Source organism: Ranitomeya imitator, chromosome 4 (genome assembly GCF_032444005.1).
Source record: "Ranitomeya imitator isolate aRanImi1 chromosome 4, aRanImi1.pri, whole genome shotgun sequence".
In the NCBI taxonomy this organism is placed as follows: Eukaryota; Metazoa; Chordata; class Amphibia; order Anura; family Dendrobatidae; genus Ranitomeya; species Ranitomeya imitator.
In genome coordinates, this window is record NC_091285.1 from 159,487,728 (window position 1) to 159,631,906 (window position 144,179).

The 144,179-nt window shown below is 43.6% G+C and overlaps 1 long non-coding RNA gene across 2 annotated transcripts; it reads left to right on the top strand.

Moving 5' to 3' along the window:
- The first annotated feature begins 17,077 nt into the window (after nt 1–17,077).
- On the top strand, nt 17,078–77,025 carry LOC138673994 (uncharacterized). Of its 2 annotated transcripts, XR_011320415.1 has the most exons (4): nt 17,078–17,154; nt 17,242–17,307; nt 74,367–74,487; nt 76,894–77,025. It is a non-coding gene; the product is annotated as an uncharacterized lncRNA (long non-coding RNA). The 2 variants fall into 2 exon arrangements; XR_011320416.1 differs by lacking the exons at nt 74,367–74,487; nt 76,894–77,025 and adding an exon at nt 43,915–44,045.
- Nucleotides 77,026–144,179: the final 67,154 nt, after the last annotated feature.

The following is a 144,179-nucleotide window of genomic DNA, read 5'->3' on the forward strand; positions in this document are numbered from 1 at the left end:
ACTATGGAGGACAGAGAATGAACTTCAATCCAATATTGCAGCCAGCATGCAGCCAGTGGGTAAGGAAAGGGTGAATCAAACACCCGAAAACTCCGCCCATATGACCCAAAACCAGTCCCGCCAAATTCAGGTGACAGAGTCCCTTTAATAGGTGAAAAATGCTGCAGAAACACAAAAAGAATTAACATGCTTCAGAAAAAAACCACACTGCAATTACTTCAGTATATATTTTCCTTTTCATGTGCACAAAACTTCAGGATTGGCATTGAATAAGCTTTCATAAGGATTCCATAGCGTTTTGGCCCATTTCTGCGTGGAAAAAATGCTGCCAAAACACATTAAAAACGCACTGTGTGCACATAGTCTAAATAGTACAAAAAAACTACAGTGTGACTGTCAGCAAAAAAAATCCTTCATGGAAAAATATAAACGTTTTGGGTCTCTGAAAATGGCGACACCAATCAGACATGTTTCTTTATATTTAATTTTTGTGAAATCCCCCTTAAAGAAAACCCATATAAAACAACCTTTTCTCTCTGTCTGGTAACTGATTATCCAGAAACTGTAAGAAGTTGTTTGGAAGCAACAGAGGAGGTAACTAAACTATACCGAAAATGTGGAGAGTTTAATATGCCATATATACTGTATACTGTGTGTGTGTATATATACATATATATATATAAATCTTTTTACTTGAGCAATTCTGTAAATGAGCCATGCCCACCACCATATTCACAAACAGAGCGGCCAACCCTATCTAGCCAACATTCCCTTACATCATACAGGTGACCTCACAGCTACTAGACAATCAGAGAGCGTCCTACGTGTCATAATGGCCTCAGAGTGTAGGACATTCTACTGGCAGCCCACAAGTTATTAGCAACCCGCCTGGTACCAGCAAGACATCATGGCTTCTCACAAGAAAAGCAGAAGATCCTATCGCAGAAGGAGAAGGACTCACAGACCCCATAAAATGGGTAAATGTTATTGAGCCTACACTAAACAGTATAACCTCCATTATAATGCTATACATGTAATTCTTGGCAATGGGCAACCTTATATTTATACTTTGGCTTCTCCTAGGTCATAAACGTAGACACCGTTATTATTCCAGAAGACGGATGTAGCAGAACCAAGAATAACCCGTTCCTGCTGTCACCGATGACCACTTCTCTCCTGATCGAGTCCACGGGGGAAGTTGAACACAAGAAATTCAGAACTTCATAATCTGTCACCAAATCAACAGCAGGGCACCGGCATGAAATAAACGACCATGAGCAGATTGCAGTCTCTTCTCTTAGTTTTATAGAACTAATATTATTTAATTTAAATAAGGTAAAATAGGAGGACTTATAGTGGATATAAAAAGTCTACACACCCCTGTTAAATGCCAGGTTTTACCTTGTAAAATAAAAATCATAGCAAGAGGAATCATTTTAGAACTTTTTCCACTTCTAAGCTCGCCTATAATCTGTACAAATCCACTGCAAAAGAAACTGAAATCTTTTTGGATGGAAAAAGGAAAAAATAAAATGTTGTTAATGTGGTTGAAGAAAATGACAAACCCTTAAACTAACCCGTCATTGAAGTACACTTTCAATTTATTGTGGTGTTAAGTCTTTTTGGGTAGTTGTCTATCAGCATGGCACATCTAGAATTGGCAATCTTTCGCCACAATTCTTTGCAGTAGCCTCCAAATCTGTGAGATTGTGAGGGCATCTCCTGAGTAAAGCGCCCTCCTCAGGTCATTACACACATTTTTAATTGGATTCAGATCTGGGTTCTGGCAGGGCCATTCCACAACTCTGATCTTGTTCTGGCAAAGCCATTTTTCATCAATTTGGAGGTATGTTTATGGACATTATTATGCCCTCCTTGTGCTAGTTAGAGGTACCCTGATTGCCATTAATCACCTGGATGAGATCTTCAGACCCATTGTGAGATCAAATGCACACCTGAATCCAATTGAGCACATCTGGGACATCATGTCTCGTTCCATACACCAGTTCGACATTGCACCACATACTGTCCAGGAGTTGACTGATGCTTTAATCCAGGTCAGTGAAGAGATCGCTCTTGAGAACATCCGTCGCCTCTTCATGAGCATGCCCAAGTATCATAAGGAGGTCACACAGGCATATGGAGGCCACACGCACTACTGAGCATCATTTTCTTATCTTCAGGTATTTGTACTGAGGATGGATCAGCCTGTAATTTGATTTTCTAATTTGATTTTGAGCATCATTTCAAATCCAGACTATTGCGGCTCCGGCGCAGGCGTACTTTGTCTGCTCTATTGAGGGCAGAGCAAAGTACTGCAGTGCGCAGGCTCGGGGAAAGTCAGAGATGCCCGACGCCTGCGCACTGCAGTTCTTTGCTCTGCCCTCAACAGGGCAGACAAAGTATGCCTGCGCTGGAGCCGCATCATGAAGACAAGAAGAGGACATCATCCTAAGAAGATGGGAGGCCCCGGAGCGGACCACGACGCCCACCGGACCCGGACCACAGCGGGACCGCCCCTGCATGATTATAATCTAACCTCTTTTTCTCATCTTTCAGCATACATCGGGGGCTTATCTAGAGCATTACAGAATGCTGTAGATAAGCCCCTGATGCTAGTGGGCTTAGCTCACCTTCGATTTTGTGGGTGACAGGTGCCCTTTAATTAAAAAAAAAACAATACTAATATTACCCTAACTGCTATTATACACAGGTGATTTGTACTTCGTATGCCATGTCAGTGTACAGGTAATACAATGATTAGTGACATTATACAGAAGAGCTCTGTATACAGTGTCAGTGTACAGGTAATACAGTGATCAGTGACATTATACACAGGAGCTCTGTGTATAGTGTCAGTGTACTGGTATTACAGTGATCACCAGTGACATTATACACAGGAGCTCTGTATATAGTGTCAGTATAAAGGTAATTCAGTGATCACTGATGGCATTGTACATAGGACCTCTGTAAAAAGAATACAGTGTATAGTTTCAGAGTAGAGGTTACACACAGACTCACCAGTGACATCTCTAGGTGAAGTCCTTCATCTTCGCTTTTCATCTTCATGCAGCACTGACCGACATCACTTCTACCAGCCAGGGCTAGTCTCTGCAGGAAATGTCACAGTTATCTAGAGCACCGCTTGCAGAGCACATTACTTAATTTTTTACCAAATTCTACACTGTGATATAGTGTCACTTTTCACAGTAACAGGACCCCCCATTGAAAACACTATGCTCAAAAAATAAAATACATGACTGCAGTAATAATATCCCTTAATAATGCAGAGATTGTCATGAGCAAATTTGGTTGGACCTTCATATGGCTTTTAATTGTTTTTACATGTATGTCTTTTCCTGGTTAAAATAAACATTTTGTATTATTTTTTGTATATCCATTGGTATGTGCACATCATTTCTGTAGTACTATCCTCTTCTTCTAATTGTAATTTCGCTTTTACCACTGGATGTAGTACCCATATACGGTTTATATTTATTGTAGTGCACCTTGATTCTCTTTCCTTGAAAAAGGTAAGATCCTAGGAGAAGGTTGCATATTATTTTCTTTCCAGGGTTGGCTCTCCTAAAATCATAATTTTATAAAGATGTATAGAATTATGGAAGCATGATACAGGGAGATAGCTAAATGCCAGAACTTAGGCCAGGAAGGGTTTTTACCCCAACCCTAAAGGAACAACAAACCCTCTGGATGTTTGGGTCCAGTGACTCTCAGCAGATCCACAAAGTTTGCAGGAAGTTCTATGGTCTCCATTGGGACTGACCTGACAGTCAGGACATTCAGAAACAATTTTGAGCCACATACTGGCAAAAAATTTGGATAATCCTTGAGACTTCGCCCAGGCTCCACCCCGGCCTTGCAGCCTCCACTCCACTCCTCGAACTGTCCACAGTCTCACCGCCCTCTCTTGGTAAAACTCCATTTCTGCACCACGTCCTCACCAATCACACATTAACAGTTCGAATCACCAGATCACATACATAGCCATCAGCTTATTGTTTTGGTCAAAACATATTTTAAGCTGCCACCACGACAAGGTTGACTCTTTTGGCTGAGTTTTACTCAACTCTTTCCTATAAATCATTTGTTAGAATATCCAACACAATTTAGGTATATTTTTATTTATTTGTCAATGTTTAAAATGACCAATAATACCACATACAAGGGACAAATACCACTGCACCATAACCAGACACCATATTAGCACCACATAATGACCTATAATACCACATACCAGGAACAATTACCACCACACCATGACCAGACCACATATTACCACCACATAGTGACCGAATAATAGCATATACAAGGAACAAATACTGCCACACCATGACCAGATCACATATTACCACCACAGTGGCCAAATAATACTACATACAAGGAATAAAAACCACCACACCATGACCAGACAACATATAACCACAGTAACAGAATAATGCTACATAAAGGAATACATACCACCACGCATTGTTGTCTCGTCAAATTACCACCACATAGTGACCTATAATACGACATAGAAGGAACAAATAGAGCCACACCATGGCCGGACCTAACATTACCACCACATAGTGACCAAATACTACAATATTGATCATTAATGAAAAAAACACAATACTAATATTACCATAAGTGCTAATATACACAGGCAATTTCTACTTAGCATTCAGTGTCAATGTACAGGTAATACAATGATCAGTGACATTATGCACAGTAGCTCTGTATATAGTGTCAGTGTACAGGTAATACAGTGATCAGTGACATTATACACAGGAGCTGTGTTATATATGTAGTGTCAGTGTAAAGGTAAAACAGCGATCACTCATGACAGTGTACATAGGACCACTGTATAAAGTATACAGTGAATAGTGTCACTGTACAGGTAGCACACTGTCTCACCAGTGACATCTCTAGGTGAAGTACTTCAACTACAATTTTCATCTTCATCCAGCACAGACCGACATCACTTCTTCCAGCCATGGCTAGTCTCTGCAGGAAATAACACAGTTATCAAGAGCACTGCTTTCAGAGCATATTACTTAGTTTTTTTACCAAATTCTACACTACACCAGATGAAGAACAAAAGGTGACATAGTGTCACTCTGCAGAGTAAAAGGACCCCTGATTGAAAACAGTATTCTCAATAAATAAACGACATGACTGCAGTAATAATTTCCCTTAATTAGCTCTATAGGGCAATAATATACCCCATCATGACCCTCTTGTGTCTCATTCCTGGCTCCATTCACATGTCCATGTACATCCTGCTCCATCTGTCTCCATTCTACCCCATCTGTCTCTATCCTGCTCCATCTGTCCCATGTCCCTGCCCCATCTGTCCCATAATCCTGCCCTATCTGTCCCATGATGCTACCCCATATGTCTCATGATCATGTCTCATCTGTGCCATGATCCTGCCTCATCTGCCTCCATCATATCCATCCTGCTCCCTGATTCTGCACCATGTGTCTCCATGCTTCCTCATAATCCACCACCATCTGTCTCCATCTTGCCTCATGATCCTGTCTCATCTGTGTACATCCTGCCCCATGATCCTGCCGCATCTGACTCTATCCTGCCCCATGTCTCTATCCTGCCCAATGTGTCTCCATCCTTCAACTTGATACTTGCACCATATGTCTCCATCCTACCCCATGATCCTGCAAGATCTGTCTCCATCTTGCTCCATGATACTGCCCCATCTGTTTCCATCCTGCCCCATGATTTGGTCCCATTTGTCTCCATCCTACTCCATGATACTGCACCATCTGTCACTATCCTGCCCCATGATCATGCACCATGTGTCTCCATCCTTCCCCATGATCCTGCACCATGTGTCTCCATCCTACTCCATCTGTCTCCATCCTGCCCCACCTCTCATCCTACCCATGATCCCGCACAGTCTCTATCCTGCCCCATGTCTCCATCCTGCACCATGTGTCTCCATCGTGCCCCATCGGTCTCCATCCTACAACATGTGTCTCCATCCTGCACCATGTCACATGGTGCAGGATCATGAGACAGGAAGGAGACAGTTGGGGCAGAAAGGAGACACATGTTCCATGTGGCTACATCCTGCCGCCCAAACATCTAGCAGCTTGCTGCTTTCAATAATAATAATAATAAGAAAAAAAAACACTTTCTCCTTACCTGGCTGTGCTCCAGCGGCGACGTCCAACCCAGGCATTTCAAGCACGGACTCGTCGGAGAGTGACAATGACGGCGATGTGCACGCTGAGGTCAGCTGCCAGCCTCCTATTGGCTGGCGGCTTTTAACTATTGCAGTGCAGGCCTGCAGTAGAGTTCAATTGGACCTGCGTCTTGGACATAGGTTGAGTTACTCCACCGGCAGAATCCTGCAGCTGGAGCCTGGTGAGCAGAAGAGAGGGCGCCCAATGCTCATTGTGACCCATGCGCCAGTCAGGGCAGTAATGCCCTGTTGGCGGCCCTGAGGACACGTTCACACAACCATATTTTAAGTGTAAGTGTAGTCTATGAAAAAAGCAGACAACATTCAAACCAATATTATTCATTGGGGAAGAGCAGATGAGCAATTTTTTTCACTGACCGAATCTGCGTGTGAAAAAATGGCGGCATACACAAGTTTAGTCTGTAAATCGAAGGAGACTCTACCATTCAAATCTGTGGGTGTGAAAAAACTGACACCATACGGAGCCACAGGCAAAGTACGCCTACGCAGGAGCTGTGGCAGGAAGCAAAGAAGAGAACGTCATCGTATGAAGATGGGAGGCGCCGGACCCGGACCGTGATGCCCATCGGACCCGGACCGTGATGCCCATCGGACCCGAACAGAACCTGGACCGCCCCTGGGTGAGTATAATTTAACTTGTTTTTCTTATCTTTCAGATTACATCGGGGGCTTATCTACAGTATCACAGAATGATGTAGATAAGCCCCTGATGGCGGTGGCCGCAGCTTATAGGGCAAAATTGAGGCAACAGATTCCCTTTAATAGTTGCTGCTCCTGTAATAACAAATCTAAATGTTTTTTTATACGCCCGTGTGAACCTACCCTCACTTTGACCTTTGTATAATTAATTAAAAGGTCAGTAATATTACTATAAAAATAAATAAATGAACATGTTTGGTATTGATGCATTCATAAAACTCACCTGGCAAAATATGAAATTAATTATCCTGATTGGTGAACAAAAAAAAAAAGAAAAATGCCAGAATTACGATTTTTTATTCTTACCATGCCTCCCTAAAAAAACAATACAAAGTAATTAAAACATCTTATGTACCCCAAAATGGTATCACTGCAAACATCAAATTTGTGACAAAAAAACACATAATTTTCTTCAAACTTTAGAATTTTTATTCACCACTTTAAAAAAAAAAAAAAAAAAGGTAAGTTTGTTATCACCATAATAATACTGACCTAGAGCATAATGACCTACTGACCTAGGTTCCCAGTTCATTTTTATAACTCAATGAACGCTGTAAAGACAAAACCCAAAAAACCAGTTCAGAATATCATGTTTTTCACCATTTTATTGCATATGAATTATTTACTTGGTTTTTTAGTAGATGATATGGTAAAATAAATGGTGTCATTCAATAATACATATCTCACATGGCTTTGTTGATGGAAAAATAAAGTTTTGGCTTTTGTTAAAAGAGGAGGAAAAAAAACAAAAGTGTAAAAAGTGTTTTTTGTTTTTTTTTATAACCACAAAGGGATTGGGGATAGTAACAGTGATTTGGATTAGCAGGTTTTTTTCTGATATATTTTTGTTTTGGGTTTTATTTATTTTTGAGGTATGTTTTCATTTACAATTTATTTCACATAGTATGTGGATCACCAGGTCTAAGACCTTCAGGGGCATTTCAACATTTAAATACTTTTTTTTAACCTGATTTCCTCTGTATGTGGTTTGTGTATTAGATACAGTTACAAGAGAAGATCGGCCTCCTGACGGCACAGCAGAGATGACTGGGTCTCTAAAGACCACCGAGCGCCCGCTTCTTCCCTACACCCAGTGATCACATGACTGTTGGGTCCGGAGGTAAAAGCACTTGGTACACACTTGTTTAGTGCTGTGTATGAAGCGATCGGAAAGAAGAACCGGTAATAAACTGTGTCTGCATTCTCTGCGGGGAGTCTGGCTGTGCCCCTACAATTAAAAAACAAACAACAAATGTCATTGCAGAGAAGAGCGCAGACAGTGTTCCACACATTTTTCGTCATCGGGTGGTCTGGAAGTGTTTAAAGTTTAAACTTTTTCCACCTTTCTAAAAGTAAAACATTTCAGGAAAAAAACAGATTTATCAAAATATAAAATTATTTAGCATTTATGGTATACGCTGAAGCACTAAAGAGTCATACTGTACCCCTAAGTCTATGTGTGCATGGTGAGTATTTGCTTACAGAACCTTCGTGAAGGTTTCTGCATCTCTTGGCAGGAAAAACGCTGCGGAAAAAAAACACGTGTATTTGCTGCGGTTTTGTATGTGTTTTTGTACAGCAATGAAGGCATTTTCGAGCTCAATAAAGATATTTAAAAAAAACAGTTTTGTGATGTAATTTCTTGGTTCAGCACCACCTTTTTCTTGCCGATGCAGTGGCATCAGAATAATGGGATTAGGGCTTGGTGTCAGCAGCTGTCGGTAAAACACAAAACAAAAACTCAGCAAAAACTAAAACATTTTTATTCCTGTATTTTTGCTGCGGATTTGACTGACTCAATTAAAGTTAATGGGTGAAAAATGCTGCAGAAACGCAAAAAGAATTGACATGCTTCAGAAAAAAGCACACTGCAATTACTTCAGTATATATTTTCCTTTTCATGTGCACAAAACTTCAGGATTGGCATTGAATAAGCTTTCATAAGGATTCCATAGCGTTTTGGCCCATTTCTGCGTGGTAAAAATGCTGCGAAAACACATTAAAAACGCACTATGTGCACATAGTCTAAATAGTACAAAAAAACTACAGTGTGACTGTCAACAACAAAAATCCCTCATGGAAAAATATAAAAGTTTTGGGTCTCTGAAAATGGCGACACCAATCAGACATGTTTCTTTATATTTAATTTTTGTGAAATCCCTCTTAAAGAAAACCCATATAAAACAACATTTTCTCTCTGTCTGGTAACTGATTATCCAGAAACTGTAAGACGTTGTTTGGAAGCAACAGAGGAGGTAACTAGAAGACACAAAAGAGAATAGTAAAACCAAAAACACTCAGTTTGAAAAAATGTTGCAGTAATCCGCAAGTGCTAGTAAAAGATGTAAAAAACAGGGTATTTGGTTGATACGTTTTTTGCAAAAAATGTATACTAAGCTGCTCTACCAATCTTCACGGTATACCCTTATCAGAGCAGTCCTAACTAATGTATGCAATCCCTATCTGATGTATTTAAAAACCTGATCATCTGTATATAACCTGTGTGAACAGGGTTCAGAGAGGAAAAAATCCATGTGTGCATACAGGGTAGAACAGCTTTTGTGCAGATAGCCCAAGAGGAGTGGTGGAACTCCCCAGTCTTGTAGACACAAGAGAACAATTATGGAAACAGGAACACATGGGCTACTTGCACAGTGAACAAGTCTGTATGATCATGTTCACACACCACCAAGAAACCTGAAGACACAAAAGAGAATAGTAAAACCAAAAACACTCAGTTTGAAAAAATGTTGCAGTAATCCGCAAGTGCTAGTAAAAGATGTAAAAAACAGGGTATTTGATTGATACGTTTTTTGCAAAAAATGTATACTAAGCTGCTCTACCAATCTTCACGGTATACCCTTATCAGAGCAGTCCTAACTAATGTATGCAATCCCTATCTGATGTATTTAAAAACCTGATCATCTGTATATAACCTGTGTGAACAGGGTTCAGAGAGGAAAAAATCCATGTGTGCATACAGGGTAGAACAGCTTTTGTGCAGATAGCCCAAGAGGAGTGGTGGAACTCCCCAGTCTTGTAGACACAAGAGAACAATTATGGAAACAGGAACACATGGGCTACTTGCACAGTGAACAAGTCTGTATGATCATGTTCACACACCACCAAGAAACCTGAAGACACAAAAGAGAATAGTAAAACCAAAAACACTCAGTTTGAAAGGTAACTAGGTAACTAACCCATACCAAAAATGTGGAGAGTTTAAAATGCCATATATACTGTATACTGCGTGTGTATATGTATGTGTGTATATATATATATAAATCTTTTTACTTGAGCAATTCTGTTAATGAACCATGCCCACCACCATATTCACAAACAGAGCGGCCAACCCTATCTAGCCAACATTCCCTTACATCATACAGGTGACCTCACAGCTACTAGACAATCAGAGAGCGTCCTACGTGTCATAATGGCCTCAGAGTGTAGGACATTCTACTGGCAGCCCACAAGTTATTAGCAACCCGCCTGGTACCAGCAAGACATCATGGCTTCTCACAAGAAAAGCAGAAGATCCTATCGCAGAAGGAGAAGGGCTCACAGACCCCATAAAATGGGTAAATGTTATTGAGCCTACACTAAACAGTATAACCTCCATTATAATGCTATACATGTAATTCTTGGCAATGGGCAACCATATATTTATACTTTGGCTTCTCCTAGGTCATAAACGTAGACACCGTTATTATTCCAGAAGACGGATGTAGCAGAACCAAGAATAACCCGTTCCTGCTGTCACCGATGACCACTTCTCTCCTGATCGAGTCCACGGGGGAAGTTGAACACAAGAAATTCAGAACTTCATAATCTGTCACCGAATCAACAGCAGGGCACCGGCATGAAATAAACGACCATGAGCAGATTGCAGTCTCTTCTCTTAGTTTTATAGAACTAAAATTATTTAATTTAAATAAGGTAAAACAGGAGGACTTATAGTGGATATAAAAAGTCTACACACCCCTGTTAAAATGCCAGGTTTTACTTTGTAAAATAAAAATTATAGCAAGAAGAATCATTTTAGACCTTTTTCCACTTTTAAGGTCGCCTATAATCTGTACAAATCCACTGCAAAAGAAACTGAAATCTTTTTTGATGGAAAAATGAAAAAAATAAAATGTTATTAATGCGGTTGAAGAAATATACAAACCCTTAAACTATCACGTCATTGAAGTACACTTTCAATTTATTGTGGTGTTAAGTCTTTTTGGGCAGTTGTCTATCAGCATGGCACATCTAGAATTTGCAATCTTTCTCCACAATTCTTTGCAGTAGTCTCCAAATCTGTGAGATTGTGAGGGCATCTCCTGAGTACAGCGCCCTCTTCAGGTCATCACACACATTTTCAGTTGGATTCAGATCTGGGTTCTGGCAGGGCCTTTGCACAACTCTGATCTTGTTCAGGCAAAGCCATTTTTCATCAATTTGGAGGTATGTTTATGGACATTATTATGCCCTCCATGTGCTAGTTAGAGGTACCCTGATTGCCATTAGTCACCTGGATGCAGGGCCGGACTGGGACTAAGATTCAGCCCTGGCATTTGAAGTTACACAGGCCCACTTGTCACATGGTGACTGTATAATATCTTTGTACACTTGTAGACAGGGCCGGTTTTAGGCAAAGTGGAGCCCTAGGCAAAGTTTAAAATGGGGCCCAAAATGCTAACATATTGCACATCACACAAAAGCATTTTGGTTGTATTTACATGCGCTGAGTTCAGGCCGATAAATGAGTTTGATCGACAATACTGAAGTTGTTCAACACTTGTTTCCCGGCCTCTTTCCACCGTCTGAGAAAGAATGATGGGACAGAACGATCACTAACAGATCACCATACAGTATCATGTTATCAGCAGCACATCGACAGTTTACAGCAGCAATGTGCTGCTGAGAACAATGATTTTTGTTCCGGCAAAAACAATCTGAATATGCAGCATTTTACTTGTTTAGTAAAATACACCCTTTAGTCCTCCATATAGTATAATGTGCACCACAGTCCTCCATATAGTATAATACACTCCCTATAGTCCTCCATATATTAAAATACACTGCTCAGTCCTCCACATAATATATTACACTCTCCATAGTCCTCCATATAGCATAATACACTCCTCATAGTGCTCCATATAGTATAATGCTCCGCCATAGTCATCCATGCAGTACAATTCACTTCCCATAGTAAAATACACCCCATAGTCCTCCATATATTATAATGTGCACCACAGTCCTCCATATATTATAATACACTCCCTATAGTCCTCCATATACTAAAATACACTGCTCAGTCCACCACATAATATATTACACTCTTCATAGTCCTTCATACAGCATAATACACTCCTCATAATGCTCCATATGGTATAATGCTCCGCCATAGTCATCCATGTAGTACAATTCACTTCCCATAGTATAATGCACCCCATAGTTCTTCATATAGTATAACGTATTCCCCATAGTCCTTGATACAGTATAATGCAGCCCACATATAGTATAATGTAGCCACCACCCTACAGAATATAATGCGGCAACCACAGAGTATAATGCAGCCACCCCATAGTATAACCATAGAAACTCTGCAGACAGCCATCACCGAAACAGCACAGAAAATCACTTCTATCGAAGAACAGCTTGGCTCAACTCTCTCTAGCACTGAGTGGCAGAGCCTAAAAACCAAAACAGACAAAATCATCGAAGACCATCGTAAAGCCCTGCAGGACAAGAAAAGATCAAAATTCCAGAGGGATTCTGACGATTACATTCAAGACCGGGTATACAAATGGAAAGATTCTACCAATATGGGCTCCTGGCGACGAAACTACAATTACAACCCAAGATCTACCGGCTCACACAGTACAGACAGTGACAGTTCAACTGGCACTTTCTCTCAGAACCGTTTTTTTCAGAAACGACCACCCACCAGATCACGTGGTCATCACACAGGAGGAGACGAACAAGGAGGGCCGCCCGCAAACACCGCAGATCGGATGATGACCAGATCGCAGGTAAACCCTCCAACTCCATCCTCAACATCTCCACATATACACTCAGCCCGCCTGAACTAGCCGTTCTCCAACGGGGGCTATCCTTTTGCCCCACCCCTCCATGGGATAAATTTCAATTATCCCAAGACCTCGAACATTTTTATAGGAACATCCGTCTGAAGACATACTTTGGACATGAACAAGAAACTTTAGGGAACAGAGTCCTTCCACCTGGAGGGAACCCTGCTACCGAAATATCAATTACCAACCTGGGTCTACGGAACCCAAGCCATTTTTGCCCCCCACGCTCATTTAATGCCACAGAGGCCTTTATTGATCTAGTACATAGGGACATTGGTAAGATTTTGGACCAACACCAGAAAGGTTTTTTTACCCACATGCAACAACATCACTCTCATTGAGAAACAAGCCATCAAGTCCCTCAAAAACAATAAACACATTGTCATAAAACCCGCGGACAAAGGCGGTGCTATTGTAATCCAGAACTATACTGATTATGTTAACGAAATCCTTCGCCAACTTTCAGACACGACTACATATTTACCCATCCCCCACGACCCAGTCCTTACAGTCAAGTCCAAAATACAACAGATTTTGTCTAAGTATGTAGCCTTAAACACCATTGACTCTAGAACTGCCACCTTCTTAATAAATCAGAATCCCGTCACCCCAGTTTTTTACACCCTGCCTAAAGTCCACAAATCCTTGTTAAATCCCCCAGGTTGTCCAATAGTGGCCTCCACAGATTCTATTCTAGCCCCAATTTCTGTTTTTCTTGAAAAGATACTAACACCATTAACCAAGAAAACCCGTTCATTTATTTTGGACACTGGCCATTTTCTCCATTCCATTAGTCAGATTACTAATATATCCCCTGACTGCATTTTGGCGACATTCGACGTCAAGAGCCTATACACCTCAATAGAACACGACCTGGGCATCACTGCTGTTTCAGAGCTCCTCCAAACCTCTAATCTCGGGGACAACTCCACCCAACTATGCCTTGACCTCTTGTCCATTGTTTTAAGGGAAAACTATTTCCTATTTGGGGATCAGTTTTACCTACAGACACGCGGGACCGCCATGGGCGCGAACATGTCGCCCGCTTATGCTAATATCTACATGGATAATTTCGAGCAATCATATGTTTATACCAACGCCTTATTCCAACAATACAGCAAATGCTGGCTACGCTTCATAGATGACATCTTCTGCCTTTGGGTAGGGACCCCCGAGGACCTTTTGTTCTTCACCGAGGTTCTCAATTCCATCAGACCCGAACTACAGTTCACATTAAATTGGCACATGACACAGATTTTTTTTTTGGACACCCTGGTGATTAAGAATGATAAGGGTACCCTCTCTACCGACATCTTCACCAAACCAACCGATACCAACAACTTACTTCACTACACCAGTTGCCATCCCTCTTCCACAAAAAACAGCTTGCCTCGTTCCCAGTTTACACGAATCACGAGGATAGTGTCGGAGACTAACCTCATCCCTACCCGCCTTGAAGACATGGCCAATAAATTCAAAAACAGACAATACCCTCAGGAACTCCTCACCAAAGAGAAAGCTAGGACCGTGGAACCTCGGTTGAAACCACCCACTGCTCCCCCCATAGAAAAGATCACATTCGTTCACAGACACCATCCTATAATGCCAAAAATCTACAACATTATCCATAAACATTGGTCCATCTTGGCTAAATCCTATCCCAGCATCGAAGCCTTCCAGACTTCTGCACTCATGTGCAAACGACGTCCACAGAACATCAGGGACAGCCTAGTCAGAGCTGACGTAGGGAGTTTCTCCAGGGTCCCTAAACAGACCTTTCTTGGCACAGAACGCAAAGGTACATTCCCGTGCCTAAGCTGTGCCTGTTGCTCCAATATCAAGGGTGAAAAAATTACCCACCCCCACACAGGCAAGTACTACAATATCAAAGGCTTCTACACATGTGATACCAACTACGTTGTGTATCTTATAAAATGCCCGTGTGGCCTACTGTATGTGGGTGAGACGACCCAGCATCTACGTGACAGAATTGCCAGTCACAAGTCCACCATACGCTGCGAGAAGACATGGCTACCGGTCCCCCACCACTTCGTCTGTGCGAACCACAGTGTTTCGCAACTGAGAGTTCAAGTAATCGAACAAGTCGAACGGCCACGAAGAGGTGGTAACCACATTAAACGATTGAAGGAGAGGGAGGCCTACTGGATCTACACCCTTCAAACATTGGCCCCAAGAGGCCTCAACAGAGAACTGGACCTCATTTTCAAGTAATCATACTCCCACTCATTGTGGGAATTTATTAACATGTATTATCTTGTTGTGTAACCTTTGTACCCATACAGGTGGTGGATAGGGTTGAGCGAAACGGATCGTTCATTTTCAAAAGTCGCCGACTTTTGGCAAAGTCGGGTTTCATGAAACCCGACCCGATCCCTGTGTGGGGTCGGCCATGCGGTACGCGACTTTCGCGCCAAAGTCGCGTTTCGTATGACGCGCTTGGCGCCATTTTTTCAGTCAATGAAGGAGCGTGGGCAGAGTGATGACATAGGTCTTAGGGGCGTGGACGCCTATCGTCATCTTGTCGCTTGTGCGCTGTAGCGATTTGAAATGTGTAACACCAGCTTTTCTGTTGAGAGAGAGAGAGAGAGAGAAACGTCCTCATCCCCCGACTAAAGAGCCTGATATGTCATGGACTCCTATACCCCACCCTGGAAACATCCCCTATCCTCTAAAAGGAATTTGATATTCCCTGGACCTCTATATGCCCCCCTCCCCCACCCCCGTATTTTTACCATATGCTTTGGCAATGCTAACATGTACTTAGTCTTGCCAATAAAGCTCATTTGAATTGAATTGACGAGAGAGAGAGACTTTGCATCGGGTTTCGTGTTTCGGTCGATCCCCGACTTTTCGCCATAATCGGCCGATTTCACTCGACTCGACTTTAGAGATAGTCGGGTTTCGCGAAACCTGACTCGACCCTAAAAAAGTAAAAGTCGCTCAACCCTAGTGGTGGATATGTAAGTTCTCCCATTTTCTCATAACTATTCTATACCTTATTTTTCAGACCCACTAGCCCTCTGCCTCCTCCACAGGGTGAGTAAGGTACGTTGTGCAGCCCTATTTTTCAGCTTTTTTTTTTTTTCATTAATTTTCATTTTTATCATTTTCATTTTTTATTTTATTTTTTTATTTTTTATTTTTTTATTTTATTTTATATTTCACATATTACTGTTATCCACGGTTTACTACATAGTTTAATTTTTACCATTTTTCCATCCCCTATATCCTATTTTACTCATTCCAGTAGAAATACAAACCCCATCGCAATCATACTAATTTTTTCCCCATGTATGCCCCATTTTTTCATTTGTCCATGGCTTCTCACTTTCAATATATATTTCTTCATTTTTATTTTTATTTTTTATTGTTTCTTTTCTATTATTTTTCCAAAAAAATTTTGTGCACAAATGTTCATTTTTTCCTCAACATCATAATACAATTTCCACCCAACGTTCCCCACTCCCCCTCAGCTTTTTCATTTACTGTCAACATAACCTGCCCACACACTGGGTCATACCTTATTACATTCTATGTACTCAGTTTCATCAGCCCCCTATAGTATCTTTACTATTTTGGGCCATTAGCGCTCTCAGCACATTATGTTCAAAGTTCCCCCCCCTTCATATGCCCCCACAGCTTCCCACCACATGGCACACGATCCTACAGGGATCACCGCATATAGCATCCCCTCACTTTTAATATGCTTGCACTAATTTGTTTTCTTTAAGTGTCTTGCGAGCCGCTACCTAGTGCGCCTGCGCATCCGGCGCCCACAGGGATCTTCTCCTACCGCTCTCAGCGCAGCTCAGCCAACACTGCGCGTGCGCCGCTTGGATCCTTTCCCCCAAGCGCTCCAGGCCTCTTTCTGACCGCTATTCAGTGCGCCTGCGCACCCGGCGCCCATAGGGATCTCCTCCCACCGCTCTCAGCGCAGCTCGGCTAATACGGCGCATGTGCCGCCTGGATCCTTTCCCCCAAGCGTCCCAGGCCTCCTTCTGATTTCTATTCAGTGCGCATGCGCAACTGGCGCTCTACACTTCCTGCCGCCCAGCATAAAGAGCGCCTATCTCTCTGGTCCCACACACACCACCACCGCAGTCACCAGCAACCGCCAAGTAATAGGTAACTATACCCGCAGCCCTCCTTCTCTGTACCTTGGATTCGTAGCCCATCTCATTACATTTACCGCTGTGGCCTTCCTTCCCACAGCCCCTAACGGGACCCTTGCACCTCTCCAGGGATCTGTGCCCTCCTTTCCGTGTCTGCTATCCTAAGGTTAGTCCTTATTGCTTACCATAATGCTATGCTATGTTGTGAGGCGAAATTTTAACCCCGCGCGTTCCAATTCACCAAACAATTTTGCCCCTATCTACATAATGGGTAAAAAGTGAAAGGAAAAGTGTTGGAGGCAAATTGACAGCTGTCAGATGTGAACAAGGGGGACTTAAAGAGTGAGAGCGATGGTGCCAAAGAGTATATACTGTACAATTGCTAAGGTGGGGCCCTGACATGGAATACTCACCACATACGGGGATATGAACACACACACACAAAATGCGCCACACACTATCACGTGCTTGAACACATATACCACCCTCAGCACACATTTCACCACACATACACCAACTTCACCACATAAAAGTCGAAACACAAAAGTCGCCGCTCAAAACTCGCCACGCGCAAAACTCGCCACATGCAAAACTAGGCTCACGCAAAACTCGCCACACGTGCAAAACTCACCTCATGGCGAACTCGTCACACGCAAATCTTGCACAAGCAGAAAAATTGCCACATGCACAAAAGTTGCAACACATGCAAAAGTTGCCTCACACAAAACTTGCACATACTCAAAACGCACCACACTTAAAACTCGCCATGCGCAAAACTTGCCATGCGCAAAACTTGCTGCACACAACTTGCTACACTATCCTGTCACATGCAACTCGACACACAAAAAGGAGGAGATGACACACAGGTATATACTATATACAGGAGGAGATGACATACAGTTATATACTATATACAGGAGGACACAAAAGAGAATAGTAAAACCAAAAACACTCAGTTTGAAAAAATGTTGCAGTAATCCGCAAGTGCTAGTAAAAGATGTAAAAAACAGGGTATTTGGTTGATACGTTTTTTGCAAAAAATGTATACTAAGCTGCTCTACCAATCTTCACGGTATACCCTTATCAGAGCAGTCCTAACTAATGTATGCAATCTCTATCTGATGTATTTAAAAACCTGATCATCTGTATATAACCTGTGTGAACAGGGTTCAGAGAGGAAAAATCCATGTGTGCATACAGGGTAGAACAGCTTTTGTGCAGATAGCCCAAGAGGAGTGGTGGAACTCCCCAGTCTTGTAGACACAAGAGAACAATTATGGAAACAGGAACACATGGGCTACTTGCACAGTGAACAAGTCTGTATGATCATGTTCACACACCACCAAGAAACCTGAAGACACAAAAGAGAATAGTAAAACCAAAAACACTCAGTTTGAAAAAATGTTGCAGTAATCCGCAAGTGCTAGTAAAAGATATAAAAAACAGGGTATTTGGTTGATACGTTTTTTGCAAAAAATGTATACTAAGCTGCTCTACCAATCTTCACGGTATACCCTTATCAGAGCAGTCCTAACTAATGTATGCAATCCCTATCTGATGTATTTAAAAACCTGATCATCTGTATATAACCTGTGTGAACAGGGTTCAGAGAGGAAAAATCCATGTGTGCATACAGGGTAGAACAGCTTTTGTGCAGATAGCCCAAGAGGAGTGGTGGAACTCCCCAGTCTTGTAGACACAAGAGAACAATTATGGAAACAGGAACACATGGGCTACTTGCACAGTGAACAAGTCTGTATGATCATGTTCACACACCACCAAGAAACCTGAAGACACAAAAGAGAATAGTAAAACCAAAAACACTCAGTTTGAAAAAATGTTGCAGTAATCCGCAAGTGCTAGTAAAAGATGTAAAAAACAGGGTATTTGGTTGATACGTTTTTTGCAAAAAATGTATACTAAGCTGCTCTACCAATCTTCACGGTATACCCTTATCAGAGCAGTCCTAACTAATGTATGCAATCCCTATCTGATGTATTTAAAAACCTGATCATCTGTATATAACCTGTGTGAACAGGGTTCAGAGAGGAAAAATCCATGTGTGCATACAGGGTAGAACAGCTTTTGTGCAGATAGCCCAAGAGGAGTAGTGGAACTCCCCAGTCTTGTAGACACAAGAGAACAATTATGGAAACAGGAACACATGGGCTACTTGCACAGTGAACAAGTCTGTATGATCATGTTCACACACCACCAAGAAACCTGAAGACACAAAAGAGAATAGTAAAACCAAAAACACTCAGTTTGAAAAAATGTTGCAGTAATCCGCAAGTGCTAGTAAAAGATGTAAAAAACAGGGTATTTGGTTGATACGTTTTTTGCAAAAAATGTATACTAAGCTGCTCTACCAATCTTCACGGTATACCCTTATCAGAGCAGTCCTAACTAATGTATGCAATCCCTATCTGATGTATTTAAAAACCTGATCATCTGTATATAACCTGTGTGAACAGGGTTCAGAGAGGAAAAATCCATGTGTGCATACAGGGTAGAACAGCTTTTGTGCAGATAGCCCAAGAGGAGTGGTGGAACTCCCCAGTCTTGTAGACACAAGAGAACAATTATGGAAACAGGAACACATGGGCTACTTGCACAGTGAACAAGTCTGTATGATCATGTTCACACACCACCAAGAAACCTGAAGACACAAAAGAGAATAGTAAAACCAAAAACACTCAGTTTGAAAAAATGTTGCAGTAATCCGCAAGTGCTAGTAAAAGATGTAAAAAACAGGGTATTTGGTTGATACGTTTTTTGCAAAAAATGTATACTAAGCTGCTCTACCAATCTTCACGGTATACCCTTATCAGAGCAGTCCTAACTAATGTATGCAATCCCTATCTGATGTATTTAAAAACCTGATCATCTGTATATAACCTGTGTGAACAGGGTTCAGAGAGGAAAAATCCATGTGTGCATACTAGCACTTGCGGATTACTGCAACATTTTTTCAAACTGAGTGTTTTTGGTTTTACTATTCTCTTTTGTGTCTTCAGGTTTCTTGGTGGTGTGTGAACATGATCATACAGACTTGTTCACTGTGCAAGTAGCCCATGTGTTCCTGTTTCCATAATTGTTCTCTTGTGTCTACAAGACTGGGGAGTTCCACCACTCCTCTTGGGCTATCTGCACAAAAGCTGTTCTACCCTGTATGCACGCATGGATTTTTCCTCTCTGAACCCTGTTCACACAGGTTATATACAGATGATCAGGTTTTTAAATACATCAGATAGGGATTGCATACATTAGTTAGGAGTGCTCTGATAAGGGTATACCGTGAAGATTGGTAGAGCAGCTTAGTATACATTTTTTGCAAAAAACGTATCAACCAAATACCCTGTTTTTTACATCTTTTACTAGCACTTGCGGATTACTGCAACATTTTTTCAAACTGAGTGTTTTTGGTTTTACTATTCTCTTTTGTGTCTTCAGGTTTCTTGGTGGTGTGTGAACATGATCATACAGACTTGTTCACTGTGCAAGTAGCCCATGTGTTCCTGTTTCCATAATTGTTCTCTTGTGTCTACAAGACTGGGGAGTTCCACCACTCCTCTTGGGCTATCTGCACAAAAGCTGTTCTACCCTGTATGCACACATGGATTTTTCCTCTCTGAACCCTGTTCACACAGGTTATATACAGATGATCAGGTTTTTAAATACATCAGATAGGGATTGCATACATTAGAGTTAGGACTGCTCTGATAAGGGTATACCGTGAAGATTGGTAGAGCAGCTTAGTATACATTTTTTGCAAAAAACGTATCAACCAAATACCCTGTTTTTTACATCTTTTACTAGCACTTGCGGATTACTGCAACATTTTTTCAAACTGAGTGTTTTTGGTTTTACTATTCTCTTTTGTGTCTTCAGATTTCTTGGTGGTGTGTGAACATGATCATACAGACTTGTTCACTGTGCAAGTAGCCCATGTGTTCCTGTTTCCATAATTGTTCTCTTGTGTCTACAAGACTGGGGAGTTCCACCACTCCTCTTGGGCTATCTGCACAAAAGCTGTTCTACCCTGTATGCACACATGGATTTTTCCTCTCTGAACCCTGTTCACACAGGTTATATACAGATGATCAGGTTTTTAAATACATCAGATAGGGATTGCATACATTAGTTAGGACTGCTCTGATAAGGGTATACCGTGAAGATTGGTAGAGCAGCTTAGTATACATTTTTTGCAAAAAACGTATCAACCAAATACCCTGTTTTTTACATCTTTTACTAGCACTTGCAGATTACTGCAACATTTTTTCAAACTGAGTGTTTTTGGTTTTACTATTCTCTTTTGTGTCTTCAGGTTTCTTGGTGGTGTGTGAACATGATCATACAGACTTGTTCACTGTGCAAGTAGCCCATGTGTTCCTGTTTCCATAATTGTTCTCTTGTGTCTACAAGACTGGGGAGTTCCACCACTCCTCTTGGGCTATCTGCACAAAAGCTGTTCTACCCTGTATGCACACATGGATTTTTCCTCTCTGAACCCTGTTCACACAGGTTATATACAGATGATCAGGTTTTTAAATACATCAGATAGGGATTGCATACATTAGTTAGGACTACTCTGATAAGGGTATACCGTGAAGATTGGTAGAGCAGCTTAGTATACATTTTTTGCAAAAAACGTATCAACCAAATACCCTGTTTTTTACATCTTTTACTAGCACTTGCGGATTACTGCAACATTTTTTCAAACTGAGTGTTTTTGGTTTTACTATTCTCTTTTGTGTCTTCAGGTTTCTTGGTGGTGTGTGAACATGATCATACAGACTTGTTCACTGTGCAAGTAGCCCATGTGTTCCTGTTTCCATAATTGTTCTCTTGTGTCTACAAGACTGGGGAGTTCCACCACTCCTCTTGGGCTATCTGCACAAAAGCTGTTCTACCCTGTATGCACACATGGATTTTTCCTCTCTGAACCCTGTTCACACAGGTTATATACAGATGATCAGGTTTTTAAATACATCAGATAGGGATTGCATACATTAGTTAGGACTGCTCTGATAAGGGTATACCGTGAAGATTGGTAGAGCAGCTTAGTATACATTTTTTGCAAAAAACGTATCAACCAAATACCCTGTTTTTTACATCTTTTACTAGCACTTGCGGATTACTGCAACATTTTTTCAAACTGAGTGTTTTTGGTTTTACTATTCTCTTTTGTGTCTTCAGGTTTCTTGGTGGTGTGTGAACATGATCATACAGACTTGTTCACTGTGCAAGTAGCCCATGTGTTCCTGTTTCCATAATTGTTCTCTTGTGTCTACAAGACTGGGGAGTTCCACCACTCCTCTTGGGCTATCTGCACAAAAGCTGTTCTACCCTGTATGCACACATGGATTTTTCCTCTCTGAACCCTGTTCACACAGGTTATATACAGATGATCAGGTTTTTAAATACATCAGATAGGGATTGCATACATTAGTTAGGACTGCTCTGATAAGGGTATACCGTGAAGATTGGTAGAGCAGCTTAGTATAGATTTTTTGCAAAAAACGTATCAACCAAATACCCTGTTTTTTACATCTTTTACTAGCACTTGCGGATTACTGCAACATTTTTTCAAACTGAGTGTTTTTGGTTTTACTATTCTCTTTTGTGTCTTCAGGTTTCTTGGTGGTGTGTGAACATGATCATACAGACTTGTTCACTGTGCAAGTAGCCCATGTGTTCCTGTTTCCATAATTGTTCTCTTGTGTCTACAAGACTGGGGAGTTCCACCACTCCTCTTGGGCTATCTGCACAAAAGCTGTTCTACCCTGTATGCACACATGGATTTTTCCTCTCTGAACCCTGTTCACACAGGTTATATACAGATGATCAGGTTTTTAAATACATCAGATAGGGATTGCATACATTAGTTAGGAGTGCTCTGATAAGGGTATACCGTGAAGATTGGTAGAGCAGCTTAGTATACATTTTTTGCAAAAAACGTATCAACCAAATGCCCTGTTTTTTACATCTTTTACTAGCACTTGCGGATTACTACAACATTTTTTCAAACTGAGTGTTTTTGGTTTTACTATTCTCTTTTGTGTCTTCAGGTTTCTTGGTGGTGTGTGAACATGATCATACAGACTTGTTCACTGTGCAAGTAGCCCATGTGTTCCTGTTTCCATAATTGTTCTCTTGTGTCTACAAGACTGGGGAGTTCCACCACTCCTCTTGGGCTATCTGCACAAAAGCTGTTCTACCCTGTATGCACACATGGATTTTTCCTCTCTGAACCCTGTTCACACAGGTTATATACAGATGATCAGGTTTTTAAATACATCAGATAGGGATTGCATACATTAGTTAGGACTGCTCTGATAAGGGTATACCGTGAAGATTGGTAGAGCAGCTTAGTATACATTTTTTGCAAAAAACATATCAACCAAATACCCTGTTTTTTACATCTTTTACTAGCACTTGCGGATTACTGCAACATTTTTTCAAACTGAGTGTTTTTGGTTTTACTATTCTCTTTTGTGTCTTCAGGTTTCTTGGTGGTGTGTGAACATGATCATACAGACTTGTTCACTGTGCAAGTAGCCCATGTGTTCCTGTTTCCATAATTGTTCTCTTGTGTCTACAAGACTGGGGAGTTCCACCACTCCTCTTGGGCTATCTGCACAAAAGCTGTTCTACCCTGTATGCACACATGGATTTTTCCTCTCTGAACCCTGTTCACACAGGTTATATACAGATGATCAGGTTTTTAAATACATCAGATAGGGATTGCATACATTAGTTAGGACTGCTCTGATAAGGGTATACCGTGAAGATTGGTAGAGCAGCTTAGTATACATTTTTTGCAAAAAACGTATCAACCAAATACCCTGTTTTTTACATCTTTTACTAGCACTTGCGGATTACTGCAACATTTTTTCAAACTGAGTGTTTTTGGTTTTACTATTCTCTTTTGTGTCTTCAGGTTTCTTGGTGGTGTGTGAACATGATCATACAGACTTGTTCACTGTGCAAGTAGCCCATGTGTTCCTGTTTCTATATACAGGAGGAGATGACACACTGATATATACTATATACAGGGGAGATGACACACAGGTATATACTATATACAGGGGAGATGACACACAGGTATATACTATATACAGGGGAGATGACACACAGGTTTATTCTTTATACAGGAGGAGATGACACACAGATATATACTATATACAGGAGGAGATCGCACACAGGTATATACTATATAAAACCTACAAAAAGAATGTTCCGTGGCCGAGACGGAATTACCCCCTCAGACCAAACATCTATACCGAAAAAAGAACCAAGTCGGTCCAAAGAGCCAAACTCAATTAGGGACCATATAATATAAATACTATGCAGTGATAGTGCACGGCAAACTGATGATAGAGAGTCTATATAAGCGGATCCCAAAAAGAAGTAGAGGGGGGTTAATCAAATTTAAACAGTAAATCTTTATTAAGACAAAAATGACATATTACAACAGGAATACAAAATAGGAGGTATCAAGGGTAGAATGCAGCTAAAAGATAATAGGCACCATGCAGATGACGTAAATATGGTGCCAAAAAGTAACAAAAAACGTGTCTCACAGAACACAGCTACACAAGGTATCCAGAACAAAAGGTAACACATGAATCTCAAAGTCTCTATGTAATCAGGTGCATGCAATCAGCTACAGACAACCTACCCATAAGTCATTAAAGAGAATACTGGATGAATAAAAGTACCCTGCTACAGTATAATGGTGACAAATATACGCAAGCCGTATCACTAACGGCTGCTGATGGTTAATACTGGTCACATATAATGCAGGGATGGCAGTAATCCCAAGTGGGCAGAGGTTGGAGTCTGGATACCTAACGCAAGGTGACAGAACATAAAATACTGAGCAAATAACGTGTGAACGAGGTCTAATACAGGAGGAGATGACACGCAGATATATACTATATACAGGGGAGATGACACACACATATACTATATACAGGAGGAGATGACACACAGATATATACTATATACAGGAGCAGATGACACACAGGTATATACTATATACAGGAGGAAATGACACACAGGTATATACTATATACAGGAGGAGATGACATACAGGTACATACTATATACAGGAGGAGATGACACACAGGTATATACTATATACAGGAGCAGATGACACACAGGTATATACTATATACAGGAGGAGATGACTTACAGATATATACTATATAAAAGAGGAGATGACACATAGGTATATAGAGGAGGAGATGACATAGAGCAGGTATATACTATATACAGGGGAGATGACATACAGGTATATACTATATACAGGAGATGACATACAGGTATATACTATACATAGGAGGAGATGACATACAGCAGGTATTTAGTATATACAGAAGAGATGAGATACAGGTATATACTATATACAGGAGGAGATGACACATAGGTATATACAATATACAGGAGGAGATGACATACAGTAGGTATATACTATTTACAGGGGATATGACATACAGGTGTATACAATATACAGTGGGGCAAAAAAGTATTTAGTCAGTCAGCAATAGTGCAAGTTCCACCACTTAAAAAGATGAGAGGCGTCTGTAATTTACATCATAGGTAGACCTCAACTATGGGAGACAAACTGAGAAATAAAAATCCAGAAAATCACATTGTCTGTTTTTTTAACATTTTATTTGCATATTATGGTGGAAAATAAGTATTTGGTCAGAAACAAAATTTCATCTCAATACTTTGTAATATATCCTTTGTTGGCAATGACAGAGGTCAAACGTTTTCTGTAAGTCTTCACAAGGTTGCCACACACTGTTGTTGGTATGTTGGCCCATTCCTCCATGCAGATCTCCTCTAGAGCAGTAATGTTTTTGGCTTTTCGCTTGGCAACACGGACTTTCAACTCCCTCCAAAGGTTTTCTATAGGGTTGAGATCTGGAGACTGGCTAGGCCACTCCAGGACCTTGAAATGCTTCTTACGAAGCCACTCCTTCGTTGCCCTGGCGGTGTGCTTTGGATCATTGTCATGTTGAAAGACCCAGCCACGTTTAATCTTCAATGCCCTTGCTGATGGAAGGAGGTTTGCACTCAAAATCTCACGATACATGGCCCCATTCATTCTTTCATGTACCCGGATCAGTCGTCCTGGCCCCTTTGCAGAGAAACAGCCCCAAAGCATGATGTTTCCACCACCATGCTTTACAGTAGGTATGGTGTTTGATGGATGCAACTCAGTATTCTTTTTCCTCCAAACACGACAAGTTGTGTTTCTACCAAACAGTTCCAGTTTGGTTTCATCAGACCATAGGACATTCTCCCAAAACTCCTCTGGATCATCCAAATGCTCTCTAACAAACTTCAGACGGGCCCGGACATGTACTGGCTTAAGCAGTGGGACACGTCTGGCACTGCAGGATCTGAGTCCATGGTGGCGTAGTGTGTTACTTATGGTAGGCCTTGTTACATTGGTCCCAGCTCTCTGCAGTTCATTCACTAGGTCCCCCCGCGTGGTTCTGGGATTTTTGCTCACCGTTCCTGTGATCATTCTGACCCCACGGGGTGGGATTTTGCGTGGAGCCCCAGATCGAGGGAGATTATCAGTGGTCTTGTATGTCTTCCATTTTCTAATTATTGCTCCCACTGTTGATTTCTTCACTTCAAGCTGGTTGGCTATTGCAGATTCAGTCTTCCCAGCCTGGTGCAGGACTACAATTTTGTTTCTGGTGTCCTTTGACAGCTCTTTGGTCTTCACCATAGTGGAGTTTGGAGTCAGACTGTTTGAGGGTGTGCACAGGTGTCTTTTTATACTGATAACAAGTTTAAACAGGTGCCATTACTACAGGTAATGAGTGGAGGAAAGAGGAGACTCTTAAAGAAGAAGTTACAGGTCTGTGAGAGCCAGAAATCTTGATTGTTTGTTTCTGACCAAATACTTATTTTCCACCATAATATGCAAATAAAATGTTAAAAAAACAGACAATGTGATTTTCTGGATTTTTTTTTCTCAGTTTGTCTCCCATAGTTGAGGTCTACCTATGATGTAAATTACAGACGCCTCTCATCTTTTTAAGTGGTGGAACTTGCACTATTGCTGACTGACTAAATACTTTTTTGCCCCACTGTATAAGGGAGATGACAAAAATGAGGGGTGTGAGGTGAAAATGAAAAGGTGTGAGTGCAAAATGAGAGGAGTGAGGGAAAATAGTGGAGTGATCGGAAAATGACAGATGTGATGTCGAAATGACAAGTGTTAGGGGGGAATAAGAGAAGTGAGGGGGAAAATAAGAGGAGTGAGGCAGAAAATGAGAGGTGTAAGGGAGAAAATGAGAGATGTGAGGGGGAAAATGAGAGGCATGATGGGAAAATAAGAGAAGTGAGGTGCTATAACTAACCACAGATATTTACTATGCCCAGGCAACGCCGGGCTCTTCAGCTAGTATAGTATATAACCCAACCTCCCCCATAGAATATAATATACCCCCACAACAGTATATACCACAGCCACATAGTACATAACATGGCCTCCCCATAGAAGATAATATACTCCCCATAGTATATAGCAAAGCCCACATAGTATATAGCACAGCCCGCATAGTAGATAACACAGCCCACACAGCAGTATACAGCACAGCCCACACAGTAGTATGTATAGCACAGCCCAAACAGTAGTATATACAGCACAGCCCACACAGTAGTATATACAGCACAGCCCACACATTAGTATATACAGCACAGCCCACACAGTAGTATATCCAGCACAGCCCACACAGTGGTATATCCAGCACAGCCCGCACAGTGGTATATACAGCACAGCCCGCACAGTGGTATATACAGCACAGCCCGCACAGCGGTATATCCAGCACAGCCCGCACAGTGGTATGTCCAGCACAGCCCGCACAGTGGTATATACAGCACAGCCCGCACAGTGGTATATCCAGCACAGCCCGCACAGTGGTATATCCAGCACAGCCCGCACAGTGGTATGTCCAGCACAGCCCGCACAGTGGTGTATACAGCACAGCCCGCACAGTGGTATTGTTGAGGGAGGATCTAAAGTGATCCTTCACGGTTGACTCAGTGATTTCCAAATTAATCTACAGGGCGTTGCCGGCAACTGAAAATGACCAGACGGAGACGCGTGCCTCTGTGTGGGGGATCGAGCAGATCTCTGGGCCCCCGTTTATTGTCTGACTTTTCATAGTCATAGAAATTATACTTCAACCAATCAGCATAAGAACACGTTCACAGTTCTTAACCTATCAGAATACAGGAAAAACTTAACCCATGAGGATACAGGAAAAATGGAAACTACAGATATGGTCATGTCTTTTTGGCATAGAAAAACATATTAACAGATGCCTCAGTCTTGTATAGCGATACCCCCACAAGTCTCTTATCTGGCTCACTTGAGTTAGAATACTCAAGGTCTTTATACCAATTATGAACCATAGACTAGCTGAATAACAAAATATTATCTTCGTGAGAAACAGGACAGAGTTATTTCATAGCAGCTGTAACCTTCTACCTAAGTAAATAACAGAATTTATCTTTAACCAACAACAAAATGGAGTCAAAGCACAAAATGGAGAATCTTTCATAATTTGTTCCTTCACATTCCCCCCTAGATAAATTTTGTTAATTAATCTCCAGCATCAGAGGTACTATCCCAAGCTATAAGCTCGAGGGGTACTGGTCTTCACATGACTGGTGCCATGTTACCAGCCATGGCTGTTGTGGCGTACCCGTCCCCCCTGTATACTAGAATTTATGAATAACAATTGTTGATAACGGTGGTGAGGATCTTTTGAAGATAGCCATGCGCTTGGCTTCAACATCTTCATCTGGTAACTTTGTGAAATCGGTGTAGAGAGCAGGGGTGGCAACGCTTTTGGTTTCATCATTAGTTGTCTTAGTGCAGAATTTCCTAATACATACAGAAATACACCAAAGAACAAGTTTTAGTATTACATACATGACAAGGATAAAGGCAGCGATGTGTAACAAACTTTACAAGATTCCAGCTATCCAGCCCCGAAGTCCCTCAAACCAATTGGCTGGAGTAAGAAAGGAGAAGGTGTCTGCCCACCAACTGTCCTTATTACGGTCATTGTCTTTATCATATTGATCTCTGAGTCTTTGAATGTCTTCTAACTTTAACTTTAGAGTACTATTGGGATCTGTATAATAACAGCATGTGGGTCCAATAATCTGACACATACCACCCTGTGCTGCTGTTAAGTAGTCCAGTACTACAGTATATTGATTAGTGACTATGATAAGTTAGTTTTGGACAGCAACAGTAGTATTAAGTATATCCAATATATCCCAAATTTGATCATCTGGATAATCTGTGGCCCTAAGCAATTTATCCCACATTTGTGTAATCATAGGGTAAATGAAAATAGAACTGACAATTTTATTGGCTATACTCATCTGTACTATTAATCTTTCATGATATTGTACAAACTTATTATTCAAGGATGTTGGAAAATTTAGGCTGTCCCATTCGGTTATCAATATTATTATATGGAAATACGAACAACTAAAACATTGTCCCCTTATTTGCTACTAGTCTGTTTGACCAGCTTGCAGTGTGATATGTGGATCCATGTCGGCCTTCCTTCCAGCTTTACTGACATAGGAGTAATGAGGAGGACTTGGTAGGGACCGTCATACAAGGGTTCTAGTCCGTGTTTTCTGACATAGCTTTTCACGACCATAAAACCACCAGGCTTCAAATTGTGACAAGTGTCGGTTTCTGCTGAATCTGGAAGGGAAGAAGAAACTAAAACATGGGTGTTAGCAACATTTTTACTAAGCTGAATAACATATTGAACAGCACGGTCAGTTTCTTCTGACAACTACTGAGACTGAAATTTGCAACTGAGAACCTAGCACCAAACAATATCTAATATGGGGACAGGCCATGTTTTGCAATAGGGGTAGTACGAATATGTAAGAGCCCTGGCCATGGAGCCATAGTCTCCTGCATCATTTTGGTCAATTGTCCCTTCAGTGTGCCGTTCAGCCTCTCAACTTTCCCACTGGATTGTGGAGAGTATGGAGGGCTACAGTGGATCCAAACATTATCAGAACCTCTTGATACACATGAGAGAAAAGGCCGGGACTTGGTCACTTTCATCGACTTCTGGAACACCATATCTGCATATAACTTCCATCACCAGTTTCTTTGCTGTGGTCTTTGCAGTCATGTTGGTAACGAGGAATGCTTCCGGCCAACTGGAGAACATGTTGACAACCACCAGACAATATTCATACCTTCCAGACTTAGGCAACGTGATATGGTCCACCTGGAGCCTTTGGAAAGGATAGTCGGGCTTAGCAAGGTGCTTCGGGGGTACACGTTGAAGTTGACCGGGATTGCAGGTCTGACAGATATCTCGATGTGTGGGCCCATGCGCCCACGTGGCAATAGTAGGGTACATTCGCTTAGAGAGACACACAAGTTGGTCATTTTTCCAGAGACCATGTCGATACGTGCTCCATCAGTTTTCCAGTACTTCACTTCTTCCTTTGGAGACATTCTCTGCATCGTCATTATGCGGTCTTGCGGGGTCCGGCAGAAAACCTCAGTCTGTCGTGGATCATCAGGTTTCTGTAGAGTCAGTGTTTCTTGTAACTGTTTACGCTGAGAGCGTGTGGTCACCATAGCTGGTATGGTTAGTTCAACAAGCAGAAGAGCAGCGGCTTTTGCTTGCATATTCGTAAAGGCGTTACCAACAGTCTGTGGACTGTTCCTAGGACCGTGCCCCTTAACTTTGATAATGGCCACCTGAGTAGGTAATTTGATTGAGTCCATGAGGGCTTTAACAGCTTCAACATTCTTCACTGAGTCCCGGCGGTAGCAACAAACCCTCGATTGGCCCATAGGGCTCCGAAATCATGAACAATACCAAATGCATACTGTGAGTCCGTGTATATTAGCCCGCCTGTCTTTGGCCTGAACACATGCAGTAGTCAGAGCCTGAAATTCTGCTTCTTGTCCTGACAGTGAGAGAGAGAGAGTGCAGCTCCGTGCACTACAGTATCTTCCGTAGTAACAGCGTATCCTATGTGGAATCTGCCAAAATCATCAGCATATCTTGAACAGTCTTTCAGGGCCTTGTAGAGAGGTAGCATTATGCGGGATGCGTCCGGTATTCACTGACAACAATAAATACATAGTCCAAGAAAACGCTGGAGTGCAGTCTCATCTTTTGGGAAAGGAAGGGAGCTGACGGCTATTTTTCTTTCTTCTGTGAGGTGTCTGGCACCCTGAAGGAGACAGTGACCCAAAAATATCACTTGACCAAGGCAGAACCGAAGTTTCAAGGCCGAAACCCGACAGTTCAGATCTGCCAGATACTTGAGAAGGCTAACAGTGGCAACAATGGCTTCCTGCTCTGTCTGTGCACACAACAAAAGGTTACCCACATACTGAAGCAGCGTGACATAAGGATATTCTAACTGCCAGGGTAAAAGACACTCGCCCATATTTTTTGCAAACTGATTGGGACTGTTTTGGGCCCCTTGTGGCATAACTGTCCACGTCAATTGTCGTCCCTGATAAGTGAATGCAAACAGAAACTGGCAATCTGGGTGTAACGGAATGCTGAAGAAGGCATTGGCGAGGTCGATAACTGTGAACCAAGGAGCATCCTGAGATATCTGGGACAAGAGTATGTGGATTAGGCACCACTGGAGTTTCTAGAACAGTAGCTGCATTAACTGCCCGTAGGTCTTGTACCAGCCGGTACACAGGGGGTTGGCCGGGTGGGGTCTTTTTCTTAACGGGAAACAAGGGCGTGTTACATGGGGAAACACAGGGTACCAGGGCACCATTACCGAGTAACGTTTGTATTTGCCCCTTGAGGCCCCGCTCCTGATCATGTTTCAAAGGGTACTGATGGACTTTGGGAAAAGGGGAGGGGTTATATAACGTAAGTACCATCTGACCATCATCTTGGATTTGTACAGTTAGGGACAGAAATATTTGGACAGTGACACAATTTTCGCGAGTTGGGCTCTGCATGCCACCACATTGGATTGGAAATGAAACCTCTACAACAGAATTCAAGTGCAGATTGTAACGTTTAATTTGAAGGGTTGAACAAAAATATCTGATAGAAAATGTAGGAATTGTACACATTTCTTTACAAACACTCCACATTTTAGGAGGTCAAAAGTAATTGGACAAATAAACATAACCCAAACAAAATATTTTTGTTTTCAATATTTTGTTGCAAATCCTTTGGAGGCAATCACTGCCTTAAGTCTGGAACCCATGGACATCACCAAACGCTGGGTTTCCTCCTTCTTAATGCTTTGCCAGGCCTTTACAGCCACAGCCTTCAGGTCTTGCTTGTTTGTGGGTCTTTCCGTCTTAAGTCTGGATTTGAGCAAGTGAAATGCATGCTCAATTGGGTTTAGATCTGGAGATTGACTTGGCCATTGCAGAATGTTCCACTTTTTGGCACTCATGAACTCCTGGGTAGCTTTGGCTGTATGCTTGGAGTCATTGTCCATCTGTACTATGAAGCGCCGTCCAATCAACTTTGCAGCATTTGGCTGAATCTGGGCTGAAAGTATATCCCGCTACACTTCAGAATTCATCCGGCTACTCTTGTCTGCTCTTATGTCATCAATAAACACAAGTGACCCAGTGCCATTGAAAGCCATGCATGCCCATGCCATCACGTTGCCTCCACCATGTTTTACAGAGGATGTGGTGTGCCTTGGATCATGTGCCGTTCCCTTTCTTCTCCAAACTTTTTTCTTCCCATCATTCTGGTACAGGTTGATCTTTGTCTCATCTGTCCATAGAATACTTTTCCAGAACTGAGCTGGCTTCTTGAGGTGTTTTTCTGCAAATTTAACTCTGGCCTGTCTATTTTTGGTATTGATGAATGGTTTGCATCTTGATGTGAACCCTTTGTATTTACTGTCATGGAGTCTTCTCTTTACTGTTGACTTAGAGACAGATACACCTACTTCACTGAGAGTGTTCTGGACTTCAGTTGATGTTGTGAACGGGTTCTTCTTCACCAAATTAAGTATGCGGCGATCATCCACCACTGTTGTCATCCGTGGACGCCCAGGCCTTTTTGAGTTCCCAAGCTCACCAGTCAATTCCTTTTTTCTCAGAATGTACCCAACTGTTGATTTTGCTACTCCAAGCATGTCTGCTATCTCTCTGATGGATTTTTTCTTTTTTTTCAGCCTCAGGATGTTCTGCTTCACCTCAATTGAGAGTTCCTTTGACCGCATGTTGTCTGCTCACAGCAACAGCTTCCAAATGCAAAACCACACACCTGGAATCCACCCCTGACCTTTTAACTACTTCATTGATTACAGGTTAACGAGGGAGACGCCTTCAGAGTTAATTGCAGCCCTTAGAGTCCATTGTCCAATTACTTTTGGTCCCTTGAAAAAGAGGACGCTATGCATTACAGAGCTATGATTCCTAAACCCTTTCTCCGATTTGGATGTGGAAACTATCATATTGCAGCTGGGAGTGTGCACTTTCAGCCCATATCTACTATATAAAGCTGAATGTGTGTGTGTGTGTGTGTGTGTGTGTGTGTGTGTGTGTGTGTGTGTGTGTGTGTCCGGGATTGGCATCTGCACCGTCGCAGCTAAAGCCACAAAATTTTGCACAGTCGCACGTCTGGACCCCGAGAGCGTCATAGGCTATGTTGTGAGGCAAAATTTTAACCCCGCGCGTTCCAATTCACCAAACAATTTTGCCCCTATCTACATAATGGGGAAAAAAGTGAAAGGAAAAGTTTTGGAGGCGTCGCAGCTACAGAAACAAAATTTTGCACAGTCACACGTCTGGACCCTGAGAGCATCATAGCCTACGTTGTGAGGTGAAATTTTAACCCCGCGCTTTCCAATTCACCAAACAATTTTGCCCCTATCTACATAATGGGGAAAAAGTGAAAGGAAAAGTGTTGGAGGCGTCGCAGCTACAGCCACAAAATTTTGCACAGTCACACATCTGAACCCTGAGAGCGTCATAGGCTATGTTGTGAGGTGAAATTTTAACCCCGCGCGTTCCAATTCACCAAACTATTTTTCCCCTATCAACATAATGGGGAAAAGTGAAAGGAAAAGTGTTGGAGGCAAATTGACAGCTGCCAGATGTGAACAAGGGGGACTTAAAGAATGAGAGCGATGGCGCAAAAGAGTATATACCGTACAGTTGCTAAGGTGGGGCCCCGACATGGGATACTCACCACACACGGGGATATGAACACACACAAAATGCGCCACACACTACCACGTGCTTGAACACATATACCACCCTCAGCACACCTTTCACCACACATACACCAACCTCGCCACATAAAAGTCGAAACACAAAAGTCGCCGCTCAAAACTCGCCACGCGCAAAACTCGCCACATGCAAAAACTAGGCTCACGCAAAACTCGCCACAAGTGCAAAACTCACCTCATGGAAAACTCGCCACACGCAAAACTTGCACACGCGGAAAAATTGCCACATGCACAAAATTTGCAACACATGCAAAAGTTGCCTCACACAAAACTTGCACATACTCAAAAGGCACCAGACATAAAACTCACCACGCGCAAAACTCGCCATGTGCAAAACTTGCTGCACACAACTTGCTACACTAACCTGTCACATGCAACTCGACACACAAAAAGTTGCTACACGCATGTTGCCACACAAAACTCATCTCACAAAAGTCGCTACATGCATGTCGCCACATGCAACTCAACAAACACAACTTGACAAACGAAACTCGCCCTAAAACACACACAAGTCTGGTAAGACCAACAAATGTACCAGGAAATACAATACAATACAATGTAATAGGAAATACAGCAGCTGTCAGTCACATGACCTGTCTATTATGTGTATGTGTGAGCTAATATATACTGCCAGGGGGAGGGCTTCCTGTTGGCTGGGGATTTATCAGGCTGCCAATTTATCTTACAAATACTGAGGTAAAAATACTGAGCAAATAACGTGTTAACGAGGTCTAATACAGGAGATCACACAGGTATATACTATATACAGGGGAGATGACACACAGATATATACTATATACAGGAGAGATGACACACAGGTATATACTATATAGAGGAGGAGATGACATACTGGTATATACTATATACAGGAGGAGATGACACACAGGTATATACTATATACAGGAGCAGATTACCTACAGGTATATACTATATACAGGAGGAGATGACATACAGGTATATGCTATATATAGAAGATGACATACAGGTATATACTATATACAGGAGGAGATGACACACAGATATATACTATGTACAGGGGAGATGACACACAGGTATATACTATATACAGGAGGAGATGACATACAGGTATATACTATATATAGAAGGAGATGACATACAGGTATATACTATATATAGGAGGAGATGACATACAGGTATATACTATATATAGGAGGAGATGACATACAGGTATATACTATATACAGGGGAGATGACACACAGCAGGTATATACTATATACAGGGGAGATGACATACAGGTATATACTATATACAGGAGATGACATACAGGTGTATACTATATATAAGGGACATGACAAACATGTATATACTGAGGTGAAAATGAGAGATGTGAGGTGAAAATGAAAAGGTGTGAGTGCAAAATGAGAGGAGTGAGGGAAAATAGTGGAGTGATTGGAAAATGACAGATGTGAGGTCGAAATGACAAGTGTTAGGGGGGAATGAGAGGAGTGAGGGAGAAAATGAGAGGTGTGAGGGAGAAAATGAGAGATGTGAGGGGGAAAATTAAAGATGTGATTGGGAAAATGAGAGGCGTGATGGGAAAATAAGAGAAGTGAGGTGCTATAACTAACCACAGATATTTACTATGCCCAGGCAACGCCGGGCTCTTCAGCTAGTTATATATATAATTGTATTTCTGAACATGTTTTTGTAAACAGCTAAAATAACAAAACTTGTGTCACTGTCCAAATATTTCTGGCCCTAACTGTATTCTGGAGCGGAACTGTGATAATAAATCTGCCCCCAGTAAATTTACCGGACATGAGGGAGAGATTACGAACTGAGCAGTAACTTCAGGGAAAAGTCCCACAGGGATGGGTTTTGTGAGAGTATATTTATTGGGTCTGCCATCTACTCTAGTTAAAACAAGCTCTTGATCTGAGAATTGACATGGCGGGGCTTGGGAGGGAGATTCCCAGACATAGGGTTAAAATGGATATTGGAGTATGGGACTGGATTTGTGTAAGGGTGGGAGGAGGTCAGGAGCTGGAGTCTGGTGGGCCACTGATAAGGAACAGAGCTGAGTCCTTGCAGCTGTGGGGGGGGGGGAGCTGAGATTGGAGCAGAAATCCCTGCAGCTACTGCAGCTACAGTTTTAACCCTTGATCTCACTTGATCTCACTGTTGATGCAGAGAGGGTTAAGTTCTTCTGAAAACTTTTAATTACTTTTAATGCATCGTCCGGAGTGCAATTCTCGATGTCAGGTCTAACTGACATTATTGCCTCTTTCAATTCAGATTCAAGGCCGGACATCAAAGCTACTGCAAAAAGGTGTGAATGGGCTTTATTATACAGTGAAAACCCCAAATCTTTAAGTACTACCATAAGACGCCCATAGAACTTCTCGGCAGTCTTCCCCTTGTCCTGTGTGACATCCGTGAGGGAGGTAGCTTGGTCCGCTATTCTATCTTGTGCCCAAACCCTTAAAGCATTACAGAAATCAACATCACTCTCATAGGTTCCCCCTCAATAATTGGAAAATACCCCTCTCCAGCCTTCACATGGAGTAAGTGTAACAGATCTCTCCGGGAGTGGAATAAATCTCTCGATTCGCTGCTATTTGTCTATAGAAGGCCATGGGGGATGTTTCTGAATCGGGTAACTAAAGTAGGAGGGGGTGGATACTCATAACCACTAGCAATACGAAGCATAGCAGGGACTGGTGCTGGCGGTGGCTGATAATAAGTGCCGTCAGCGTTTAGCAAGGGAAAGGTGGGGGCTACAACTCCGGATCTTCTTGCTTCACAATTGTAACAGACCTGTCTCCACTGAGAATAAGTAACTCTGCATACATCACAAATCCACCCGGCAGGATCATAGGGTGGGGGCGCACTACGTTTTGGCAACCCAGGATATATTGGAGCTTTGGGGATAAGGGGCAAAGAGCTTACAATCGGGAGAAGAGGCTTGATTTCCTGGGGAGGGACCTTATCATCTAGCAGGGAGCCCCCCTGTTTCAGATTATTATTTTTAATTGTTTGTCTTTCTAACACATTACCCTCAATCACTTTCTCAGTTCCTTCCTGCACCACAAACATCCAGTTTTTTTTTTGTCATAGCAATAGACAATTTTCCTTTTTTTTTTCAACGTGACAAAAACAGATCCAAATTCACTTTCTCTGTTAATCCTTAATTTGCTATATATCAACCATTCAACTTGAAAAAGGTGAATCTTTTACCAATTTTTCAATTACACTGATAACCAAACAATCTCCTAAAACAAAACACATTTCACTTTAAACTTACAATAATTCTTTCTAATTCAATACAACATTGTACTATTGCACATACTACACAAGGATAGAAAATTCAGAGAGGACGCGGCATTGTGCCCCCTCCATACCAGAGACACAGAGATAAGAATTTACAGCATTCCTCAGGACAGAAAGCAGAAAGACACAGCGCAGATGTTTGACCCCTCCCATCGGGAAATCTACACAGAAACAGAATACAGCAGTTCTCAGACTTAATTAATTTCTACAAAACCTTCATCACACAAATCATATGCCAGAACACCTTAGAAAAACCAATGATTGAGAATATTTTCCTCATCTTTGGGCTAACAGTATCAGATTCAACACACAAATTCAAAGTCTTCTTTTACTTCCATGGAAACATGATTCTCCTTTAGAGCTAAATATCCTTACCTAGTTGTGCACAATACCGAGAGGCCTTTATGGTTTGTTCCACTGGGTCTCTCTGTCCCCCGCTGGAACAACCCAAAAACGCGGTACTCAGTGAAAGGAGGAGGGCGTCTTAGACATTCCCTCCGAATACCTCTGGATATATATATTGTATACTTCTATATATTCCTGAGTTACGTATCCTACCCAATCTTCGATCACCTCACCGTGCCTGATTCTAACAATTATCAGGAATTCAGGATATTTTGACTATAAAGAGAATTACATCACTGGTCAATCAGGGGTGTCCGTCCCTTATGAGGTACGGTTCGAGCACTGGGCTCCCAACGGAACTACACTTCTATATGATTCCACCCAAAAATCACCCCACCATCGGGGACAAACCTCAGATCCTCATTGCAGCAACAAACACAGGAAAACCACACCAAACGGTCAGTCTGGACAGTATAACTGCCAACAACCGTGGTTGTTGTGGGGGATGATCAGTCCCAATTTTCCAGTGCCTGTGTCCGCTCCGAGGGTCCTTTGTCTTGTTGTCCTCCGGGGGGCAGAGGCGTTCCTGTTTGGGGCCCCACGTTTTCAGGCACCAAGCTGTTGAGGGAGGATCTAAAGTGATCCTTCACGGTTGACTCAGTGATTTCCAAATTAATCTACAGGGCGTTGCCGGCAACTGAAAATGACCAGACGGAGACGCGTGCCTCTGTGTGGGGGATCGAGCAGATCTCTGGGTCCCCGTTTATTGTCTGACTTTTCATAGTCATAGAAATTATACTTCAACCAATCAGCATAAGAACACGTTCACAGTTCTTAACCTATAAGAATACAGGAAAAACTTAACCCATGAGGATACAGGAAAAATGGAAACTACAGATATGGTCATGTCTTTTTGGCATAGAAAAACATATTAACAGATGCCTCAGTCTTGTATAGCGATACCCCCACAAGTCTCTTATCTGGCTCACTCGAGTTAGAATACTCAAGGTCTTTATACCAATTATGAACCATAGACTAGCTGAATAACAAAATATTATCTTCGTGAGAAACAGGACAGAGTTATTTCATAGCAGCTGTAACCTTCTACCTAAGTAAATAACAGAATTTATCTTTAACCAACAACAAAATGGAGTGAAAGCACAAAATGGAGAATCTTTCATAATTTGTTCCTTCACAGTATATCCAGCACAGCCCGCACAGTGGTATGTACAGCACAGCCCGCACAGTGGTATATCCAGCAAAGCCCGCACAGTGGTATATCCAGCACTGCCCGCACAGTGGTATATCCAGCACAGCCCGCACAGTGGTACATCTAGCACAGCCCGCACAGTGGTATATCCAGCACAGCACACACAGTGGTATATACAGCACAGCCCGCACAGTGGTATATCCAGCACAGCCCGCACAGTGGTATATCCAGCACAGCCTGCACAGTGGTATATCCAGCACAGCCCGCACAGTGGTATATCCAGCACAGCCCACATCTCTCCTCCTCCCCCCGAGAATGTCCCCAAAGTCCAGCAAAAAAAAAAAAACACTCTTCTCACCTCTCCTCGTGCCCCGCATTGCTTCCTGCTCCTGTCTCAGAGGCTGCAGTCTGCCCGGGACACAGCAGGTGCGCGATGATATGATGTCATCGCGCACCCGCAGTGTCAGAGGCAGAGTGGGGAATGATGGGAGAGGGAGCGTCTGTAGACGCTTTCTCCTCCTTCATTGCATTCAACTGTACAGGCGTTATAGACGCAGGTATAGTTGAATGCGATGGCAGGGGGGTGAGTCGGCGGTGGCGGGGGGAGGCGGATCGAGCGGCCCACGACTGGCACCGGCCCTTCTGGCATTTGCCAGAAGTGCCCAATGGCCAGTCTGGCCCTGCCTGGATGAGATCTTCATACCCATTGTGAGATCAGATGCACACCTGAATCCAATTGAGCACATCTGGGACATCATGTCTCATTCCATACACCAATTCGACATTACACCACATAGTGTCCAGGAGTTGACTGATGCTTTAACCCTCCATCAGGAACAATATTCGCACTAACTCGTAATGGAACAATGTGCCTGTCAAGCGCAGCCTAGAAAAATGCCTAGAATATCTAATTTTCTCAATTTCAGTGATCTAAAAGTGATCATAGACCTTCATAGGGATGTAATAAAAGAGACTACACATTATCAGGTGCAAAACAAACCCATTTACTCAAAGTAAAAGTAATAACTTTGATATACACAAACTCCTGAGAAGCACACTTTCATTTGTAATAAAATCTGCCTTATTTATATGAAATATCCACAAACCTTTCTCTATCCAATCATAAAACAAGCTAAATAAACAATAGTAATGACTAAAAACATTACATACCAATCTTATAAAGTATGATGTGTTCGCGACCAATGAGCCTGAGAAGCAAGAACAGTGTTATCCTTCCTGAAGCTCTGCAGACCAACTGTGTTATCAAATTTCACACAGCAGCTAGAGCCAGGAGACTATCTAGAGGGAAAATCTGGTGAGAAGGGAGAAATGAAAGTAGAAGAGCTGCGCCTGTCAGATCCATTGTTCCTGATGGAGGGTTAATCCAGGTCAGTAAGGAGATCGCTCAAGAGAACATCCGTCGCTTCTTCATGAGCATGCCCAAGTATCATAAGGAGGCCACACGCACTACTGAGCATCATTTTGTTATCGTCAGGTATTTGTACTGAAGATGGATCAGCCTGTAATTTGATTTTCAAATTTGATTTTGAGCATCATTTCAAATCCAGACCTCCATGAGATGTTAATTTTTATATACATTGATCAATTTATGTTGTCGTGTTCTCAGTGCATTCCACTTTGTAATGAATAAAGATTTGCAACTGGAATATTTCATTCAGTGACATCTAGAATGTGGTATTTTAGTGTTCTCTTTATTTTTTGAATATTGTATTAGTCTGTTAGTTTGATAAAGCAGAGTATCCATTGTACTAAAATGTAAGATCCTACAATTGGAAGAAGAGGATAGTACTGCAAAAAATGATGTGCACATACCAATCATTTTCCCTGACGAAGCCATGCCTGACACGGCGATACGCGTGGGGCCATTCTCTTGTTCCAACCATGCTCTCTCCTTCCATGTGTCTTTTGTATTCCTTCAGGATCATGTTACTGTGAATGCCAGCAGGTAATTTCACTGGTTGATTAGGCTATTTATCCCAATGGCTGCTTCTTATGCCACGAACCACATTGCAATTTACTCTGCAAATCTGAAAGATGAGAAAAAGAGGTTATATTATACTCACCCAGAGGCGTTCCCGCTGCGGTCTGGACCGATAGGAGTTGCAGTCCGGTCCGGGGCCTCCCATCTTTTTACGATGACGTCCTCTTCTTGTCTTCACACTGCGGCTCTGGCACAGGCGTACTTTGTCTGCTCTGTTGAGGGCAGAGCAAAGTACTGTAGTGCGCAGACGATGGGAAAACTCAGAGAGGCCCGGCGCCTGCGCACTGCAGTTCTTTGCTCTGCCCTCAACAGGGCAGACAAAGTATGCCTGTGCTGGAGCTGCATCGTGAAGACAAGAAGAGGACATCATCCTAAGAAGATGGGAGGCCCCGGACCACGAAGCCCATCGGACCCGGACCGCAGCGGGACCGCCCCTGCGTGAGTATAATCTAACCTCTTTTTCTTACCTTTCAGGATACATCGGGGGCTTATCTACAGCATTACAGAATGTTGTAGATAAGCCCCTGATGCTGGTGGGCTTAGCTCACCTTCGATTTTGGGGGTGACAGGTTCCCTTTAATAAAAAAAAACAATACTTTTATTACCCTAGCTGCCATTATACACGGAGCTACGAATAGCACACAGGACCAACTAATAGGATTAGTTGGTCCTGTATGCTATTCGTGGATTAGTTGGTCCTGTGTGCTATTCATGGATTAGTTGGTCCTGTGTGCTATTCGTAGCTCCGTAGCTCCGCAGCTCCGCAGCTTTGCAGCTGGTCACGTGTACACATCACGTGACTGTAACGTCACACAAGGTCCTGCACCTTGTCGGCTTCAGCTCTATACACGCGGCCGCCACTGCCTGTGCACGGCAGTTACCAAGCTCTGGCAGAGTACGCTAGTCACCGGCCGGGACAACGTCTCCTATACTACTATTTGCTCTGCAACATATTGGATATTTCCGGAACAGAGATTCAGAGAAAGCTTCAGATACCAACCTTACAGCACATGAGTGAACGACCTTCCCGCATGTCAGCACTGGACACAGATTTCCTTTTCTTTGATATTAAGGTAAACATCTTGTTAATCACAGTCCTGTATGGTGAACCTTGTTTATGACATTTCCCAGTATTTTAACTATTTATAGCTTCATATAGGTGAACTTAGCGCAAATATCACATATAGTTTTCTTTGATTAACCACTTCTGGGACGATTGGGAGTGATTTCATCCATATATTTGCTGCTTATTCACCTGGAGCAACTAAGCAGCGCCGTATGGTTCATTTTTAGACAGGTTGAGTTACTCCACCGGCAGAATACTGCAGCTGGAGCCTGGTGAGCAGAGGAGAGGGCGCCCAATGCTCATCGTGACCCATGTGCCAGTCAGGGCAGTAATGCCCGGTTGGCGGCCCTGAGGACACGTTCACACAACCATATTTTAAGTGTAAGTGTAGTCTATGAAAAAAGCAGACAACATTCAAACCAATATTATTCAATGGGGCAGAGCAGATGAGCAATTTTTTTCACTGACTGAATCTGCGTGTGAAAAAATGGCGACACACACAAGTTTAGTCTGTAAATCGAAGGAGACTCTACCATTCAAATCTGTGGGTGTGAAAAAAACTGACACCATACGGAGCCACAGGCAAAGTACGCCTACGCAGGAGCTGTGGCAGGAAGCAAAGAAAAGGACGTCATCGTATGAAGATGGGAGGCCCCGGACCGTGATGCCCATCGGACCTGAACAGAACCGGGACCGCCCCTGGGTGAGTATAATCTAACTTGTTTTTCTTATCTTTCAGATTACATCGGGGGCTTATCTACAGTATTACAGAATGATGTAGATAAGCCCCTGATGGCGGTGGCCGCAGCTTATAGGGCAAAATTGAGGCAACAGATTCCCTTTAATAGTTGCTGCTCCTGTAATAACAAATCTAAATGTTTTTTTTTATATGCCAGTGTGAACCTACCCTCACTTTGATCTTCGTATAATTAATTCATTCATAAAACTCACCTGGCAAAATATGAAATTAATTATCCTGATTGGTGAACAAAAAAAAAGAAAAAAGAAAAATGCCAGAATTACGATTTTTTACTCTTACCATGCCTCCCGAAAAAAAAAACAATACAAAGTAATTAAAACATCTTATGTACCCCAAAATAGTATCACTGCAAACATCAGATTTGTGACAAAAAAACACATTATTTTCTTCAAACTTCTGAATTTTTATTCACCACTTTAAAAAAAAATAAAAAAGGGAAGTTTACTATCACCATAATAATACTGACCTAGAGCATAATGACCTACTGACCTAGGTTCCCAGGTCATTGTTATAACTCAATGAATGCTGTAAAGACAAAACCCAAAAAACCAGGTCAGAATATCATGTTTTTCACCATTTTATTGCATTTTAATTATTTACTTGTTTTTTTAGTAGATGATATGGTAAAATAAATGGTGTCATTCAATAATACATATCTCACATGGCTTTGTTGATGGAAAAATAAAGTTTTGGCTTTTGTTAAAAGAGGAGGGAAAAAAACAAAAGTGTAAAAAGTGTTTTTTGTTTTTTTTTATAACCACAAACATTTAAATACTTTTTTTTAACTTGATTTCTTCTTTATGTGGTTTGTGTATTAGATACAGTTACAAGAGAAGATCGGCCTCCTGACGGCACAGCAGAGATGACTGTGTCTCTAAAGACCACCGAGCTCCCGCTTCTTCCCTACACCCAGTGATCACATGACTGTTGGGTCCGGAGGTAAAAGCACTTGGTACACACTTGTTTAGTGCTGTGTATGAAGCGATTGGAAAGAAGAAACAGTAATAACCTGTGTCTGCATTCTCTGCGGGGAGTCTGGCTGTGCCCCTACAATTAAAAAACAAACAACAAATGACATTGCAGAGAAGAGCGCAGACACTGGTCGACACATTTTTCATCATCGGGTGGTCTGGAAGTTTAAACTTTTTCCACCTTTCTAAAAATAAAATATTTCAGGAAGAAAAACAGATTTATCATAATATAAAATTATTTAGCCTTTATGTTATACGCTGTAGCACTAAAGAGTCATACTGTACCCCTAAGTCTATGTGCACACGGTCAGTATTTGCTTACAGAAACTTTGTGAAGGTTTCTGCATCTCTTGGGAGGAAAAACGCTGCGGAAAAAAAGTGTGTATTTGCCGCAGTTTTGTGTGTGTTTTTGTACAGCAATGAAGGCATTTTTGAGCTCAATAAAGATATTTAAAAAAAAGAGTTTTGTGATTTCTCGATTCCCCACCACCTTTTTCTTGCCGATGCAGTGGCATCAGGATAATGGGATTAGGGCTTGGTGTCAGCAGCTGTCGTTAAAACACAAAACAAAAACTCAGCAAAAACTAAAACATTTTTATTCCTGCGTTTTTGCTGTGGATTTGACTGACTCCATTAAAGTTAATGGGTGAAAAATGCTGCAGAAACATAAAAAGAATTGACATGCTTCAGAAAAAAAGCACACTGCAATTACTTCAGTATATATTTTCCTTTTCATGTGCACAAAATTTCAGGATTGTGATTGAATAAGCTTTCATAAGGATTCCATAGTGTTTTTGGCCCATTTCTGCGTGGAAAAAACGCTGCGAAAACACCTCAAAAATGCACTATGTGCACATAGTCTAAATAGTACAAAAAAAAACTACAGTGTGACTGTCAACAAAAAAAAATCCCTCATGGAAAAATATAAAAGTTTTGGGTCTCTGAAAATGGCGACACCAATCAGACATGTTTCTTTATATTTAATTTTTGTGAAATCCCTCTTAAAGAAAACCCATATAAAAGAACATTTTCTCTCTGTCTGTAAGACGTTGTTTGGAAGCAACAGAGGAGGTAACTAACCCATACCAAAAATGTGGAGAGTTTAATATGCCATATATACTGTATACTGTGTGTGTATATATACAGTTTATATATAAATCTTTTTACTTGAGCAATTCTGTTAATGAACCATGCCCACCACCATATTCACAAACAGAGCGGCCAACCCTATCTAGCCAACATTCCCTTACATCATACAGGTGACCTCACAGCTACTAGACAATCAGAGAGCGTCCTACGTGTCATAATGGCCTCAGAGTGTAGGACATTCTACTGGCAGCCCACAAGTTATTAGCAACCCGCCTGGTACCAGCAAGACATCATGGCTTCTCACAAGAAAAGCAGAAGATCCTATCGCAGAAGGAGAAGGACTTACAGACCCCATAAAATGGGTAAATGTTATTGAGCCTACACTAAACAGTATAACCTCCATTATAATGCTATACATGTAATTCTTGGCAATGGGCAACCTTATATTTATACTTTGGCTTCTCCTAGGTCATAAACGTAGACACCGTTATTATTCCAGAAGACGGATGTAGCAGAACCAAGAATAACCCGTTCCTGCTGTCACCGATGACCACTTCTCTCCTGATCGAGTCCACGGGGGAAGTTGAACACAAGAAATTCAGAACTTCATAATCTGTCACCAAATCAACAGCAGGGCACCGGCATGAAATAAACGACCATGAGCAGATTGCAGTCTCTTCTCTTAGTTTTATAGAACTAAAATTATTTAATTTAAATAAGGTAAAACAGGACTTAGAGTGGATATAAAAAGTCTACACACCCCTGTTAAAATGCCAGGTTTTTATCATGTAATATAAAAATCATATCAAGAAAAATCATTTTAGACCTTTTTCTACGTTTAAGGTCGCCTATAATCTGTACAAATCCACTGCAAAAGAAACTGAAATCTTTTCGGATGGAAAAATAAAAAAATAAAATGTTATTAAAGTGGTTGAAGAAATATACAAACCCTTAAACTATCACGTCATTGAAGTAGACTTTCAATTTATTGTGGTGTTAAGTCTTTTTGGGTAGTTGTCTATCAGCATGGCACATCTAGAATTGGCAATCTTTCTCCACAATTCTTTGCAGTAGTGCTCCAAATCTGTGAGATTGTGAGGGCATCTCCTGAGTACAGCGCCCTCTTCAGGTCATCACACACATTTTCAGTTGGATTCAGATCTGGGTTCTGGCAGGGCAGGTACAGACTTTGGCTGAAATTCAGTCCTGGCATTTGAAATCACACGGTCCCATTTTGTCCCCTTCCCCATGAACCAGATGGGATATATTACTAATATTGCCTTGAATGGAGGAAAGATTTTCTACAAGACCAATATTTCTAATGATACCCGTGGCTTGCTGGGGTAAGTGATGGAGTCAGCGACTTTGTGCTCCGTCACAACTCTTAACAATATGCGTGTCTTGAGAACAATGTAGCAGACATGGCAGCCCATGACTAGACAGGCCATTCTGGCATTTGCCAGAATTGCCAGAGGGCCAGTCTGGCCCTGTGGCATTGCCATTCCACAACTCTGATCTTGTTCTGGCAAAGCCATTTTTCATCAATTTGGAGGTATGTTTATGGACATTATTATGCCCTCCATGTGCTAGTTAGAGGTACCCTAATTGCCATTAATCACCTGGATGAGATCTTCAGACCCATTGTGAGATCAGATGCACACCTGAATCCAACTGAGCACATCTGGGACATCATGTCTCGTTCCATACACCAATTCGACATTGCACCACATACTGTCCAGGAGTTGACTGATGCTTTAATCCAGGTCAGTGAGGAGAGCACTCAAGAGAACATCCGTCGCCTCTTCATGAGCATGCCCAAGTATCATAAGGAGGTCATACAGGCATATGGAGGCCACACGCACTACTGAGCATAATTTTCTTATCTTCAGGTATTTGTACTGGAGATGGATCATCCTGTAATTTGATTTTCCAATTTGATTTTGAGCATCATTTCAAATCCAGACGTCCATGAGATGTTAATTTTTATATACATTGATCAATTTATGTTGTATTGTTCTCAGTGCATTCCACTTTGTAATGAATAAAGATTTGCAACTGGAATGTTTCATTCAGTGATATCTAGAATGTGGTATTTTAGTGGTCTCTTTATTTTTTGAATAGTTTATTAGTCTGTTAGTTTAATAAAGCAGAGTATCCATTGTACTAAAATGTAAGATCCTACAATTGGAAGATGAGGATAGTACTGCAAAAAATGATGTGCACATACCAATCATTTCCCCTGACGAAGCCATGCCTGACACGGCGATACGCGTGGGGCCATTCTCTTGTTCCAACCATGCTCTCTCCTTCCATGTGTCTTTTGTATTCCTTCGGGATCATGTTACTGTGAATGCCAGCAGGTTATTTCACTGGTTGATTAGGTTATTTATCCCAATGGCTGCTTCTTATGCCACTAACCACTTTGCAATTTACTCAGCAAATCTGAAAGATGAGAAAAAGAGGTTATATTATACTCACCCAGAGGCGTTCCCGCTGCGGTCTCGACCTATAGGAGTCGCAGTCTGGTCCGGGGCCTCCCATCTTCTTTTGATGATGTAATTTACTTGTCTTCACACTGCGGCTCTGGCACAGGCGTACTTTGTCTGCTCTGTTGAGGGCAGAGCAAAGTACTGCAGTGCGCAGACAACGGGAAAACTCAGAGAGGCCCGGCGCCTGCGCACTGCAGTACTTTGCTCTGCCCTCAACAGGGCAGACAAAGTATGCCTGCTCTGGAGCCGCATCATGAAGACAAGAAGAGGACATCATCATAAGAAGATGGGAGGCCCCGGACCACGACGCCCATCGTTTTTTCTCATCTTTCAGGATACATCGGGGGCTTACCTACAGCATTACAGAATGCTGTAGATAAGCCCCTAATGCTGGTGGGCGTAGCTCACCTTCGATTTTGGGGGTGACAGGTTCCCTTTAATAAAAAGAAACACAATGCTAATATTACCCTAACTGCCATTATACACAGGCAATTTGTACTTTGTATGCCATGTCAGTGTACAGGTAATATAGTGATCAGTGACATTATACACAAGAGCTCTTTATACAGTGTCAGTGTGCAGCTAATACAGTGATCAGTGACATTATACACAGGAGCTCTGTGTATAGTGTCAGTGTACTAGTATTACAGTGATCACCAGTGACATTATACACAGGAGCTCTGTATATAGTGTCAGTATAAAGGTAATTCAGTGATCACTGATGGCATTGTACATAGGACCTCTGTAAAAAGTATACAGTGTATAGTTTCAGAGTAGAGGTTACACACCGACTCACCAGTGACATCTCTAGATGAAGTCCTTCATCTTCGCTTTTCATCTTCATGCAGCACAGACAGACATCACTTCTACCAGCCAGGGCTAGTTTCTGCAGGAAATATCACAGTTATCTAGAGCACCGCTTGCAGAACACATTACTTAATTTTTTACCAAATTCTACACTGTGACATAGTGTCACTCTTCATAGTAACAGGAAACCCAATTGAAAACAGTATCCTCAAAAAATAAAATACATGACTGCAGTAATAATATCCCTTAATAACGCAGAAATTACACCCCGTGGAAACATAGCCACGCATTGTCATGAGCAAATTTGGTTGGACCTTCATATGGCTTTTAATTGTTTTTATATGTACCGTATATACTCGAGTATAAGCGGACCCGAGTATAAGCCGACCCCCCTAAAACTTATTGACTCGAGTATAAGCCTAGGGTGGAAAATGCAACAGCTACCGGTTAATGTCAAAAATAAAAATAGATACCAATAAAAGTAAAATTAATTGAGACATCAGTAGGTTAAGTGTTTTCGAATATCCATATTGAATCAGGAGCCCCATATAATGCTCCATACAGTTCATGATGGGCCCATAAGATGCTCTATATAAAAATGTGCCACATATAATACTCCATACAGTTCATTATTGCCCCATAGATGCTCCATATAAAGCTGTGCCCCATATACAATGCTCTGCACCATTCATTATTGCCCCATAGCTGTGCCATATAGTGCTCTCCACCGTTCATTATTGCCCCATAGCTGTGCCATATAGTGCTCTCCACCGTTCATTTTTGTCACATAGCTGTGCCATATAGTGCTCTGCACCGTTCATTTTTGCCCCATAGCTTTGCCATATAGTGCTCTGCACCGTTCATTTTTGTCCCATAGCTGTGCCATGTAGTGCTCTGCACTGTTCATTATTGCCCCACAGCTGTGCCATATAGTGCTCTGCACCGTTCATTTTTGCCCCATAGCTGTGCAATATAGTGCTCTGCACCGTTCATTTTTGTCCCATAGCTGTGCCATATAGTGCTCTGCACCGTTCATTATTGCCCCATAGCTGTGCCATATAGTGCTCTGCACCGTTCATTATTGCCCCATAGCTGTGCCATATAGTGCTCTGCACCATTCATTATTGCCCCATAGCTGTGCCATATAGTGCTCTGCACCGTTCATTTTTGTCCCATAGCTGTGCCATATAGTGCTCTGCACCGTTCATTTTTGCCCCATAGCTGTGCCATATAGTGCTCTGCACCATTCATTTTTGTCCCATAGCTCTGCCATATAGTGCTCTGCACAGTTCATTATTGCCCCATAGCTCTGCCATATAGTGCTCTGCACCGTTCAGTTTTGCCCCATAGCTGTGCCATATAGTGCTCTGCACCGTTCATTTTTGTCTCAAAGCTGTGCCATATTGTGCTCCGCACGTTCATTTTTGCCCCATAGCTGTGCCATATAGTGCTCTGCACCGTTCATTTTTGTCCCATAGCCCTGCCATATAGTGCTCTGCACCGTTCATTATTGCCCCATAGCTCTGCCATATAGTGCTCTGCACCGTTCATTTTTGTCCCTGTGACGGGGAGTACGGCAGAGCAAGAAGGGACAACAGGCCAAGGGATGATTCCACAGATTTATTATCAAGAACGCTGGAACAACACATGCAGGTAGATCTACAGAGTCCACAATTAGTCCAATGGAACAGGTTCGGGGCACCTCCCGATAATCCTTGTGCCAGGTAAAAAAGCAATAGTCCACAATTAGTCCAAGGGATCCCAAAACAATCTCACGAACGACGAGATATGTCCTCAGCTCAAGTCTCGCCCCGTTCGCTTCCGCAGTCCCAGATGGGCGTGGGGTCTTGCCTCAGCTAAGAATCCCCACTCCTTCTCCTTCAAGGATCAACTCACATCTGATCTCAAAATAAGAATGGATTGTCTGAGCTCCTGGGATCCGCCCATGAAGGGGGGTAGGGGTCACACCTTCTATTCAATGGTTGGGTCCACCAGAAGATTCTAGACTGGTGGGCTCCGCGTAGTCTCTCCAGTATGTACATTTGACCAGCCACCTGCTGCGATGAAGAATGGCTATTCCTCCACTAGTGATGCTGACCAAGCTTAATTACATTAGAGCTGAGGGCTGCAAGTATTGGGGGAAGGAGACATATTGTTACAGGTGAACTCCCAGCACAAGAAAATACATAAATTACAGCTAATAGAAACCAGAGAACAGTTACATACATCAAATGGCATATTATTCAAATACAGGACAGGGCAAAAGTACATATCATGACAGTCCCATAGCTCTGCCATATAATGCTCTGCACCGTTCATTATTGCCCCATAGCTCTGCCATATAGTGCTCTGCACCGTTCATTATTGCCCCATAGCTCTGCCATATAGTGCTCTGCACCGTTCATTTTTGTCCCATAGCTGTGCCATATAGTGCTCTGCACCATTCATTTTTGTCCCATAGCTCTGCCATATAGTGCTCTGCACCGTTCATTATTGCCCCATTGATGTACCATAGAAAGCTCTGCCATTGCTGCTGCTGCTGCCGGCGTCTCGTCCCGGCGTCTCTCCGCACTGACTGATCAGGCAGAGGGCGCCGTGAACACTATATGCGTCATCGCGCCCTCTGACCTGCACAGTCAGAGCGGAGAGACGCCGGGAAGATGGAGCGGGGCCGGGAAGATGGAGCGACGCCCGGCGTGTGGAACGGGGATAGGTAAATATTACATACTTACCTGCTCCTGGCGTCCCGCTCCTTCTCCCGGACAGCTGGTCTTCGGTGCCGCAGCCTCTTCCTCTATCAGCGGTCACCGTTACCGCTGATTAGAGAAATGAATATGTGGCTCCAGCCCTATGAGAGTGGAGTCCATATTCATTTTTCTAATGAGCGGTCCCACGTGACCGCTGAAGAGGGGAAGAGCTGCAGCACCCGAAGACAATGTGATGGGCAGGGGGAGCGCCAGGATCGCCGGGACTAGGTGAGTATGCCTCAGAGCCCTCTCCCCCTCACCCGCTATCCCCACCGCCGACCGTGACTCGAGTATAAGCCGAGAGGGGCACTTTCAGCCCAAAAATTTGGGTATGTCTTTTCCTGGTTAAAATAAACATTTTGTATGATTTATTTGTATATCCATTGGTATGTGGACATCATTTCTGTAGTACTATCCTCTTCTTCTAAATGTAATTTTGTTTTTACCACTGGATGGAGCACCCATATACGGTTTACATTTATTGTAGTGCACCTTGATTCTCTTTCCTTGAAAAAGGTAAGATCCTAGGAGAAGGTTGTGTATTGTTTTGAAAAAAATCTTCACGGCACGGAGGTGTGTGGTTACAAAGACATGTGGGGGCTGAACGACGGCCGTTTTGCACCTCCCAGGTGCTTCAACGGGTTCAACAAGTGAGCGGACATGACGCCTTAAGAAGCGTGCACTGAGAGTGCACCTCCCCCCAAGCATCACACCGCCCACCTGTGGTACAAAGTACGTGAATAGTTAAAACTGTGCTGTGACACAAACAGTTAAAAACAACGATAGCAACAAAGCGTGAGTACATACATACCTAAAGTACAAAAAATATATATATATATTTATATTTGTATGTTCATTTTAACTCTTTTATATGGAAGTCTATCTAAGGGAGCAATATAATAGCACTATCCTGAAACATATGTGTTACTACTCCAAATTATCAAAACAATTTAAATACTGTTGGGGTATGCCGAGTCAGATATGCGATATAAAGTATAAAATATACCGCAACCCTGACGTGTAGTTCTATAGGACCCACCTCATGGATCGCATAAATATGTCATGAGACAAATACCATTATATCATAAAAGATATCAAAAAAGGAGCATCGTTACCGATGAATGCGGAAAATTATTCATTAGACACAAGACTGACAATAGGGTAGGGGAAGGGGTAGGGGAAAAAAAAACACATTTATAAAAAGATCGACATGTCCGTTTTTTCGTTTAGACCTGCTGGGCCCATAGCTCCTGTCCGCATAATCCAAATAGCTTCTCTCTGAAGTAGTAGATTGTGATGGTCTCCTCCTCTCTTTGGGGTTGGAACTTGCTCTATGCCTGCAAAGGTCAGCGTTCCCAAATTATTATCATGTACATCTCGTATGTGGTCAATCAGTCTTGGTACCCCTTTTCCTGTTTTTATCGATCTACAGTGTTCTCTAAAACGTGTATTGAGAGATCTGATCGTCTTACCTATGTAATATCTCCCACACGGGCACCATATAACATAGACGTGTTGTGTGCGACAGGTAATAAAATGCATCACTTTATGTGTGATAGGTCCTATATGTAAGGTTCTGTCAGTTATGTGATATTTGCAATATTTGCAGTGTCCTAATCCGAGTACTTCTTCTGTTCGAGATTAGAGGACCTCTAGCAACAATTTCAGTTAGTTCTCTATCTCTATTCAAAAGATGCCAATTGTTTCTTATTGCTGCCCTGATTTGTTGGTCCATGGGGCCATATTGAAAACAGAAAGTAAATCTCTTACCTCCAGCAGAAGTACTCGGATTAGGGATATTTTAATACAGAACCGCGTTACCAATATTAGAACTAACAATTGGTTAGAACGAGCCACCCCTCAAGGGAATTATCGGTGTGGACACTGCAAATATTGCAAATATCACATAACTGACAGAACCTTACATATAGGACCTATCACACATAAAGTGATGCATTTTATTACCTGTCGCACACAACACGTTGTCTATGTTATATGGTGCCCGTGTGGGAGATATTACATAGGTAAGACGATCAGATCTCTCAATACACATTTTAGAGAACACTGTAGATCGATAAAAACAGGAAAAGGGGTACCAAGACTGATTGACCACATACGAGATGTACATGATAATAATTTGGGAACGCTGACCTTTGCAGGCATAGAGCAAGTTCCAACCCCAAAGAGAGGAGGAGACCATCACAATCTACTACTTCAGAGAGAAGCTATTTGGATTATGCGGACAGGAGCTATGGGCCCAGCAGGTCTAAACGAAAAAACGGACATGTCGATCTTTTTATAATTGTGTTTTTTTTTCCCCTACCCCTTCCCCTACCCTATTGCCAGTCTTGTGTCTAATGAATAATTTTCCGCATTCATCGGTAACGATGCTCCTTTTTTGATATCTTTTATGATATAATGGTATTTGTGTCATGACATATTTATGCGATCCATGACGTGGGTCCTATAGAACTACACGTCAGGGTTGCGGTATATTTTATACTTTATATCGTATATCTGACTCGGTATACCCCAACAGTATTTAAATTGTTTTGATAATTTGGAGTAGTAACACATATGTTTCAGGATAGTGCTATTATATTGCTCCCTTAGATAGACTTCCATATAAAAGAGTTAAAATGAACATACAAATATAAATATATATATATATATTTTTTGTACTTTAGGTATGTATGTACTCACGCTTTGTTGCTATCGTTGTTTTTAACTGTTTGTGTCACAGCACAGTTATAACTATTCACGTACTTTGTACCACAGGTGGGCGGTGTGATGCTTGGGGGGAGGTGCACTCTCAGTGCACGCTTCTTAAGGCGTCATGTCCGCTCACTTGTTGAACCCGTTGAAGCACCTGGGAGGTGCGAAACGGCCGTCGTTCAGCCCCCACATGTCTTTGTAACCACACACCCCCGTGCCGTGAAGATTTTTCTCACCAATAAATAACCTGCAAGAAGACCGGTGAGTGCTGCCGCTTTCTTTTCGTTTATACTCCACATGGCATGTTTTCAGGCTATTAGCACCCGAGGTCTGCGATCCAGCGTAGGTGATCTGACCAGGAAGTGACCACAGTGGGTGGTCGGTGGTGCGGGTTGCTGTTTTCTTTTACGATTTATTTTGTATATTGTTTTCTTTCCAGGGTTGGCTCTCCTAAACTCATAATTTTATAAAGATGTATAGAATTATGGAAGCATGTTACAGGGAGAAAGCTAAATGCCAGAACTTAGGCCAGGAAGGGTTTTTACCGGAACCCTAAAGTAACAACAAACCCTCTGGATGTTTGGGTTCAGTGGTCTCACCAGATCCACAAAGTTTGCAGGAAGTTCTGTGGTCTCCATTGGGCCTGACCTGACAGTCAGGACACTCAGGGCTGCCAGAAAGAATTTTGGGCCACAAACTGGCAAAAAATTTGGATCCTCCTTGAGACACCGCCCAGGCTCCACCCCAGCCTTGCAGCCTCCACTCCTCAAACTGTCCACAGTCCCACCGCCCTCTCTTGTTAAAACTCCATTTCTGCACCATGTCCTCACCAATCAAACATTAACAGTTCCAAACACCAGATCACATACATAGCCAGCAGCATTTTGTTTTGGCCAAAACATATTTTAAGCTGCCACCACGACAAGGTTGACTCTTTTGGCTGAGCTCTACTCAACTCTCTCCTATAAATCATTTGTTTATAGGTATATTTTAATTTATTTTCCAATGTTTAAAATGACCAATAATACCACATACAAGGGACAAATACCAACACCATGACCAGACCACATATTACCACCACATAGTGACCGAATAATAGCATATACAAGGAACCAATACTGCCACACCATGACCAGATCACCTATTTCCACCACAGTGGCCGAATAATACTACATACAAGGAATAAATACCACCACACCATAACCAGACAACATATACCCACCACAGTAGCAGAATAATGCTACATAAAGGAATACATACCACCACACATTGACCAGACAACAAATTACCACCACATAGTGACCTATAATACCACATAGAAGGAACAAATAGAGCGACACCATGGCCGGACTAACATTACCACCACATAGTGACGAAATATTACAATACTGATCATTAATGAAAAAAACACAATACTAATATTACCATAAGTGCTATTATACACAGGCATTTCTACTTAGCATGCAGTGTCAATGTACAGGTAATACAATGATCAGTGACATTATACACAGGAGCTCTATTATATATATTGTCAGTGTAGAGGTAATACAGTGATCACTGATGACAGTGTACATATGACCACTGTATAAAGTATACAGTGAATCGTGTCACTGTACTGGTAACACACTGCCTCACCAGTGACATCTCTAAGTGAAGTCCTTCAACTTCAATTTTCATCTTTATCCAGCACAGACCGACATCAATTCTTCCAGCCAGGGCTAGTCTCTGCAGGAAATAACACAGTTATCTAGAACACCGCTTTCAGAGCACATCACTTAGTTTTTTACCAAGTTCTACACTACACCAGATGAAGAATAAAAGGTGACATAGTGTCACTATGCAGAGTAACAGGACCCCTCATTGAAAACAGTAGCCTCAAAAAATAAAATACATGCCTGCAGTAATAACATCCCTTAATTAGCCCTATAGGGTAACAATATACCCCATCATGGCCCTCTTGTGTCTCATTCCTGGCACCATCCACATGTTCTTCTATCCTGCCCTCAAGAGTATCCATTCTCCCCATGTGATGTCTCCATTCTACCCCATCTGTATCCATCCTGCTCCATCTGTCCCATAACCCTGTCCCATGTGTCCCATAATCCTGCCCTATCTGTCCCATGATGCTACCTCATATGTCCCATGATCATGTGTTATCTGTGCCATGATCCTACCTCATCTGCCTCCATCATATCCATCCTGCTGCTTGATCCTGCACCATGTATCTCCATCCTTCCTCATGATCCTTCACCATGTGTCTCCATCCTGCCCCATGATCCTGCACTGTCTGTCTCCATCTTGCCCCATGATCCTGCCTCATCTGTCTCCATCCTGCCCCATGATCCTGTCCCATCTGTGTCCATCCTGCCCCTTGATCCTGCCCCATCTATCTATATCCTGTCCCATGTCTCTATCCTGCCCCATCTGTCTCCATCCTTCACCCTGATACTGCACCATATGTCTCCATCCTGCCCCATGATCCTGCAACATCTGTCTCCATCTTGCTCCATGATACTGCCCCATCTGTTTCCATCCTGTTCCTTGATTTGGTCCCATTTGCTCCATCCTACTCCATGATACTGCATCATCTGTCTCTATCCTGCCCCATGATCCTGCACCATGTGTCTCCATCCTTCCCCATGATCCTGCTCCATGTGTCTCCATCTTGCCCCATCTGTCTCCATCCTATCCCATCTGCCTCCATACCACCCAATCTGTCTCCATCCTGCCCATGATCCTGCACCACGTATCAGCAACCTGCACCATATCTCCATCCTGCCTCATGTTAATGCCCTATCTGTCGATATCCCTCCCTATCTGTCTTCATCCTGCCGCACGATCCTGCACCATGTGTCTCCATCCTACTCCATCTGTCTCCATCCTGTCCCATCTGTCTCCATCCTGCCCATGATCCTGCACCGTCTCTATCCTGCCCAATGTCTCCATCCTGCACCATGCGTCTCCATCATGCCCCAACGGTCTCCATCCTACATCATGTGTTTCCATCCTGCACCATTGCACATGGTTCAGGATCATGAGGCAGGAAGGAGACAGTTGGGGCAGAAAGGAGACACATGTTCCTTGTGGCTACATCCTGCCGCCCAAACATCTAGCAGCTTGCTGCTTTCAATAATAATAATAATAATAACAAAAAAAAACACTTTCTCCTTACCTGGCTGTGCTCCAGGGGCGACGTCCAACCCAGGCATTTCAAGCACGGACTCGCCGGAGAGTGACAATGACGGCGATATGCACGCTGACGTCAGCTGCCAGCCTCCTATTGGCTGGCGGCTTTTAACTATTGCAGTGCGGGCCTGCAATAGAGTTCAATTGGACCTGCGTCTCGGACACAGCTTGAGTTACTCCACCGGCAGAATCCTGCAGCTGGAGCCTGGTGAGCAGAAGACAGGGCGCCCAATGCTCATTGTGACCCATGTGCCAGTCAGGGCAGTAATGCCCTGTTGGCGGCCCTGAGGACACGTTCACACAACCATATTTTAAGTGTAAGTGTAGTCTATGAAAAAAGCAGACGCATTCAAACCAATATTGTTCATTGGGGAAGAGCAGATGAGCAATTTTTTTCACTGACTGAATCTGCGTGTGAAAAAATGGCGGCACACACAAGTTTAGTCTGTAAAACGAAGGAGACTCTACCATTCAAATCTGTGGGTGTGAAAAAACTGACGCCATATGGAGCCACAGTGTAGCATTCAAATTTTATGGATACATAGTAATTCTGTAATATAGGAAAGTGTAAAGGTTCTTGTAAATAATTAAAGGGAATCTGTTACCTCAATTTTGCCCTTTAAGCTGTGGCCAACGCCATCAGGGGCTTATTTACAGCATTCTGTAATACTGTAGATAAGCCCCCGATGTAACTTGAAAGATAAGAAAAACACGTTAGATTATACTCACCCAGGGGCGGTCCCGGTTTTGTTCGGGTCCGATGGGCATCACGGTCCGGGTCCGGCGCCTCCCATCTTCATACGATGACGTCCTCTTCTGTGCTTTCTGCCGCTGCTCCTGCGGAAGCGTAATTCTCTACCCTGTTGAGGGCAGAGCAAAGTACTTCAGTACGCAGGCGCCGGGAAAGGTCAGAGAGGCCCAGCGCCTGCGCACTGCAGTATTTTGCCCTCAACAGGCCAGACAATGTACGCCTGCGCAGGAGCCGTGGCAGGAAGCAAAGAAGAGGACGTCATCGTATGAAGATGGGAGGCGCCGGGCCCGGACCGTGATGCCCATCGGACCTGAACAGAACCGGTACCGCCCCTGGGTGAGTATAATGTAACTTGTTTTTCTTATCTTTCAGATTACATCGGGGGCTTATCTACAGTATTACATAATGATGTAGATAAACCCCTGATGGCGGTGGCCGCAGCTTATAGGGCAAAATTGAGGCAACAGATTCCCTTTAATAGTTGCTGCTCCTGTAATAACAAATCTAAATGTTTTTTTATATGCCAGTGTGAACCTACCCTCACTTTGATCTTTGTATAATTAATTAAAAGGTCAGTAATATTACTATAAAAATAAATAAATTAACATGTTTGATATTGATGCATTCATAAAACTCACCTGGCAAAATATGAAATTAATTATCCTGATTGGTGAACAAAAAAAAAAAGAAAAAATCAAAACGCCAGAATTACGATTTTTTATTCTTAACATGCCTCCCTAAAAAAATGCAATAAAATAGTGTCACTGCAAACATCAGATTTGTGACAAAAAACACATTATTTTCTTCAAACTTCAGAATTTTTGTTCGCCGCTTTAAAAAAATAAAAAAGGGAAGTTTGCTATCACCATAATAATACTGACCTAGAGCATAATGACCTACTGACCTAGGTTCCCAGGTCATTTTTATAACTCAATGAACGCTGTAAAGACAAAACCCAAAAAACCAGGTCAGAATATCATGTTTTCATGTTTTTCACCATTTTATTGCATTTGAATTATTTACTTGTTTTTTTAGTAGATGATATGGTAAAATAAACGGCGTCATTTAATAATTAGTGTTGAGCGATACCTTCCGATATCGGAAAGTATCGGTATCGGTTTGGATCGGCCGATATTCAAAAAATATCGGATATCGCCGATACCGATACCCGATCCCAATGCAAGTCAATGGGACCAAAATATCGGAATTAAAATAAACCCTTTCTTTCCTTGTAGGTTCATTCTACATGAAGGAAAACAACTAAGAATAATGTAGGATGTATGGGGGAGGTGGCGGAGACATTAAAGGCAATGAGGATTAGTCCAATCAAATAGAATAGCATGATTTTTTTTTTTTTTAAAGACGTTCGGATTGAAAAAGATATTGACTATGTAAATTTTTTTTTATTTTGTCAGATATTGATGTTTCACTATTCCACGACCTTCCCCTTCTTTTTTTTCCTTTTCCCACACTTTCATCTTCATCATCATCAGCATCTTTGACATCAACTTCTTCACCTTATTCATCTTCTTCTTCATCTTCTACCTATTTTTTTTTTTTTATTACATTCTTCGTATTCATTTTCTTCAACTATTATTATTCTTCCTATTCTACATATTCTTTTTATTCCACTGTTATTATTCTTCCTATTCTACTTCTTCATCATATTCTCATTTGTGACAGGCATTCCCGTAGTTGTTATCTATAAAAGTTGGAAGATTACACCTTCCGTTCTGCCAGTCACAAAAGTTACATTTGTCCGCGTTCAGTTTGGCCTGCAGCATCAGGCTTTATCCAGGGGCACCACGAGGAGGAACGGACTCACCCCCATACACTGCTTAGTCTTCTTCTGCATATAATTTAGATAATATCTTTTGCTCTGATATTAAGTGTTATGCTTAATGTTCTTCTGCTCTTTGTTCTGCAGCCTCTTGTTCTTCTGCTTCTCGGTATTTCATGTCGTCGTCTCCAGGGTCGTCGTCTTCAGTGTCGTCATCTCCGCCGTCGTCGTCTCCGCCGTCGTCGTCTCCGTCGTCGTCTCCGCCGTCGTCGTCGTCGTCGTCATCGGGGTGGTCTTCCGGGTCGTCGTCGTCATCGGGGTGGTCTTCCGGGTCGTCGACTTTAGGGTCTTCAACTTGGAAATGTAGCAGAAGGTACAAGAAGGCTGAGAAAATGCCAAGAACCAGCTGATGGAACTGGAACTCGGATGGCTACCCGAAGGTTCAAGAGCCTATGGAACTACCGAGGACCAGCTGATGTTACTGGAACCCGGTTACTAAGCAGGAGGTACCCGTGCTAAAAAGCACTACCAAGGACCGCCTGACGTTGGCGGAACTCGGATACCCAGAAGGAGGCACCTAAGCCAAAGGCTCTGCCCGGAACCAGCTGACGTTACTGGAACCAGGATGGGGAGCAGAAGGTACAAGAGCAAAAGACATTGCCGAGAACCAGCTGACGGTACTGGAACCCGGATGGGTAGCCGAAGGTCCAAGAGCCAATGGAACTACCGAGGACCAGCTGACGTTACTGGAACCCGGTTACTAAGCAGGAGGTACCCGTGCCTGAAAGCACTACCAAGGACCACCTGACGTTGGTGGAACTTGGATACCCAGAAGGAGGCACCTAAGCCAAAGGCTCTGCCCGGAACCAGCTGACGTTACTGGAATCAGGATGGGGAGCAGAAGGTACAAGAGCAAAAGACACTGCCTAGAACCAGCTGACGGTGCTGGAACCAGGTGGTGGACCCGAAGGCCCACAGGAGAGGAGAGAACAGCTAGGCCGCGAGGCAGCCGCAGTTACCGAACCCCAACAGTCCTACAGGGGGAGCTGGGCCTACTGGCACTACAGAACCAGCCTTGACTACCAGTTCACGCAGCCCACATAGGAAGCTCCTAAACTGGAGGCACCCTGGAGTTGGCTAACTCGACCGCACCACGACGGGGCAAGCATAGGCGTCTCAGTGAAGTTGACACAACCCGGAAACAGCTGACGGTGCTGAAACCAGGCTTGGCACGAGGGAGTACCTGTGACATGAACACTGCCGAGAACCAGCTGGCGGTGCTGGAACCCGGATGCGTTGCCCCAGTGTGCAAGAGCCAATGGCACGACCGAGGACCAGCTGACGGTGCTGGAACCCGGTTACTAAGCTGTAGCTGCCCGCGCTTAAAAGCACTACCAAGGACCGCCTGGCGTTGGCGGAACTCGGATACCCAGGAGGAGGCACCTAAGCCAAAGGCTCGGCCCGGAACCAGCTGACGGTGCTGGAACCAGGTGGTAGACCCCAAGGCCCACAGGAGAGGAGAGAACAGCTAGGCCGCGAGGCAGCCGCAGTTACCGAACCCCAACATTCCTACAGGGGGAGCTGGGCCTACTGGCACTACAGAACCAGCCTTGACTACCAGTTCACGCAGCCCACATAGGAAGCTCCTAAACTGGAGGCACCCTGGAGTTGGCTAACTCGACCGCACCACGACGGGGCAAGCATAGGCGTCTCAGTGAAGTTGACACAACCCGGAAACAGCTGACGGTGCTGAAACCAGGCTTGGCACGAGGGAGTACCTGTGACAAGAACACTGCCGAGAACCAGCTGGCGGTGCTGGAACCCAGATGCGTAGCCTTGCCTATTAAAGATTGTCTTCCTAGAGCCCCAACTAGCGGTGTTGGAGCAAAGGGTAAGCAGGGGGAGATGAGTGTAGGCCGAAGCCTGCACTGGAGGCAGCTTTGTGTCTGCGTTGCGTTTGCAGGACACTTTGCCGGCTACACACTGGGGGAACAGCTGGCGTTGCTGAACCCCACTAACACAATGGCGTGTGTTTTTCTCTGTGCAGCTAGCACTTGCGGGCAAAAACTAGCGATGTTAGAGCCCGTGTTGAAGCAGGAGGAGGAGGAGAGGAGCAGAGTGTAGGCCGAAGCCTAGTTGAACCAATTTCAAAGGAAACCTTTAACCCCCCCCCTCAGGTGTTACAAAGTACAAGAGACACACCTTGTGCAGTATTAATGCTGCACAAGTGAAAGGTTGCTCTATTAATTTGTCTACTTGCACACGCTGAATGAAAGACATACACAATTTACCCCATTCTACAGTCAAACTGTAGTGGATGCGTGACTTGGTTTTTTGATGAGACGCAGCACAGGTGTCCAAAATAACGCCTTGGTGCTTGGCGCAGCTTCCTGAGCGTTGTTATTTGCTGTACAGGAGTCTGCGCTCTTGTGTTATCCCTTGGCAATGCCCTGTTAGTGCTGCCCATCTTATGACATCATTTCATGTTGGCCGGTGCGGTTAACGATGGCCATAAATCCCAGACCCACAGTGTCTTTTCATAAAGCCACACTGCGGTGCTGGGATTCGTGGCCTTGAGAAGTAAATATTTTGGCCGCTCACACACGTCCTTACACCTGCTTCAGACTGGGCGGCCTCTGCTGATCCCTTCTCGCATGCCGCGGCCATGAGGCTGCACAGTCTGAAGAAGGCGGAAGGAGATGAGTTAAGACAGGCGAAGATATGCACTGCTCGTGCCCATCAATCACACCCTCGCAGTCAAAATAATTAAGACAACGAGGAGCATTTTATTCAGGCAGGGCGGACGAACAGGCGCAAGTAGCCAACCAATGATGTCAGAAGACGGGAAGCGCTACCAAGGGGGGTGCTGCGTATCATTAGAAAGGAAAGTCACACCTCAGGGACAGTGGAATGGTCTCAAAGAGACACATTTTGTACGTGTTGAGTTCCACGTGGGCAAGGAGAAAACATCAGCCACCTTGTACAAATGCAGCAGTACTGCTGTACAAGGTGGCTGTTATACATAGAAACACCTGGGGGTGGGGGCCAGGCTCCCTTCAATTTCAGTTCATGTGCCTGCGTGGCGTTTGCAGGTCACGTTGCAAGCTGCACAGCAGGGGAACAGCTGGCGGTGCTGAACCCCACTAACACATTGGCTGGTGTTTTTCTCTGTGCAGCTAGCATTTCCGGGCAAAAACTAGCGGTGTTTGAGCCCAGGGTCAGCAGGAGGAGGAGGAGAGGAGCAAAGTGTAGGCCGAAGCCTGCACTGGTGGCAGCTTTTGTTCTGTTGTGCCAGCGTGGCTTGTGCTGGACACGTTGCCGACTACACAGCAGGGGAACAGCTGGCGTTGCTGAACCCCACTAACACATTGGCTGGTGTTTTTCTCTGTGCAGCTAGCAGTTCCGGGCAAAAACTAGCGGTGTTTGAGCCCAGGGTCAGCAGGAGGAGTAGAGGAGCAGAGTGTAGGCCGAAGCCTAGTTGAACCAATTTCAAAGGTTACCTTTAACCCCCCCCTCAGGTGTTGCAAGGTACAAGAGCCACACCTTGAACAGCATTAATGATGCACAAGTCAAAGGTTGCTCTATTTAATTTTGCTCCTTGCACACGCTGAATTAAACACGTACACTATTTAGCCCATTATACTGTCAAACAGTAGTGGAGGCGTGACTACTAGTCTTTTTAAGGAGACGCAGCACAGGTGTACAAATTTACACCTAGGTGCTGTGCGCAGATTCCTTATCGTTGTTATTTGCAGTACAGGAAACTGCGCTCTTGTGTTATCCCTTGGCAATACCCTGTTAGTGCAGGCCGTCTCATGACCTCATTTCATGTTGGCCGGTGCGGTTAACGATGGCCATAAATCCCAGACCCACAGTGGCTTTTCCTAAAGTCACACTGCGGTGCTGGGATTCGTGGCCTTGTGCAGTAAATATGTTCGCCGCTCACACATGTCCTTACACCTGCTTCAGACTGGGCGGCCTCAGCTGATCCCGTATCGCATGCCGCGGCCATGAGGCCGCACAGTCAGAAGAAGGCGGAAGGAGGGGAGTGAAGACAGGGGAACATATGCACTGCTCGTGCCCATCAATCACACCCTCGCAGTCAAAATATATGAGACAACGGGGGGCGTTGTGTCGGGCAGGGGGGACGCACAGGCACAGCCAGCCAACCAATGATGTCAGGAGACGGGCAGCGCTAACAATGGGGGTGCTGCGTGTCATTAAAAAGGAAAGTCACACCTCAGGGACATTGTAATGGTCTGTAATGAGACACATTTTGTACTTGTTGAGTTCCACGTGTGCAAGGAGAAAAAGTCAGCCACCTTGTACAAATGCAGCAGTACTGCTGTACAAGGTGGCTGTTATACATAGAAACACCTGGGGGGGTGGGGGGCAGGCTCCCTTCAATTTCAGTTCATGTTCCTGCGTGGCGTTTGCAGGACACGTTGCCAGCTACACAGCAGGGGAACAGCTGGCGGTGCTGAACCCCACTAACACATTGGCTGGTGTTTTTCTCTGTGCAGCTAGCATGTCCGGGCAGAAACTGGCGTTGTTTGAGCCCAGGGTCAGCAGGAGGAGGAGAGGAGCAAAGTGTAGGCCGAAGCCTGCACTGGTGGCAGCTTTTGGTCAGTTGTGCCAGCGTGGCTTGTGCTGGACACGATGCCGACTACACAGCAGAGGAACAGCTGGCGGTGCTGAACCCCACTAACACATTGGCTGGTGTTTTTCTCTGTGCAGCTAGCATGTCCGGGCAGAAACTGGCGTTGTTTGAGCCCAGGGTCAGCAGGAGGAGGAGAGGAGCAAAGTGTAGGCCGAAGCCTGCACTGGTGGCAGCTTTTGTTCTGTTGTGCCAGCGTGGCTTGTGCTGGACACGTTGCCGACTACACAGCAGGGGAACAGCTGGCGTTGCTGAACCCCACTAACACATTGGCTGGTGTTTTTCTCTGTGCAGCTAGCAGTTCCGGGCAAAAACTAGCGGTGTTTGAGCCCAGGGTCAGCAGGAGGAGTAGAGGAGCAGAGTGTAGGCCGAAGCCTAGTTGAACCAATTTCAAAGGTTACCTTTAACCCCCCTCAGGTGTTGCAAGGTACAAGAGCCACACCTTGTGCAGCATTAATGCTGCACAAGTAAAAGGTTGCTCTATTTGTTTTGCTCCTTGCACACGCTGACTAAAACACGTACACTATTTAGCCCATTATACTGTCAAACAGTTGTGGAGGCGTGACTTGTCTTTTTAACGAGACGCAGCACAGGTGTCAAAATTTGCACCTAGGTACTGGGCGCAGATTCCTGAGCGTTGTTATTTGCTGTACAGGAGTCTGCGCTATTGTGATCCCTTGGCCATGCGCTGTGAGCGCTTCCTGTCTTCTGACCTCATTTCATGTCGGCCGTTGCGGTTAGCGATGGACATGAATCCCAGACCCACAGTGTGTTTTCAAAAAATCACACTGCGTGGCTGGGATTCGTGGCCTTGTGCAGTAAATAGGTTTGCCGCTTACACATGTCCTTACACCTGCTCCAGACTGGGCGGCCTCAGCTGATCCCTTATCGCCTACCACGGCCAGGAGGCCGCACAGTCTGAAGAAGGCGGAAGGAGATGAGTTAAGACAGGCGAACATATGCACTGCTCGTGCCCATAAACCACACCCTCGCTGACAAAATAAATATGACAACGAGGGGCGTTGTTTCTAGCAGGGCGGATGCACAGGCGCAGCCAGCTAACCATGATGACAAAAGACGGGAAACGCTACCAAGGGGGGTGCTGCGTATCATTACAAAGGAAAGTCACACCTCAGGGACAGTGGAATGGTCTCAATGAGACACATTTTGTACGTGTTGAGTTCCACGTGGGCAAGGAGAAAAAGTCAGCCACCTTGTACAAATGCAGCAGTACTGCTGTACTAGGTGGCTGTTATACATAGAAACACCTGGGGGGGTGGGGCCAGGTTCCCTTTAATTTCAGTTCCTGTGCCTGCATGGCGTTTGCAGGTCACGTTGCCGGCTACACAGCAGGGGAACAGCTGGCGTTGCTGAACCCCACTAACACATTGGCTGGTGTTTTTCTCTGTGCAGCTAGCACTTCCGGGCAAAAACTAGCAGTGTTTGAGCCCAGGGTCAGCAGGAGGAGGAGAGGAGCAGAGTGTAGGCCGAAGCCTGCACTGGTGGCAGCTTTTGTTCTGTTGTGCCAGCGTGGCTTGTGCTGGACACGTTGCCGACTACACAGCAGGGGAACAGCTGGCGGTGCTGAACCCCACTGACACATCACCTAGTGTTTTTTCTGTGTAGACAACACTTCCAGGTGGCAACTGACAGTGTTGAAACCCAGGGAATCAAAGAGGAGCAGAGTGTAGGCCGAAGCCTGCAGTGGAGCAAGTTGAAAGGGAACCTTTAACCCCCCCCCCCCCCAGGCATTTGTTGCTGAAAGAGCCATCTTGTACAGCAGTAATACTGCACATGAAAAATGGTGGCTCCGAAAATTATGCTCCTTGCAAACGCTGAAGTACACACTCATATAATGTGTCCCCTCACACCGTCAAACCATCCCGGAAGTGGGACTTTTCTTTGTAATGTGACACAGCACAGCCGTCATTCCAACCCCCTTGGTGCCGGGCGCCACCTCCTCAACGTTGTTTGGTTCTGTCACGGAGCCCGCGCTGTAATGTTATCCCTTGGCCATGCACAGTTAGCGGTGCCCGTCTTCTGACATCATGTAGGTGTCAGGCTGGCAGTGCCTGTGCGTCCAAGCTGCCCGAGATCCAACCTTGCAGTGTCATCTAATGTAGTCCCACTGCGGGCCAGGGATCCATGGGCATGCGCAGTGCATATCATCGCCTCTCACTCACCTCCTTCCTGCTTCTTCAGACTGTGCGGCGTCACGGCCGTGGCATGCTATTAGGGATCAGCTGACGCCGCCTAGTCTGAAGAAGCGTGAAGAAGGGGAGTGAGAGGCTAGTATATGCACTGCGCATGGCCATGGATACCAGGCCCACTGTGGGATCACATTAGACGACACTGCGAGGTGTGATTTCGGGCAGCGTGGACGCACAGGCGCAGCCAGGACGACAACAAATGATGTCAGAGGATGGGCAGCGCAAACTGTGCATGGCCAAGGGATAACATAACAGCGCAGGGTCCATGACGGAATCAAACAACGCTAAGGAGGCAGCGCACGGTGCCAAGGGGGTAGCAATGACGGCTGTGCTGCGTCACATTACAAAGGAAAGTCCCACCTCCGGGACGGTTGGACGGTGTGAGGGGACACATTACATGAGTGTGTAGTTCAGCGTTTGCAAGGAGCATAATTTCAAGAGCGACCTTTCCCTTGTGCAGTATTAGTGCTGCACATGGTGGCTCTTTCAGTAACAAACGCCCAGGGGGGGGGGACAGGTCCCCTTACATTTTAGTTGTGCCAGCGTGGCGGTCGCATGACACATTGCCGGATACACAGCTGGGGATCAGCTGACGTTACTGAACCCCAATAACAGAGGAGCGACTGTTGACTGTGCACACAGCACTTCCAGGCACCAACTGGCGGTGTTAGAGCCCAGGGACAGCAGGAGGAGCAGATTGGAGGTATTGCCGCACACACAGCTGGGGATCAGCTGACGTTACTGAACCCCAATAACAGAGGAGCGACTGTTGACTGTGCACACAGCACTTCCAGGCACCAACTGGCGGTGTTAGAGCCCAGGGACAGCAGGAGGAGCAGATTGGAGGTATTGCCGCACACACAGCTGGGGATCAGCTGACGTTACTGAACCCCAATAACAGAGGAGCGACTGTTGACTGTGCACACAGCACTTCCAGGCACCAACTGGCGGTGTTAGAGCCCAGGGACAGCAGGAGGAGCAGAGGAACAGAGTGTAGGCCGAAGCCTGATTGGAGCAAGTTGAAAGGAAACCTTTAACCCCCCCCCAAGACGTTTGTAGCTGAAAGAGCCATGTTGTGCAGCACTAAGGATGCAAAAGGAAAAGGTTGCTCTTTTAATTATGCTCCTTGCAAACACCGAAGTAAACACTAAAAATGTGTCCCTTTATACCGTTAAACCGTTCCGGAGGTGCGAATTTCCTTCGTAATGGGACACAGCACAGCTGTCATTCCTATCCCCTTGATGCCGTGCGCTGCCTCCTCAGCGTTGTTTAAAGCTGTCACGGAGCCTGCGCTGTTCTGTTAGCCCTTGGCCATGCCCAATTAGCGCTGCCTGTCTTCTGACATAATTTGGTGTCAGGCTGTCAGTGCCTGTGCGTCCACGCTGCTCCAGATCCCACCTCGCAGTCTCATCTAACGTAATCCCACTGCGGGCCTTGGAACCATGGGCATGCACAGTGCATAACCTCGACTCTCACTCCCCTCCTTCCCTCTTCTTCAGACTGTGCGGTGTCACGGCCGTGGCATGCTAGGGATCAGCTGACGGCGCACAGTCTAAAGAAGGCGGAGGGAAATGAGCGAGAGCCCGAGGGGAAGATATGCACTGCGCATGCCCATGGATCCCAGGCCCGCAGTGTGACTCAATCAGAAGACACTGCGAGGCGGGATCTCGGGCACCGCGGCCGCACAGGCGCAGCCAGCCTGACACCAAATTATGTCAGAAGACAGGCAGCGCAAATAGGGCATGCCCAAGGGATAACAGAACAGCGCAGGCTCCGTGACAGCTTAAAACAATGCTGAGGAGGCAGCGCATGGCACCAAGGGGGTAGGAATGACGGCTGTGCTGCGTCACATTACGAAGGAAAGTCCCAGCTCCGGGACGGTATAACGGTATCAGTGAACAGATTTTATAAGTGTTAAGTTCTGCGTGTGCAAAGAGCTAAAAAAAAAGAGCTACCTTTTCCTTGTGCAGCATTACTGCTGCACAAGATGGCTCTTTCAGTAACAAACGACGGGGGGGGGGGGGACAGGTTCCCTTACATTTAGGTTGTTGTGCCAGCGTGGCGGTCGCAGGACACATTGCCGGCTACACAGCTGGGGATCAGCTGACGTTACTGAAACCCAATAACACTGGGTCGTATGTTTTTACTGTGCAGCCTGCACTTCTGAGCCGCAACTGGCGGTGTTGGAGCCCAGGAATAGCAGTTCAGGTGGTAGAAAGATGAACACAGCAGGAGACCTGGATGACACCCAATTACTTAATCAGGCAGAGGAGTGGCAAATTCCTGCGAGATCCAGGCCTGGTTCATTTTCAGGAAAGTAAGCCGGTCAACGTTATCGGAGGATAGTCGCATGCGACGGTCTGTTAGTACACCACCTGCGGCACTAAAGACACGTTCCGATAAGACACTAGCCGCAGGGCAAGCCAGCACCTCCAATGCATACTGGCTTAGCTCTGGCCATGTATCCAGCTTAGAGACCCAAAACTTGAACGGGGAAGAGCCGTCTGGGAGTACAGTAAGAGGGCAAGCCATGTAGTCTGTCACCATCTGACGGAACCGTTGCCTCCTGCTGACTGGAGCCGCCGGTGATGGTGTAGACATTTGGGGCGGGCACACAAAAGTGTGCCAGAGTTGTGCCATACTGGGCTTGCCTTGGGCAGAGGCACTGCTTCTGCTCCCTCTTTGGGCAGAGCCTCCCCCACTGCCTCGACGCACTGAGCTGCTTTGTAAAGCACTAGCAGCACTCCTCTCAGTTGGACAGGAGAAGATGATGGAATTCACCAGTGTGTCGTGGTACTCCCGCAATTTACGCTCCCGGGTCAACGCAGGGATGAGGTTTTGGACGTTGTCCCGGTAGCGAGGATCGAGGAGGGTGAACACCCAATAATCAGGCATGTTGAGAATGTGGTCGATGCGGCGGTCGTTTCTCAGGCACTGCAGCATGAAATCCACCATGTGCTGCAGAGTGCCAACTGGCCCAGAAACGCTGTCCCCTGCTTGAGACATGATCTCTGCCCGCTCGTCATCACCCCACCCTCGCTGTACACACTGACCACTGGACAATTGTGTCGCTCCCTCCTCTGGACGGAGCTCTTCCTCCTCCATTGACTCCTCCTCATCCTCCTCACAAATTGGCCCCTGCGTACCCCTTTGTGAGGAACCACGTGGCGCTGACTCTCCAGAAGCTGATGGAAAAGGTGACTCCTCATCCTCCACCTCTTCCACCACATCATCCCTTAACCCTTGCAAAGTTTGCTGAAGCAGGCAGATAAGGGGGACAGTCATGCTGACTAGTGCATCATCTGCACTTGCCATCCGCGTGGAATAATCCAAAGGACGCAAAACCTGGCAGACGTCCTTCATAGTGGCCCACTCTGTGGTTGTGAAGTCTGATCGGCGCTGACTGCGACTTCTTTGCGCCTGATGCAGCTGGTACTCCATAACTGCTTGATGCTGCTCACACAACCGCTCCAACATATGTAACGTGGAATTCCAACGGGTAGGTAGGTCACATATGATGCGGTGTTCCGGAAGGCGGAATCGGCGCTGCAGAGCAGCAATGCGGGATCTGGCCAAGCTGGAACGCCGCAAGTGAGCACACTCTAGGCGGACCTTGTGCAGCAGGGCATCAAGATCCGAATAGTCCCTCAGAATACTCTGCACAACCAAATTGAGCACATGTGCCAGACATGGGATGTGAGTGAGGTTGCCAAGGGCCAAAGCTGCCACCAGATTTCGGCCATTGTCACACACTACCATGCCTGGCTGGAGATTCGCTGGCAGTAACCACACATCGCTCTCCTGCTTTATGGCATTCCAGAGCTCCTGCGCTGTGTGGCTTCGATGCCCCAATGAAACTAGTTTCAAGACGGCCTGCTGACGTTTGGCCACGGCTGTGCTCATGTCGGTCATAGGTAAACGTTCACGGGTCCATGTGGGGGTGGACTGTGACGGATCCTGCAGAGAGGAATCAGAGGAACTGGTGTAAGAGGAGGAGTCGATGCGTACAGACTGGATTCCTGCAATCCTTGGAGTGGGCAGGACACGTCCTGCGCCACTCGCACGATCTGTACCTGGCTCAACAACATTAACCCAATGGGCAGTGAGGGAAACATATCGCCCCTGTCCATGCTGACTGGTCCACGCATCGGTGGTGAGGTGGACCTTGCTACTGACGGCGTTCAGTAGCGCATGTTTTATGTTTGCCTCAACATGCCTGTGCAGGGCAGGGACAGCCTGCCTGCTGAAGTAAAAGCGGCTGGGCACCTTGTACTGTGGGACTGCCAATGCCATCAAGTCACGGAAGCTGTCAGTCTCCACCAGCCTGAACGAGAGCATTTCCAGGGACAACAGTTTGGCAATGCCTGCATTCAGAGCCTGTGCTCGGGGGTGGTTGGCCGAGAATGCCCGCCTTTTCTCCCATGCCTGTACTACCGATGGCTGTAGAGTAGACTGGGAGTGTGAGGATGACTGGGAAGGTGGTGCTGTGGGTGGAATTACACAAGGTCTCTGGGAGGAAGCCAAACCAGCTGTGCATGAGCTGGAGGAAGAGGCAACACGAGCTGAAGAGGTGGTAGCTGCCGCTGTTGGTTGGCCTACATCTTCAGTGTGTTTCTGTAACTCCACCGCGTGCCTGGTCCGCACATGTTTCCACATATTTGTGGTATTGAGGTTGCTGACATTTTTCCCTCTTTTTACTTTATGATGACACAGCTTGCATTTGACAAAACAAATGTCATCTGCAACTGTGTCAAAAAAGGACCAGGCACTGCAAGTCTTGGGAGCGCCCTTTTTGGCTTTGGAAAGAGACAGGCTCCTAACGGGTGCCAAAGTGGAGGCTACAGGCTCCGCAGTCTTCCCCCTCCCTCTCCCTCTTTGGCCCGTAAGAGGAAGCTCTTCCTCTGAGCTGCTCCCACCACCTTCCTGTTCCTCACGCCACGATGGGTCAAGGACCTCATCATCTCCACTACCCTCTGCCACCAACTGCTCCTCCTGGGTAGTCTCAGCAGCACAGTACGCACGAGAAAGCGGCACCTGAGTTTCATCATCAGATGCGTACTGCGCTGTGGTCACCGGAGGCACTGGCCCACCTGCCTCTTCAGAGTCAGAGAGAAAAAGGTGTTGGGCATCACTGCACACTGCCTCTTCTTCCATTTCTCCAATGCTGCTTGGCTGGCCCCCTGTTTCCAAGCCAAGAGATTCAGAGAACAGAAGTAGAGACGGCTCCTGTCCTGGGCTCTCTGACTGCCTGGCCAATTTGGCAGGTGGTGAAGAGACAGATGGCTGCTCTCCAGTGCTCTGTGCCTGAGAGGATGTGGCACTAACTGAAGTCGATGCCGAGGCGTTAGCTGCCATCCACCCGACAACGGCTTCAATTTGGTCTTCACGCAGCAGCGGTGCACGGCGCTCTCCGACAAAGCTGCGCATGAAGGACTGTTCCCTGCTGAAACTGAGTGACGACGAGTCACCGGCGCCCGCAGCAGGCACAGAATCACCACGTCCTCTCCCTGCTCCTCTCCCTGCTCCGCGCCCACGCCCACGTGCCTTACTCCCTGCCCTCTTCATCTTGGTTGACAGATAAAGATAAGCAGAAAAGTACTAAGGCCTTAGTGTGCTTATTCCTGTAATGCTCCTCCTAACAGGTGTAAGAAACACTAATGTTGTAAATTGTGGACTAAACGTTATTATTTTTCAAATGTGGCCTACACAAGTGTTAAGTTGTGTTTGGTGAACTTAACTTTTTTTTTGGTGCAGATCGGGCTACAGAGCTAGTTTAAATCACACGGAGACCGTGCAGACAGCCGTAAACGGCGCTGCAAGGCCAAAAAACCCTCCTCTAGGTTATCCTATATAGTGTTTTTCCACTATTTAGCTGGATACAAGTGGAAAGACACTAATATGATTTGTTTTTTTCAAATTTTAAACTGGCTGCACTATTTGAAAAAAAGGAAATTGTTTTTCAAGGTATGAGGCAGTAACGCACCCTGAGCTGAATCCAACCGGCTATGGCTGCACACAGACTACAGGGCGAGCTGCGCTCACACAGAGACCGTGCAGACAGCCGTAAACGGCGCTGCAAGGCCCCAAAAAAACCCTCTAGGTTATCCTATGTAGTGTTTTTCCACAATTGAGCTGGAGACTGGTGGAAAGACACTAATAGGAATTTTTTTTTTTTCAAATTTTAAACAGGCTGCACTATTTCAAAAAAAGGAAAATTTTTCTCAAGGTATGAGCCAGTAACGAACCCTGAGCTGAATCCAACCGGCTATGGCTGCACACAGACTACAGGGCGAGCTGGGCTCACACGGAGACCGTGCAGACAGCCGTAAACGGCGCTGCAAGGCCAAAAAACCCTCCTCTAGGTTATCCTATATAGTGTTTTTCCACTATTTAGCTGGATACGAGTGGAAAGACACTTATAGGATTTTTTTTTTTCAAATTTTAAACAGGCTGCACTATTTGAAAAAAAAGGAAAATTTTTCGCAAGGTATGAGCCAGTAACGAACCCTGAGCTGAATCCAACCGGCTATGGCTGCACACAGACTACAGGGCGAGCTGGGCTCACACGGAGACCGTGCAGACAGCCGTAAACGGCGCTGCAAGGCCAAAAAACCCTCCTCTAGGTTATCCTATATAGTGTTTTTCCACTATTTAGCTGGATACGAGTGGAAAGACACTAATAGGAATTTTTTTTTTCAAATTTTAAACAGGCTGCACTATTTGAAAAAAAGGAAAATTTTTCTCAAGGTATGAGCCAGTAACGAACCCTGAGCTGAATCCAACCGGCTATGGCTGCACACAGACTACAGGGCGAGCTGGGCTCACACGGAGACCGTGCAGACAGCCGTAAACGGCGCTGCAAGGCCCAAAAACCCCCCTCTAGGTTATCCTATGTAGTGTTTTTCCACAATAGAGCTGGAGACTGGTGGAAAAACACTAATAGGAAATTTGAGAAAAAATGTGCAGCAGGCTGCACTAAGAGCAAAAAAGAACAACTGTGTGAGGCAGTGTGAACCCCCCCTGAGCTGAATACAACCGGGTATATGGCTGCACACAGACTACAGAGTGAGCTGCACACACACACACACACAGAGACCTTGCAGAACGCTGTTAAAACAGCGCTGCAAGGCAAGAGCAAGGTGAACAGTGAAGAACACACAGCGTTTTGCTAAATTAGCCTTTGGAAAGGAAAATAAAGCAATTAGCAAGCTCAACTGGCCCTCAGTTAGAACACAGCGTCCTGTCCCTAACTGAAATCACAGCAGAGTGAGCGCAAAATGGCGGCAGCGCTTTTTTATAGTGCAGAGTGACATCATTTCAGCAGCCAATCCCAGCCTTGCCAGTACTTACATGCCCACCATGCTAAACAGGATGTGCCCACACTTTCATTCATTCCTCATTGGCTGCTGCGTTCAATTTGAATTCTGGGAACTTCCGATTCCGGTATCCGATATGCGGGAAGTATCGGAATTCAGTATCGGAATTCCGATACCGCAAATATCGGCCGATACCCGATACTTGCGGTATCGGAATGCTCAACACTATTAATAATACATATCTCACATGGCTTTGTTGATGGAAAAATAAAGTTAAGGCTTTTGTTAAAAGAGGAGGAAAAAAAACAAAAGTGTAAAAAGTGTTTTTGTTTTTTTTTATAGCCACAAAGGGATTGGGTATAGTAACAGTGATTTGGATTAGCAGGTTTTTTTCTTATATATTTTTGTTTTTATTTATTTTTGATGTATGTTTTCATTTCCAAATTATTTCACATAGTATGTGGATCATCAGGTCATAAGACCTTCGAGGATATTTCAACATTTAAATACTTTTTTTAACCCGATTTCTTCTTTATGTGGTTTGTGTATTAGATACAGTTACAAGAGAAGATCGGCCTCCTGACGGCACAGCAGAAATGTCTGGGTCTCTAAAGACCACCGAGCTCCCGCTTCTTCCCTACACCCAGTGATCACATGACTGCTGGGTCCGGAGGTAAAAGCACTTGGTACACACTTGTTTAGTGCTGTGTATGAAGCGATCGGAAAGAAGAACCGGTAATAAACTGTGTCTGCATTCTCTGCGGGGAGTCTGGCTATGCCCCTACAATTAAAAAACAAACAACAAATGTCATTGCAGAGAAGAGCGCAGACACTGGTCGACACATTTTTCGTCAACGGGTGGTCTGGAAGTGTTTAAAGTTTAAACCTTTTCCACCTTTCTAAAAATAAAACAGTTAAGGAAAAAAACAGATATGTAAAGTCTGATTTATCAAAATATAAAATTACTAGATGGTGGCCCAATTCTAACGCATCGGGTATTCTAGAAATGCATGTCCACATAGTATATTGCCCAGCCACGCAGTATATTGCCCAGCCACATAGTATATTGCCCAGCCACATAGTATATTGCCCAGTCACGTAGTATATTGCCCAGCTACGTAGTATATTGCCCAGTCACGTAGTATATTGCCCAGTCACGTAGTATATTGCCCAGTCACGTAGTATATTGCCCAGTCACGTAGTATACAGCACACAGCCACGCAGTATATTGCCCAGTCACATAGTATATTGCCCAGCGACGTAGTATATTGCACAGCGACGTAGTATACTGCCCAGTCACGTAGTATATTGGCCAGTCACGTAGTATATTGCCCAGCCACATAGTATATTGCCCAGACACGTAAGTAACAGGTTAAAAAGGAGTTAAAATAAAAAATAAACATATACTCACCTTCCGAGGACCCCTTGTAGTCCTGGCGCTTGTGTGCGGTGCAGGGGGCAGCTTCCGGTCCCAGGGTTGGTATGAGCGCAGGACCTGGAATGACGTCGCAGTCACATGACCGTGACATCATGGAAGGTCCTTCTCGCATACCATCCTTGGCCCCAGAACCTGCCGCTTGCACTCCAGAGGACAGGACGTGACGGCGGAGGGTGAGAATAACCTTTTTTTTTAATTATTATTATTATTTGTAACATTAGATCTTTTTACTATTGATGCCGCATATGCATCATCAATAGTAAAAAGTTGGTCACACAGGGTTAATAGCTGCGTTAATGGAGTGCGTTACACCGCGGTCCATTATCGCTGGCTTTAACCCTGTGTGAGGGCTGACTGGAGGGGAGTACGGAGGGGGCATTGACTGCGGGGAGGAAGGAGCGGCCATTTTTCCGCCGGACTGTGCCGGTCGCTGATTGGTCGTGGCTGTTTTGCCGCGACCAATCAGCGACTTGGATTTCCATGACAGACAGAGGCCGCGACCAATGAATATCTGTGACAGAAAGACAGACAGACAGACAGACAGACAGGTGGAAGTGACCCCCTAGACAACTATATAGTAGATTTAGCCTTTAAGGTACACACTGTAGAACTAAAGAGCCACACTGTACCCCTAAGGCTATGTGCGCACGTTGAGTATTTGCTTGCAGAAATTTTTTGAAGGTTTCTGCATCTCTTGGCAGGAAAAACGCTGCAGAAAAAAACACGCATTTTTGCGGCGGATTTGCATGCATTTTTTGTATGCGTTTTTGTACAGCAATGACTGCTTTTTGAGATAAATAAAGATATTTAAAAAAAAAGTTTTGTGATGTAATTTCTTGGTTCACCACCACCATTTTCACATGATGCAGTGGCATCAGAATAATGGGATTAGGGCTTGGTGTCAGCAGCTCTCAGTAAAACAGAAAACAAAAACTCAGCAAACACGCAAACATTTTTATACCTGTGTTTTTGCTGCGGATTTGACTGACTCAATTAAAGTCAATGGATGAAACACGCTGCAGAAACGCAAAAAGAACTGATATGCTGGAGAAAAAAACACACTGCAATTACTTCAGTATATATTTTCCTTTTCATTTGCTCAACACTTCAGGATTGTCATTGAATAAGCTTTCATAAGTATTCCATAGCGTTTTGGCCCATTTCCATGTGGAAAAAACACTGCGAAAACACATCGAAAACACACTGTGTGCACATAGCCAAAATAGAACAAAAAAACTACAGTGTGACTGTCAGCAAAAAAAATCCCTCATGGGAAAATATAAAAGTTTTGGGTCGCTGAAAATGGCGACACCAATCAGACATGTTTCTTTATATTTAATTTTTGTGAAATCCCTCTTAAAGAAAACCCATATAAAACAACATTTTCTCTCTGTCTGGTAACTGATTATCCAGAAACTGTAAGAAGTTGTTTGGAAGCAACAGAGGAGGTAACTAAACTATACCGAAAATGTGGAGAGTTTAATATGCCATATATACTGTATACTGTGTGTATGTGTATGTGTGTATATATACATATAAATCTTTTTACTTGAGCAATTCTGTTAATAAACCATGCCCACCACCATATTCACACACAGAGCGGCCAACCCTATCTAGCCAACATTCCCTTACATCATACAGGTGACCTCACAGCTACTAGACAATCAGAGAGCGTCCTACGTGTCATAATGGCCTCAGAGTGTAGGACATTCTACTGGCAGCCCACAAGTTATTAGCAAGCCGCCTGGTACCATCAAGACATCATGGCTTCTCACAAGAAAAGCAGAAGATCCTATCGCAGATGGAGAAGGACTCACAGACCCCATAAAATGGGTAAATGTTATTGAACCTACACTAAACAGTATAACCTCCATTATAATGCTATACATGTAATTCTTGGCAATGGGCAACCTTATATTTATACATTGGCTTCTCCTAGGTCATAAACGTAGACACCGTTATTATTCCAGAAGACGGATGTAGCAGAACCAAGAATAACCCGTTCCTGCTGTCACCGATGACCACTTCTCTCCTGATCGAGTCCACGGGGGAAGTTGAACACAAGAAATTCAGAACTTCATAATCTGTCACCAAATCAACAGCAGGGCACCGGCATGAAATAAACGACCATGAGCAGATTGCAGTCTATTCTCTTACTTTTATAGAACTAAAATTTACATTTACATTTAATTTAAATAATGTAAAATAGGACTTACAGTGGATATAAAAACTCTACACACCCCTGTTAAAATGCCAGGTTTTTATCATGCAAAAATAAAAACTATAGCAAGAAGAATCATTTTAGAACTTTTTCCACTTTTAGGCTATGCGCACACGCTGCGGATTTTGCTGCTGATCCACAGCGTTTCCGCAGTTGCGGATCCACAGCAGTTTCCCATGAGTTTACATTACAATGTAAACTTATGGGAAACAGAAAACGCTGTGCCCATGCTGCGGAAAAAACGCGTGGAAACGCAGCGGTTTACATTCCGCAGCATGTCACTTTTTGCGGATTCCGCAGCGGTTTTACACCTGCTCCAATAGAAAACCGCAGGTGTAAAACCGCAGTGAAATCCGTAAAAAAACCGTGGTAAATCCGGGGTTAATTCTTGATAAATTTACAGCAAAAATGCAGCGTTTTTGCCCTGAAGATTTATCAAATCCGCTGCGGAAAAATCCGCAGTGGACCATTCTACGTTTGCACATACCCTTAGGGTACGTGCACACGTCCGGATTTTTAGCGTTTTTTTTGCGGAATTTCGCTATAAAAACGCTATAATTCCGCATCAAAAACGCTAAAAATATGCATCCTATCATTTAGAATGCATTCCGGATTTTTTGTTCAGATGTATGCGTTTTTTACCGCAAAAAAAAACGCATTCCGCAAAAAAAATGGACATGCTCATTCTTTTTGCGGATTTTTTGCGGATTTCTAAGCCAAAATGACTTTCTGGAAAAAAAAAAAAAAAAAAAGGAAAAAATCCGCAAAAAATCCGCAAAAAATCCGCGCAAAAAACGCGCAAAAACCGCGAAAAATCCGCGTGGAAAAAAAACGCGATTTTCTGCAAGAATTCTCCGGATTTTGTCAGGAAAAAAACCTGACGTGTGCACATACCCTGAAGGTCACCTGTAATCTGTACAAATCCACTGCAAAAGAAACTGAAATCTTTTTGGATGGAAAAATAAAAAAATAAAATGTTGTTAATGTGGTTGAAGAAATATACAAACCCTTAAACTATCACGTCATTGAAGTAGACTTTCAATTTATTGTCGTTTTAAGTCTTTTTGGGTAGTTGTCTATCAGCATGGCACATCTAGAATTGGCAATCTTTCTCCACAATTCTTTGCAGTAGTGCTCCAAATCTGTGAGATTGTGAGGGCATCTCCTGAGTACAGCGCCCTCTTCAGGTCATCACACATATTTTCAGTTGGATTCAGATCTGGGTTCTGGCAGGGCCATTCCACAACTCTGATCTTGTTCTGGCAAAGTCCATTTTTCATCAATTTGGAGGTATGTTTATGGACATTATTATGCCCTCCTTGTGCTAGTTAGAGGTACCCTGATTGCCATTAATCACTGGGATGAGATCTTCAGACCCATTGTGAGATCAGATGCACACCTGAATCCAATTGAGCACATCTGGAACATCATGTCTCGTTCCATACACCAATTCCAATTGCACCACATAGTGTCCAGGAGTTGACTGATGCTTTAATCCAGGTCTAGATTGCAAAAATTCTAAAATATGTGTGGGTAACCACTACTGTGCAAACAATATGAAAATATATATCCAATGTGTTAGAATTAAAGTCCATCACTGGTGTTAGTAATCGTAATGTCATAATCTCTATACACAAAATAGTAGACCACGACAACTCCCAAAATATGGCATATTGAATGGTGGACGTGTTATGCAAGAATGCCACAAAAGAAAAGGGACAGAAAAGTCAAGAATTGTAAATCTAAATATATCTATTGATAGCAGAAATAAAATGTCCCGGCTGAAAAAAAAATGGCAGAGTAAATTGCTATGTGGCTAGTGGCACAAAGGAGCAGCCATTGGGATAAATAGCCTAATCAACCAGTGAAATGACCTGCTGGCATTCACAGTAACACTATCCTGAAGGAAAACAAGAGACACATGAAAGAAGAAAGCATAGTTGGAACAAGAGAATGGCCCCACGCGTATCACCATGTCAGGCATGGCTTCATCAGGGGAAGTGATTGGTATGTGCACATCATTTTTGCAGTACTATCCTCTTCTTCCAATTGTAGGATTACATTTTAGTACAGTGGATACTCTGCTTTTTCAAACTAATAGACTAATACACTACTCAAAAAAAAAATAAAGAGAACACTAAAATACCACATCCTAGATATCACTGAATGAAATGTTGCAGTTGCAAATCTTTATTCATTACATAGTGGAATGCACTGAGAACAATACAACATAAATCAATCAATGTATATAAAAATTAATATCCCATGGAAGTCTGGATTTGAAATGTTGCTCAAAATCAAATTGGAAAATCAAATTACAGGCTGATTCATCTTCAGTAGAAATACCTCAAGACAAGAAAATGATGCTCAGTAGTGCATGTGGCCTCCACGTGCCTATGTGACCTCCCTACAATGCACGGGCATGCTCATGAAGAGGCGGTGGATGTTCTCCTGAGGGATCTCCTCACAGACCTGAATTAAAGCATCAGCCAACTCCTGGACAGCATGTGGTGCAATGTGGAATTGGTGGATGGAACGAGATATATGATGACAGTTTGTGCAGAAACATATAAGTTAGTGGCCTGCTGGAGGTCATTTTGCAGGACTCTGGAACTGCTCCTCCTGTTCCTCCAATACAATATGCAAATTAGAGGGTGCACTCCAGCTGTATATATCAGTATAGAGGGGGTGCAGGGCCAAGTCCAATAACTACTATGACCAGAAAAAAAGACAGAAAGAATGGACTAAAACAGGCTCGCACAACCCCAAAATGTAGAAAAATGAACACGTTTGTTGAATCACCACAACATGATCTAAAAACACTTAAAAATCACAACAAGTGTGTACAAAACACCCCCACAGCACAATAAAGTATCTATAGCAAATGTACATATATGTATGAGATATCATGCATAGCCGGACATGTAGTAAAATACAATACAATGCAGTGAGCTAATAATCATGACCAGAAACCAGGGAAATATATAAATGCATACAATCACTGCATACCCAACTGGTAACTAAATGTCCCTAATGGACCTAAAATAATCTAAAGATCCAAAAAATGCCCACTGTGTGATGTATATGTGGAAGAAAAAAGTCTAAATAGAGAGGTAAAACTCCCATGGAGCAAAAGAACCAGACAGCATCACGCCCGAGATACTCAGCTGTGTCTAAGACGATATGGCCGGGAGCAACATGCTGCTGGGCTGAAAAATCGCTCCAAAGGTCCACATATCACACATACCCGGCGAAATCAAAAGAAGAGGGGGTGTGAGGACAGGACCCCACGCATATCGCCGCCGCAGCGGCTTCGTCAGGAGAAGTGGGTCATGTGGTAAAACAGTCACGTGTATATAGGAACCATAATCAATCGGAGAGGACAACGGTGTGTCGCCAGGACGCAGGGGAAAATAGATCGTAAGTCGACCGCCGGCCACGGGAGGAGGGAGACAGAGCAGAGTGAAGAAATCTCCATGGAGAAGAGCGCATGCGCAGACGCGGCTCAACCAGTGAGCTGCATTGTGCAAGCGCCGGGCACAGGCAGAGCCCATAGATGACAAAGGAAGCAGCGGTAAACACCTGGGCTAAGCGATGTGAGCTGAGAAACAGAGTGCGACCCAGTAAAGAAATAAATCAAGCCAAATAAAGTATGGCCAGAAAGAACCTGTATGGGACATACCGTAAATGTGTAATTAATGCATATAAAATAGACAATACAAAAATACAAAAATACACAGCAGGTCCCACACATGCCCAGTGATAGACCTGAGGCAAGCATAGAGGCTGAAAAAGAGTACATCAAATGTCTCAGCAAAACATGGATATCAAGCAGACACTGTTCATTAATATGCCGCAATAGGAGCGGGCTGCAGAGATCCATATATGTCAGTCCCGTAAAGGAGAAAGGGTAGATACATTCTACTCCATATGAACCAGATGGGTCTGTTGATATTTTCTATTTTATGGAAGACAAATAAAAGTTCCTGAAGATCACTGGTAGTACAGTTTGAAGTAAAATCTCCAGTGTCCAACTTGCTGTAGCAAGAGACAATGTCCGTCATGTGTTGATCCGATCCACTATGATCCAAAGATGCCAATCAATAATGTTCATACAGGGGGAAATAGCTCGTTGATCCACTTATTGTATAGAGATTCCAGTCACAGTGGCAAATGGCATATAAAAAGATCCCTCGTATCCACAGATCATAAATAAGGTGAGCCGTCCGTCCAACGCAAAAAGGTTCAGAGACCAAGGAATGTCAGCCAACTATGATCGGACATAACCCAATATCCTGTTGGTCTCCTCATATGTAGGAAGGTGGGAGAAAGAGAAGAGGTGCCAGTATAAGGCAAATATTAATTATGAATATCCGGAGGTCATGTACAGGAGAAGCCGTCCGTCCCGTTACAGGGCCAATAACATCCAAAACGAGGAGGTCACATATTAGCAGGCAACTAGAGATGAAGAAAAAATATATATGTGAATATACAGAAATGAAAAGGGAATAAAAAAAAAAAAAATTATTAAAACCTGCTGCAGATAATGTCCCAAAACAATACAGGGAATAGCCATTCCCCACAAACCTCCGTTAACCCAGAAACCCTGTGAACAGTAACTCCTCATTCAGACCGAAGGGAGTCACTGATTGTAATGAAGAAATCCAACGGGATTCTAGTTGTAAAAGGAATTTGCGTTTGTCCCCCCCTCTCTCGTTGGGGGTAAGTTTTTGTAGACCAACTACTTTTAAATGAGTTGAGGAGCCTCCATGTTTGGCCAGAAAATGTTCGGCCACCGGTGTGAGGATTTTACCCTTCCTTAAGTCCGAAGCCGCTAGATGCACGGTAGAAATGTGCTTCTGGGCTCGCTTCCTGAACTCCTGGGTGGTCTGCCCAACGTACACCATCTTACAGGGGCAAATAAGAGCGTAGACTACATCCCTAGATTTGCAATTGATGTATGTTTTTAGGGGATGGCTATTGGACAGGGTTGGGTGAACGAAGGCATCACGGGTCGGGACCATGTGGGTACACACGGTACAATCACCACATGGAAATGAGCCCCGAAGTGTAATGCCTTTATTCAACCTCATCGTAGGTCTTTTGAAATGGCTCCTTGTAAGTAGGTCCCTCAAATTAGGTGCCCGTCTCGCTGTCATGAGGGGTCTATTGCTAGTGACCTCCATCGTTTGGGTATCTCTTCGGAGAATTTGCCAGTGTTTAGATAGAATATCACTGACCTGTTTCCAGCTATTGTTGAAATCCGTGATGAATCTGGTTTGTGTTTCCTGGTTTTGCCTACTGGAAGATAAAAGTGCCCTCTGATCTTGTTCCCTCGCTCTTTGATAGGCAGTGGAGATAACGCGTTTAGGATAGCCCCTTTTAGAGAACCGATCCGACAGCTCACGGGCCTGAATAGAAAAATCACGATCAAGGGTACAATTGCGTCTCACGCGTAGAAATTGTCCAGTGGGTACACCCACCTTAGTGTGCCACGGATGAAAACTTGAAAACTCCAGAAGCGCATTTGTTGCTGTGGGTTTACGGAATAAATTCGTCGCCAGATGTTGCTCATGTGGAAATATCCTAAGATCCAGAAAGGTAATATCACTGGTGGAAATAGAATACGTGAGAAAGATGTTATGTGGATTGGTGTTTAAATGATCTAAGAATAAGACACATTCCTCTCTAGTGCCCTTCCACAGGATGAATACATCGTCTATAAAGCGATACCAGGCGTGTACGTGGGCAGCGAAAGATGTTAGAGGATAAACAAACTTTTCTTCCCACCAGCCCAAAAAGATGTTAGCATAGGCTGGTGCGCATTTTGCGCCCATCGCCACGCCTGATCGCTGTAAATAATAGACCCTGTCAAAAAGAAAAAAGTTATGATGGAGGACAAATGTTAATAAATCGAGGAGGAACGAATCGTGCCCCCTATCGGTGGACTGTTTCTTGCTCAGATAATGAGCAACTGCCTCAGTCCCATCCTTATGATCAATATTTGAATAAAGTGATTCCACATCACAAGTGACAAGTAGAAAGTTAGAAGGAAGTTAAACCTGGCCACAGATTTCAATAAAGTGTGAGGAATCACGAATAAAAGAAGGAAGGGAAGAGGCAATTGGTTGGAGAAAGAAATCCAGGTACTCACCCGCCCTCTCACACATGCTGCTGATACTTGAGACGATGGAAACAGGTCAGTGATATTCTATCTAAACACTGGCAAATTCTCCGAACCGATACCCAAACGATGGAGGTCACTAGCAATAGACCCCTCATGACAGCGAGACGGGCACCTAATTTGAGGGACCTACTTACAAGGAGCCATTTCAAAAGACCTACGATGAGGTTGAATAGAGGCATTACACTTCGGGGCTCATTTCCATGTGGTGATTGTACCGTGTGTCCCCACATGGTCCCGACCCGTGATGCCTTCGTTCACCCAACCCTGTCCAATAGCCATCCCCTAAAAACATACATCAATTGCAAATATAGGGATGTAGTCTACGCTCTTATTTGCCCCTGTAAGATGGTGTACGTTGGGCAGACCACCCAGGAGTTAAGGAAGCGAGCCCAGAAGCACATTTCTACCGTGCATCTAGCGGCTTCGGACTTAAGGAAGGGTAAAATCCTCACACCGGTGGCCGAACATTTTCTGGCCAAACATGGAGGCTCCTCAACTCATTTAAAAGTAGTTGGTCTACAAAAACTTACCCCCAACGAGAGAGGGGGGGACAAACGCAAATTCCTTTTACAACTAGAATCCTGTTGGATTTCTTCATTACAATCAGTGACTCCCTTCGGTCTGAATGAGGAGTTACTGTTCACAGGGTTTCTGGGTTAACGGAGGTTTGTGGGGAATGGCTATTCCCTGTATTGTTTTGGGACATTATCTGCAGCAGGTTTTAATAATTTTTTTTTTTTTATTCCCTTTTCATTTCTGTATATTCACATATATATTTTTTCTTCATCTCTAGTTGCCTGCTAATATGTGACCTCCTCGTTTTGGATGTTATTGGCCCTGTAACGGGACGGACGGCTTCTCCTGTACATGACCTCCGGATATTCATAATTAATATTTGCCTTATACTGGCACCTCTTCTCTTTCTCCCACCTTCCTACATATGAGGAGACCAACAGGATATTGGGTTATGTCCGATCATAGTTGGCTGACATTCCTTGGTCTCTGAACCTTTTTGCGTTGGACGGACGGCTCACCTTATTTATGATCTGTGGATACGAGGGATCTTTTTATATGCCATTTGCCACTGTGACTGGAATCTCTATACAATAAGTGGATCAACGAGCTATTTCCCCCTGTATGAACATTATTGATTGGCATCTTTGGATCATAGTGGATCGGATCAACACATGACGGACATTGTCTCTTGCTACAGCAAGTTGGACACTGGAGATTTTACTTCAAACTGTACTACCAGTGATCTTCAGGAACTTTTATTTGTCTTCCATAAAATAGAAAATATCAACAGACCCATCTGGTTCATATGGAGTAGAATGTATCTACCCTTTCTCCTTTACGGGACTGACATATATGGATCTCTGCAGCCCGCTCCTATTGCGGCATATTAATGAACAGTGTCTGCTTGATATCCATGTTTTGCTGAGACATTTGATGTACTCTTTTTCAGCCTCTGTGCTTGCCTCAGGTCTATCACTGGGCATGTGTGGGACCTGCTGTGTATTTTTGTATTTTTGTATTGTCTATTTTATATGCATTAATTACACATTTATGTCCCATACAGGTTCTTTCTGGCCATACTTTATTTGGCTTGAATTATTTCTGTACTGGGTCGCACTCTGTTTCTCAGCTCACATCGCTTAGCCCAGGTGTTTACCGCTGCTTCCTTTGTCATCTATGGGCTCTGCCTGTGCCCGGCGCTTGCACAATGCAGCTCACTGTTTGAGCCGCGTCTGCGCATGCGCTCTTCTCCATGGAGATTTCTTCACTCTGCTCTGTCTCCCTCCTCCCGCGGCCGGCGGTCGACTTACGATCTATTTTCCCCTGCGTCCTGGCGACACACTGTTGTCCTCTCCGATTGATTATGGTTCCTATATACACGTGACTGTTTTACCACATGACCCACTTCTCCTGACGAAGCCGCTGCGGCGGTGATACGCGTGGGGTCCTGTCCTCACACCCCCTCTTCTTTTGATTTCGCCGGGTATGTGTGATATGTGGACCTTTGGAGCGATTTTTCAGCCCAGCAGCATGTTGCTCCCGGCCATATCGTCTTAGACACAGCTGAGTATCTCGGGCGTGATGCTGTCTGGTTCTTTTGCTCCATGGGAGTTTTACCTCTCTATTTAGACTTTTTTCTTCCACATATACATCACACAGTGGGCATTTTTTGGATCTTTAGATTATTTTAGGTCCATTAGGGACATTTAGTTACCAGTTGGGTATGCAGTGATTGTATGCATTTATATATTTCCCTGGTTTCTGGTCATGATTATTAGCTCACTGCATTGTATTGTATTTTACTACATGTCCGGCTATGCATGATATCTCATACATATATGTACATTTGCTACAGATACTTTATTGTGTTGTGGGGGTGTTTTGTACACACTTGTTGTGATTTTTAAGTGTTTTTAGATCATGTTGTGGTGATTCAATAAACGTGTTGATTTTTCTACATTTTGGGGTTGTGCGAGCCTGTTTTAGTCCATTCTTTCTGTCTTTTTTTCTCCTCCTGTTCCTCCATGCACAAAGGAGGAGGTAGCTGCCCTGCTGCTGAGATGTTGCCCTCCTGCGGCCCACATGTCTGTCTCTTGGTATCTGCTCCATGCTCTGGCCAATGTGCTGACACACCGCTACCCTTCTTGCCACAACTTGCATAGATGTGTGATCATGGATGAGTCGCACCACCTGTGCAACTTCTGTGGGTTTTAGACACGGCCTCGTGCTACTGTGTGAGGGTTGTAGGCCGGTAGTCGTGTGCTATTCTCCCACACCCTGGCACCCCACAAGTAGAAAGAGTCCTGTCTGTCATGTAGTTTGTATAACATGCACTTTGCGTTGGATATCTTCGCTGGTTCCATGATCCCGGATCCAGATGTTAATGAGTCGCCCTGCGGGCAAGGGGTACTCGGTACCGGGTCCTGCTGTTTCACAGGGGGATGTCATGGTGGCTATGACCCAGTCCATGGCCCTGGGCGCCTGTTATGAATAGGTTATTCAGAACCACAATGGACCTAGTGGTTAAGAGCACACAAAGTGACCTGATAGTTACTAACATAGAGCGAGCTCTGAGACGTGGGAACTCTGCTGACCGCAATCCCTAATCCTATCATACCACACTAGAGGTAGCCGTGGATTGCGCCTAACGCTCCCTATGCAACTCGGCACAGCCTGAGAAACTAGCTAGCCCTGAAGATAGAAAAATAAGCCTACCTTGCCTCAGAGAAATTCCCCAAAGGAAAAGGCAGCCCCCCACATATAATGACTGTGAGTTAAGATGAAAATACAAACACAGAGATGAAATAGATTTTAGCAAAGTGAGGCCCGACTTACTGAACAGACCGAGGATAGGAAAGATAGCTTTGCGGTCAACACAAAACCCTACAAACAACCACGCAGAGGGGGCAAAAAGACCCTCCGCACCGACTAACGGTACGGAGGTGCTCCCTCTGCGTCCCAGAGCTTCCAGCAAGCAAGAAAAACCAATATAGCAAGCTGGACAGAAAAAATAGCAAACAAAAACAACACAAGCAAAACTTAGCTTATGCAGGATAGACTGGCCACAGGAACGATCCAGGAGGAAGCAAGACCAATACTAGAACATTGACTGGAGGCCAGGATCAAAGCACTAGGTGGAGTTAAATAGAGCAGCAACTAACGACTTAACCTCATCACCTGAGGAAGGAAACTTAGAAGCCGCAGTACCACTCACTTCCACCAACGGAAGCCCATAGACAGAATCAGCCGAAGTACCACTTGTGACCACAGGAGGGAGCTCGACCACAGAATTCACAACAGTACCCCCCCCTTGAGGAGGGGTCACCGAACCCTCACCAGAGCCCCCAGGCCGACCAGGATGAGCCAAATGAAAGGCACGAACCAGATCAGCAGCATGAACATCAGAGGCAAAAACCCAGGAATTATCTTCCTGACCACAACCCTTCCACTTAACCAGGTACTGGAGTTTCCGTCTCGAAACACGAGAATCCAAAATCTTCTCCACCACATACTCCAACTCCCCCTCAACTAACACCGGGGCAGGAGTATCAACAGATGGAACCATAGGTGCCACGTATCTCTGCAACAATGACCTATGGAATACGTTATGGATGGAAAAAGAATCTGGAAGGGTCAAACGAAAAGACACAGTATTAAGAACCTCAGAAATCCTATACGGACCAATGAAACGAGGCTTAAACTTAGGAAAGGAAACCTTCATAGGAATATAACGAGATGACAACCAAACCAAATCCCCAACACGAAGTCGGGGACCCACACAGCGTCTGCGATTAGCGAAACGTTGAGCCTTCTCCTGGGACAAGGTCAAATTGTCCACTACATGAGTCCAAATCTGCTGCAACCTGTCCACCACAGTATCCACACCAGGACAGTCCGAAGACTCAACCTGCCCTGAAGAGAAACGAGGATGGAACCCAGAATTGCAGAAAAACGACGAAACCAAGGTAGCCGAGCTGGCCCGATTATTAAGGGCGAACTCAGCCAACGGCAAAAAGGACACCCAATCATCCTGATCAGCAGAAACAAAGCATCTCAGATATGTTTCCAAGGTCTGATTGGTTCGTTCAGTCTGGCCATTTGTCTGAGGATGGAAAGCCGAGGAAAAAGACAAATCAATGCCCATCCTGGCACAAAAGGCTCGCCAAAACCTCGAAACAAACTGGGAACCTCTGTCAGAGACGATGTTCTCCGGAATGCCATGTAAACGAACCACATGCTGAAAGAACAATGGCACCAAATCAGAGGAGAAAGGCAATTTAGACAAGGGTACCAAATGGACCATCTTAGAGAAGCGATCACAAACCACACAAATGACCGACATTTTTTGAGAGACGGGGAGATCCGAAATAAAATCCATAGAGATATGTGTCCAGGGCCTCTTCGGGACCGGCAAGGGCAAAAGCAACCCACTGGCACGAGAACAGCAGGGCTTAGCCCAAGCACAAATCCCACAGGACTGCACAAAAGAACGCACATCCCGCGACAGAGACGGCCACCAAAAGGATCTAGCCACTAAATCTCTGGTACCAAAGATTCCAGGATGACCAGCCAACACCGAACAATGAACCTCAGAGATAACTTTATTCGTCCACCTATCAGGGACAAACAGTTTCTCCGCTGGGCAACGATCAGGTTTATTAGCCTGAAATTTTTGCAGCACCCGCCGCAAATCAGGGGAGATGGCAGACACAATTACTCCCTCTTTGAGAATACCCGCCGGCTCAGACAAACCCGGAGAGTCGGGCACAAAACTCCTAGACAGGGCATCCGCCTTCACATTTTTAGAGCCTGGAAGGTACGAAACCACACAGTCAAAACGGGAGAAAAACAGCGACCAACGAGCCTGTCTAGGATTCAACCATTTGGCAGACTCGAGATAAGTCAAGTTCTTGTGATCAGTCAAGACCACCACGTGATGCTTAGCTCCTTCAAGCCAATGACGCCACTCCTCGAATGCCCACTTCATGGCCAGCAACTCTCGATTGCCAACATCATAATTTCGCTCAGCAGGCGAAAACTTCCTGGAAAAGAAGGCGCATGGCTTCATCACCGAGCAATCAGAACCTCTTTGCGACAAAACAGCCCCCGCTCCAATTTCAGAAGCATCAACCTCGACCTGGAACGGAAGCGAAACATCTGGTTGACACAATACAGGGGCAGAAGAAAAATGACGCTTTAACTCTTGAAAAGCTTCCACAGCAGCAGAAGACCAATTGACCACATCAGCACCCTTCTTGGTCACATCGGTCAATGGTTTAGCAATACTAGAAAAATTACAGATGAAGCGACGATAAAAATTAGCAAAGCCCAGGAACTTTTGCAGACTCTTCAGAGATGTCGGCTGAGTCCAATCATTAATGGCCTGGACCTTAACAGGGTCCATCTCGATAGTAGAAGGGGAAAAAATGAACCCCAAAAATGAAACCTTCTGAACACCAAAGAGACACTTTGATCCCTTCACAAACAAAGAATTAGCACGCAGGACCTGGAACACCATTCTGACCTGCTTCACATGAGACTCCCAATCATCCGAGAAGACCAAAATATGATCCAAGTATACAATCAGGAATTTATCCAGGTACTCTCGGAAGATGTCATGCATAAAGGACTGAAATACTGATGGAGCATTGGCAAGTCCGAATGGCATAACTAGGTACTCAAAATGGCCCTCGGGCGTATTAAATGCAGTTTTCCATTCATCGCCCCGTTTAATACGCACAAGATTATATGCACCACGAAGATCTATCTTGGTGAACCAACTAGCCCCCTTAATCCGAGCAAACAAATCAGATAGCAGCGGCAAGGGGTACTGAAATTTGACCGTGATTTTATTTAGAAGGCGGTAATCAATACAAGGTCTCAGCGAACCATCCTTCTTGGCCACAAAAAAGAACCCTGCTCCCAATGGCGATGATGACGGGCGAATATGACCCTTCTCCAAGGATTCTTTTACGTAACTCCGCATAGCGGCGTGCTCAGGTACAGATAAATTAAACAGTCGACCCTTAGGAAACTTACTACCAGGAATCAAATCGATAGCACAATCACAATCCCTATGCGGAGGTAGGGCATTGGACTTGGGCTCATCGAATCCATCCCGGTAATCAGACAAGAACTCTGGGACCTCAGAAGGGGTGGATGATGAGATAGACCGAAATGGAACATCACCATGTACCCCCTGACAACCCCAGCTGGACACAGACATAGATTTCCAATCTAATACTGGGTTATGGACTTGTAGCCATGGCAACCCCAACACAACCACATCATGCAGATTATGCAACACCAGAAAGCGAATATCCTCCTGGTGCGCAGGAGCAATGCACATGGTCAGCTGGGTCCAATACTGAGGCTTATTCTTGGCCAAAGGCGTAGCATCAATTCCTCTCAATGGAATAAGACACTGCAAGGGCTCCAAGACAAACCCACAGCGCCTAGCAAACTCCAAGTCCATCAAATTCAGGGCAGCACCTGAATCCACAAATGCCATGACAGAATAGGAAGACAAAGAGCAGATCAAAGTAACGGACAAAAGAAATTTCAACTGTACCGTACCAATGGTGGCAGACTTAGCGAACCGCTTAGTGCGCTTAGGACAATCGGAGATAGCATGAGTGGAATCACCACAGTAGAAACACAGCCCATTCTGACATCTGTTTTCTTGCCTTTCAGCTCTGGTCAAAGTCCTATCGCACTGCATAGGCTCAGGTTTATGCTCAGATAATACCGCCAAATGGTGCACAGATTTATGCTCACGCAAGCGTCGACCGATCTGAATGGCCAAAGACATAGACTCATTCAGACCAGCAGGCATAGGAAATCCCACCATGACATCCTTCAGGGCTTCAGAGAGACCCTTTCTGAAAATAGCTGCCAGCGCACATTCATTCCATTGAGTGAGCACGGACCACTTTCTAAACTTCTGACAATAAATCTCTATCTCATCCTGACCCTGACACAGAGCCAGCAAATTTTTCTCTGCCTGATCCACTGAATTAGGTTCATCGTACAGTAATCCGAGCGCCAGAAAAAACGCATCAATATTACATAATGCAGGATCTCCTGGCGCAAGGGAAAATGCCCAGTCTTGAGGGTCACCACGTAATAACGAAATAATGATCTTAACTTGTTGAACTGGGTCACCAGAGGAGCGAGGTTTCAAAGCCAGGAACAGTTTGCAATTATTTTTGAAACTCAGAAATTTAGCTCTATCTCCAGAAAACAAATCAGGAAAAGGAATTCTTGGTTCTAACATAGAATTCTGAGCCACAAAGTCTTGAATATTTTGTACTCTTGCAGTGAGATGATCCACACATGAAGACAGACCTTCAATGTCCATCACTACACCTGTGTCCTGAACCACCCAAATGTCTAGGGGAAAAAAAAGGCAAAACACAGTGCAAAGAAAAAAAATGGTCTCAGAACTTCTTTTTTCCCTCTATTGAGAAGCATTAGTACTTTGGGCCTCCAGTACTGTTATGAATAGGTAATTCAGAACCACAATGGACCTAGTGGTTAAGAGCACACAAAGTGACCTGATAGTTACTAACATAGAGTGAGCTCTGAGACGTGGGAACTCTGCTGACCGCAATCCCTAATCCTATCATACCACACTAGAGGTAGCCGTGGATTGCGCCTAACGCTCCCTATGCAACTCGGCACAGCCTGAGAAACTAGCTAGCCCTGAAGATAGAAAAATAAGCCTACCTTGCCTCAGAGAAATTCCCCAAAGGAAAAGGCAGCCCCCCACATATAATGACTGTGAGTTAAGATGAAAATACAAACACAGAGATGAAATAGATTTTAGCAAAGTGAGGCCCGACTTACTGAACAGACCGAGGATAGGAAAGATAGCTTTGCGGTCAACACAAAACCCTACAAACAACCACGCAGAGGGGGCAAAAAGACCCTCCGCACCGACTAACGGTACGGAGGTGCTCCCTCTGCGTCCCAGAGCTTCCAGCAAGCAAGAAAAACCAATATAGCAAGCTGGACAGAAAAAATAGCAAACAAAAACAACACAAGCAAAACTTAGCTTATGCAGGATAGACTGGCCACAGGAACGATCCAGGAGGAAGCAAGACCAATACTAGAACATTGACTGGAGGCCAGGATCAAAGCACTAGGTGGAGTTAAATAGAGCAGCAACTAACGACTTAACCTCATCACCTGAGGAAGGAAACTTAGAAGCCGCAGTACCACTCACCTCCACCAACGGAAGCCCATAGACAGAATCAGCCGAAGTACCACTTGTGACCACAGGAGGGAGCTCGACCACAGAATTCACAACAGGCGCCCATGTAAAAGGGAAAGGTCTTTAAAGGGATAAAGTTTTTGTTCATGATGCCACCTGTGGTATTCGGTCAGGGTGACCGACGTTGCTTTAAGGGGTCCAGTGTGGTGATGTTATGGCAGCTAGATGGCATACCTTCCCACAGGTGAGGTATATCCCCAGGGCTTCCCGGTGTGTAGATGGTGGTATGGTGAGAGGCGCAGAGAAGAACGAGGACACAAGTTTTCAGTCTCTTTACCTTTACTGAAGACTTCAGCATCCACAGTCCAGAGCACCAGACCACAGGGTAGGCAGAGTCTGGCCGGTTTGGAAGCAAGTCCAAAGTCCCCTTGTCCAAGTGGAAATCATTAGCCTTCCCTTGTACTGCAGTGGTGCAGTCCCTTATTGCCTATGGCTTCACATAAGGGTCTCACAGATGTGGTGTTTTGTTCTCACTGTCCCCCATATAGGATAGGACAAAACCCGTATAACTGGTGACTTGAGCCTGTTTTTAGGGTCTCTTAGATAACCGGGCTATGTAGGCGTCACCGTGCCTCTTGGGTGTAGTTGCGGACAGGTAACCTGCAATTAACTGTCTTGCTGGTCTCTTAATAAGGCGTAGAGGTCCTTACTCCCTCGGTGTTCTGGCTATTGGGACTTTGCGCCTCAGAAGGAGGCAGCCTGAGCTGGGCTGGTCACCTTCTGGTATCCTCTCCTTTGCTTTGCTTTCCTTCACGCTCACTGCAATACAATTCTGTCTTTCAATGTCTCTTTCTGGGAGCTGCAGCTCTGAGGGTATGCACAGCTCTGTTGACCTTCTGTCCTCCTCAGACTCAGGTCTGGAACTAACTGAGCTGAGCTCAGCCAGCAACTAACTCCTGTCTGGAACTGACTAACTTTCCCTACAGATTGCAAGTTATATATGTGGGGAGTGACCTAATAAATAGGAGCAGAAGTTCCCCCTGGTGGCCTGGAGAGTGAATGTGTTGCATGTTTGTGATACCTGGATCCAGTTATCCTTCCTTGCCTGCAAACGTAGCATCACTCTCCCCGAGAGGAAAGCAATACCACTGTGATGACCAGGACCCTGGGGCGCTACACTAACCCCATATTGAATGACAGACTCCATGTCCATTCTAAACATATTAACTTTAGTCAACAAGTTGAGAAGTTCAAAGGTTCTATGGCAATTACAGTGAAGCATGTGTCCATTTTGTTTTTCCTGCCTGAGCTCTCCCGTAGTGTCCAGACTCCTAGCAGTTCTGGTCCCTGAGACACTTGTCCCAGTTCTGCAGTTCTCATGCTTTCTGGCTCACTTCTCTATCTTGGTTAACCATCCGGCTCCCCTTTCTGTGAGATTAAAAAGGCACCAGCTTCCATACCTAGTTCAGGCCATTGGTCCTCGGATATCCTGAGAAGGATTGCTGAAAGTTGCGGCTGCCGTCCGCATGCTGCTCCTCAAAAGTCCTCTGTTTTTACGCACTATCTGGCTCACTGACCTAATCTGCCTTTCTTCTGTCACTTCTATTATCTCCAACTCTTAACTCTCTCAGAGTCTCTAAAACCAGGAAGTGTCTCTATTGTATCTACACCTACCGTCTCCTGACAGGGAAAACCCTTAGGCCGGCGTCACACTACCGTGTTTTACGGACGTAAGAGAGGTGCTGAAAATACGGATTGCATACGGTACAATGCTTCTTTATGCCCCAGCTCCTATCAGCCGTATTTTACTGATCCGTATTATACGGTGTTCTACGGCCGTAGAAAATCGCAGCATGCTGCGTTTGTCACCATATTGCGCAAAAAATACGCCAATGAAAGTCTATGGGGGTGAGAAAATTACGGATTACACACAGACCAGCAGTGTGACTTGCGAGAAATATGCAGCGGTGTTCTATAGAAAAGCCGGCAATTCAGTGCGGAGTACAGTAATATCACACTGACAGGTTAGAATAGAATAGCTAAAATAAATGTCTACACATAGTATAGGGGTATATATATGTCAGTGAGACACATATATGTATATATATTAATATTTCATACAGCGCTAGATAGCTTAAAAGCCGGTAATTCAATTGCCGGTTTTTGCCATCTCCTTCCCAAACCCAACATGATATGAGACATGGTTTACATACAGTAAACCATCTTACATCCCTTTTTTTTGCATATTCCACACTACAAATGTTAGTAGTGTGTATGTGCAAAATTTGGGCGCTCTAGCTATTAATTTAAAGGGTTAAATTGCAGAAAAAATTGGCGTGGGCTCCCGCGCAATTTTCTCCGCCAGAATGGTAAAGCCAGTGACTGAGGGCAGATATTAATAGCCTGGAGAGGGTCCATGGTTATTGCCCCCCCCCCTCCCCCCGGCTAAAAACATCTGCCCCCAGCCACCCCAGAAAAGGCACATCTGGAAGATGCGCCTATTCTGGCACTTGGCCACTCTCTTCCCATTCCCCTGTAGCGGTGGTATATGGGGTAATGAAGGGTTAATGTCACCTTGCCATTGTAAGGTGACATTAAGCCAGATTAATAATGGAGAGGCGTCAATTATGACACCTATCCATTATTAATCCAATTGTCTGAAATGGTTAAAAAACACACACACACATTATTACAAAGTCTTTTAATGAAATAAAAACACAGGTTGATGGAATAGTTTATTAGACTGGTAATCCACCTGAAGACCCTCGCTCTGTAACAAAGGTAAAATAAAAAAACAACAATATCCCATACCTTCCGATGATCAGTCTCGTCCCACGCTGTAAATCCTTTTGAAGGGGTTAACTAATTTTACAAGCAAGAGCTCTGCTAATGCAGCTGTGCTCATGCTAGTAAACCCCAGCGAATGAATGGAACGTAGGTCAATGACCTGTAGTTACCTTCAGTCGCGGTGAGGCGCCCTCTGCTGGATATCCTTATATGAACTCGAGCCTGGGAACTTTTCAGAATATTTTCCCAGAAATGTTTATTTCTGTTAATGTTGATGATTATGGCTTACAGCCAATTAACACCCAAAAGACATTGTCACGCCATAAGCGGCGTTAAAGGGGCAGGACGGCGTACTGGGACCCGCACCTGTCCCTACCACTTTAATGGGGTCCTGGCTTTCCCTTATCTCGGGGGTACCTATGATGGTTAGGAGGCCCAAGCCGCCAGCGTATCCCTGTCTCCTGTGCAGGCCCTATAAGTGGCCCCCTCTCCCCCCCAGGGAGGAGGACTGCACCAGTGTATAAACACAACAATAAACAGGGTATACAGACAAGGTAACTAAAAGTCTCAAACTCACCAAATGCTCACACAACCACAGAGGGTACACATAGAAGGGAAGAGAAGGAAAAAACTAGGAAGGAAAACAGGTTTAACAAGCAACCAAAACAGCAGACACCAATCTCTGTAATAAACCTCCAAGCTCCAAATATCACTCTCCTTCAACTTCCAAGCCAGGCAGCAGAACTGATCACTGACACTAGCTGTAGTCAAGGCTGGGTCTATATAGAGGAGGAGATTACAAAAATCCACTTCAGCTGAGAGACCCAGCTCACAGCAATTTAGCAAATAAGGTTAACTCCTGCACTGCTGGCCCAGAGCGCTGCGGTTCTCTGGAACCTCTCTGTCGTGGTAGCCCCGTGACAGTCATTTTCTCAGTAAATTGGAATACTTTATAACACCTAATGATTTTAAAGTCCGAAATGTTGACCTACTTAAATGTATGTTCAATAAAGGCTCACTCAATACTTGATTGGGACTCCTTTTGCATCAATTACTGCATCAATGTGGTGTGGCATGGAGGCGGTCAGCCTGTGGTGCTGCTGAGGTGTTATAGAAGTCCAGGTTGCTTTCATAGCAGCCTTCATCTTGTCTGCATTGCTGTGTCTGGTGTCTCTCATATTCATCTTGACAAAACCCCATGGATTCTCTATAGTGGTAAAGGCAATCTGTCACCAGTTTTTTGCGCTGCCAGGTTAAAAATACCATTAAATTCAGTGCCCCCTATGCATTACACAAGTACTTCTGATACCCCCTGACTCCCCACATATGATCCATAAATTCCCTCTTTTATTCCTCCCGCGCTGTATGTTAATATGGTCGGTCCGGTCCGATGGGCGAGGCTTAGTGTCTGTCTCCCCCCCCCTCGCTTGCTTCTACGCATTCCTTGCTGTGAATTCTGGCGATTGCGTAGTTTTCATGTGCGCATTCCAAAGGCATCTCACACGTGCGCAGTATGCTTTGCCCAACAGTGGGCAAAGCTGAAAAGCTGTATTGTGCATGCAACGGCACACGTAATTGCTTTCTATGGCCCAGAAAACAAAAATGGCAGTGAAATACTTCAGGTACATAGAAAGCAATTACGTATGCCTGTACGCTATCTCTCCATTCAGATGTGGAGGGGCGGAGAAAACCATGGCTGCCTCGCTGTCCAGCTTTATGCCATCCATGGAAGCTGAACAGCAAGGTGCATGCTTGCTGCCCTGCCACATACCGTGATCGCCACTGCCGCCATCTCCGTCACCAAGTACTCCCCTCTGCTGCCCATCCTCTGATTCAACGCCCCCGACCTCCACTCTCCCTGCCCCGGTGATCACCCCCTCCCCCTGCCCCAGTGATCATCCCTCCTTGATCAACCCCCCTGCTGCTGCCGGCTCCATCTCCTCCATCTGCTGCTGCATCTCAGCCCCTCCATGCCTGACAGCCCCCTTCAGCCCCCTTCTGCCCTGGTGATCACCCCCGCCCCAGTGATCACCCCCTGATCACCCCCTGCCCCCCTGTTCTCTCCCCTGCCCCGCTGATCTCTCCCCTGCCCCACTGATCTCACCTCTGCCCCACTGATCTTACCCCTGCCCCGCTGATCTCCCCCCTGACCTGTGGATAGCTCCATGCCCCACAATTTTTCCCCCTGCCCCAATGATTTCCCCATGCCCCACTGATCTCCTCTCTGATCTCCCCCTGCCCTGTGGATCTCCCTCTTCCCCGCTGAACTCCCCCTGCCCCAGTGATCACCCCTCTGTCCCAGTTTTTACATTAGGGTTAGAGTTGGGCTAAAGGTTAGGGTTAGGGGTAAGTTTGGGATGAGGGTTAGGGGTGGAGTTAGGGTTGGGATTGGGGGTAGGGTTAGGATTAGGGTTGGGATTAGGGGTAGGGTTAGGATTAGGGGCAGGGTTAGGGTTGGGATTAGGGTTAGGGGTGTGTTCGGGTTAGGGGTGGTGTTAGAATTGGGGTTTTCCACTGTTTAGGCACATCAGGGGCTCTACAAATGCAACATGATGCCCACCGACCATACCGCACATACCACGGTTGCCGCTGCCACCATCGCCATCACGAAATACTCCCCTCTGCTGCCCACTGTCCGATTCCATGCCCCCCCCGCCCCGGTGATCATCCCCTCACCCTGCCCCAGTGATCACCTCCTGATCAACCCCCCTGCTGCTGCCGGCTCCATCTACTCCATTTGCTGCTGCATCTCAGCCCCTTCATGCCTGACAGTGCCCTCCTGCCCCTCGTGATCACCCCCTGCCCCTGTGATCACCCTCTGATCACCACCTGCCCCCCTGATCTCCCCCCTGCCCCGCTGATTTCCCTACTGCCCCATTAATCTCACCTCTGCCCCGCTGATCTTACCCCTGCCCCGCTGATCTCCCACTGCCCTGCTCATCTCTCCCCTGCCCTGCTGATCTCTCCCCTGCCCCGCAGATTTCCCCCCTGCCCCGCTGATCTCCCCCTGCCCTGCTGATCTCCCCCCTGCCTTGATGATCTCCCCCTGCCGCCCGCAGATCTCCTTCTTCCCCGTTGATCTTACCCCTGCCATGCTGATCTCCCCCTGCCCCGCTGATCTCCCCCCTGCCTTGATGATCTCCCCCCTGCCTTGATGATCTCCCCCTGCCGCCCGCAGATCTCCTTCTTCCCCGCAGGTCTCCTCCGTGCCCCAGTGATCATCCCCCTGCCCCAGTTTTCCCATTAGGGTTAGAGTTGGGCTAAAGTGAGTTGGGCTAAAGTTAGGGTTAGGGTTGTGGATAAAATTAGTGTTAGGGTTGAGGCTAAAATTAGGGTTAGGGTTAGGGTTGGGATTAGGGTTAGGGGTAGGTTTAGGGGTAGGGTTAAGATTAGGGTTGGGAACAGGGTTATGGTTAGGGTTAGGCGTACATTTGGGATTAGGGGTAGGGTTAGGGTTGAGATTAGGGGTAGGGTAAGGATTAGGGTTGGGATTGGGGTTGGGATTAAGGGTAGGGTTAAGATTAGGGGCAGGGTTAGGGTTGGGATTAGGGTTAGATGTGTGTTTGGGTTTAGGGTACGAGTTAGAATTGAGGGGTTTCCACTGTTTAAGCACATCAGGGGCTCTCCAAACGTGACATGATGCCCACAGACCATTCCATCAAAGTTTGCATTTCAAAAAGTCACTACTACCCTTCCGAGCCCCGACAGTGGTTCCCCCACATATGGGGTACCAGCGTACTCAGGACAAACTGACAACAACTTTTGGGGTCCAATTTCTCTTGTTACCCTTGTGAAAATAAAAAATTACAGGCTAAAAAAATGATTTTTGAGGAAAAAAAAAGGATTTTTTACTTTCACCGCTCTGCGTTATAAACTTCTGTGAAGCACTTGGGGGTAAAAAGTGCTCACCACACATCTAGATAAGTTCCTTGGGGGGTCTAGTTTCCAAAAGCAGGTCACTTGTTGGGGGTTTCTACTGTTTAGGCACATCTGGGGCTCTTCAAAGGTAACCTGACACCCGCAGACCATTCCATCAAAGTCTGCATTTGAAATCATCACTACTTCCCTTCTGAGCCCCGACGTGTGCCAAAACAGTGGTTTCCCCACCCCCACATATGGGGTACCAGCGTGCACAGGATAAACTGGACAGCAACTTTTGGGGTCCAATTTCTCCTGTTACACTTGTGAAAATAAAAAATTGCGGGCTAAAAAATAATTTTTGAGGAAAAAAAATGATTTTTTATTTTCACGGCTCTGCGTTATAAACTTCTGTGAAGCACTTGGGGGTTCAAAGTGCTCACCACACATCTAGATTAGTTCCTTGGGGGGCCTAGTTTCCAAAATGGGGTCACTTTTGTTGAAGCTCCAATTTTAAGGCACACAGGGGCTCTCCAAACGCAACATGGTGTCCGCTAACGATTGGAGCTAATTTTCCATTCAAAAAGACAAGTGGCACTCCTTCCCGTCCGAGCCCTGCCATGCGCCAAAACAGTGGTTTACCCCCACATATGAGGTATTGGTGTACTCAAGAGAAATTGGCAATCAAATTTTAGAATCCATTTTATCCTGTTGCCCATGCGAAAATGAAAAAATTGAGGATGAAAATTTATTTTGTGAAAAAAAAAGAATTTTCATTTTTACAGATCAATTTTTGAAGCACCTGGGTGTTCAAAGTGCTCACTATGTATCTAAATAAGTTCCTTGGTGGGTCTAGTTTCCAAAATGGGGTCACTTGTGGGGGAGCTCCAAAGTTTAGGCACACAGGGGCTCTCCAAATGCGACATTGTGCCCGCTAACGATTGGAGCTAATTTTCCATTCAAACAGTCAAATGGCGCTCCTTCCCTTCCGAGCCCTGCCGTGCGCCCAAAAAGGGGTTTACCCCCACATATGAGGTTTCAGCATACTCAGGACAAATTGGACAACAACTTTGAGGTCCACTTTCTCGTTTTACCCTTGGGAAAATAAAAAAATTGTTGCTAAAATATCATTTTTGTGACTAAAAATTTCAATGTTCATTTTTTCCTTCCACATTACTTTAGTTCTCGTGAAGCACCTGAAGGGTTAATAGACTTCTTGAATGTGGTTTTTTAGAGCACATTGAGGGGTGCAGTTTTTAGAATGGTGTAACTTTGGGTTATTTTCAGCCATATAGACTCCTCAAACTGACTTCAAATGTGTGGTGGTCCCTAAATAATGGTTTTGTAAATTTTGTTGTAAAAATTAGAAATCGTTGGTCAACTTTTAACCCTTATGACTTCCAAACAAAAATTGTTTCCAAAATTGTGCTGATATAAAGTAAACATGTGGGAAATGTTAATTATTAACTATTTTGCATCACATAACTCTCTGGTTTAACAGAATAAAAATTCTAAATTTAAAAATTTTCAAAATTTTCTCCAAATTTCCAATTTTTTCACAAATCAACGCAAAAATTATCAACCTAAATTTACCACTAACATGAAGCCCAATATGTCACTAAAAAACTTTCTGAGAATTGCTAGGATCCATTGAAGCGTTCCTGAGTTATAACCTCATAACGGGACACTGGTCAGAATTGCAAAAAATGATCAGGTCATTAAGGTCAAAAAAGGCTGGGTCATGGAAGGGGTTAACAATTCTTTCAAGTCTGAGGTCATCCCGATTGCTTGTGCTCCTTTTTCTACCAAACTTTTTCCTTCCACTCAACTTTTCATTAATATGCTTGGATACAGCACTCTGTGAACAGCCAGCTTATATAGCATTGACCTTTTGTGGCTTACCCTCCTTGTTGAGTGTGTCAATGACTGCCTTCTGGACGTCTGTCAAGTTGACAGTCTTCCCAATCAACTTTAATAGAAACAAACACTTGAAATAGATCACTCAGTTTGTAATGACTCTATATAAGATATGAGTTTCACTTTTTGTATTGAAGAATTATAATAAACTAGCTGTACTACCCGGCTTCGCCCGGATTAATAACTGCTGTCCGCAAAATAGAATGTGTTAACAAAAATTTATTCTGCACACAAAAACCACAAAATAAATAAATAGAAACTTAAGTTTTAAAAGGCAAAAACTAATCTAATAGAAGCATTTCACAACATATATTTCAACACCAGAGATATTCCACACAGATTTAACTAAATTGGCCAAGTAATGTGAAGTAATCTTCTACTACTTATTCGAGAGCCTTTTGATAAATGACATTCTTAGTCTTAGTGGAAAGTCGGCCTTCTCTCTGCTGAGATGACTCATTGGCCCTTGAGGAAGCAGCTCTTCTTCTTCTCTTATCTGCAAGCCTCTCTTCCCTCTCCTCAGAAAGTTCATTGGCTCTTGAGATAGCAGTTCTTGTTTTCATGTCTGCAAGCATCGCTTCCCTCTCCTCAGAAAGTTCATTAACTCTTGAGGAAGCAGTTCTTGTTTTCATATCTGCAAGCCTCGCTTCCCTCTCCTCAGAAAGTTCATTGGCCCTTGAGGAAGCAGCTCTTGTTCTCTTGTCTGCAAGCCTCACTTCCCTTTGCTCAGAAAGTTCATTGGCTCTTGAGGAAGCAGCTGCTGTTCTCATGTCTGTCAGCCTTGTTTCTCGGTCTTCACATTTTTCACTGGCCCGTAATGCAGCTTTTCTTTTCGCTTCAGCTGACATTCGTGCCATGGAATTCCTTTTCTTATGAGGCATTATTGTGGTAAAAATAGTCTGTAACTGGCAGTTTCTATATCCTCTCACATAGAGGTAATGTGACTGACATCAGCCTTTCCACCAACACACCCTAACTGACATGCTATTACCTCACACAAGCTTTGTTATACTGAGAATGTCCTTTGTTGCCTATATTAACCAATCAGAGCTCAGATTAACTGTAGCAAAATAGAAGCTGAGCTGTGATTGGTTGCTATTGGCAGCGTGTTAAATCCCCAGCCAAAAGGAAGCCCCCCCGACAGTATATATTAGCTCACACATACACATAATAGACAGGTCATGTGACTGACAGCTGTCATATTTCCTATACCATACATTTGTTGCTCTTGTAGTTTGTCTGCTTATTAATCAGATTTTTAATTTTGAAGGATAATACCAGACCTGTGTGTGTTTTAGGGTGAGTTTCATGTGTCAAGTTGTGTGTGTTGAGTTGCGTGTGGCGACATGCATGTAGCAACTTTTGTGAGATGAGTTTTGTGTGGTGACATGCGTGTAGCAACTTTTTGTGTGTCAAGTTGCATGTGACAGGTTAGTGTAGCAAGTTGTGTGCAGCAAGTTTTGCGCATGGTGAGTTTTGCACGTGGCGAGTTTTATGTGTGGTGCGTTTTGAGTATGTGCAACTTTTGTGTGAGGCAACTTTTGCATGTGTTGCAACTTTTGTGCATGTGGCAATTTTTCCGCGTGTGCAAGTTTTGCGTGTGGCAAGTTTTCCATGAGGTGAGTTTTGCATGTGCGACGAGTTTTGCGTGAGCCTAGTTTTGCACGTGGCGAGTTTTGAGCGGCGACTTTTGTGTTTCGACTTTTATGTGGCGAGGTTGGTGTAGGTGTGGTGAAATGTGTGCTGAGGGTGGTATATGTGTTCAAGCACGTAGTAGTGTGTGGCGCATTTTGTGTGTGTGTTCATATCCCTGTGTGTGGTGAGTATCCCATGTCGGGGCCCCACCTTAGCAACTGTACAGTATATACTCTTTGGTGCCATCGCTCTCATTCTTTAAGTCCCCCTTGTTCACATCTGGCAGCTGTCAATTTGCCTCCAACACATTTCCTTTCACTTTTTCCCCATTATGTAGATAGGGGCAAAATTGTTTGGTGAATTGGAACGCACAGGTTAAAAAAGCTGTTCTACCCTGTATGCACACATGGATTTTTCCTCTCTGAACCCTGTTCACACAAGTTATATACAGATGATCAGGTTTTTAAATACATCAGATAGGGATTGCATACATTAGTTAGGACTGCTCTGATAAGGGTATACCGTGAAGATTGGTAGAGCAGCTTAGTATACATTTTTTGCAAAAAACGTATCAACCAAATACCCTGTTTTTTACATCTTTTACTAGCACTTGCGGATTACTGCAACATTTTTTCAAACTGAGTGTTTTTGGTTTTACTATTCTCTTTTGTGTCTTCAGGTTTCTTGGTGGTGTGTGAACATGATCATACAGACTTGTTCACTGTGCAAGTAGCCCATGTGTTCCTGTTTCCATAATTGTTCTCTTGTGTCTACAAGACTGGGGAGTTCCACCACTCCTCTTGGGCTATCTGCACACAAGCTGTTCTACCCTGTATGCACACATGGATTTTTCCTCTCTGAACCCTGTTCACACAAGTTATATACAGATGATCAGGTTTTTAAATACATCAGATAGGGATTGCATACATTAGTTAGGACTGCTCTGATAAGGGTATACCGTGAAGATTGGTAGAGCAGCTTAGTATACATTTTTTGCAAGAAACGTATCAACCAAATACCCTGTTTTTTACATCTTTTACTAGCACTTGCGGATTACTGCAACATTTTTTCAAACTGAGTGTTTTTGGTTTTACTATTCTCTTTTGTGTCTTCAGGTTTCTTGGTGGTGTGTGAACATGATCATACAGACTTGTTCACTGTGCAAGTAGCCCATGTGTTCCTGTTTCCATAATTGTTCTCTTGTGTCTACAAGACTGGGGAGTTCCACCACTCCTCTTGGGCTATCTGCACAAAAGCTGTTCTACCCTGTATGCACACATGGATTTTTCCTCTCTGAACCCTGTTCACACAAGTTATATACAGATGATCAGGTTTTTAAATACATCAGATAGGGATTGCATACATTAGTTAGGACTGCTCTGATAAGGGTATACCGTGAAGATTGGTAGAGCAGCTTAGTGTACATTTTTTGCAAAAAACGTATCAACCAAATACCCTGTTTTTTACATCTTTTACTAGCACTTGCGGATTACTGCAACATTTTTTCAAACTGAGTGTTTTTGGTTTTACTATTCTCTTTTGTGTCTTCAGGTTTCTTGGTGGTGTGTGAACATGATCATACAGACTTGTTCACTGTGCAAGTAGCCCATGTGTTCCTGTTTCCATAATTGTTCTCTTGTGTCTACAAGACTGGGGAGTTCCACCACTCCTCTTGGGCTATCTGCACAAAAGCTGTTCTACCCTGTATGCACACATGGATTTTTCCTCTCTGAACCCTGTTCACACAAGTTATATACAGATGATCAGGTTTTTAAATACATCAGATAGGGATTGCATACATTAGTTAGGACTGCTCTGATAAGGGTATACCGTGAAGATTGGTAGAGCAGCTTAGTATACATTTTTTGCAAAAAACGTATCAACCAAATACCCTGTTTTTTACATCTTTTACTAGCACTTGCGGATTACTGCAACATTTTTTCAAACTGAGTGTTTTTGGTTTTACTATTCTCTTTTGTGTCTTCAGGTTTCTTGGTGGTGTGTGAACATGATCATACAGACTTGTTCACTGTGCAAGTAGCCCATGTGTTCCTGTTTCCATAATTGTTCTCTTGTGTCTACAAGACTGGGGAGTTCCACCACTCCTCTTGGGCTATCTGCACAAAAGCTGTTCTACCCTGTATGCACACATGGATTTTTCCTCTCTGAACCCTGTTCACACAAGTTATATACAGATGATCAGGTTTTTAAATACATCAGATAGGGATTGCATACATTAGTTAGGACTGCTCTGATAAGGGTATACCGTGAAGATTGGTAGAGCAGCTTAGTGTACATTTTTTGCAAAAAACGTATCAACCAAATACCCTGTTTTTTACATCTTTTACTAGCACTTGCGGATTACTGCAACATTTTTTCAAACTGAGTGTTTTTGGTTTTACTATTCTCTTTTGTGTCTTCAGGTTTCTTGGTGGTGTGTGAACATGATCATACAGACTTGTTCACTGTGCAAGTAGCCCATGTGTTCCTGTTTCCATAATTGTTCTCTTGTGTCTACAAGACTGGGGAGTTCCACCACTCCTCTTGGGCTATCTGCACAAAAGCTGTTCTACCTTGTATGCACACATGGATTTTTCCTCTCTGAACCCTGTTCACACAAGTTATATACAGATGATCAGGTTTTTAAATACATCAGATAGGGATTGCATACATTAGTTAGGACTGCTCTGATAAGGGTATACCGTGAAGATTGGTAGAGCAGCTTAGTATACATTTTTTGCAAAAAACGTATCAACCAAATACCCTGTTTTTTACATCTTTTACTAGCACTTGCGGATTACTGCAACATTTTTTCAAACTGAGTGTTTTTGGTTTTACTATTCTCTTTTGTGTCTTCAGGTTTCTTGGTGGTGTGTGAACATGATCATACAGACTTGTTCACTGTGCAAGTAGCCCATGTGTTCCTGTTTCCATAATTGTTCTCTTGTGTCTACAAGACTGGGGAGTTCCACCACTCCTCTTGGGCTATCTGCACAAAAGCTGTTCTACCCTGTATGCACACATGGATTTTTCCTCTCTGAACCCTGTTCACACAAGTTATATACAGATGATCAGGTTTTTAAATACATCAGATAGGGATTGCATACATTAGTTAGGACTGCTCTGATAAGGGTATACCGTGAAGATTGGTAGAGCAGCTTAGTATACATTTTTTGCAAAAAACGTATCAACCAAATACCCTGTTTTTTACATCTTTTACTAGCACTTGCGGATTACTGCAACATTTTTTCAAACTGAGTGTTTTTGGTTTTACTATTCTCTTTTGTGTCTTCAGGTTTCTTGGTGGTGTGTGAACATGATCATACAGACTTGTTCACTGTGCAAGTAGCCCATGTGTTCCTGTTTCCATAATTGTTCTCTTGTGTCTACAAGACTGGGGAGTTCCACCACTCCTCTTGGGCTATCTGCACAAAAGCTGTTCTACCTTGTATGCACACATGGATTTTTCCTCTCTGAACCCTGTTCACACAAGTTATATACAGATGATCAGGTTTTTAAATACATCAGATAGGGATTGCATACATTAGTTAGGACTGCTCTGATAAGGGTATACCGTGAAGATTGGTAGAGCAGCTTAGTATACATTTTTTGCAAAAAACGTATCAACCAAATACCCTGTTTTTTACATCTTTTACTAGCACTTGCGGATTACTGCAACATTTTTTCAAACTGAGTGTTTTTGGTTTTGCTATTCTCTTTTGTGTCTTCAGGTTTCTTGGTGGTGTGTGAACATGATCATACAGACTTGTTCACTGTGCAAGTAGCCCATGTGTTCCTGTTTCCATAATTGTTCTCTTGTGTCTACAAGACTGGGGAGTTCCACCACTCCTCTTGGGCTATCTGCACAAAAGCTGTTCTACCCTGTATGCACACATGGATTTTTCCTCTCTGAACCCTGTTCACACAAGTTATATACAGATGATCAGGTTTTTAAATACATCAGATAGGGATTGCATACATTAGTTAGGACTGCTCTGATAAGGGTATACCGTGAAGATTGGTAGAGCAGCTTAGTATACATTTTTTGCAAAAAACGTATCAACCAAATACCCTGTTTTTTACATCTTTTACTAGCACTTGCGGATTACTGCAACATTTTTTCAAACTGAGTGTTTTTGGTTTTACTATTCTCTTTTGTGTCTTCAGGGTTAAAATTTCGCCTCACAACATAGCCTATGACACTCTCAGGGTCCAGACGTGTGACTGTGCAAAATGTTGTGGCTGTAGCTGCGACTGTGCAGATGCCATACATACACACACACACACACACACACACATTCAGCTTTATACAATAGATTAACTTTTTGATGATATTCTAATTTTGTGAGAAACACCTATAATATACAATAAAATTATTAGTCTCTTTTGAAGCTCAGCAAACAGCTGAGCTTCATAGGAGGATCAAGATGGCTGCAACGGAGTCATTCAGCAGGCCCCCATCTGTCCTGGTAATCCATTAGCACCCGGTGATCATGCTGATGGGAGCTGAACCAGCTGTGACGTTATTTAAATGTCTCTGACAGCAGCGTTTAATCTGTTCACCACCTTGTGATATTTTTCTCCCCTTCTTTACACAGCCATAACTTTTCTTTTTTCACGCCAATATAACCGTATGAGGTCTTGTTTCTTACGGAACGAGTTGTACTTTTTAACGATACCATTCATTCAACCACATGTGAAGAAAATTCAAAGTGCAGTAAAATTGCAAGTAAAGTGCAAACCCACAATTGTTGTTTGGAGCTTTTTACTTACCATAGCGAAAAAATTTTTGATGGACAAACAAGGTCCAAACTCAAAAAGAAACAAAACAAAAAAACCTTGTACCCTAAATGGATATTAGATAAAACTAGATCTTTATTGTTCACTTTTAAAATATTGAACACAATCACCATACAAACAACCGTGCCTACTAAAAATATCCCTCACACTGTTGATGCTCTAAATCATCCCTGCCTATGCAGCAGAGGTTGGCACCCTAAGATTTAATCGAGATAGGCGCCCCCGCTCAACGGCGGATGTCCTTTTTACTCCTGTTTGACCACTGAAAAATGTGATACAATTATACTCCAATCTGGCTCAACAGGAAAATGATGAAAGGGACAGTGATTGCCTTGCAAATTAGTCATCCATGGCAATCTATAGACAGTGTGAGGCAGAGTGAATAACAAACTTAATTAAAGTGCAAAAAAGTGCATAACGTACACAGAGTACCTCTCTGTAACTGTTCCCTGCTCTTTATAGCAGCCTGCCTAACTGTGAAGGTTTTCATTTAAAAAAAAACTGACCGTCACATCCAAACATAGACTAAGTGTGAACAGGTGCTGAACCTAGAGTCACCAACTCGTATACAGTGAACTGTATAATAGAAGTGGTGTACATCAACGCTTCATTGGTTGGAGGGGATTACTTATTCATTTATTTAGTCATTCATCTTATTTGTTTTCATCTCAGGTAAAATGGTTGCCGGCATAGATCTGGGCATGCGCAACATGGGCCGGTGAATTGCCCTTCGGCAAGATGGTTCCTAAATCACATCCGTACATGCGCATTAAACAATCTCCGGCAATATGGCCGTGGACACACAAACGGACATGCGCAATGACTGGAGCACATTGAGCTCCAAGAAGATGGCTCCTGAGACATTTCTGGTCATGCGCAATGCTGTCCATACACAGATCGTTACACCACGCGCTATGGACACCGAATTCACTTCCGGTATAGCGATATCTTCGAACATGAAAACATTTACCAGGTGCCAGTACCAAGGTGAGACTGATTACAAAGTCTGGGACTGCATAGTAATATAGTGCTAAGCATATACATGGGACCCTTAACATTGAGGATCTTTTTCTACCTCTATTGGCTAAAGGAGTTTTCTCCTGATTGGTGCAGGGCCCATCCTCATAACCTATAAATAGTAGTGACATGGGTGGTCACCATACAGCATCTGTCTATCCAAGCCTCCTGATGATCCAGATCGGTGAAACGCATTGAGGCATGAGGAGTCTGTCCTCAAAACATCATAAAACAATGAGTTCCCCATTGTTATAACTGACATCGTTTTTATATCATAGCGTGGCTGCGCGGTTCTCTATCTAGACTGCGTGCATTTCTGATTAACCTTTGTCAGGCTGCATAATTTTGCAACGTTAACAGGCTGCAGAGGTACAATTGTACCTTCATATATATTTTATTGAAATTTGGCCAATATATTCTGGATCAAAACTGCAGAGATGTCACGAAATTTCAGCCCTCTACGGCTTTTCGAAAAAAAAGTTATTGCAATTTTAACCCCTTTCTGACCTCGGACGTGATAGTACGTCCGAGGTCAGATCCCCTGCTTTGATGCAGGGCTCCGCGGTGAGCCCGCATCAAAGCCGGGACATGTCAGCTGTTTTGAACAGCTGACATGTGCCCGCAATAGGTGCGGGCAGATCGCGATCTGCCCGCACCTATTAACTAGTTAAATGCCGCTGTCAATCGCAGACAGCGGCATTTAACTACCGCATCCGGCCGGGCGGCCGGAAATGACGTCATCGCCGACCCCCGTCACATGATCGGGGGTCGGCGATGCGTCTCCATTGTAACCATAGAGGTCCTTGAGACCTCTATGGTTACTGATGAGCGGTGGCTGTGAGCGCCACCCTGTGGTCGGCGCTCACAGCACACCTCCATTTCTGCTACATAGCAGCGATCAGCAGATCGCTGCTATGTAGCAGAGCCGATCGCGTTGTGCCTGCTTCTAGCCTCCCATGGAGGCTATTGAAGCATGGCAAAAGTAAAAAAAAAAAGTAAAAAAAAATGTGAAAAAAATAAAAAAAATATAAAAGTTTAAATCACCCCCCTTTCGCCCCAATCAAAATAAATCAATAAAAAAAAAATCAAATCTACACATATTTGGTATCGACGCGCTCAGAATCGCCCGATCTATCAATTAAAAAAAAGCATTAACCTGATCGCTAAATGGCGTAGCGAGAAAAAAATTTGAAACGCCAGAATTACGGTTTTTAGGTCGCCGCGACATTGCATTAAAATGCAATAACGGGCGATCAAAAGAACGTATCTGCACCAAAATGCTATCATTAAAAACGTCATCTCGGCACGCAAAAAATAAGCCCTCAACCGACCCCAGACCACGAAAAATGGAGACGCTACGAGTATCGGAAAATGGCGCAATTTTTTTTTTTTAACAAAGTTTGGAATTTTTTTTCACCACTTAGATAAAAAATAACCTAGTAATGTTAGGTGTCTATGAACTCGTACTGACCTGTAGAATCATAATGTCAGGTCAGTTTTAGCATTTAGTGAACCTAGCAAAAAAGCTAAACAAAAAACAAGTGTGGGATTGCACTTTTTTTGCAATTTCACCGCACTTGGAATTTTTTTCCGGTTTTCTAGTACACGACATGCTAAAACCAATGATGTCGTTCAAAAGTACAACTCGTCCCGCAAAAAATAAGCCCTCACATGGCCAAATTGACGGAAAAATAAAAAAGTTATGGCTCTGGGAAGGAGGGGAGTGAAAAACGAACACGGAAAAATGAAAAATCCCATGGTCATGAAGGGGTTAAAATGGAATAGTTACAATTGTACCTACTCAGCCGGACGAAGATTAAGCAGATGTAACCTACCTGTAATCAATGACTGTGGTTACGAATTGGTTAAGGCCCACCAGGCTATACATAGTTTATCTACAGGGTCATTGTTAGGGTGAGCCGTCGAGGAGTGGGGCGCTATTTCTGCTGAACAGTAGGGTGCCCACCTTCACAGTTAGGCAGGCTGCTATAAAGAGCAGGGAACAGTTACAGAGAGGTACTCTGTGTACGTTATGCACTTTTTTGCACTTTAATTAAGTTTGTTATTCACTCTGCCTCACACTGTCTATAGATTGCCATGGATGACTAATTTGCAAGGCAATCACTGTCCCTTTCATCATTTTCCTGTTGGGCCAGATTGGAGTATAATTGTATCACATTTTTCAGTGGTCAAACAGGAGTAAAAAGGACATCCGCCGTTGAGCGGGGGCGCCTATCTCGACATTAGGGTGCCAACCTCTGCTGCATAGGCAGGGATGATTTAGAGCATCAACAGTGTGAGGGATATTTTTAGTAGGGCACGGTTGTTTGTATGGTGATTGTGTTCAATATTTTAAAAGTGAACAATAAAGATCTAGTTTTATCTAATATCCGTTTAGGGTACAAGGTTTTTTTGTTTTGTTTCATTTGGAGCTTTTTACTTACCATATTCACTAAATGCTAAAACTGACTTGCCAATATGATTCTCCAGGTCATGTAATGCCCATACAGTGGGGTTAGGGCCTAGATCTGCACAGGGGCCCACCGGGCGATTCCCCTGTTACCCTATGTTACTCTCGCAGCGCACAGTGCATGCGGTGGGAGGATTCGCAAATCTGCAATCACATACCGGACAACTCTAGATCCAGCACTGGGCACACATCTTAATTTAGGTGTTTATTATATTTGCTATGGGGATCTGTTCAGTATTTTGACATATAGGGCAGACTCAAGCTCTATTAAGGGTTTGTCTGGTACTACTAGTTATAGCCTTTTGGCTTTTTAAATGTTTTAGTGTATGCCTTGGCTTATATTTAAACATTAAGTTTTTATTGCATACTTTTTTCCCTTATTGTTGTTATCACTCCATAAAGTATAACCGCCATTACACTCCTCCACACATTATTATGGCCCCTACACAACCGTCCACACAGTGTGATGACCGTAACACAACCCTGTACATTGTCTAATGGCTTGCACACAGTATAATGGCCCATATTAGTCCTCCAAATAGTAAAATGGTTCCACATAGACCTGCAAACTGTATAATGCCTTAACATAGCCGTACAAACTGTGTAATAGTCCCCACAGAACCCTGCTAACAGTATAATGGCCCCACATAGCCCTGCAAAATGTATTATGGCCCCTACATTGCCATTCAAATAGCATAATGGCCACCACATAGCCCCGCAAGCTGTATAATGGCTCCCATATAGCCCAGTAAATGGTATAGGGACCCCCACACAGCCCTTCAAACTGTATAATGGTCTCAATTGATTTAAAAAAAATAAATAGAAGTACTCATCTGTCCTCATTCCCCACTGCTCCGGTCTCTGCAGCGCGTGTTCTGAAGCTCTGCTCTTAGATGTCAGCGCTCAAACCCACAGGGAGAATGATGGAGGATGGAGCTGATGGCTCTCTCTTCCATCATTACTTTTCAGCGGTATCAACATCCAGAATGCCGATAAAGTTACATGTACAATGCTAGGCCATGGGGGACCAACTCACAGGCCCCATAGCAACCACATGGTCTGCTGCTATTTGTGGTACGCCACTGCTATAGGACTGCTTCTCAGCAACTATAACTGGGTCTTTAGTCAAAGAAGACGGAATTCTGAACAGTTCCAAAGATCAGTTGATTTTGCAACAAAATGTGAAAGTCTTGTGCTAAAAAGATGAATAGAAATATGAATTTCACCTTTCAGCATGATAATGTCCATAAACAAACCTCCAAATTATGACAAAATGGCTTCTCTAGAGCAAGATCAGAGTTGTGGAATGGCCCTGCCAGAACCCAGATCTGAATCCAACTGATAATGTGTGTGATGACCTGAAGAGGGCGCTGTACTCAGGAGATGCCCTCACAATCTCACAGATTTGGAGACTACTGCAAAGAATTGTGGAGAAAGATTGCCAATTCTAGATGTGTCATGCTGATAGACAACTGCCCAAAAAGACTTAACACCACAATAAATTGAAAGTCTACTTCAATGACGTGATAGTTTAAGGGTTTGTATATTTCTTCAACCGCATTAATAACATTTTATTTTTTTCCATCTGAAAAGATTTCAGTTTCTTTTGCAGTGGATTTGTACAGATTATAGGCGACCTTAAAAGTGGAAAAAGGTCTAAAATGATTTTTCTTGCTATGATTTTTATTTAAAACCTGGCATTTTAACAGGGGTGTGTAGACTTTTTATATCAACTGTAAGTCCTCCTATTTTACATTATTTAAATTAAATTTAATATTAGTTCTATAAAAGTAAGAGAAGAGACTGCAATCTGCTCATGGTCGTTTATTTCATGCCGGTGCCCTGCTGTTGATTTGGTGACAGATTATGAAGTTCTGAATTTCTTGTGTTCATCTTCCCCCGTGGACTCGATCAGGAGAGAAGTGGTCATCGGTGACAGCAGGAACGGGTTATTCTTGGTTCTGCTACATCCGTCTTCTGGAATAATAACGGTGTCTACGTTTATGACCTAGGAGAAGCCAAAGTATAAATATAAGGTTGCCCATTGCCAAGAATTACATGTATGGCATTATAATGGAGGTTATACTGTTTAGTGTAGGCTCAATAACATTTACCCATTTTATGGGGTCTGTGAGTCCTTCTGCTTCTGCGATAGGATCTTCTGCTTTTCTTGTGAGAAGCCATGATGTCTTGATGGTACCAGGCGGGTTGCTAATAACTTGTGGGCTGCCAGTAGAATGTCCTACACTCTGAGGCCATTATGACACGTAGGACGCTCTCTGATTGTCTAGTAGCTGTGAGGTCACCTGTATGATGTACGGGAATGTTGGCTAGATAGGGTTGGCCGCTCTGTTTGTGAATATGGTGGTGGGCATGCTTCATTTACAGAATTGCTCAAGTAAAAAGATTGTTTACATATATATATATATATATATATATATATATACATGAAAAAATGTGTTTCTCCAGCAATCAGTCCATAGGTAGAATAAAATATACCTTATATTTATCCATTAAAAAGTTCCATATTTCTTCAGTTGGAATATTGCATACATTCAATCTCTTATGGACGACTTGTTTCGACACCACATGTGTCTTCCTCCAGGTCCTTTTTTATTTTTCCATGAGGGATTTTTTTGTTGACAGTCACACTGTAGGTTTTTTTAGCAGCATTTTTTCCACGCAGAAATGGGCCAAAACGCTATGGAATCCTTATGCAAGCTTATTCAATGACAATCCTGAAGTGTTGTGCACATGATAAGGAAAATTACTGAAATATTTGCATTGCTGTTTTTTTTGCAGCATGTTAATTCTTTTTGCGTTTCTGCAGCTTTTTTCAACCATTGACTTCAATTAAGTCAGTCAAATCCGCAGCAAAAACACAGGTATAAAAATGTTGACACCAAGTCCTAATCCCATTATTCTGATGCCAATGCATCTGCATGAAAAATGTGGTGTTGAGCCAATTACATCACAAAACTTTTTTAAAAAAATATCTCCATTTAGCTCATTGAAGTGACCTCATCACTGACTTTTTCCCACGGTCCAGAGGTCACCACTGTGCAACACGGCTGGGAGCGCAGCCTCAGTGACGTCACTGAGGCTGCGCTCGCAGCTTCTCATTCACCAGTGGTTTTCAGCCTGGACAGTCGCATTTTGGCACTGTCCAGGTTGAAAATTAATTATTATTATTATTATTTATTTATATAGCACCATTGATTGCATGGTGCTGTACATGAGAATTGGTTACATACATAAGCAAAGTAACAATTATGGAGGGGCGAGGACCCTGCCCTTGCGGGCTTAGATTCTTCAGGATTATGGGGAAGGAGACAATAGGTTGAGGGTTGCAGGAGCTCCGGTGTTGGTGAGGCGGTATCTCCGGTAGTGATGAGGAGGCAGCGGTAGTGATGTGCAGGCTGTAGGCTAATTCTCCCCAGACATGGATTACGGTATGGGACAGAACGACTGACAAATATAGTATATCGTTGTTTTTTTATATTATTTTTATTACAGGAGATCGAGAGCTTCGGTGGAATTAGGCAAGGTCGAGGAGTCTGTGTCTTTCTTTCAATTAAAGGACTTTTTATGGGTGTCTGTGTTTTCTTACAATATGACTATGGGGTTAGTAAGGGGGCATCTTATTGATGCCTCTCCATTACTAACCTTGGGGCTTGATGTCACCAGACAATACAAAGGTGACATCAGCCCCCCCAAACTATTACCCCACTTGCCACTGCTACAGGGCAAGTGGGAAGAGCATGGATAAGTGCCAGAATTGACGCATCTTAGCCATGCGCCTTTTCTGGGGAGGCTGAGAGCTGATGTTTTTAGCCAGGAGACAGTATCCATTGCCCCTTCCTAGGCTATTAACATCAGTCTGCAGCTTTCTGCATAGCCTTTGCTGTTTATTAATTATAGGGGGACCCACTTCATTTTTTGGGTGGGGTCCCCCATTTTTAAAGCCAGTAAAGGGTAAGTATATGGTTGTGAGCTGATATTAATAGCCTGGGAAACTCCATGGGTATAACCCCCTTCGCAAGCTATAAACATCTGCCCCCAGTCATTGGCTTTCCCTCTGCTGATTACGAAAATTGCACAGGAGCCCACACCACTTTTTCTGAAAATTAATCTTTTATTAATTAAATTCATGTACAGTAATTTGCACACACGCTGTACTAATTGTATTTGTCACTGACATCTATATATCTACATATTCTATTTGTATTTACTGCATGCAATCCATCTCTTCTATCCTGTCAGCTTTTCTTCTAGCTATCTCTCTATGCAATATAAATACATACAGTTCAGACAAAAAGTTTGGACACCTTCTCATTTAAAGATTTTTCTATATTTTCATGACTATGAAAATTGTAAATTCACACTGAAGGCATCAAAACTATGAATTAACACATGTGGAATTATATACTTAACAAAAAAGTGTGAAACAACTGAAAATATGTCTTATATTCTAGGTTCTTCAAAGTAGCCACCTTTTGCTTTGATGACTGCTTTGCACACTCTTGGCATTCTCTTGATGGCCAAGAAGTAGTCACCGGAAAAGGTCTTCCAACAATCTTGAAGGAGTTCCCAGAGATGCTAAGCACTTGTTGGCCCTTTTGCCTTCACTCTGCGGTCCAGCTCACCCCAAACTATCACGATTGGGTTCAGGTCTGGTGACTGTGGAGGCCAGGTCATCTGGCGTAGCACCCCATCACTCTCCTTCTTGGTCAAATAGCCCTTACACAGCCTGGAGGTGTGTTTGGGGTCATTGTCCTGTTGAAAAAAAAATGATGGTCCAACTAAACGCAAACCGGATGGAATAGCATGCCACTGCAAGATGCTGTGGTAGCCATGCTGGTTCAATATGCCTTCAATTTTGAATAATCAAATAAATAAGGCAGCACACTGCGGAGCTAAAACATGCAAAAATGAAACATGAAAATTGAACTGCATTACTGCATTACTGCGTTTTTGTACAGCAATTAAGGCTTATTTCTAGCTAAATAAAGATATTTTGAAAAAAAAATTGTGATGTAATTTCTTGGTTCCCCACCACCTTTTTCATACGATGCAGTGGCATCAGAATAATGGGATTAGGGCTTGGTGTCAGCAACTGTCGTTAAAACACAAAACAAAACTCAGCAAACACGCAAACATTTTTATACCTGTGTTTTTGCAGTGGATTTCACTGACTCAATTGAAGTCAATGGGTGAAAAATGCTGCAGAAACGCAGAAAGAATTAACATGCTGCAAAAAAAATCCTCTGCAAATACTTAAGTAATTTTCATTATCATGTGCACAACACTTCAGGATTGTCATTGAATAAGCTTGCATAAAGATTCCATAGCTTCTTGGCCCATTTCTGCAAGGAAAAAACGCTGCGAAAATGCATAAAAAGCGCACTGTGTGCACATAGCCTAAAAAGTACAAAAAAACTACAGTGTGACTGTCAACAAAAAAATCCCTCATGGAAAAATAAAAAACTTTTGAGTATCTGAAAATGGTGACACCAATCAGACATGTTTTTTTTTTTATATTCAATTTTTGTGAAATCCCTGTTAAAGAAAAACTGTATAAAAATAACATTTTCTCTTTGTCTGGTTACTGATTATCCAGAAATTGTAAGACGTTGCTTGAAAGCAACAGAGGAGGTAACTAACCCATACCAAAAATTTGGAGAGTTTAATATACAGTGGGGCAAAAAAGTATTTAGTCAGTCAGCAATAGTGCAAGTTCCACCACTTAAAAAGATGAGAGATGTCTGTAATTTACATCATAGGTAGACCTCAACTATGGGAGACAAACTGAGAAAAAAAAATCCAGAAAATCACATTGTCTGTTTTTTTTATCATTTTTTTTTGCATATTATGGTGGAAAATAAGTATTTGGTCAGAAACAAACAATCCAGTTTCTGGCTCTCACAGACCTGTAACTTCTTCTTTAAGAGTCTCCTCTATCCTCCACTCATTACCTGTAGTAATGGCACCTGTTTAAACTTGTTATCAGTATAAAAAGACACCTGTGCACACCCTCAAACAGTCTGACTCCAAACTCCACTATGGTGAAGACCAAAGAGCTGTCAAAGGACACCAGAAACAAAATTGTAGCCCTGCACCAGGCTGGGAAGACTGAATCTGCAATAGCCAAGCAGCTTGAAGTGAAGAAATCAACAGTGGGAGCAATAATTAGAAAATGGAAGACATACAAGACCACTGATAATCTCCCTCGATCTGGGGCTCCATGCAAAATCCCACCCAGTGGGGTCAGAATGATCACAAGAACGGTGAGCCAAAATCCCAGAACCACGCGGGGGGACCTAGTGAATGAACTGCAGAGAGCTGGGACCAATGTAACAAGGCCTACCATAAGTAACACACTACGCCACCATGGACTCATATCCTGCAGTGCCAGACGTGTCCCACTGCTTAAGCCAGTACATGTCCGGGCCCGTCTGAAGTTTGCTAGAGAGCATTTGGATGATCCAGAGGAGTTTTGGGAGAATGTCCTATGGTCTGATGAAACCAAACTGGAAGTGTTTGGTAGAAACACAACTTGTCGTGTTTGGAGGAAAAAGAATACTGAGTTGCATCCATCAAACACCATACCTACTGTAAAGCATGGTGGTGGAAACATCATGCTTTGGGGCTGTTTCTCTGCAAAGGGGCCAGGACGACTGATCCGGGTACATGAAAGAATGAATGGGGCCATGTATCGTGAGATTTTGAGTGCAAACCTCCTTCCATTAGCAAGGGCATTGAAGATGAAATGTGGCTGGGTCTTTCAACATGACAATGATCCAAAGCACACCGCCAGGGCAACGAAGGAGTGGCTTCGTAAGAAGCATTTCAAGGTCCAGGAGTGGCCTAGCCAGTCTCCAGATCTCAACCCTATAGAAAACCTTTGGAGGGAGTTGAAGGTCCGTGTGGCTAAGCGAAAAGCCAAAAACATCACTGCTCTAGAGGAGATCTGCATGGAGGAATGGGCCAACATACCAACAACAGTGTGTGGCAACCTTGCGAAGACTTACAGAAAACGTTTGACCTCTTTCATTGCCAACAAAGGATATATTACAAAGTATTGAGATGAAATTTTGTTTCTGACCAAATACTTATTTTCCACCATAATATGCAAATAAAATGATAAAAAAACAGACAATGTGATTTTCTGGATTTTTTTTTCTCAGTTTGTCTCCCATAGTTGAGGTCTACCTATGATGTAAATTACAGACGCCTCTCATCTTTTTAAGTGGTGGAACTTGCACTATTGCTGACTGACTAAGTACTTTTTTGCCCAACTGTATATATACAGTACAGACCAAAAGTTTGAACACCTTCGCATTTAACGATTTTTCTGTATTTTCATGACTATGAAAATTGTACATTCACACTGAAGGCATCAAAACTATGAATTAACACATGTGGAATTATATACTTAACAAAAAAGTGTGAAACAACTGAAAATATGTCTTATATTCTAGGTTCTTCAAAGTAGCCACGTTTTGCTTTGATGACTGCTTTGCACACTCTTGGCATTCTCTTGATGAGCTTCAAGAGGTAGTCACCGGAAATGGTCTTCCAACAGTCCTGAAGGAGATCCCAGAGATGCTTAGCACTTGTTGGCCCTTTTGCCTTCACTCTGCGGTCCAACTCACCCCAAACCATCTCGATTGGGTTCAGGTCTGGTGACTGTGGAGGCCAGGTCATCTGGTGTAGCACCCCATCACTCTCCTTCTTGGTCAAATAGCCCTTACACAGCCTGGAGGTGAGTTTTGGGGTTATTGTCCTGTTGAAAAATAAATGATGGTCCAACTAAGCGCAAACCGGATGGAATAGCATGCCGCTGCAAGATGTTGTGGTAGCCATGTTGGTTCAGTATGCCTTCAATTTTGAATAAATCCCCAACAGTGTCACCAGCAAAGCACCCCCACACCATCACACTTCCTCCTCCATGCTTCACGGTGGGAACCAGGCATGTAGAGTTCATCCGTTCACCTTTTCTGCTTCACACAAAGACACGGTGGTTGGAACCAAAGATCTCAAATTTGGACTCCTCAGACCAAAGCCAGATTTCCACTGGTCTAATGTCCATTCCTTGTGTTTTTTAGCCCAAACAAGTCTCTTCTGCTTGTTGCCTGTCCTTAGCAGTGGTTTCCTAGCAGCTACTTTACCATGAAGGCCTGCTGCACAAAGTCTCCTCTTAGCAGTTGTTGTAGATAATTGTCTGCTGCTAGAACTCTGTGTGGCATTGACCTACTCTCTAATCTGAGCTGCTGTTTACCTGTGATTTCTGAGGCTGGTGACTCGGATAAACTTATCCTCAGAAGCAGAGGTGACTCTTGGTCTTCCTTTCCTGGGGCGGTCCTCTTGTGAGCCAGTTTCTTTGTAGCGCTTGATGGTTTTTGCCACTGCACTTGGGGACACTTTCAAAGTTTTCCCAATTTTTTGGACTGACTGACCTTCATTTCTTAAAGTAATGATGTCCACTCGTTTTTCTTTACTTAGCTGCTTTTTTCTTGCCATAATACAATTTCTAACAGTCTATTGAGTAGTACTATCAGCTGTGTTTCCACCAGATTTCTGCACAACACAACTGATGGTCTCAACCCCATTTATAAGGCAAGAAGTCCCACTTATTTAACCTGACAGGGCACACTTGTGAAGTGAAAACCATTCCCGGTGACTATCTCTTGAAGCTCATCAAGAGAATGCCAAGGATGTGCAAAGCAGTCATCAAAGCAAAAGGAGGCTACTTTGAAGAACCTTGAATATAAGACATAATTTCAGTTGTTTCACACTTTTTTGTTAAGTATCTAACTTCACATGTGTTAATTCATAGTTTTGATGCCCTCAGTGTGAATGTACAATTTTCATAGTCATGAAAATACAGAAAAATCTTTAAATGAGAAGGTGTGTCCAAACTTTTGGTCTGTACTGTATATATATATATATATATATATATATATATATATATATACAATTTTGTTACAAGTGTTTTTTTACTTGAGCAATTCTGTAAATGAGCCATGCCCACCACCATATTCACAAACACAGCGGCCAACCCTATCTAGCCAACATTCCCTTACATCATACAGGTGACCTCACAGCTACTAGACAATCAGAGAGCGTCCTACGTGTCATAATGGCCTCAGAGTGTAGGACATTCTACTGGCAGCCCACAAGTTATTAGCAACCCGCCTGGTACCAGCAAGACATCATGGCTTCTCACAAGAAAAGCAGAAGATCCTATCGCAGAAGGAGAAGGACTCACAGACCCCATAAAATGGGTAAATGTTATTGAGCCTACACTAAACAGTATAACCTCCATTATAATGCTATACATGTAATTCTTGGCAATGGGCAACCTTATATTTATACTTTGGCTTCTCCTAGGTCATAAACGTAGACACCGTTATTATTCCAGAAGACGGATGTAGCAGAACCAAGAATAACCCGTTCCTGCTGTCACCGATGACCACTTCTCTCCTGATCGAGTCCACGGGGGAAGTTGAACACAAGAAATTCAGAACTTCATAATCTGTCACCAAATCAACAGCAGGGCACCGGCATGAAATAAACGACCATGAGCAGATTGCAGTCTCTTCTCTTAGTTTTATAGAACTAAAATTAAATTTAATTTAAATAATGTAAAATAGGAGGACTTACAGTTGATATAAAAAGTCTACACACCCCTGTTAAAATGCCAGGTTTTAAATAAAAATCATAGCAAGAAAAATCATTTTAGACCCTTTTTCCACTTTTAAGGTCGCCTATAATCTGTACAAATCCACTGCAAAAGAAACTGAAATCTTTTCAGATGGAAAAAAATAAAATAAAATAATGTGGTTGAAGAAATATACAAACCCTTAAACTATCACGTCATTGAAGTAGACTTTCAATTTATTGTGGTGTTAAGTCTTTTTGGGCAGTTGTCTATCAGCATGGCACATCTAGAATTGGCAATCTTTCTCCACAATTCTTTGCAGTAGTGCTCCAAATCTGTGAGATTGTGAGGGCATCTCCTGAGTACAGCGCCCTCTTCAGGTCATCACACACATTTTCAGTTGGATTCAGATCTGGGTTCTGGCAGGGCCATTCCACAACTCTGATCTTGCTCTAGAGAAGCAATTGTTTTCATAATTTGGAGGTTTGTTTATGGATATTATCATGCTGAAAGGTGAAATTCATATTTCTATTCATCTTTTTAGCACAAGACTTTCACATTTTGTTGCAAAATCAACTGATGTTTGGAACTGTTCAGAATTCCGTCTTCTTTGACTAAAGACCCAGTTACAGTTGCTGAGAAGCAGTCCTATAGCAGTGGCGTACCACTAGTAGCAGCAGACCATGTGGTTGCTATGGGGCCTGTGAGTTGGTCCCCCATGGCCTAGCATTGTACATGTAACTTTATCGGCATTCTGGATGTTGATACAGCTGAAAAGTAATGATGGAAGAGAGAGCCATCAGCTCCATCCTCCATCATTCTCCACGGGGGTTTGAGCGCTGACATCTAAGAGCAGAGCTTCAGAACACGCGCTGCAGAGACCGGAGCAGTGGGGAATGAGGACAGATGAGTACATTAGGGTGGGTTTTTAATTAATTGAGGCCATTATACAGTTTGGAGAGCTATGTCGTGGCCATTATACTATTTGAAAAGTAATGTGTTCGAGCCGTTACTCAATGTACAGGGTTGTGTTACGGTCATCACACTGTGTGGACGGTTGTGTAGGGGCCATAATAATGTGTGGAGGAGTGTAATGGCCATTATACTGTATGGAGTGATAACAATAAGGAAAAAAAGTATGCAATAAGTGGGATCACTAATAAAAACTCAATGTTTACAGTGGGGCAAAAAAGTATTTAGTCAGTCAGCAATAGTGCAAGTTCCACCACTTAAAAAGATGAGAGGCGTCTGTAATTTACATCATAGGTAGACCTCAACTATGGGAGACAAACTGAGAAAAAAAAATCCAGAAAATCTCATTGTCTGTTTTTTTTATCATTCTATTTGCATATTATGGTGGAAAATAAGTATTTGGTCAGAAACAAAATTTCATCTCAATACTTTGTAATATATCCTTTGTTGGCAATGACAGAGGTCAAACGTTTTCTGTAAGTCTTCACAAGGTTGCCACACACTGTTGTTGGTATGTTGGCCCATTCCTCCATGCAGATCTCCTCTAGAGCAGTGATGTTTTTGGCTTTTCGCTTGGCAACACGGACTTTCAACTCCCTCCAAAGGTTTTCTATAGGGTTGAGATCTGGAGACTGGCTAGGCCACTCCGGGACCTTGAAATGCTTCTTACGAAGCCACTTCTTCGTTGCCCTGGCGGTGTGCTTTGGATCATTGTCATGTTGAAAGACCCAGCCACGTTTCATCTTCAATGCCCTTGTTGATGGAAGGAGGTTTGCACTCAAAATCTCACGAGACATGGCCCCATTCATTCTTTCATGTACCCGGATCAGTCGTCCTGGCCCGTTTGCAGAGAAACAGCCCCAAAGCATGATGTTTCCACCACCATGCTTTAAAGTAGGTATGGTGTTTGATGGATGCAACTCAGTATTATTTTTCCTCCAAACACGACAAGTTGTGTTTCTACCAAACAGTTCCAGTTTGGTTTCATCAGACCATAGGACATTCTCCCAAAACTCCTCTGGATCATCCAAATGCTCTCTAGCAAACTTCAGACGGGCCCGGACATGTACTGGCTTAAGCAGTGGGACACGTCTGGCACTGCAGGATATGAGTCCATGGTGGCGTAGTGTGTTACTTATGGTAGGCCTTGTTACATTGGTCCCAGCTCTCTGCAGTTCATTCACTAGGTCCCCCCGCGTGGTTCTGGGATTTTGGCTCACCGTTCTTGTTATCATTCTGACCCCACGGGGTGGGATTTTGCGTGGAGCCCCAGATCGAGGGAGATTATCAGTGGTCTGGTATGTCTTCCATTTTCTAATTATTGCTCCCACTGTTGATTTCTTCACTCCAAGCTGGTTGGCTATTGCAGATTCAGTCTTCCCAGCCTGGTGCAGGGCTACAATTTTGTTTCTGGTGTCCTTTGACAGCTCTTTGGTCTTCACCATAGTGGAGTTTGGAGTCAGACTGTTTGAGGGTGTGCACAGGTGTCTTTGTATACTGATAACAAGTTTAAACAGGTGCCATTACTACAGGCAATGAGTGGAGGAAAGAGGAGACTCTTAAAGAAGAAGTTACAGGTCTGTGAAAGCCAGAAATCTTGATTGTTTGTTTCTGACCAAATACTTATTTTCCACCATAAAATGCAAAAAAATGATAAAAAAACAGACAATGCGATTTTCTGGATTTTTTTTTCTCAGTTTGTCTCCCATAGTTGAGGTCTACCTATGATGTAAATTACAGACGCCTCTCATCTTTTTAAGTGGTGGAACTTGCACTATTGCTGACTGACTAAATACTTTTTTGCCCCACTGTACATATGAGCCAAGGCATACACTAAAAGCATTTAAAAAGACAAAAGGCTATAACAAGTGATGGGAGAACCCCCCCCCCTAACAAAGTTCGAGATCGGTGGTTTCGCCCGAGTGTTTCTGTGAAGTTCGAGTTCGGGGTGTCCGAACACCAAATTTGGACTACAAACGGGGGGGCTGTTAAAGAAAACATAAAATTAATTCTAAACATCATAATTATACTTACTTGTCCAGCGACACGTCCTCCCGTCCCGCTGTCTCCCAGCCGCATCTGCTTCCGGGGCCGCTCATTACCTTCCAGCGTTATTCACTGCACTCGGCAGTCTTCGGCTTTTTCCGGCAGTGTTCGGGCGGTGACGTCACTGTCATAGGTGCTTCTCACAAAATTAGAATATCAAAAAGTTAATTTATTTCAGTTCTTCAATACAAAAAGTGAAACTCATATTATATAGAGTTTTTACAAACAGAGTGATCTATTTCAAGTGTTCAAGTGTTTCTGTTAATGTTGATGATTATGTCTTACAGCCAATGAAAACCCAAAAGTCATTATCTCAGTAAATTAGAATAATTAACAAAAAACACCTGCAAAGGCTTCCAAAGCACTTAAAAAGGTCCCTTAGTCTGTTTCAGTAGGCTTCACAATCACCGCAATCATGGGGAAAACTGTTGACTTGACAGATGTCCAGAAGGCAGTCATTGACACACTCCACAAGGAGGGTAAGCCACAAAAGGTCATTGCTAAAGCTGGCTGTTCACAGAGTGCTGTATTCAAGCATATTAAAGGGAAGGTGCCATCAAAAAAAAAAAATTTTTTAGAAATTGTAAAAATGTAAAGAATTAATGATTAAATTTTCTTAAAAAATATTATCATTTGTTTATAATTTAGTAAAATATGAAAAATAATTTGAAAATTTTGTAATTTCCACTTTTAAACACTAGGGGGAGCAGCTGCTGAAATTTCAGAAAAACCTACTGTACAAATAGCTCACATTACAGCACTGCAGTAAATATGGGCGGAGTCTGCTGACGTGTGTGATGTCTCCTCTCCTCCCCTTCTGGGTGTTTGCTAAGGGATTAGAGAGGATGATATTCAGGAACCCAGTGAGCAGCCATTTTGTTGGTGACTGCAGAGTATGGCTGCCGTCACACTATCAGTATTTGGTCAGTATTTTACATCAGTATTTGTAAGCCAAAACCAGGAGTGGAACAATTAGAGGAAAAGTATAATAGAAATATATGCACCACTTCTGTATTTATCACCCACTCCTGGTTTTGGCTTACAAGTACTGAGGTAAAATACTGACCAAATACTCCTAGTGTGAAGGCAGCCTTATACTGACAAGTAGACGGTCACCAAGGATGGCAGGCAGCAAGGATTCTGGGAGATATGTGGTGGAGGGAGCAGGGTGACAGCAGCACAGAGTATTTCAGGAGAGCAGTGTGCTGGTCTATGGGGGCCCCCTGTTCGGTGTGCGGAGCAGCCAGCGATTGTACATAGAGCGCTGTCTTTTATACACATGGATGAACCATCTGCTTGTCTGCTCCACAGAAATCCAGGAAACATTTCTGCGGATTGATGGCCTGGTCTGATCCAGACTTTGCATACAGACCCCATTCCCCTCCCCAGATCCTGTCTTCCCCATCCTGTCCTGGCGATGTGTGAAAGCGAGGCGACAGGCGCAGTCCGGGGTGACGCTGGGAAGGAAATGTAGCCACATAGTAACGATAAAAATGAGACCCCTCTCTTCAGCTACCTCACCAGCCTTCCCCTGACTACACCTAACTGGAGGTCATGCTGCCCCCTCTATTACCCCAGACCCGCGTGCAGGTGCTCAGCCAGAACCACCATAGAATGGGTCCGCTTTCTGAAGATAATACTGCCATAGTGTTCTCACATAATACCGCCATATAGATCACACATAATACTGCCAGTGTTCGCACATAATACCGCCATATAGATCACACACAATACTATCAAATAGATCACACAATACTGTCATACAGTTCTCACATAATACCACCATATAGATCACACATAATACCGCCAGTGTTCTCACATACCGCCATATAGATCACACATAATACCGCCAGTGTTCTCACATACCGCCATATAGATCACACATAATACCGCCAGTGTTCTCACATACCACCATATGTGTTATGAATAGGTAATTCAGAACCACAATGGACCTTGAAGTTCAGAGCACACAAAGTGACCTGGCAATAACCAAAAAACATAGGACGAGCTCTGAGACGTGGGAACTCTGCTGACCGCAATCCCTAATCCTATCACACCACACTAGAGGTAGCCGTGGATTGCGCCTAACGCTCCCTATGCAACTCGGCACAGCCTGAGAAACTAGCTAGGCCTGAAGACAGAAGAATAAGCCTACCTTGCCTCAGAGAAATTCCCCAAAGGAAAAGGCAGCCCCCCACATATAATGACTGTGAGTAAGATGAAAACACAAACACAGAGATGAAATAGATTTAGCAAAGTGAGATAGCTTTGCGGTCAACACAAAAACCTACAAACAACCACGCAGAGGGGCAAAAAGACCCTCCGCACCGACTAACGGTACGGAGGTGCTCCCTCTGCGTCTCAGAGCTTCCAGCAAGCAAGGAAAACCAATAAAGCAAGCTGGACAGAAAATATAGCAACAAAAGTAACACAAGCAGAACTTAGCTTATGCTGAGCAGACAGGCCACAGGAAGGATCCAGGAGGAAGCAAGACCAATACTAGAACATTGACTGGAGGCCAGGATCAAAGCACTAGGTGGAGTTAAATAGAGCAGCACCTAACGAATTAACCTCATCACCTGAGGAAGGAAACTCAGAAGCCGCAGTACCACTCGTGACCACAGGAGGGAGCTTGATCACAGAATTCACAACACATATGCTTCTCACATAATACCGCCATATAGATCACCCATAATGCCGCCACATAGATCTCATATGTATTGTAAATACTCGGCCAGAATAAAGTCCTTTATTAATCTTTTTTAAACCATACCGAACGCATAATCCTCGACTCCCTCATCTCCCACAACAAAGATAATAAACCGCAATGGGGAAAGACACGCAAGGGGGAGAGAAGTGCATAGGAGAGGATTAGATACTGACTGCTGAGCCGTGTATCTAATCCTGTCCTGTGTGATACTGTGCTGTGCCGTGTATCTAATCCTATCTTGTGTGATACTGTACACAGGACAGGATTAGCTACACAGGACTAGATTAGCTACACAGGACAGAGGTAGCAGTGGTAGATGGTATATAGAGGCAGGCAGCAGTGGTAGATGTTATATAGAGGCAGGCAGCAGTGGTAGATGGTATATAGAGGCAGGCAGCAGTGGTAGATGGTATATAGAGGCAGGCAGCAGTGGTAGATGGTATATAGAGGCAGGTAGCAGTGGTATATAGGGGCAGGTAGCAGTGGTATATAGGGGCAGGTAGCAGTGGTATATAGGAGCAGGTAGCAGTGGTATATAGGAGCAGGTAGCAGTGGTATATAGGGGCAGGTAGCAGTGGTATATAGGGGCAGGTAGCAGAGGTATATAGGAGCAGGTAGCAGTGGTATATAGGAGCAGGTAGCAGTGGTATATAGGGGCAGGTAGCAGTGGTATATAGGGGCAGGTAGCAGTGGTATATAGGAGCAGGTAGCAGTGGTATATAGGAGCAGGTAGCAGTGGTATATAGGGGCAGGTAGCAGTGGTATATAGGGGCAGGTAGCAGTGGTATATAGGAGCAGGTAGCAGTGGTATATAGGAACAGGTAGCAGTGGTATATAGGAACAGGTAGCAGTGGTACATAGGGGCAGGTAGCAGTGGTATATAGGGGCAGGTAGCAGTGGTATATAGGGGCTGGTAGCAGTGGTATATAGGAGCAGGTAGCAGTGGTGTATAGGGACAGGAAGCAGTGGTACATAGGGGCAGGTAGCAGTGGTATATGGGGGCAGGTAGCAGTGGTATATAGGGGCAGGTAGCAGTGGTATATAGGGGCAGGTAGCAGTGGTGTATAGGGGCAGGTAGCAGTGGTATATAGGAGCAGGTAGCAGTGGTATATAGGGGCAGGTAGCAGTGGTATATAGGGGCAGGTAGCAGTGGTATATAGGGGCAGGTAGCAGTGGTATATAGGAGCAGGTAGCAGTGGTATATAGGGGCAGGTAGCAGTGGTATATAGGGACAGGTAGCATTGGTAGGTGGTATATAGAGGCAGGTAGCAGTGGTAGATGGTATATAGAGGCAGGCAGCAGTGGTAGATGGTATATAGAGGCAGGTAGCAGTGGTATATAGGGGCAGGTAGCAGTGGTATATAGGAGCAGGTAGCAGTGGTATATAGGAGCAGGTAGCAGTGGTATATAGGGGCAGGTAGCAGTGGTATATAGGGGCAGGTAGCAGTGGTATATAGGAGCAGGTAGCAGTGGCATATAGGAACAGGTAGCAGTGGTATATAGGAGCAGGTAGCAGTGGTATAGAGGGGCAGGTAGCAGTGGTATATAGGGGCAGGTAGCAGTGGTATATAGGGGCTGGTAGCAGTGGTATATAGGAGCAGGTAGCAGTGGTGTATAGGGACAGGTAGCAGTGGTATATAGGGGCAGGTAGCAGTGGTATATAGGGGCAGGTAGCAGTGGTAGATGGTATATAGAGGCAGGCAGCAGTGGTAGATGGTATATAGAGGCAGGCAGCAGTGGTAGATGGTATATAGAGGCAGGCAGCAGTGGTAGATGGTATATAAAGGCAGGCAGCAGTGGTAGATGGTATATAGAGGCAGGCAGCAGTGGTAGATGGTATATAGAGGCAGGTAGCAGTGGTATATAGGAGCAGGTAGCAGTGGTATATAGGAGCAGGTAGCAGTGGTATATAGGGGCAGGTAGCAGTGGTATATAGGAGCAAGTAGCAGTGGTATATAGGGGCAGGTAGCAGTGGTATATAGGGGCAGGTAGCAGTGGTATATAGGGGCAGGTAGCAGAGGTATATAGGGGCAGGTAGCAGTGGTATATAGGAGCAGGTAGCAGTGGTATATAGGAGCGGGTCGCAGTGGTATATAGGGACAGGTAGCATTGGTAGGTGGTATATAGGGGCAGGTAGCAGTGGTAGATGCATAAGAAAATAAAAACTCTGTACTTACCTTCAGTCCTCTCCCAGGAAGTGCTGAATCATGTTCAGGGCAGAGCAGTGTGGCGATCTCCCTGCTCTGAACAGGTCGGCAGTGAGCAGTGATTGCAGCCTGTGCTGTAATACTAAGTACAGGCTGCAATTACAGCTCCTGGCTGCAGATACTCACCCCGAACCTCTCTTCGCAGCAGCAGCTTCTCCCTGGCAGCTCCTGCTATGATCGCACACACTGAGCTGTGTGTGCGATGACAGAGGAAAATAAAAAACAAAATGGCCGCGATCTCCTCTCACAGCTGTGATGTAGCAGCCCAGTGGGCGTTCCCAGGTCACAGCTGAGAGGCAGGAGAAGCAGCCTCAATGAAAGAGATGCGGTCAGGTCCGACCGTTGGCTCCTATGTCCATGGCTGCCGTAAGTGAGGAGTGCAAGTGTCGTTCCCAGACACACACACCCCTACTAATGAAAATGGCGGCCTCCAGTGGTAAAAGTGAAAATGAATAAATAAAAAAGTATGAAAGTAGTACATTTACTTTTGTATTAAAAATAATTGATTATATAATCAATAATTATTAATACAAAAACTAAAATCATGGCACCCTCCCTTTAACAGAAGTATGATGAAATTTTTACCTCTGGTCAATGGCTTTTCTTATCGCCATGAGGATTTGGAAGGTTTTGTACCTGGACTCTTTAGAAAGGATTTAATTCATTTATCGGACATTGGGTTAGACAATTTTAACTTGAATTTGCATACGATGGTTGAAAAATGGCTGTGTGTTGTTGGGGGGGCCTCGCCTCGTTGAGACTTGGCGTTTGGTAAAATCGCCCATTTTATAAGCGGATTGGATAATTGATTTTTGGACATTTATGAGATATTATTTAAAGCATTTCTTGGATATGGATTAACCCTAAATAAACATCATGACCATTTTTCCTCCATTACAACTGTGTTGCATTTTTATTTAAAAGGTATGAATAGGTCTTGTCTTGCCATGCAGACACAGTTTATTACCGTTTCTTCTTTCCGATTGCTTCATACACAGCACTAAACAAGTGTGTACCAAGTGCTTTTACCTCCGGACCCAACAGTCATGTGATCACTGGGTGTAGGGAAGAAGCGGGAGCTCGGTGGTCTTTAGAGACCCAGACATCTCTGCTGTGCCGTCAGGAGGCCGATCTTCTCTTGTAACTGTATCTAATACACAAACCACATAAAGAAGAAATCAGGTTAAAAAAAAAGGATTTAAATGTTGAAATGCCCCCGAAGGTCTTAGACCTGATGATCCACATACTATGTGAAATAAATTAGAATCAAAAATAAATAAAACCCCAAACAAAAATATATCAGAAAAAAACCTGCTAATCCAAATCACTGTTACTATCCCCAATCCCTTTGTGGTTATAAAAAAAAAACAAAAAACACTTTTTACACTTTTGTTTTTTTTCCTCCTCTTTTAAAAAAAGCCAAAACTTTATTTTTCCAGCAACAAAGCCATGTGAGATATGTATTATTGAATGACACCATTTATTTTACCATATCATCTACTAAAAAACCAAGTAAATAATTAAAATGTAATAAAATGGTGAAAAACATGACATTCTGACCTGGTTTTTTGGGTTTTGTCTTTACAGTGTTCATTGAGTTATAACAATGACCTGGGAACCTAGGTCAGTAGGTCATTATGCTCTAGGTCAGTATTATTATGGTGATAGTAAACTTCCCTTTTTTTTTTTTTTAAATGGTGAATAAAAATTCAGAAGTTTGAAGAAAATAATGTGTTTTTTGTCACAAATCTGATGTTTGCAGTGATACTATTTTGGGGTACATAAGATGTTTTAATTACGTTTTATTGTATTTTTTTAGAGAGGCATGGTAAGAATAAAAAATCGTAATTCCAGCATTTTTCTTTTTTCTTTTTTTTTTTGTTCACTAATCAGGATAATTAATTTCATATTTTGCCAGGTGAGTTTTATGAATGCATCAATGCCAAACATGTTCATTTATTTATTTTTATAGTAATATTAGTGACCTTTAAATTAATTATACAAAGATCAAAGTGAGGGTAGGTTCACACGGGCGTATAAAAAACATTTAGATTTGTTTTTACAGCAGCAGCAATTATGCTTGTGCAGGAGCCGCGGCAGGAAGCACAGAAGAAGACGTCATCGTATGAAGATGGGAGGCGCCGGACCCGGACCGTGACACCCATCGGACCCGAACAGAACCTGGACCGCCCCTGGGTGAGTATAATCTAATGTGTTTTTCTTATCATTCAAGTTACATCGGGGGCTTATCTACAGTATTACAGAATGATGTAGATAAGCCCCTGATGGCAGTGGCCACAGCTTATAGGGCAAAATTGAGGTGACAGATTCCCTTTAATTATTTACAAGAACCTTTACACTTTCCTATATTACAGAATTACTATGTATCCGTAAAATTTGAATACTACACTGTGGCTCCGTATGGCGTCAGTTTTTTTCACACCCACAGATTTGAATGGTAGAGTCTCCTTCGATTTACAGACTAAACTTGTGTATGTCGCCATTTTTTCACACGCAGATTCGGTCAGTGAAAAAAATTGCTCATCTGCTCTTCCCCATTGAATAATATTGGTTTGAATGCTGCCTGCTTTTTTCATAGACTACACTTACACTTAAAATATGGTTGTGTGAACGTGTCCTCAGGGCCGCCAACAGGGCATTACTGCCCTGACTGGCACATGGGTCACGATGAGCATTGGGCGCCCTCTCTTCTGCTCACCAGGCTCCAGCTGCAGGATTCTGCCGGTGGAGTAACTCAACCTGAGTCTGAGACACAGGTCCAATTGAACTCTATTGCAGGCCTGCACTGCAATAGTTAAAAGCCGCCAGCCAATAGGAGGCTGACAGCGGACGTCAGCGTGTACATCGCCGTCATTGTCACTCTCCGGCGAGTCCGTGCTTGAAATGCCTGGGTTGGACGTCACCACTGGAGCACAGCAAGGTAAGGAGAAAGTGTTTTTTTTTGTTATTATTATTATTTTTACTGAAAGCACAAAGCTGCTAGATGTTTGGGCGGCAGGATGTAGCCACATGGAACATGTGTCTCCTTTCTGCCCCAACTGTCTCCTTCCTGCCTCATGATCCTGAACTATGTGCCATGGTGCAGGATGGAGACACATGGTGTAGGATGGAGACTGATGGGGCATGATGGAGACACATGGTGCAGGATGGAGACATGGGGCAGGATAGAGACGGTGCAGGATCATGGGAAGGATGAGACAGGTGGGGCAGGATGGAGACAGATGGAGTAGGATGGAGACACATGGTGCAGGATCATGCGGCAGGATGTAGACAGATAGGGAGGGATATCGACAGATAGGGCAGGAACATGAGGCAGGATGGAGATATGGTACAGGATGCTGACAGGTGGTGCAGGATCATGGGCAGGATGGAGACAGATTGGGCGGTATGGAGGCAGGTGGGATAGGATGGAGATAGATGGGGCAAGATGGAGACACATGGAGCAGGATCATGGGGAAGGATGGAGACACATGGTGCAGGATCATGGGGCAGGATAGAGACAGATGGTGCAGTATCATGGAGTAGGATGGAGACAAATGGGACCAAATCATGGGGCAGGATGGAACAGATGGGGCAGTATCATGGAGCAAGATGGAGACAGATGTTGCAGGATCTTGGGGCAGGATGGAGACATATGGTGCAGTATCAGGGTGAAGGATGGAGGCACATGGGGCAGGATAGAGAAATGGAGCATTATAGAGACAGATGGGGCAGGATCATGGGGCAGGATGGACACAGATGAGGCAGGATCATGAGGAAGGATGGAGATACATGGTGAAGGATCATGAGGAAGGATGGAGACACATGGCGCAGGATCAAGGAGCAGGATGGATATGATGGAGGCAGATGAGGCAGGATCATGGCACAGATGAGACATGATCATGGGACATATGGAGTAGCATCATGGGACAGATAGGGCAGGATTATGGGACAGATGGAGCAGGATGGAGACAGATGGGGTAGAATGGAGACAGATGAAGCAGGATGGGATAGGATCGGACATCTCATGGGGTGAATGGATACTTATGAGGGCAGGATGGAAGAACATGTGGATGGAGCCAGGAATGAGACACAAGAGGGTCATGATGGGGTATATTATTACCCTATAGGGATAATTAAGGGATATTATTACTGCAGTCATGTCTTTTATTTTTTGAGGATACTGTTTTCAATGAGGGGTCCTGTTACTCTGCAGAGCGACACTATGTCACTTTTTATTCTTCATCTGGTGTAGTGTAGAATTTGGTAAAAAACTAAGTAATGTGCTCTGCAAACAGTGCTCTAGATAACTGTGTTATTTCCTGCAGAGACTAGCCATGTCTGGAAGAAGTGATGTCGGTTTGTGCTGGATGAAGATGAAAATTGAAGTTGAAGGACTTCACCTAGAGATGTCACTGGTGAGGTAGTGTGCTACCTGTACAGTGACACTATTCACTGTATACTTTTTACAGAGGTCCTATGTACAATGCCATCAGTGATCACTGAATTATCTTTTACTGACACTATATACAGAGCTCCTGTATATAATGTCACTGGTGATCACTGTAATACCAGTACACTGACACTATACACAGAGCTCCCGTGTATAATGTCACTGATCACTGTATTAGCTGTACACTGACACTGTATACAGAGCTCTTGTGTATAATGTCACTGATCACTGTATTACCTGTACACTGACACTGTATACAGAGCTCTTGTGTATAATGTCACTAATCATTGTATTACCTGTACACTCACATCGCCTGTGTATAATGGCAGCTAGGGTAATATTAGTATTGCGTTTTTTTTTTTATTAAAGGGAACCTGTCACGCCCAAAATCGAAGGTGAGCTAAGCCCACCAGCATCAGGGTCTTATCTACAACATTCTGTAATGCTATAGATAAGCCCCCGATGTATCCTGAAAGATGAGAAAAAGAGGTTAGATTATTCTCACGCAGGGGCGGTCCCGCTGCGGTCCGGTTCCGATAGGCGTCGTGGTCCGGGGCCTCCCATCTTCTTAGGATGATGTCCTCTTCTTGTCTTCACGATGCAGCTCCAGCGCAGGCATACTTTGTCTGCTCTGTTGAGGGCAGAGCAAAGAACTGCAGTGCGCAGGCGCCGGGCCTCTCTGAGTTTTCCTGTCATCTGTGCACTGCAGTACTTTCCTCTGCCCTCAACAGAGCAGACAAAGTATGCCTGCGCCGTAGCTGCAGTGTGAAGACAAGAAGAGGACGTCATTGTAAAAAGATGGGAGGCCCCGGACCTGACTGCGACTCCTATCGGTCCAGACCGCAGCGGGAACGCCTCTGGGTGAGTATAATATAACCTCTTTTTCTCATCTTTCATATTTGCAGAGTAAATTGCAAAGTGGTTAGTGGCATAAGAAGCAGCCATTGGGATAAATAGCCTAATCAACCAGTGAAATTACCTGCTGGCATTCACAGTAACATGATCCTGAAGGAATACAAAAGACACATGGAAGGAGAGAGCATGGTTGGAACAAGAGAATGGCCCCACGCGTATCGCCGTGTCAGGCATGGCTTCGTCAGGGGGAGTGATTGGTATGTGCACATCATTTTTTGCAGTACTATCCTCTTCTTCCAATTGTAGGATCTTACATTTTAGTACAATGGATACTCTGCTTTATCAAACTAACAGACTAATACAATATTCAAAAATTAAAGAGAACACTAAAATACCACATTCTAGATGTCACTCACTGAATGAAATATTCCAGTTGCAAATCTTTATTCATTACAAAGTGGAATGCACTGAGAACAATACAACATAAATTGATCAATGTATATAAAAATTAACATCTTATGGAGGTCTGGATTTGAAATGATGCCGAAAATCAAATTGGAAAATCAAATTACAGGCTGATCCATCTTCAGTACAAATACCTGAAGATAAGAAAATTATGCTCAGTAGTGCGTGTGGCCTCCACGTGCCTGTGTGACCTCCTTATGATACTTGGGCATGCTCATGAAGAGGCGACGGATGTTCTCTTGAGCGATCTCCTTACTGACCTGGATTAACGCTCCATCAGGAACAATGGATCTGACAGGCGCAGCTCTTCTACTTTCATTTCTCCCTTCTCACCAGATTTTCTCTCTCATGACTCTAGCTGCTGTGTGAAATCTGATACCACAGTTGGTCTGCAGAGCTTCAGGAAAGAAGATATAGCTGTGCTGGATACTCAGGCTCATTGGTCCCGAACATATCACACTTTATAAGGTTGGTATGTAATGTTTTTAGTCATTACTATTGTTTATTTAGCTTGTTTTATGAATGGATAGAGAATGGTTTGTGGATATTTCATATAAATAAGGCAGATTTTCTTACAAATGAAAGTGTGCTTCTCAGGAGTTTTGAAATTTGTGTATATCAAAGTTATTACTTTTATGTTGAGTAAATGGGTTTGTTTTGCACCTGATAATGTGTAGTCTCTCTTATTACATCCCTATGAAGGTCTATGATCACTTTTAGATCACTGAAATTGAGAAAATTAGATATTCTAGGCATTTTTCTAGTCTGCGCTTGACAGGCACATAGTTCCATTACGAGTTAGTGCGAATATTGTTCCTGACGGAGGGTAAAAGCATCAGTCAACTCCTGGACAGTATGTGGTGCAATGTCGAATTGGTGTATGGAATGAGACATGATGTCCCAGATGTGCTCAATTGGATTCAGGTGTGCATCTGATCTCACAATGGGTCTGAAGATCTCATCCAGGTGATTAATGGCAATCAGGGTACCTCTAACTAGCACAAGGAGGGCATAATAATGTCCATAAACATACCTCCAAATTGATGAAAAATGGCTTCTCTAGAGCAAGATCAGAGTTGTGGAATGGCCCTGCCAGAACCCAGATCTGAATCCAACTGAAAATGTGTGTGATGACCTGAAGAGGGCGCTGTACTCAGGAGATGCCCTCACAATCTCACAGATTTGGAGCACTACTGCAAAGAATTGTGGAGAAAGATTGCCAATTCTAGATGTGCCATGCTGATAGACAACTACCCAAAAAGACTTAAAACGACAATAAATTGAAAGTCTACTTCAATGACGGGTTAGTTTAAGGGTTTATATATTTCTTCAACCACATTAATAACATTTTATTTTTTTATTTTTCCATCCAAAAAGATTTCAGTTTCTTTTACAGTGGATTTGTACAGATTATAGGCGACCTTAAGGCTATGTGCACACGTTCAGGATTTCTTGCAGAAAATTCCTGAGAATTCCGGACATTTTCTGCAAGAAATCCGCAAGCAAACCGCATGCGTTTTTGCCGCGATTTTGCCGCGGTTTTGCCGCGTTTTTGCCGCAGTTTTTTTCGGACACTTCCCAATGCATTTTGGAGTGGGAAATCCGCAAAAAAAATGGAAAATTAATGAACATGCAGCGTTTTTTGCCGCGATGTGTTTTTTTCGCGGAAAAAAACGCATCATGTGCACAAAACATGCGGAATTCATTCTAAATGATGGGATGCTTATTGTATGCGGTTTTTTTGCGGATTTATAGCGTTTTTATTGGGAAAAACCGCGAAAAAACCACAACATGTGCACACAGCCTAAAAGTGGAAAAAGGTCTAAAATGATTCTTCTTGCTATGATTTTTATTTTACAAGGAAAAACCTGGCATTCTAACAGGGGTGTGTAGACTTTTTATATCCACTATAAGTCCTATTTTACCTTATTTAAATTAAATAATGTTAGTTGTATAAAACTAAGAGAAGAGACTGCAATCTGCTCATGGTCGTTTATTTTATGCCGGTGCCCTGCTGTTGATTTGGTGACAGATTATGAAGTTCTGAATTTCTTGTGTTCAACTTCCCCCGTGGACTCGATCAGGAGAGAAGTGGTCATCGGTGACAGCAGGAACGGGTTATTCTTGGTTCTGCTACATTCGTCTTCTGGAATAATAACGGTGTCTACGTTTATGACCTAGGAGAAGCCAAAGTATAAATATAAGGTTGCCCATTGCCAAGAATTACATGTATAGCATTATAATGGAGGTTATACTGTTTAGTGTAGGCTCAATAACATTTACCCATTTTATGGGATCTGTGAGTCCTTCTCCTTCTGCGATAGGATCTTCTGCTTTTCTTGTGAGAAGCCATGATGTCTTGCTGGTACCAGGCGGGTTGCTAATAACTTGTGGGCTGCCAGTAGAATGTCCTACACTCTGAGGCCATTATGACACGTAGGACGCTCTCTGATTGTCTAGTAGCTGTGAGGTCACCTGTATGATGTAAGGGAATGTTGGCTAGATAGGGTTGGCCGCTCTGTGTGTGAATATGGTGGTGGGCATGGTTCATTTACAGAATTGCTCAAGTAAAATGATTTATATATATATATGTATATATACACACACACACACACACACACACAGTATACAGTATATATGGCATATTAAACTCTCCACATTTTCGGTATAGTTTAGTTACCTCCTCTGTTGCTTCCAAACAACTTCTTACAGTTTCTGGATAATCAGTTACCAAACAGAGAGAAAATGTTGTTTTATATGGGTTTTCTTTAAGAGGGATTTCACAAAAATTAAATATAAAGAAAGATGTCTGATTGGGGTCGCCATTTTCAGAGACCCAAAACTTTTATATTTTTCCATGAGGGATTTTTGTTGTTGACAGTCACACTGTAGTTTTTTTGTTCTATTTAGGCTATGTGCACATAGTGCGTTTTTAATGTGTTTTCGCAGCGTTTTTTCCACGCAGAAATGGGCCAAAACGCTATGGAATCCTTATGAAAGCTTATTCAATCACAATCCTGAAGTTTTGTGCACATGAAAAGGAAAATATATACTGAAGTAATTGAAGTGTGCTTTTTTCTGAAGCATGTCAATTCTTTTTGCGTTTCTGCAGCATTTTTCACCCATTAACTTTAATTGAGTCAGTCAAATCCGCAGCAAAAATACAGGAATAAAAATGTTTTAGTTTTTGCTGAGTTTTTGTTTTGTGTTTTAACGACAGCTGCTGACACCAAGCCCTAATCCCATTATTCTGATGCCACTGCATCGGCAAGAAAAAGGTGGTGGGGAACCAAGAAATTACATCACAAATCTCTTTTTTTTAAATATCTGTATTGAGCTCGAAAATGCAAATACTCACCATGCACACATAGACTTAGGGGTACAGTAGGACTCTTTAGTGCTACAGCGTATACCATAAATGCTAAATAATTTTATATTTTGATAAATCTGTTTTTTCCTGAAATGTTTTACTTTTAGAAAGGTGGAAAAAGTTTAAACTTTAAACACTTCCAGACCACCCGATGACGAAAAATGTGTCGACCAGTGTCTGCGTTCTTCTCTGCAATGACATTTGTTGTTTGTTTTTTAATTGTAGGGGCACAGCCAGACTCCCCGCAGAGAATGCAGACACAGTTTATTACCGTTTCTTCTTTCCGATCGCTTCATACACAGCACTAAACAAGTGTGTACCAAGTGCTTTTACCTCCGGACCCAACAGTCATGTGATCACTGGGTGTAGGGAACAAGCGGGAGCTCGGTGGTCTTTAGACCACCCTCGTGTGCCGTCAGGAGGCCGATCTTCTCTTGTAACTGTATCTAATACACAAACCACATAAAGAAGAAATCAGGTTAACCCCTTAGTGACGGAGCCAAATTTTTGAAATCTGACCAGTGTCACTTTATGTGGTAATAACTCTGCAATGCTTCAACAAATCCCAGTGATTTTGAGATTGTTTTTTCGTGACACATGATACTTTATGATAATGGTAAATTTAGGTCAATATGTTTTGTGTTTATTTATAAAAAATATCAAAAATTTGAGAAAAATGTTAAAAAATTAGCAATTTTCAAAATTTGAATGATTATCCCTTTAATCCAGATGATCATACCACAGCAAACCATTAATAAATAACGTTTCCCACATGTCGGCTTTACATCAGCACCATTTGTAAAATGTTATTTTATTTTGTTAGCATTTTAGGAGGTATAAAAATGTAGCAGTAATTTTTCATTTTTTCAAGGAAATTTACTAAATTTATTTTTTTGTCGACTTATCCTTGTTTGAAGTGACTTTAGGGGTCCCATATATTGGGAAACCCCCAAACATGATACCATTTTAAAAACAGCACCCCCTGACATATCAAAAACTGCTGTCAGGTAGTTTATTAACCCTTCAGGTGCTTTACAGGAATTAATGCAAAGTGGCATGACAGAAATGAAAATGTGTATTTTTACCACCTAAATGCCTCTAACTTCTGAACAGGTTACAACAGCCGTCAGACTCTAAGGTCGCTATTTGGTCATGAATTGCCACGGCAAACATCAGGACCATGCCATCAAGATCTGAGGGCACCGATTGGGATAAAGAGGAAGCCCCCACACTCTGTTAACCATTTATAATGATGTAGTCACTATTTACAGCAGCATCTAAGGGGTTAAACAGATTTCTACGGTACAAACGCTGATTGTGGCTGATGCAGAAAGTTGTCAGCTATAGTGCTCAACTGACAGATGCTGTTTTGTTACCTGTATGGAGAGGCTATTCTCTTATATGTGAGGTCAGTTAAAAGACGTATTGGCGGTCATTAAGGGGTTAAAAAAAGTATTTAAATGTTGAAATGCCCCTGAAGGTCTTAGACCTGATGATCCACATACTATGTGAAATAAATTGGAAATGAAAACATACATCAAAAATAAATAAAACCCAAAACAAAAATATATCAGAAAAAAACCTGCTAATCCAAATCACTGTTACTATCCCCAATCCCTTTGTGGTTATAAAAAAAACAAAAAAACACTTTTTACACTTTTGTTTATTTTTCCTCTTTTAACAAAAGCCAAAACTTTATTTTTCCAGCAACAAAGCCATGTGAGATATGTATTATTGAATGACACCATTTATTTTACCATATCATCTACTAAAAAACCAAGTAAATAATTAAAATGCAATAAAATGGTGAAAAACATGACATTCTGACCTGGTTTTTTGGGTTTTGTCTTTACAGTGTTCATTGAGTTATAAAAATGACCTGGGAACCTAGGTCAGTAGGTCATTATGCTCTAGGTCAGTATTATTATGGTGATAACAAACTTCCCTTTTTTATTTTTTTTAAAGTGGCGAACAAAAATTCTAAAGTTTGAAGAAAATAATGTGTTTTTTTGTCACAAATCTGATGTTTGCAGTGACACTATTTTGGGATACATAAGATGTTTTAATTACTTTGTATTGTTTTTTTTTAAGGGAGGCATGGTAAGAATAAAAAAATCGTAATTCTGGCATTTTTCTTTTTTTTTTTTGTTCACCAATCAGGATAATTAATTTCTTATTTTGCCAGGTGAGTTTTATGAATGCATCAATATCAAACATGTTCATTTATTTATTTTTATAGTAATATTACTGACCTTTTAATTAATTATACAAAGGTCAAAGTGAGGGTAGGTTCACACGGGCGTATAAAATTTTTTTAGATTTGTTATTACAGAAGCAGCAACTATTAAAGGGAATCTGTTGCCTCAATTTTGCCCTATAAGCTGCGGCCACCGGCATCAGGGGCTTATCTACATCATTCTGTAGTACTGTAGATAAGCCCCCGATGTAATCTGAAAGATAAGAAAAATAAGTTAGATTATACTCACCCAGGGGCGGTCCAGGTTCTGTTCGGGTACGATGGGCATCACGGTCCGGGTCCGATGGGCATCACGGTCCAGGTCCGGCGCCTCCCATCTTCATACGATGACGTCCTTTTCTTTGCTTCCTGCCACAGCTCCTGCGTAGGCGTACTTTGCCTGTGGCTCCGTATGGCGTCAGTTTTTTTCACACCCACAGATTTGAATGGTAGAGTCTCCTTCGATTCACAGACTAAACTTGTGTATGCCGCCATTTTTTCACACGCAGATTCGGTCAGTGAAAAAAATTGCTCATCTGCTCTGCCCTATTGAATAATATTGTTTTGAATGCTGTCTGCTTTTTTCATAGACTACACTTACACCTAAAATATGGTTGTGTGAACGTGTCCTCAGGGCCGCCAACCGGGCATTACTGCCCTGACTGGCGCATGGGTCACAATGAGCATTGGGCGCCCTCTCTTCTGCTCACCAGGCTCCAGCTGCAGGATTCTGCCGGTGGAGTAACTCAACCTATGTCCAAGACGCAGGTCCAATTGAACTCTATTGCAGGCCTGCACTGCAATAGTTAAAAGCCGCCAGCCAATAGGAGGCTGGCAGCTGATGTCAGCGTGCACATCGCCGTCATTGTCACTCTCCGACGAGTCCGTGCTTGAAATGCCTGGGTTGGACGTCGCCGCTGGAGCACAGCCAGGTAAGGAGAAAGTGTTTTTTTTTCTTATTATTATTATTATTATTGAAAGCAGCAAGCTGCTAGATGTTTGGGCGGCAGGATGTAGCCACATGGAACATGTGTCTCCTTTCTGCCCCAACTGTCTCCTGACCTGCCTCATGATCCTGAACCATGTGATATGGTGCAGGATGGAGACACATGATGTAGGATGAAGACTGATGGGGCATGATGGAGACACATGGTGCAGGATGGAGACATGGGGCAGGATAGAGACGGTGCAGGATCATGGGTAGGATGAGACAGGTGGGGCAGGATGGAGACAGATGGAGTAGGATGGAGACACATGGTGCAGGATCATGGGGAAGGATGGAGACACATGGTGCAGGATCATGGGGCAGGATGTACACAGATGAGACAGGATCATGAGGCAAGATGGAGACAGATGGTGGTGGATTATGAGGAAGCATGGAGACACATGGTGCAGAATCAAGGAGCAGGATGGATATGATGGAGGCAGATGAGGCAGGATCATGGCACAGATGAGACATGATCATGAGACATATGGGGTAGCATCATGGGACAGATAGGGCAAGATTATGGGACAGATGGGGCAGGGACAGATGGAGCAGGATGGAGACAGATGGGGTAGAATGGAGACAGATGGAGCAGGATGGGGATATCATATGGAGTAGGATCGGACATCTCATGGGGAGAATGGATACTCATGGGGGCAGGATGGAAGAACATGTGGATGGAGCCAGGAATGAGACACAAGAGGGTCATGATGGGGTATATTATTACCCTATAGAGCTAATTAAGGGAAATTATTACTGCAGTCATGTCGTTTATTTTTTGAGAATACTGTTTTCAATCAGGGGTCCTTTTACTCTGCAGAGTGACACTATGTCGCCTTTTGTTCTTCATCTGGTGTAGTGTAGAATTTGGTAAAAAAAACTAAGTAATGTGCTCTGAAAGCAGTGCGTTTGATAATTGTGTTATTTCCTGCAGAGACTAGCCATGGCTGGAAGAAGTGATGTCGGTCTGTGCTGGATGAAGATGAAAATTGTAGTTGAAGGACTTCACCTAGAGATGTCACTGGTGAGGCAGTGTGCTACCTGTACAGTGACACTATTCACTTTATACTTTATACAGTGGTCCTATGTACACTGTCATGAGTGATCGCTGTTTTACCTTTACACTGACACTACATATATAACACAGCTCCTGTGTATAATGTCACTGGTGATCATTGTATTACCCGTACACTATACAATATATACAGAGCTCCTTTGTATAATGTCACTGATCACTGTATTACCTGTACACTGACACTATATACAGAGCTACTGTGCATAATGTCGCTGGTCATTGTATTACCTGTACATTGACACTGCATGCTAAGTAGAAATTGCCTGTGTATATTAGCACTTATGGTAATATTAGTATTGTGTTTTTTTCATTAATGATCAATATTGTAGTATTTGGTCACTATGTGGTGGTAATGTTAGGTCCGGCCATGGTGTGGCTCTATTTATTCCTTCTATGTTGTATTATAGGTCACTATGTGGTGGTAATTTGACCAGACAACAATGCGTGGTGGTATGTATTCCTTTATGTAGCATTATTCTGTTACTGTGGTTAGATGTTGTCTGGTCATGGTGTGGTGGTATTTATTCCTTGTATGTAGTATTATTTGGCCATTGTGGTGGTAATATGTGATCTGGTCATGGTGTGGCAGCATTTGTACATTGTATATGCTATTATTCGGTCACTATGTGGTGGTAATATGTGGTCTGGTCATGGTGTGGCGGTAATTGTTCCTGGTATGTGGTATTATAGGTCATTATGTGGTGGTAATATGGTGTCTGGTTATGGTGCGGTGGTATTTGTCCCTTGTATGTGGTATTATTGGTCATTTTAAACATTGACAAATAAATAAAAATATACCTAAATTGTGTTGGATTATTCTAACAAATGATTTATAGGATAGAGTTGAGTAAAACTGAGCCAAAAGAGTCAACCTTGTCGTGGTGGCAGCTTAAAATATGTTTTGGTCAAAACAAAAAGCTGATGGCTATGTATGTGATCTGGTGATTGGAACTGTTAATGTGTGATTGGTGAGGACGTGGTGCAGAAATGGAGTTTTACCAAGAGAGGGCGGTGAGGCTGTGGACAGTTCGAGGAGTGGAGGCTGCAAGGCTGGGGTGGAGCCTGGGCGGAGTCTCAAGGATTATCCAAATTGTTTGCCAGTATGTGGCCCAAAATTCTTTCTGGCAGCCCTAAATGTCCTGACTGTCAGGTCAGGCCCAATGGAGACCATAGAACTTCCTGCAAACTTTGTGGATCTGCTGAGAGTCACTGGACCCAAACATCCAGAGGGTTTGTTGTTCCTTTGGGGTTGGGGGAAAAACCCTTCCTGGCCTAAGTTCTGGCATTTAGCTATCTCCCTGTATCATGCTTCCATAATTCTATACATCTTGATAAAATTATGAGTTTAGGAGAGCCAACCCTGGAAAGAAAACAATATGCAACCTTCTCCTAGGATCTTACCTTTTTCAAGGAAAGAGAATCAAGGTGCACTACAATAAATATAAACTGTATATGGGTGCTACATCCAGTAGTAAAAACAAAATTACGGTTAGAAGAAGAGGATAGTACTACATAAATGATGTGCACATACCAATGGATATACAAAAAGTAATACAAAATGTTTATTTTAACCAGGAAAAGACATACATATAAAAACAATTAAAAGCCATATGAAGGTCCAACCAAATTTGCTCATGACAATGTGTGGCTATGTTTCCATGGGGCGTAATCTCTGCATTATTAAGGGATATTATTACTGCAGTCATGTATTTTATTTTTTGAGGATACTGTTTTCAATGGGGGGTCCTGTTACTGTGAAAAGTGACACTATATCACAGTGTAGAATTTGGTAAAAAAATTAAGTAATGTTCTCTGCAAGCGGTGCTCTAGATAACTGTGACATTTCCTGCAGAGACTAGCCCTGGCTGGTAGAAGTGATGTCGGTCTGTGCTGCATGAAGATGAAAAGCGAAGATGAAGGACTTCACCTAGAGATGTCACTGATAAGTCAGAGTATAACCTCTACTCTGAAACTATACACTGTATACTTTTTACAGAGGTCCTATGTATATTGCCATCAGTGATCACTGAATTACCTTTATACTGACACTATATACAGAGCTCCTGTGTATAATGTCACTGGTGATCACTGTAATACCAGTACACTGACACTATACACAGAGCTCCTGTGTATAATGTCACTGATCACTGTATTAGCTGTACACTGACACTGTATACAGAGCTTTTGTGTATAATGTCACTGATCACTGTATTACCTGTACACTGACACTGTATACAGAGCTCTTCTGTATAATGTCACTAATCAT